The sequence below is a fragment of the Tasmannia lanceolata genome, unplaced genomic scaffold, assembly GCF_043159265.1.
Source record: "Tasmannia lanceolata isolate RefF3 unplaced genomic scaffold, GAP_Taslan_0.1 ptg000035l, whole genome shotgun sequence".
NCBI lineage: Eukaryota > Viridiplantae > Streptophyta > Magnoliopsida > Canellales > Winteraceae > Tasmannia > Tasmannia lanceolata.
In genome coordinates, this window is record NW_027518712.1 from 4,322,281 (window position 1) to 4,466,459 (window position 144,179).

General features: G+C 41.9%; 4 protein-coding genes across 8 annotated transcripts; 2 read left to right on the forward strand and 2 right to left on the reverse strand.

Moving 5' to 3' along the window:
* Positions 1 to 26,778: 26,778 nt before the first annotated feature.
* Positions 26,779 to 27,288, reverse strand: LOC143859660 (uncharacterized). Its single transcript, XM_077370311.1, has one exon. The coding sequence runs from the start codon at positions 27,286 to 27,288 to the stop codon at positions 26,779 to 26,781; it is 510 nt and encodes a 169-aa protein (XP_077226426.1).
* Positions 27,289 to 28,718: 1,430 nt separating this feature from the next.
* Positions 28,719 to 50,499, forward strand: LOC143859628 (calcium and calcium/calmodulin-dependent serine/threonine-protein kinase-like). Of its 2 annotated transcripts, XM_077370285.1 has the most exons (9): positions 28,719 to 28,906; positions 29,022 to 29,077; positions 29,647 to 30,441; positions 30,826 to 30,880; positions 31,584 to 31,694; positions 32,524 to 32,756; positions 33,236 to 33,443; positions 49,846 to 49,905; positions 49,994 to 50,499. In XM_077370285.1, the coding sequence occupies exons 3-9, from the start codon at positions 29,723 to 29,725 to the stop codon at positions 50,168 to 50,170; spliced, it is 1,563 nt and encodes a 520-aa protein (XP_077226400.1). In that variant the 5' UTR covers positions 28,719 to 28,906; positions 29,022 to 29,077; positions 29,647 to 29,722; the 3' UTR covers positions 50,171 to 50,499. The 2 variants fall into 2 exon arrangements, with proteins under 2 accessions (XP_077226400.1, XP_077226401.1); XM_077370286.1 differs by lacking the exon at positions 29,022 to 29,077.
* A 3,362-nt stretch (positions 50,500 to 53,861) lies between these two features.
* On the reverse strand, positions 53,862 to 60,588 carry LOC143859629 (putative arabinosyltransferase ARAD1). The gene is made up of 2 exons (XM_077370287.1): positions 58,910 to 60,588; positions 53,862 to 54,753 (listed from the first exon to the last, which is right to left on the reverse strand). The coding sequence occupies exons 1-2, from the start codon at positions 59,813 to 59,815 to the stop codon at positions 54,112 to 54,114; spliced, it is 1,548 nt and encodes a 515-aa protein (XP_077226402.1). The 5' UTR covers positions 59,816 to 60,588; the 3' UTR covers positions 53,862 to 54,111.
* A 17,216-nt stretch (positions 60,589 to 77,804) lies between these two features.
* Positions 77,805 to 87,826, forward strand: LOC143859675 (E3 ubiquitin ligase BIG BROTHER-related-like). Of its 4 annotated transcripts, none has more exons than XM_077370330.1 (7): positions 77,805 to 77,944; positions 86,143 to 86,283; positions 86,399 to 86,439; positions 86,716 to 86,757; positions 87,172 to 87,293; positions 87,374 to 87,482; positions 87,575 to 87,826. In XM_077370330.1, the coding sequence occupies exons 2-7, from the start codon at positions 86,145 to 86,147 to the stop codon at positions 87,629 to 87,631; spliced, it is 510 nt and encodes a 169-aa protein (XP_077226445.1). In that variant the 5' UTR covers positions 77,805 to 77,944; positions 86,143 to 86,144; the 3' UTR covers positions 87,632 to 87,826. The 4 variants fall into 4 exon arrangements, with proteins under 4 accessions (XP_077226445.1, XP_077226442.1, XP_077226443.1 ...); XM_077370327.1 differs by having other exon boundaries at positions 77,806 to 77,944; positions 86,130 to 86,283; XM_077370328.1 differs by having other exon boundaries at positions 77,807 to 77,944; positions 86,049 to 86,283.
* Positions 87,827 to 144,179: the final 56,353 nt, after the last annotated feature.

Genomic DNA, 144,179 nt, shown 5'->3' on the forward strand with positions numbered 1-144,179 from the left:
CCCCAACAATTGGAGGATGGATCAATACTGTGAGTATCATAGAGGCTCGGATCACCTGACAGAGAATTGTTTAGCTTTGAAACATGCAATCCAGAACCGGATAGAGAAAGACTTTTCTGCTCTTACTGAAATCTATGCTTTTGCGAACCAGACTCTTGAAAGAACCATTCAACCTCGCAGAGATCCCGTCACTTATGTCACTCCAGAGCCAGGGAATAAGTTGAAGGGAAAAGAAAGAATGTCAGAGTTTGAATATCTTGAGAATGTTGAGGCAGAGAAGGTGCTGTCACCAGCAGGTTTTCAAAGACAATTTGGGCCAAGTCAACAGGACTTCAGAGGACCACCCTTTCCAAGGTTTCTGAACCAGGGTCGAACTCCTTAGCCAGCATTATCATGGAAGAAGGCGTGATACTTGTGAACTTCAGTGCCAATTCCTTGCCTCTGTTCAAGTGTTATGTTTCGAGAGTCATATGTCAAGTATCTTGTGATGGGGCACAAATACGGCTACGCTCCCAGATATCGCCACGTGTCATCCATGCACGAGCAGAGCCCAACCATCATGAAGAAGGGTGTTGGAAAACGGCAAAGACCACACATTCATGACACTTGTCGCCCTCTCACCACCCAGGCCTCATCATCACAAATTAGGGAAGGAAATGGCCGCCAAAGCCACGCGCGCCGGCGAGGCAGAGGGACGGCCCAATCCTGCAAAGGAAGTTTTTCCCTCCATAATGATGAAAATGGCCGCACACCTCCCTTTAAAAGGGGAGGGAAAGGAAGAAGAGAGGGACCTTTTTTTCTCTTGGGCCCCTGAAAGCAGGGAATTCACCCATCCTCCACCCCGCAATACCGGAAAAAGAGGCGAGGCAACAACAGAGGAGGCCAGGAATCCCATCCTGCCCTCCCTGCTAGTCCCCTCCGACTCACTCATTTATGCACCCAGAAATGTCCCCGCGCACCGGCCCTGGTAACCCTGGTCAAAACCCCCTCCCTTTCTAGCTGTTCTTTATATTGACTGGTCGAAGGATCTGACTTGGGTGTCGAAGTGGTCGTCCGGGACCCACCCCTGACCCCCTGACCCCCTTTTGTTTGTGATTGCAGACCCCGCGGAGGCCCTCTACCGACCGCGCGATCACAGACCCGGATCCAGACGCCATCATATTGGCGCCATCCGTGGGACTCGTCGAGTAACTGAACGCCTTATGGCGATGAGAAACCACACCCAACAGCCAGAAACAGGGGTAATAACCAGGAGTCAGGCCCAGCGCGCACAAGCCAGCTCCTCAAGCTCCCAAGAGCGAAACTCACCGCCTTCGGACCGACCCCGACCCTCCTCTAGCACGCCGCAGATGGTCCCCACCATGGAGATGTTCAATGAACTTCGCAACGAACTACTCCAGCGTTTGCCTCTTCCGGCTTCGGAAAAGCCCCGGACGACACAGGACCGGACAGAAGCCTACGACGAAGGCAACGAGGAACAGTCAGGGGAACGACATCCCCGGCGAAAGCGAGCGCCGACTCGCAGAATGCCGTCCCCATCAACAAATAGCCCCTTGCCCCACGCAGCCGGGGGACACCAGTGAGGCAGCGGGAGATAGGTTACTAACAGCCGCGCCCCCCCTGTCCAAGATACCCGTCTCCGAGAACCGCCCTTGGCTCGGGCAGAAGAAGTTGCAACCTCGGCACAACCGCCCAGCTTGGATCCAATAGCGGACCTGCAAAGACAAATCCGAGAGGTAAAACTAGAAATGAAAAAACCCTACGCCCACGGCATCCTCGATGAGTGAGAAAGGGAAACGGCATCCCCGTTCACCTCAGAGGTCTTAAAGACCCCCGCAGAAGCAGGCATAGACCTCTCCCGCTTCGGTCTATACGACGGGAGCACGGACCCCCTCGAGTTCCTCCAGACTTTCAAGAGAATAATGACGCTTCGAGGCGCGTCGGATGGATTCATGTGCAGAGCCTTTGCATCCCTACTAAGAAAAACCGCCAACGACTGGTACATGAGATTGGAGCCCGACTCCATCGCATCCTTCCACGAATTCGGGCGAAAGTTCGGCACAAGGTTCGCCAACAACCGCCTCCGCCATGATCCTGCGGACGCCCTCCTAGCCCTCCGCCAAGGCAGAAACGAGACCCTAAGAGACTTCATGTTGAAGTTCAACGCCGAATTGGCCCAACTCTCCAACATGGACGTCCAGATAGCGGTCGCGACACTAAAGCATGCCACCACCGATCCGAATCTTAAGCTGCACCTCACCCTCAAGCCCCCGCGGGACCTACAGGAGCTTGAATCAAAGGCTGATAAGTTCGTCCGAGTAGAAGAAGCCTGCGCTCGAGAACAAAATCGGCCCGGCCCCGACGAGAGAAAAACCGACGGCCGAAGGGCCATAAGGCCACGAACCGATGAAAGACAGACAGGCCGTAACCCTGTCCCCGTCTTCGAAAGGCTGGGAACCGCCCAGCTAAAGTTCCCCCTCTCCCACGTTCTATCAGCTATTAGGGATCAGGGTCTCCTGACCCCCCCCCAAGAAAATGGCCACAGATCCAAAGAAGAGGTCCGCCAGGAAATTCTGCGAATTCCACGGGGACCACGGCCACGAAACTGACCACTGCTTCCACCTCTGCCTCTAGCTGGAAAGGCTGGCCGAAGAAGGACACCTAAACCAATACCTCAGGAGTCCTGACAAAAGCCCATGCGAGGCCCAGCGCCCGCTCGACGAACCCAGAGGTAGGCATCGGTCACCAAACCGCCGCCGGTCCACAAGCCGACACCGATCCCCCGGTAGGCATCACTCACGAAGCCGACGCCGATCCCGCAGCAGACACGACACGAGCCGCCACCAGCGTCCCCGAAAAGGCGAGCCCCCTGAACAGCCACAGGCTCGCGAGCAACTGCCTACCATCATACGAAAAATCAATATCATCGCAGGCGGGCCCGCGGCGGGAGGGCCGACAACAGCCGGTCGGCGGGCATACGCGGAACGGGTATTCTCCATGGATATACCTTCCAAGAAGGCCCGAACAAATCCAACCCAGAAAAAATCCAGGCCATCCTAGACATGGAACCCCCGACGACAGCAGTAGAAGTACAGAGGCTCGCAGGACGGATCACGGCCCTCGGCCGATTCATGCCCAAATCAGCAGAGAAGTGCCAACCCTTCTTCAAACAGTTAAAAAACATACGGGAATTCGAATGGACCCCGGCCTGCCAAGAGGCTTTCGACTCTCTGAAGCAATACCTCCAGACACCGCCCGTACTCGCCAAACCCGAGCCGGGGGAAGAGCTATTTTTATATCTGGCCGTCAGCCCCACGGCAGTAAGCACGGTGTTGGCCAAACAAAGCGACAAAAAGGAACACCCTGTGTACTACGTGAGCAAGACTCTCCACGGTGCAGAAATCCGATACTCGAACATAGAGAAATTCGCCCTCGCAGTCGTCAGTGCCGCTCGAAAGCCCCGCCCCTACTTCCAAGCCCACCCCATAGTCCTGCTAACCGACCAGCCCCTCAGGAAGATTCTCCAAAAACCAGAGACCTCAGGTAGGATGGTAAGTTGGGCCGTTGAGCTGGGCGAGTTCGACATACAAGTCCGCCCAAGGCCGGCTATCAAATCTCAAGCCCTCGCTGACTTTATAGTGGAATTCACGGCCCCGGCCGAAGAACCAACAACAATGGGGAGCGGCGGGGGCCCCACTGCGCACACGGTTTGCGACGATGGGATGCAGGACTCCTCGGAACAGCACAGCGAGACCCCTTGGATCCTGCACGTTGACGGCTCCGCCGGCAATAAAGGACACGGAGCGGGAGTGGTCCTCCACGGCCCAGAAGAGTTCACACTGGAATATGCCCTCAGGTTGGATTTCAAAGCCTCCAATAACGAGGCCGAATACGAAGCCTTACTAGCAGGACTAAGTCTAGCCGCGGAGCTCGGCGCGGGGCAAGTTGAAAGTCTATAGCGACTCACAGCTTGTCGTTAACCAAGTAAACGGAATATACGAAGCCAAGGGCTTCAGAATGAAAAAATACCTCCACAAGGTAAAAGAGAAACTGCAGGGGATGGGAGAGGTAGAGATCCTCCAGGTGCCGCGAGACATGAACAACCGAGCGGATGCATTATCAAGAATGGCCGCCGAAGAGACCCATGACTTCGGCACCGTGCTCACAGAAATCCTGCCCCACCCCAGCAACGACGAGATACAAGTTCTGGAGATTCCACCAGGGCCAAACTGGATGGACCCCATCATACGATACCTGAAAGACGGTATACTACCCGCAGATAAGCTGGAAGCCTGGCGCCTAACCGCAAGAGCCGCCCATTACGTGGTCCACGGGCCCAGGCTCTACAAACGGTCATACACATGGCCGTACCTCCGATGCCTGGTACCCTCCGAATCAGACTACGCGCTACGAGAAGTACATGAAGGAATCTGCGGAGACCATGGAGGCGGCAGGACCCTAGCCCAGAAAATCGTAAGGCACGGCTACTTCTGGCCCACGGTCCTTAGGGACGCCAAGGAATTCGTCAAAAAATGCAGCCCATGCCAAAGGTACGCACGCAACCACCCCCCACCAACCGGCTACACCGTACACCGCGATAGCAGGACCCCTGCCTTTCGCCATGTGGGGCATGGATCTACTCGGACCATTCCCCAAGGCCCCCGGGGGGCATACAATGTTATACGTCGCCATCGACTACTTCACCAAGTGGGTTGAGGTCAAAGCCGTGGTGAAACCCAATTCCAAAGCGACGGAGAAGTTCTTCTATCACGACGTCGTTTGCCGTTTCGGCATTCCAAAGACCCTTGTAACAGACAACGGTCCCCAGTTCGCAAGCGCCGAATTTGGCAGATTCTATGATAGCCTAAGCATCGAACACCGCTTCGCCTCCGTAGCACACCCGTAGGCCAACGGGCGGGTCGAGGTAACCAACAGGATTCTGCTACAAAGTCTCAAGAAGAGATTGGGAGAAGCCGGAAAAAACTGGCTGGACGCACTCCCTAGCGTCCTCTGGGCCTATCGAACAACACCACGGACCGCAACTGGAGAATCCCCTTTTAGCTTAACCTGTGGGACCGAAGCGGTCATTCCGCTAGAAATTGGCCTCTCCAGCTTCCGCACCGCGAATTACGACGAGCAGGGAAATTCCGAACTCCTCCGGAACAACCTCGATCTCGTGCTCGAGAAAAGAGAGCAAGCCCTCTTCCGAACCGCCTCCTACCAGCAAAAGGTGGCACGATACTACAACGCCCGGGTAAAAAAGCGTTCGGTAAAACCCGGAGACCTGGTGCTACGGCATGCGAAGGTATCAGACCCCCGCAACACGGGTAAGCTCGCACCCAAATGGGAAGGACCGTACAAAGTCGTTCGAGCACTTCGGCCCGGGGCCTACCAACTAGAACGCCTCGATGGGACCCCGGTCCCTCGCAGTTGGAGCATGGACAACCTCCGAAAGTTCTATCAGTAAAACGACAGGGTAAGTTCCGTGTCTTTCTTTTAAAAATATGACAAGTGTTTTGGTTCCCTTTTTGTGTTCTAGAAGCAAAGATGTATTGTCGTCAACAAATTAATGGAAAAGCACTTCTACAAAAGCAACGTACATCTCCACTTTCCGGCCCACGATAAATGAGGGACCCGAAAGAAAACAGGGAGTGAGACAGAGGTAACATCGGGGCCGATCCCCCCGAGAATACCCTAAAACGCTCCCCATGAAAAAAAAAAAGACCTCCCCCTTTAAGGGCAGGCGGGACCCATTAACCCCGAACTGATCATTCGAGGGGAAGATAGTCCTCCCATAAACAGACGCCCTACGGAGTGCACTAAGAATACCCTCACCAACGAAATTCGCAAAAGCCTGAGGAACATTCGAAAACCTCGCGGCGCATCGTATATATGCAGAGATGTCAATACGGTTACATACCAAACAAAAAAATAGGTAGTTCAAAAGTTATTACAGACCAAATAACCAGGAACATTAAAAGAAAAGAGCAAGCCCCCCGAGGCATTCACAACATCACTGGGCCCCCTCGGAAGTCTCGGCAACTACGCGATCCACCGGGGCGGCCACCTCCTCTCCTACCGGCTCCACCACTTCCGCCGGTACCGGCAAAGGATCAACCTCAGACTCATGCATCAGTTTATCGAGAGGGAAGGAAGGATCGACCTCTTGAACGCGCCGCCGGCATTCAGCAAACGCATCAATCTCAATATCCACGCTGAACGCAGCCGCAGCCTTAAAAAACTCCGCAGAGTCGCGCCATTCCTCCCGTGCCTTCGCCAATTCCCGGGCATGAGTTCGCCGAGCCAGCGCCAACTTGTCCGACGCACGGCTCCTCCCCTCCACAGTTACCCGGAGATCTTCCCGGAGTTAAGCAACGGTGTCATCAAAGGTCGCTCTCTCCGCCCGGGCTCTGTCCAATTCCTCGCGTAACTGCCGGTTTAGCTCCCCCGCAGCACTTATCTCAGCCTCATCCTCAAGAAGGCACTGCACCATCCGCCTGGCATAACTTTGGTACTGCAAAAGGCAAGTCATCAGAAAAATTCCAACATACAATCTCGAAAACAGCGAGGAGAGAAAAATACCATCAGGAAACCGGCCACCCGTTACTTACGCAGGAAGTTGATTGAAAATACTGAGCCCCCAGGGCCCTACGATCGTAGCCTTTCAGCTCAGCCTCGTCACAACGAAGGGCAGTTGTCACCCCTAGCTCCACCCCAACCCGGGGATTCGCAAGAACGCTGTCCTCAACACCAATCCTCCAGCCAGGCTTAAACAGTTTCCCTCGCACCTGGAAACTCTACGGGGGAAGCTCCGCCCGCTCCAGAAGAAGCTTGGTCATTACCGCCCCCTCCATCCGACTTGGCACGTCCTCCGCAAAGATTGAAGGACACGCCACGCGGCCGGCGACCCTCTTGGCAGGATGCTCAGACCCCGGGGGTGAGGAACTAACCGGCCCCTTCTCTCCAACCGCTCGACCAGAGGGGCTGGAAGGCATAGATGTTGCGAGCCTCGCTTGCGACCGACCTAGCCTGGCCGCGGCCATAAAGTCAGAAGGAATTTTCTTACGGCTCGGCGAGCCCGTTGTCACCGCCGCAACCTCCTTCCCCTTACCAACGTCACCAGAAGAAGACATCTCTCCTGCCAAAAACAAGAAAATAACAATCGCTCAAAGCAAAGAAAAAAAAAAGAGAGAGAGGAAGAGGGGAGGGGCTCACCACGATAGCTGGCTGAACTCTCCCCCGCTCCCTCGCCCGTGCAACGGACCCTCCTCTCCACAGCTCCCACCAAGCCAAACCTCTTCAGGCTCCTCTCCCACCTAAACTCGGAGACGTCAATAGCCTCCCCAGAGGCGAGCTTCCCCAAGTCAAACTTGCTGTAGTCAGACTCGTCGGGAAGGGACTTCCTCCGCCACTCAACGGAGCGCCTCCAAGAACGAGGAAAATCCCAGCCAGCGCCCGATGGAGGGGTAACAAACACATACTCCTCCTTCCACTTCTTGATGGACGAAGGCAAGTTCGCTGCAATCTTCACCTGAGGACGCTGGGTCAGATAAAGCCAGCTGTCCTCCCCCTTCACCAATGGACTGAGGGCAACGCAGGCCCGGAGCAGCGGAAGGGTGGGCTGAACCTTATGAAGACCCGCCTTGGCCACAAAGGCCAGGAGTGTGCGCCAACTATTAGGCGCCAGTTGGAAAGGAGCCACTTGGTAAAACTCGAGGGCCTCTATTATAATGTCCAAGAGCGGAAACCTAACCCCCGCCCGGAAAGCTTCCACGTAGAAAGTTACCTCTTCCTCCGTGGTACCCCCACACTCCCCTTCTACAAAGGAGGGGACTCTAATCCCATAATCATCGGGGATATGGAACTCCCTCCTAATGTTCTCCGCCGCCCCTTTTTCCAAAGTATTCCTGAAACACGCCACCTGGCCGGGACGAATAACGGCGCCAGGCCGAATGTCCCCAATCTCCGCCCCACGACCATAAGAAACTCGAGCCGGAGATTCCGAAGCAGCGGCCCCCACCGACGACCCGGAGGCCCCGGAACTATCCCTCAACTCCGTGGGCTGCCGCACATCTTCAGCGACGCCGCCCCCACCCCCTGCAGACAACCGCCTCCTCTTTCTCACCGGAGCCCTCTCCACCACCTCTACCGACGCGGAAGAGGGGCTCTGAGGCACAGTCGCAACAGACATCGTAAGCTATGAAACAAAGACACAGAACTCACCGAACGAAGCGTGGACGACAAGCAACACGTAGAAGAATCGCCGCGGAGAAAAACCCGTTCTAATCGAGGAAGACGAAGGAATAAAGTAAAAAATGATATCCCCAAAAAGGCTTTAAAAAGGGCTAGGGTTTTGACACCTGTCATTCGATCTCCCGCCCTTTCTAAGTCGATGGGACGCGCACACGTGGCGCCGATTGAGAAACCCAAGGGAACCACCATAAGTCGAAGCGCCATACGGAAAGGACGTCTCTACCCCTACCCACGACATAACTTCCCCAGCAAGCCATCCATACACCTCCACCAGATGAAAAAAAAAAAACTGCGTTCATAAAGAAAGGGCTCGGACCCCGTCACAAGGGCCCGGCATACACCTCCACAAGATGGAAAAAAACCATGTTCGATGGCAAAGAGCTCGGAACCCGTCATAAAGGTACGACTAGATACCCCGTACAAAATACCACCGGGCCGAAAATATCGAACGCAGCGACAAGGGCTCAGAAACGCGCGAGAAAGCGAGCATGCAAAAGAAAAGCAAATACGTAAGGAGAAAACACACATCAGAAACAGGAAAAAGAAAGGCGCCATTCATAAACCACTTCCTCCTGGCCCAAAGGCCTACAAAAAGGGGGGAGTAAGGACAATAGGCACGCAGGCCCGAAGCCCCCAAGACCCCTAAGACAAAAAAAGAAAGCGCAAAGACAAGAGGCTTCCTCCAAAAATTCCGAAATCCCACCGCAATCAGCTCAGACGGACTGGCCGCTGAAAGAGTTTTCCGCATTAGAAAGCTCCCTATCACTCTGTTCCCCGTCCGAAGAGCTTCCCCAATGCCGATTCCCAGCAAAACGGGCCTGGTCATTCAACCAACGCACCCGGTTCCTCAACAGATCGTTCTCCGCGCGCAAAGCAGCAATCTCCCGATCCATGTCCCTCATCCGGCTAAAAACCTCCATTCCCCTACGATGGACGCAGGAAAAGAAGGAACGGTTGCGGTGAATAAACGCTTCATGAGACTCCCTCTCGTGCGGGGGAGGAGGATGATCCATGTCCCCCTCCGGAACCCCTCGCTGAGGCCCCAGCCCGCCAGAGTTTGCCTCCGGGTTATTCGGACGACTCCCGTCGCGATCAGACCTACGATCGCCGCTCACAAAGAGACCCTGGAAAGGCGACGACATCTCGAACAAGCCTGAAGAAAGGCCGGAAGAAATAAAAAAGGCAAAGAAGAAACAAAGGGCGATCTTCCTGACTTCAGGAAAGCTCACCCCTTATAGAACCCTTATAGGAAACCCCGGTGTGGAAAAATGAAGCACTTACTACCCGTGTGTTCGTTTCCTACTGAATAACCAAGCGGCGCCTCTGGCCCGCTCCCCGAAGCCAATCAATGGACTAAAAGTCATATCACGATAGCATACAAAGACGGCGCTATCACCGAAGCACGCCACACGTCGCCCCCAGATCTACATAAAGCCTAACCTTCATAAAGGAAGTAGAGGGTAAAGGGCAAGATCATACGAATTCGACACGCTTCGCTATCACCGAAGCACGCCACGCGTCGCCCCCAGATCTACATAAAGCCTAACCTTCATAAAGGAAGTAGAGGGTAAAGGGCAAGATCATACGAATTCGACACGCTTCGCTATCCCGACCCCACGCAGGTTCGGCCTCAAAAAAAAAAAAAAAAAAAAAAAAAAAAGAAGAAGAAGAGAGCGCACAGAAGGGTCGAAGCACAGCAAATCCTTGCAAACACAGAGATTCTCCATCACAAGCCAAGAACAACATTAAGAGATACGGCCCAAATACACATAAACTACCCATTGACATCCTCCTGGCCCATAGGCCTACAAAAATAAAGGGAAACCAAAAAAAAAAAAAAAAATAGCACAGGGCACGCAGGCCTCAGAAATCCCCGCCAGAGAAGGGGATAGACACGCAGGAAAACATAGACAGCCAAAGCTTAATCGGAGAACGACTCCTCTCCAGAGGAGTTCCCCTCCTCCTCCCAAGAGGTCTCCAGCAGGGGGTCCACCTCATATTCCAACAGCTGCTCGTTGAGAAGATGAACTTTCTTCTGTAGAACCTCGTTCTCCCGCTTCAAGTCCTCGATCTCCTGACCCATCTTCAAAACACGTCCACACAGTTCCATTCCCTGACGATAGGCTCGAGAGAAAAACGACCACTCCCGGGCAACGCGGGACCTGGACAATCTGTCCTTCCTAGGCAGGGAAGAAAGGCGAAGGGGGGGGAAGCCCGACGAAGCGCCCGGGCCCCTCTTAGCCTTCTTCCGACGAGCCACGAGATCCTCCCCCGGATCGGAAGACAAGTCAGGGTCGCTCGACAACTCCTGCCAGAAACAGGCCTTGCCCCTAACTCGTGAAGAAGAGCCAGACATGTTGCTGAAGAATATACGAAAAGAACCCCTACCGCAAAGGAAAGAAGAAGAGCGACGAAGAGCCACAAAAAGGCACCAGGGTAATTCCCCTCTTTTAAACTCGGGAAAGAAATCCTGGTGCCTCGAGACAACGCAGCCTTCCTAACGACGCTGCCGCTTCCCAAGGACAGCCGCCGGATAAAACGGCACGTCTCCTCGCACCCCGGAGCCCTCGTAAATATCCTCATCATGACTTAGCTCGAACAAAACGTTACTCCCTTGGCCCATTCAATGGACCAAAGGAGTAAGGGGGAGTTATGATGGGGCACAAATACGGCTACGCTCCCAGATATCGCCACGTGTCATCCATGCACGAGCAGAGCCCAACCATCATGAAGAAGGGTGTTGGAAAACGGCAAAGACCACACATTCATGACACTTGTCGCCCTCTCACCACCCAGGCCTCATCATCACAAATTAGGGAAGGAAATGGCCGCCAAAGCCACGCGCGCCGGCGAGGCAGAGGGACGGCCCAATCCTGCAAAGGAAGTTTTTCCCTCCATAATGATGAAAAGGGCCGCACACCTCCCTTTAAAAGGGGAGGGAAAGGAAGAAGAGAGGGACCTTTTTTTCTCTTGGGCCCCTGAAAGCAGGGAATTCACCCATCCTCCACCCCGCAATACCGGAAAAAGAGGCGAGGCAACAACAGAGGAGGCCAGGAATCCCATCCTGCCCTCCCTGCTAGTCCCCTCCGACTCACTCATTTATGCACCTAGAAATGTCCCCGCGCACCGGCCCTGGTAACCCTGGTCAAAACCCCCTCCCTTTCTAGCTGTTCTTTATATTGACTGGTCGAAGGATCTGACTTGGGTGTCGAAGTGGTCGTCCGGGACCCACCCCGGACCCCCTGACCCCCTTTTGTTTGTGATTGCAGACCCCGCGGAGGCCCTCTACCGACCGCGCGATCGCAGACCCGGATCCAGACGCCATCATCTTGTTTCAAGATTCGTCTTTTGTCAAGTTTATACCAACTCCGAGATTGAAAGTTGGTGAGTCTTGTAGTGTCAATGTCAAAAAAGAAAAGAAAAAAATGTATGTCGTGTTTGTTAAGTCTTTAGTATTCAAAGTCAGTGTTTTATTTTCTGTCAAATCAAGTGTAAAGCCCATAGAGGCGTGTCTGTGAGTCATCTATGTACTTCAAAGTTTTCAATTCAATTAAGAATTTGGTTTTGTATCTTCAATTTTTTATGATTCACTCTTGGATTTAATGTTTAAAATAACTAAAGACGCCCTTCTCAGATGAGAATGCAGACGAAATTCCCCTCAAGATCTGAAAAAGGTCAAACGAGAGGAAGAGCGTCAAGCATAGCCACTTGAAGAAGAAATCAAAGCTATTGATAGTGGTATCGAAATCTGAAACTCGAGAAAGATGAAGTGGCAAAACTTTATCTCCCGAGGAGCGCAGAGAATTGATAAACCTGTTTGGAGGGGTTTGAGGTAGTCTTACTTGATCCTATAAGGATAAACCAGGGGAATACCCTGTCGTTAAGTGAAGCAAGACTCCATTGGCTTCAAATATCTAGTTGAAGGTGAAGATTTTAAAAAGTGAGCATCATACATCCTGTGGAGCTGATGAGATAATGAAGGAAGGCTTTCATCTAAGGAAGTCATATTATAAATTTGAGCCTTAAAAAGAACAATTGGGCTGCATATTTTCAGTATGATTTCGAGGTGGAACATTTCAAGAGTAAAGACATTCCACATGTTAAAAAAAAGAAAAAAAGAAGACAAGGAGTTGTGGAACCTTGAGCATAAATTTAAGATCTTTGAGATGAGAGTGGAGCACAGTGGTTGAAGGTTTGCCTAACATGCTGTCAGACTCCTCGAAAAAAATTCTAAGTCTTTGAACCTTAAGCAAAAGAGCTTGTACATCAAATACATCAAGAGGCCATCCTTGGACGTCTGAACTTTTAATGCCAAAATCCCAACGTTTAAAAATCCTTCTATAAATCCTTTGGGCCAAAAGCAAAATTAAACAATTTCTTTTCAAACACATTATAAACCCGGGGCATTTATGCACCCGAACTACGTCGGACCTGATCCCTAACTCTTCAGGGGTACGTAGGCAACCTGATTAATTCAGGTTCGGTCAAACCTTTGGATAAATTCCCTTTCAAAATTTTGAAGCTAAATGCTAAACCATTCTTTGAAAAATCCCAAAGCGAACTACGCGGATCTGATCCTCCATTTTTGGGGTACGTAGGTAGTCTGGCTAGACCAGATTCGGTCCAAATCGCTTGAACCAGAACATCCTACCCTTTTAAACCCAAGCTCACCTAGAAAGTCCTTCTAGTGCAAGCGAGACAAGTGGTCTTTTAGACCGAATACTGGAAGGCAATGTTGTGACTTCCTGTGAAAAAAGAAATCAAGGAGATGGAGAAGTAGTCTTCAAACAGGACAGGATCCCGGAATCCGAGTAGTGTCGATAAGACTTACTTTGATATTCTTTTAAACTAGGGGCTTTAAGACCGAACAACCCAAAGGGGTAATAACCATCACATATTTTTGATGGAGGAAATTAGAGCCTCTTGACATTGTTTTCGAGAGTACTCTAAGAGTGGCTAGCCTTACCATAATAAAATAGCACATTTTATCTAAGGGTGGATCAAAAGTGAGTCAAGTCCCTTAAGTAATTTGAGTCTTCTTTGATTGAGTCATTGGAAGTCTTTCCCTTATTTTTATCATTTTTTCTCTCTCAATGTCCGAAGTGTATGGCACTAGAAGAGCGAGAGTATACCTTTTGAAATGTGAAGAAAAATCAGAGTAGATCCTGGTTTAGAAATCAAGGAAAGGGCAAGAGACATTTTGTTCGAACATGCTAGAGACATCAAAGCCTCAAGTAGTGAGCAATGAAAAAAACCCATATACGTTTTTTCTCTCAGACTCATCCATTGTGGATATCCTTTTACCCATATACCAGAGAAAGAACCCATACAAGCTTAAACTTTCTTGCCAATCCTGACTTTACTCTCTTATGAATCCTGTCATGAAAGTAATCATACTAGGGGCATCTTTTATGACTTGCGTCATAAAAGATATCAAATACAAGATAATTGAGATAAATATTTTCAGCAAATAGAAGCAAGAGAAGCTTGAACGCTCTCTTGAATCAAATTCATCAATTGAACTCATTCTTTGAAAGAGTCAATGTTTCAGAAAATCTAGTACCCAACGGAGTCTAGAATTCACTTTTGCAATCTTCAAAATCTTAGCAGAATGCTTTTTCTTTTCTTTAAAAGAGTCAATACCTGAAAATTCTATCAAGTTTTTCGAGTCTGATCTTCAGCAATGATCATGCACTCCCATGTACTCTCGGCAGGAGATAGCTATGCTATTAATGAGCTCGATATAAGATCGATAAACCCATCAATCATGTTTGCAAGTCCTTTGGGCCTAAAAAAATCTTTTTCTTTGTTAAACCCAAACAAGGGGCATTTTTTTTAAGAAGAAAAAAAAAATCTTTTGATTGTTAATCAGTGAGGTGCCAAGTAGTGGCCTGTTTATTTGTTGCTTGGTGAAAAGTAGTTTCGCCTTGGTATTGAATGTTTGGGCGAGAAGTAGTTTCCTCAAATATTTGAATACCCAGATGATTAGCAATGAAATGTCAAGTAGTGACTTGCTTAATCATCGCTTCGCAATGTACCGCTACCTAACGAGTTAAGAGTCAGGTATATCTGCGTGGATTTATATGGAACTGTTTAGCAGGACCATATAAATCTTGGGTGATTCGCTACCTTGAAAGAGAGGAGTCAGAGTTACCCGGATAACTAAACAGATGGATTTTCAGCAATGGTCTGTATAGCTATCGTCTGGTGAAAAGTAGTTTTACAGTGTTTTTAGATTGGGTGAGAAGTAGTTTCCCCTTTTGATTGACAGTTTGGGTGAAAAGTAGTTTCCCCTCTGATTTAAAAAGATTGGGCGAAAAGTAGTTTCCCCTTTGATTGGAAGTTTGGGTGAAAAGTAGTTTCCCCTTTGATTTAAAAAGATTGGGTGAAAAGTAGTTTCCCCTTTGATTGGAAGTTTGGGCGAAAAGTAGTTTTCCCGTTGATTTGAAAGTTTGGGCGAAAAGTAGTTTCCCCGTTGATTGGAAGTTTGGGTGAAAAGTAGTTTCCCCTTTTATTTAAAAGATTGGGCGAAAAGTAGTTTCCCCTTTGATTGGAATTTTGGGTGAAAAGTAGTTTCCCCTCTGATTTAAAAAGATTGGGCGAAAAGTAGTTTCCCCTTTGATTGGAAGTTTGGGCGAAAAGTAGTTTCCCCGTTGATTTGAAAGTTTGGGCGAGAAGTAGTTTCCCCGTTGATTGGAAGATTGGGCGAGAAGTAGTTTCCCCATGATTTGGAAGTTTGGGCGAAAAGTAGTTTCCCCGTTGACTGGAAGATTGGGCGAAAAGTAATTTCCCCGTTGTTTGAAAGCTTGGGTGAAAAGTAGTTTCCCCATTGATTTTAAGATTGGGCGAGAAGTAGTTTCCCGTTTTAATTGGAAGTTTTGGGTGAAAAGTAGTTTCCCCGTTGTTTTGAAGATTGGGCGAAAAGTAGTTTCCCCGTTAATTGTAAAATTGGGCGAGAAGTAGTTTCCCCGTTGATTGAAAAATTGAGCGAAAAGTAGTTTCCCCTTTTAATTGAAAGATCGGGTGAGAAGTAGTTTCCCCGTTGACTGTAAGATTGGGCGAAGAGTAGTTTCCCCGTGATTATGAAGATTGTGAGAGAAAAGTAGTTTCTCAAAGATAGAGTTTTTGAAGAGAAAAGTAGTTTCTCAATGATTTGAAGTTTTTTTGAAGAGAAAAGTAGTTTCTCGAAAATAGAGTTTTGAAGAGAAAAGTAGTTTCTCAATTATTTGAAGATTTTTGGAAGAGAAAAGTAGTTTCTCAATTATTTGAAGTTTTTTGAAGAGAAAAGTAGTTTCTCGAAGATAGAGTTTTGAAGAGAAAAGTAGTTTCTCAATTATTTGAAGATTTTTGGAAGAGAAAAGTAGTTTCTCAATTATTTGAAGTTTTTGGAAGAGAAAAGTAGTTTCTCAAAGGCAGAGTTTTTGGAGAGAAAAGTAGTTTCTCAGGTATAGAGATTTTGGAAAAGAAAAGTAGTTTCTCAGTTATTTGAAGTTTTTGGAAGAGAAAAGTAGTTTCTCATGAATAGAGTTTTTGGAGAAAAGTAGTTTCTCAGATATAGAGATTTTGGAGAAAAGCAGTTTCTCGTGTTTGTGATGTTTGTCGGAAAATTAGTTTCCTTTTGGTTTTGATTGTTTGAGAGAAAAGTAGTTTCTTTTGATTTAGAATATTTGTTTAGAAGTAGTCTCCCCATTGTTTGGAATATGCGTGAGGTGGAAAGTAGTTTCACCAATATGATATGTTTTGTCGAGTTAAGAGTTTCAAGAGAGGCCATCTCATTGAGATATACCAATTGCAGAGTTAAGGGTCAGAGAGAGACTATCTCCATATTGCTTGCAGTTTTAGAGTTTTGTTAAGAGTCTTTTGGCCGGTTTACCTTTGTTTTCAAAGTCAAAACCCAAAAAAAAATAAAATAAAATTTGGCTTTGCTTTGTTTTCGGGTCGATCAAAATGTCTTGTCTGTTCAGCTTTGCCATTCGCGTGTTGTACACGCTCTGCCAAAGAGGGGCATCTGTAGACACCCCATTTTGACCGTGCCCTGCACCTCCATGTTTTGTGCTTAACCTCGTCAAATCAGTGAGTTGGGATCATAAATTAGACCCTGAGGCAGCTTAAGGTCTCACGGACGTCCCCGTAAAATTTCGACAAAATCTGCCGAGAAATGGCAGATAGGACGAGCCGGGAAAGAGGTGTGGTTTGAATGTATAAGGGGGGTGAGTTATCTGCAGAGGGGGGTTGTCCATGAAATAGTGGGGGTGAGAATTTCTCATTTTCCCTTTAAATACCAAACAAACTAGGGTTTGAAAGGGGAGGGGATTTCCAAGAGAGTGGAGAAAGGAGAGCTCTGCCAAGGAACTCTCAAAACGGTTGCCACCCTCACAGCATAGCATGAGTGGCGATATAAAAAGAAAGAGATACATCCTGATCCGGAGCTAGGGCTCGAAACCAAGATATATCTGAAAATAACTCAGAGTCGCCATCCATGGACATGCCATAGAACCAAAAACAAATGCTCTGCGTGCAACAGATAACCAGAGATACAGAAGGTCCGTGCCTGATGACGAATGGAGAAGGTCCGAAGAGCGCCCCCAATTCGCCCGAGTGCGAACACTTGGTCCCTTATGCCATTTATTTATTAACTTCGAAGAATTTTGGGTAAAATCATGTGAAATGGGAACAAAATATCCCCAGGAAGATGTCTACCTAATCATGCATGACCAGGGGATGAAATAATAAACACATACAAAACAAAATAAAAAATGTGTCGCCTAATCACACCTAGGTTATGAGTGACATGCCTAACCTAAGTTCTGGTGAACAAACACATACATGCTACAACTAAAGGTATAGGTCTGCACAAGAAAGAAATAAAACACAACAAAATATACAATATAACAACACAACAAATCCTAAGACTCTAAATGATTTAGCCCGAGTCTTCGGATGGTCTGATGTTCATCCAAAGAAGCCTACGTATCCCCGCCTCCACGAGAATCAAGGCAACGTAGTTCTTCGCACCTATTCTAAGCTATGATGCCTAAGACATCTAGACCTCTATCTTAGACTCGATCTAAAAGACCAGACTAGTTATTAAAGTTTCTTGTACGATTATTTAAATTCCAGTGGATTGTGGATTTTAGGACACCCTATATGCCCTAACTAAATGCAGGTTAGCCCTAAGCTAATGCAGGTGGTTCCTACAACCTATGTGTAACTAGGCTGTGTTTCCTAAGGAAAACAATGGGATCATTAGCGCATCCTAGACCTAGTCATCAGTCGGCGATGTGAATCGCCAACTGACCGGACGGAGGCGTAACAAACCCCTAAAACAAACACAAACCACACACAACAATCAAACAACACATCAAGGAGAAACTCTTAACTCTAAAACAAACGTAAACAAGCACATAACAAATCAAAAACTAAAACCAAAGACAAACCCCTAACTCTAAAACTCTCTTTCTAGGACAAAGTCCTAACTCTAGAGGAAGATTTTTTTGAAAAACAGGTATAAAAGATTTTTGGTATTTTTTTAAAAGAGTTAAATAATTTATTTACAAAGGTTTGGCTGGACCTGAGATAAGAATCTCAAGCTGCACTACGTACCTCGTGGAAGAGGATCAAGCCAACGTAGTTCGAAACGATCTCTCCTAACTAAAACCTAACACTTCAAATGATTTAACGGTTTTAATGTTTTTCAAATATTTTTGATATTTTTTAAAGTTTTCAAATATTTTTGAATTTCAGATTTCTAATGTCTTTGGATTTTAAAGCTTTTCCAATGCTCTGAACCTTTAAATGTTTTCAATCTTAAAGAGAACACGCAAGTAACACCACAAACTAGGGCAAAGCCCTAAATCTAAAGGGAAAACCCAAAATAAGCAACTAGCGTCTCAAAGAGACAAACCACAACAAGAAATATAGCGTCCCAAGAATAGAGAAAACAATCTAAGATCCCAAGCAGGGAAGGCTCTAATAAGACTGAGTTAGTCTTGAATGGAAATACTCCTAACTAATGACACCAGGGAGGGAGTACAAATGAGTCGGAGACTCTCTAATAACACTACTAAGTCAAAGACTCGCTCTAAAAGAGGAGGCCACTCTAACATGAGGCTAGGTAAGCCTCCTAAAGGGGAAACTCTCTATATGAGACAAGGCTTGTCTCTAAGACACAAATGACGTAAACAAGGGTTCTGATGAGACTGGGCAAGTCTCCTATATACAAAGGAGGGGAGCTCTACTCGGACTGAGCAAGTCCCCTAAGGATGGGCTTGCGCTAGCGCCTTCATCGCCCACGGCGATCTGAGATTACATACCATCTTCATCAGTAACAGCAAGCTAAAAGCTCCAAAACTATGGAAATAGACTATCCCTCAGTAGAATAGATGAACTTATAACGAAATCAAGAAGTCGTGGATTGAGTAAAGATGGAAAGTGGCAACTTCTCTTCCCACTCATTTGTGCTTTGACCATCTGCTGATGTTTCACAAAGGGCTGACAATTTATCCTGCCCAATTGCCTTAGTAACATCTAGTCAATCTTGACAGGCGAGAAAAGATAATGAACAAAGTAGAAGGACATGAGAAAGTCGATCATGCCAATGGATAACATGATAACAAGGGCCATGGCTAGTGAGTAGCCAAGGTATAGAAGAGCTGACACAAGACCACTCAAACTGCGGAGGTTAAACATCCAGTAGTTGATAGAATATACGAATACGTAGAGGGCAACGGAACTAGAAGCAAAGAATGCTTTCCGCCACCATCACCAGTCCTCCACACAGAGTTGCATGTACGTCAAGACCACGGACACCTTGGCATAAACGATAACAAGCAAGAGCATGACGACAAGCAAGAAACTGAACACATAGTAAAACTTGCCAAACCAGAGGCTAGAAAGGATGAAGAAGAGTTCAATGAGGAGGCTACCGCCATTCCTACAATCCGAACGCCATCCCCAACCATCACACAAAGAAGCTTCAGGCAATCTGGCTCTCTAAATGAATCACCCACAACATGCTTCCACCCAGAGAGCTCCTCATTCATTTGCTTGTATAACCAAAAGGAAACTCAGTCCACTGAATGTTAATTCCCTTATGATCGCCATACCTCATTGCAGGCAAATTGCCCCAGATCATGCTCATCTGATAAAGATCACGGGTTTCTTTGATGGATCTCTCAAGTGAAGAAGACCCTGAATGAGATGAAATCCCCAACCTGATTGCATGCCTAGCAAAGCCTATTCAATGGATCTGATAGAATCCTTCTATCCTAAATGCATGCCAGATAAAGATATTTCCTAAGATGACCAATAGTGCAACTGGAAACTGACCGAATCATTTAATTTTTGATGTCCTGCTCAATGCACTCTTTTTACAAGAAAACGATTAACATGCGTTTGAAAATTGATGAAGTTGTTAAATGGCAATTGGATGCTTAGTAAAGATGATCCCTGAAACAATCAAGATAGTAATTATCAAGCAACTAAAAAAAAAATATTTATTTAACTGCATTTTTCTCTCTCTTTTTTTTATATGCTCAATATTAACTGTCCTCGATCATGAACATATGAGCTGCTACCCAACTACTGAAACAGATGGACACATTCAATTGTAGTTAGGTGCTCAATACAACTAATCTCTGAAATAAACAAATGGCAATTATTTAGCTAGTAAGTATCATATAATTGGCCACTAGCCAGATGCTCAAAATAAGTAGCTGATAAGAGAAACATGATCTGATTTATAGGAGCGAGCCAAACAACATACTTGCAAGACCCTGGACTTTGAGCTTCACTATCCACTCATCACATATCGCCTCCCACTCAAAAGATGAGGACAGACTTACTTGATGGGAAAACAATCAACAAATATATGGAGATATCGATCTTATGACAATCACAGATGCTTCAAATTAAAAAAAAAAAAAGAAGGAAAAAGAACATAACCCTAGATGATTCATGCACCTATAGCCACGACATGGGGCAAAGTATCAAATCTTAGCTGAAACGAAATGAACATCAAATATTATGCACAAGAACCATTCTGAGCAGCAAATTTAAAACCAATCTAAGTAAGAGTTAAAATATTCAGACCATGAAAATGACAAGGAAATAGCTCAAATGAAATTACCTGAGATGAAAACATGAGGTAGTGGCTGAGGTAGTGGTGGCAATAGAGAATTTTGCAGATGAGGGTTTGGATCAGATTCTAATGGGAATTAGTGGGGATGAAGGGGATTTGCAGTGGAGATGATAGGGGTGGAGAAGATGGTTAGGTCCCTGGGCAAGGATTTCAAGGATTTTCCGAAGGTAGTGTAGGAGATGAAAAGTGTCGGGGGTTTGTTGGTGGTGGAAAATAGTGGGATTACCGGATTCCGGTGGTATGGTGGAAACGGGTTTTAGATAGAACAGGGGATGGGTTGGAGATGGGTTTTAAAGATGATTGGTTCGGGTAGAGATGGGATTAGGGGAAGGTGGCCGATGGTGGAGGTCTCAAATGGTGGAGCTCAGATTTTGGTGGTCGGAGAATCAAAGCTCATTGCCGGATTTAATGGAGGTGATGGGGTTTTGGGGTTTTTTTTGGATTTTTGCAGAGGATAAGGGAAAAATGAAGGAGAAGATGGAAATGATGGTGTTGATCGGTGAGGGTGGAAGAATGAAATGGGTTTGGGCTGAGAAAGAGATGGTGATGGTGGGTTTGGGTTTTGGGAGGTGGAGGTGATGGCGGCTCCGATGACTTCACCGGATTCCGGTGATGGTGGTGGTGGTGCAGATGAAACGAAGAAGAAGAAGAAGGAGAAGAGGGAGATGGATGACCAGAGATGATGGCCGGAGATGGGGATGATGGTCGGCAGCTGCAAATCTCCTTTCTCCACTCTCTTGCGGCTGCCGAAATCCCCTCCCCTTTCAAACCCTAGTTTGTTTGGTATTTAAAGGGAAAATGATAAATTCTCACCCCCACTATTTCATGGACAACCCCCCTCTGCAGATAACTCACCCCCCTTATACATTCAAACCACACCTCTTTCCTAGCTCGTCCTATCTGCCATTTCTCAGCAGATTTTGTCAAAACTTTACGGGGACCTCGATGAGACCTTAAGCTGCCTCAGGGTTTAATTTATGATCTCAACTCACTGATTTGACGAGGTTAAGCACAAAACATGGAGGTGCAGGGCACGGTCAAAATGGGGTGTCTACAGCCAGTAAATGGTAGGATCATAGACCGACGCCCTACAAGGCTCGGTAAAAGATCTACCTTCGCCAGTAAATGGTAGGATCATAAACTGACGCCCTACGAGGCTCGGTAAAAGATCTGCCTTCGCCAGTAAATGGTGGGATCATAAACCGACACCCTACGAGGCTCCGTAAAAGATCTACCGTCGCCAATAGAAGATACGAACTATAAACCGGTGCCCGAAGAGGTCCGGTAGGGAGCCTACCTAAAAAGATGTAACCCATATGACTGATGCCAAGGGAGGCCCGACAGAAAATCTGTCTGTTATTGGAAGACACATAAACCAATGTCCAAAACGGCTCAGTAAAGAATCTATCTACAAAATGTTGCTTCAAAAAACCAATCAATATCTCACCAGAAGTAAGAAGAAATTTACTATCACTAGCAAAAAAGTAAAAATATTTTGAAAAACACCACCACAGATAGGATCGCCCCGAAAGACGGACCCTTCCATCCACAGCAAGTTCATTCCAAAATAAAATTATGGTTTTACAGACCAGTTCGGTTTACGGGTCATATCTTTCAAGTAGATAGACGCTCTACCAAGCTTCTTAGGGCATCAGTTTTCGGGTCATATCTTTCCAGTAGATAGACGCTCTACCGAGCCTCTTGGGTATCGGTTTACGAGTCATATCTTTCAAGTAGATAGACGCTCTATCGAGCCTCTTAGGGCACCGGTGTACGGGTCATATCTATCAAGCAGATAGACGCTCTACCGAGCCTCTTAGGGCATCGGTTTATGGGTCATATCTTTCAAGTAGATAGACGCTCTACCAAGCCTCTTAGGGCATCAGTTTATGGGTCATATCTTTCCTTCTTCGTTCGTAGCTTGTTTCGTTTGGAGATTTGAGATTTGTCGATGTTGAGGAGTAATCGTTCTTGCGAATGGAGAGTCGAAGAGGAGATTTTATTAATTGGGGAGAATGATTACATGTCTGAAATATCACAAAGACAAAGAACAAACACATAGATTTATTGGAAATAAGGAAATGAAAATGAATTACACTCTTGGCTACTGGTAGAATTTCTTCACATTCAAAATGTGCCAAGTGCGGGGAATGGGGTTGCCCTCTAAATCTTCCAGTTGATATGGCCCAGGCTGGAGAGTGCGAGATACGCGGTAGGGTCCCTCCCAGGTGGGAGACAACTTTCCCTGGTTACGAGGGTCGGAGACTTCGGATCGTCGTAACACCAAGTCGCCAATCCTTACTGCTCTCTCCTTCATCCTGGAGTTGTAGTATCGGGCGACTCTGTGTTGATACGCGGCCATCCTGACTCGGGTTTTTTCTCTAGTTTATTCGATAAGGTAGAGACTGCTTCTGAGGTGGTTGGGATTGGCCCTTTCACTGTACGCTTCAAGCCTCGGAGAGTGGGCTCCAATTTCAACGGGTATGACTGCATCTACTCCAAAGGCGAGGCTGAATGGTGATTCTCCTGTTGCGGTTCTAGGAGTAGTTCGGTAGGCCCAGAGGAGACTCGGCAATTCGTCGGCCCATAATCCTCGAGCATTTTCTGTGCGTTTCTTCAACCCCTATAAGAGAGTTCAATTGGTCACTTCCACTTGTTCGTTAGCATGTGGATGACCGACTGAAGTGAATCACTGGTCGATGCCAAGCTTTCCACAAAAATCTTTGAACCTTCGGCTCGCAAATTGGGTCCCATTGTCGGTCACAAGAGTCTGTGGAATACCGAACCTACAAATGATGTCATGATAGAAGAAATTTTTCGTCTCTCCGGAAGTAATCTTCTTCACCGCCTTGGCCTCGACCCATTTGGTGAAGTAGTCAATGGCAACGTACATCATTCGGTGTCCCTTAGCCGAGTTAGGGAAGGGCCCTAACAAATCCATTCCCCACATAGCGAACGGGACAGGATTGGAGATGGGTTTGTATGGAACTGCAGGGAGACAAGGTACGGTAGCGAACTTCTGGCATTGCTCGCATTTTCTGATGAAATCAGATGTGTCTTGCTGGAGAGTGGGCCAAAAAAAACCTCGGCGAAGGATCTTATGAGCCAATACTTTCCCACCAGAGTAGTCGCCACAGATTCCTTCATGGACTTCCCTCATGGTGAGTTCCGCGGCGGAGGGTCGGAGACATTTCAACAAAGGCCATGAAAAGGATCGCTTGTACAACCCCTGTCCGTCGAGGATGTAATGGGCGGCCTTGGCGACCAGGCGGCGAGCTTCTTTTCTATCCGAGGGTGTGACACCGTCTTTCAAGTATTGTACTATAGGATCCATCCAACTAGGTTCCTCGTTGATTTGCAAGATTTCTTCTTTTTCAATGCTGGGCTGGGGGAGGATCTCGGTGTAGATGTTTCCTGGCTCAAACCTTCCAGATGAGGCCATTTTGGAGAGGACGTCGGCACGGGTATTTAAGGTTCGGGGGATTTGTACTATTTGGAATTCTTCGAAGGTGGAGATTTCCTTCCTCACCTTCTCCAGATATTTGATCATTTGCTCTTCTTTAGCCTCGCTGAAGCCATTTACTTGGCTGACTACCAATTCGGAATCACTGTGGACTCTGATCCGAACAACTCATAATTCGGTGGCGAGAGCAATTCCCGTGATCAAGGCTTCGTATTCTGCCTCGTTGTTAGAAGCTTTTGAAATCAAGGCGCAAGGCGTACTCAGCAATAAAATTATCTGGTCCTGTTATGACTAGGCCGGCACCTCTACCCTCAGCGTCGGAGGAACCATCCACGTACAACATCCATATTTGAGTTTGACTCTGCTGGCCAAGAGTTGGTTCTTCGGCTGGGATGCTCGGATCTTCGGGTTCCTCTATCGGTACCGTGCGTTCCACAATAAAATTCGTAAGCACCTGGGATTTGATCGCTGGACAGGCTTTATTTGGATGTCGAATTTGCCCAATTCAACCGCCCAATTAATTCGACATCCTGAAGTTTCGGGCTTCTGCAATATCTTCCGGAGAGGTTGGTCGGTGAGTATGGTGATAGGACGAGCTTGCGAATTTTTCAATCTCCTGGTATCGAGTCTCAGCATCATGGAGTACTCTACTAATGTAGTAGATAGGTTGCTCCGCTTTCCCTTCCTGCCGAACGAGCATGGAGCTTACTGCGGCGGGCCCCACTGCTAGGTAAAGGTACAAGTCTTCCCCGAGTACCGGCTTTGAGAGCAATGGAAGCTCTTGGATATATAACTTCAGCTGGTCGAAGGCCGTCTGACATTCTTCTGTCCATCGAAAGTCTTTCATGCTTCGGAGAGTTCTAAAGAAGGGCAGGCACCTTTCGGCAGATTTAGACATGAACCTGCTGAGGGCTGCGATCCTACCGGTGAGTCTTTGTACATCTTTGGCTACCTTTGGTGCCGTCATCTCTAATAGTGCTTTTATCTTTTTAGGATTGGCTTCGATTCCTCGCTGGCTCACCATGAAGCCTAGGAATTTCCCGGAGGTAACACCAAAAGCACACTTGGCTGGGTTCAGTTTCATTCGGTTTCACCGGAGTACAGCGAAGGCTTCTTCAAGGTCGACGATGTGGTTCGATGCTTCGAGGCTTTTGACGATCATGTCGTCAACATATACTTCCATGTTCTTCCCAATTTGTTCGGCGAAAATCTTATTGACGAGACGTTGGTACGTGGCGCCAGCGTTTTTAAGGCCAAATGGCATAACTTCATAACAAAACAATCCTTGATCGGAGACGAAAGAAGTTTTTGGAATGTCGGGGCCGTACATCTAAATTTTGTTGTATCCGGAGAAGGCATCCATGAAGCTTAACATCTTATGCCCGACGGTGGCGTCAATGAGGTGATCGATCCTCGGTAGCGGATAACAATCCTTGGGACATGTTTTGTTGAGGTCCGTGAAATCAATGCAGATTCGCCATTTGCCGTTGGGTTTCTTAACCATCACAACGTTGGCAAGCCACTCCGGGTAGCGAATCTCTCTGATGAATTTGGCATCGAGGAGTTTATCTACTTCTTCTTTGATGTGTTTTTGTCTTTCGGCGGCGAAGTTACACTTCTTTTGCTTGACCGGTTTGAAGTTGGGGTCCACATTCATTTTGTGGACCGCAACATCGGAGGGAATTCCCTGCATATCGGAGGCGGACTAGGCAAAGATATCCGAGTTAGTCTTTAAGAAATTGACAAGGTCGGTTTTAAGCTTACCTAACAGGAGAGAACCTATTTGGACGGTTTGTTCTTCGATATCGGAGAACAGAGGAATTTTCGTGAGTTCTTCAACCAGTTCGCCATGCTTTACCTCAATTCTAGGGTCGGTACCGCCTATGGAGAAGGTTTCCTTGGCGGCCTTTTTCTTTTTCAATAGGGCAGCGTAACATTTGCGGGCCTTCTGTTGGTCACCGATAACCTCTCCTACGCCAAGTTTCGTATGAAACTTTAGTTTCAGGTGGGCGCTGGAAACCACTGGCCCCAATTCATTTAGCGTTGGCCTTCCGATGATCCCATTGTAAGTAGAAGGTACACGGACTATTACAAAAGTCTACATGAAGGTGCGTTAGTTCGGGTGAGTGCCAAATGTTACGGGGAGCTTGATTTTCCCTCGCACTTTGACTTCTCCTCCGGAGAATCCGAAGATGGACCAGTCAACGGGCTCCAGCCTATCACTGCTGATATCCATTTCGGCGAAGGCATTTTGATGGAGAACATTGACCGAGCTCCCAGTGTCTATCAAGATTCGCCCCATATTACAGTTGTCGATGTTGAACCGGACTACCACAGCGTCATCGTGTTGTCGATCTATCTTTCCATAGTCTGCTTCGGTGAAGGTGATAGGTACACTGGTGCTTGGGTCGGATCTTATCTTCTTAGGGGGGTTTTCTATGGAGTTGACTTGTCCCACGTAAAGAGCGCGCCCTTTGTCTGTTGGCCCTCCGGACGCCAGGCCTCCATAGATGGTGTCAATATTTCTAATGATCTTTGGCGCCTCCTCCTGGTCAGAGGCTCTTTGCCGACTACTTTCAGCTTGGTGGTTTGGTGAGCGATGATGTTCATCCGGTCGGTGAGCTTCGGATCGGGGGCGCTGCTGGTTCCTTGGGGGATTTTGAAGGTAACGATTAATCCTTCCTAGTCCCGCAAGCCCTTCAATTTCGTTCTTCAGATGATAGCAATTGTCGGTGGTGTGCCCATGATCTTGGTGGAAACGACAATATTTGTTAGAGCTTTTACCTTTCCCCGCATTTCTCATCTTTTTGGGCCATCGTACGGGTTCTCTATCACGGATTTTGTACAGGATGTTTGAGATGATGTTGTTCAGTGGAGTGTAGTTGACCCTGTGAAATTGGGGGTTTGGGGCACGACGACTCTGTCAATCGTTATGCCTCGCATGCTTTTGATTTGGTAGCACCCTAGAGTCGTCTCTTCGCTTCTCAGTTCCTCGGGTGTTCTCCAACTCCCTTTCCATGGCGAATGATTCCTCATTGTTGATGTATATGTTCGTAGTAGCCATGAGTTCTCGGAGGTCACGAGGGGGATTCACATTCAAGGCGACCTTCATGTCTCTATCTCTGATGGCATGACGGAGTGCGGCGCGAACCATATCAAAGTTTGGTTCGTTAATTTGGTGGAGTTCCACTCGGAACCGACTGATGAATTTTCGCAATGTTTCTTCCTTGCCTTGCTGTAAAGCCAGAAGAGCATCAGCAGGTTTCCTTCGGGGCCGACTATTAATGAAGTAAGCAACAAACTCTTTTCCCAGTTCATGGAATGACTCGATGGAGTTGGGCCTCAGCCGGCTGAACCAATTGCTAGCGTCTTTCTTGAGGTAAGCGGAAAAGGCTTTGCACATCGTGGCATCTGAAGCATTCCTGATTACCATCGCACAACTGTAGGTTCAGAGAAACTCAAGAGGGTCGGATGATCCGTCATAGAGATCCAACCGAGGCATATCCGAATTTGTGGCGACGATGGCATTGGCGATTCTTGGGGTGAACGGGGAAGGGATCTCGCTATCCCATTCTGCCAAGAGGTCCGGATCACATGGTGCCTTCATTTGCTGTTGAAGTTCTCTTATCTGTCGCTCGAGATCAGCCATAATGGCGGGATTTTCTTCTGCTTGGATGTTTTTGGTTGGGCTTCTTATTTGGGGAGGTATCTGATTCTCATTTCGATGGGCTGGATTCGCCGGCTCCATTGTTGAGTTGTCACCTCTCTGATGCCGAACATTACGACGATGTTCGGGTGGAGGGTCGGTGATTGAGGCAGACCCTTGCTGACGTTGGCGGGGTCTTTGACTCCGAGGGTTTCGCCCTTCCGAGGATCCTTGCTCCTCTGAAATCTCGACAGGATGAATTCCTTTGTTCGACGGGTTTACAGGCGGAGGTGGCGCCGCCGGTTGGGGAGGGAATCTTTGGAGTACTTGCTGGAGGGCGGAGGCGACGTCTCCCAGCTGTTGTGTGAGCTGGTTGAAGGCGGTCATTGTGACTGGAGCGTCACCGGAAGTAACCATCTCCCCTATCTCCTACGGAGGATTACGGTCTCGTTGACTTGCTTGGCTTCTTGTAACCATTCCACCATTAAGTTATGAGGTAGCTCTTGACTTTGGCATAGTCGGGTCCCACGGTGGGCGCCAATCTGATGATGCCCAAAATTTGACTGCACGTACTAGCTCCGCAGAACCTATGATCCTGCGTTCACAGGAAAAAGCGTCAGCGGGCCTGGAGTTGTGGCTCCGGAAAGCCACTTCGACACTCAAGTCACGGATGGGCAATCACAAACAATGGATGGGGAATCAGAGAGAGCTAAGTCAATTTACCAGACCGTCAGAAGAAGAAAGGGGGAGTTGGATCCCTTGCTTGAGTGTGTAGCCCCCTTTTTATAGGGGAGGAGATCCACGATCTTGGAGATACCATTCGTATCTTTGATTTAGTCTACGTGGAGCGTGATGACTGGAGAACAAGATCGTGGAGATATGATTTTTGATAATTCTGGGCGGAGATCGTGGATGGAGATTTGGGAAAGATATTCTGAATTCAAAAGTCGTGCCTTTTTTGTAACGGCCATCCGGATTAGTCGTTTGGGGACGAAATCCACACGATCGTATTTGATTCTCTTGGTAGCTTGGTACCGAGTAAGGGAGAGGTATCAAATGAGACTCGATCAATGTTCGTTACCGAGTATTGCTGTGGGGATGGTGTCGATCCCGTTGGGTAATGGAGAAGGGGTTAGAGGTTCGGTACCGGGTATACCGATTTTACCCCTAACCAAACGGATCAACTCCAAAATCAGAATTTGGGGAGGACTATCAATTCATGGGTGGCCGAGGATTACCTTCATTTTTCACATTTTCAAACCAAACGTCCTTTGGATTTGACACGACCAAAGCCTAGAAATTTTGAGAAAGCAATAGGGACGGAGAACTGATGGGTAATTTACATAGATAGAGAGAAACAAGCATTGAAATTTTCAGAAGGGAAAAATCCATGGAAATGTTCAAGGTTAGTTGACTCCCTCTCTTGTCTCTATTATTTCATCGCTTAGCCTCACTAATTTTATTCCCACCAAAAATTTTATACTAACTTATACCCATTTTTTCTTATTATAATCTGTAAGTTAATGGAAACAATTCATGGATCACTGTCCATCCTTGTCTGCTTCCACCGTTTCCGGTAAGAAATTGGCGGTTTGGAACTTCTCTACCTCATTACCCCCTCCTCTAGAAAAATCTGTCTTATTTTCTTTTCTTTTGCAGGTTTGGTATTCAAAGAAAGTTTGATTTTCTTGGGATCTTGATTGATTTTCGTTTTTTCTTCTCTGGGTTTTTTTTTAATCTTATGTGAATACCCAACCCACCTTGAATTTTTTTGGATTCCTGGGTGTTCTGGGAATATTTTGATCATTTGATTGTTCTTTTAGCCATCTTGGCCTAGGGATTTGAAGGTGGAATTTGGGATGATGGTTTTTCTTTCTGTCTTTGTTTGGTTCTAATGAGGATGGTGCTTCTTCTTCTTTCATTAATTGGTTTGATTTGATATTCAGCTGGAATTTTGAGTTGTTTAAAGTGTAGGAGCATTAAGAAGTAATTTTCTTTCTTTTATCTTGAACTAATAAGGCTTATAGTTCTTTGGTTAGCAAAGTGGGTCTTGTAGTCTGAACTTTGAAACTGGGTTTTGGGTACACAATATCTGTTGCGTTATTCATCTTTTGAATAAACTTATCAGATTGTGTTATTAAGCAGATTGATCTCTCTAGTCTGGGGTGGGTGAGTATAAGGTTGATGCTTTTCGCTTTCCTTGGAATAGAAGGTTGTATTGATGTTGCAGCAAGTAAGTAGAAGATTATCTGATGATTATGAAGTTGTCGAAGTCCTTGGGAGAGGGGGATTCTCAGTTGTAAGAAAAGGAGTTAGTAAATCAGATGGAAGCAAGACCGAAGTTGCCATCAAAACTCTCAAGAGGTTTGGTTACACACCACCAGGAATGCCACGAAATCGGTCCGCAGAGAAGGGTTTTGCCTCAATGGGATTGCCGACATGGAAACAGGTTTCAATATCTGATGCATTACTGACAAATGAGATTTTGGTTATGAGGAAGATAGTTGAAGATGTTTCCCCTCATCCCAATGTGATACATCTGAATGATGTTTATGAAGACCCAAATGGAGTGCATCTTGTTTTAGAGCTTTGTTCTGGTGGTGAGCTTTTCGATAGGATAGTAGCTCAAGAGCGGTATACAGAGGCTGGAGCAGCAGCAGTGGTTCGGCAAATTGCAAGTGGGTTAGGGGCTCTTCATCGAGCAAACATTATCCACCGTGATTTGAAACCAGAGAATTGTCTTTTCTTGAACAGCAGTGTGAATTCTCCTTTGAAGATTATGGACTTCGGGTTGAGTTCAGTGGAGGATTTCACCGATCCTGTAGTTGGATTGTTTGGTTCTATCGATTATGTCTCACCAGAAGCACTGTCTCAGGGTAGAGTATCTTCTACAAGTGATATGTGGTCTTTGGGGGTAATCTTGTATATCCTCCTCTCTGGGTATGTCAGCTATTTTAAGTCTCAATTTTAATTATAGTTTATGAATTTTCTTATTTAATCCAGCAAAGTATATTTCGTTAAGGCCATGTCTGGCAGCCATCAAAGTTTTTTTTCCATGGAATATTAGTTTATCTAGTTGTGGGAGACAGGCAAGGAAGGTGGCAGGGAGATAATTGAGAAGGAAAGATTGAGGAGAGGGTGAGAAGTGGCTGAAAAACTGTTTTTGTTTGCCATAATTTTCAGCCACTTCGCACTATATCCTCACTCAAACCCTCTCAATCCTCTCCCTTTCCCTCTCTCTCTACTCTCTCAACACTTGTAAGGTAATATTCATGGCCTAACTCTTGATTTTTTTTTAATTCCTTCTATTGTTCAATGTTTCAGGTACCCACCTTTTCATGCAACATCAAACCGGGAAAAGCAAAAACTGATATTGGCTGTAAGTTCATTTACACAATATCTTGCAAAGTCAAAGTTGTAGTAGCATACCTTAACTGGTATTTCCTTCTCTTTTTCGTGTTCATACTTCAAAATTTTTTGTCATCTGACAACTAATTATGAGAATTGCACATTTCAACATGTTATGTGCTAATCCCTTCTACTAATGAAATCTCAGTTTGGGAGAGTTGGATTTTTTTTTTTTTTTGCATCAAAAAGGTATTTAGTATCCGTGATAAGAAAAAGCTTACTATGAACAGTTAAGAAAATAGAGCAGAAATGGTAACCCACAGTTCTTGCAAATTATCATTTTGCAATTGGAGAAGTAAGAAGATTGATAAGAACCAGAATAATGCATATGATCTTTCTCGTTTAGTTCCCATTTATCCCATGATGCATGGAATATTTCATGTCGAACACTTTCATTAACATTTCATCCTAACGGAAGGTTAGGCTTTCGAAGTTCTAGAATGTGTAACGAATTTTATTGTTTGTTCTGCTTTGAAGGATTTTAAAGCAGTTATGAAGTTCATGGAAGTCCATTCTTTATTTGTATCCTAATTGTTACAATCTCCCCTTAATAAAGGCATGTCAGCCTTGAAATTTTCTTATTTTGTTTAATGTCATCTGATACATCCAACAGTACAATGTTTTCAGTCTCTTTTGTAAGCACCATTTCTTAAAATGAAATTATTTCTACACAGGGTGACTTCAGCTTTGATGAACACACTTGGAAGAGCATCTCTTGTTCAGCAAAGCATTTGATCTCCAATCTTCTGACCGTCGATCCCCATAGGAGACCAACTGCTCAAGAGGTATAGTATGATCTTGCTTAATTCATCTCATAAGTTTTTTATATTGAACTCGTAGTTGTTCCAATTCTTAAGGAACTTCCCCATATAAATAGACTAAATTAGGACATGGGTCGAGTTTTTATAATTCCCAAGAAAGCCCAATTGAGTGCTTGAAAAAAAAGAAGAACAAGACAGCACAATATTGCAAGCTCTCTCTCTCTCTCTCTCTCTCTCTCTCTCTCTCTTCTTGAGAGGGAAAGTGTATGTACATTTACTATTTATATACATTTAAAATTCAAAATCTAAATGTAGTAATCTAAGGACATAATGGAGATCATGATAGCAGTAAACTAGGAAAGTGATAATACAAGAAGATTCTAGGAGGATCTACGTTCAAAATTCAAAAGGAATGATGGCGCCTTGCTAAATATGAGAGAACATGTTCTCTGTAATTCTGCATCATGAGAGCCGTTGGATCATGGAGTGGATCAGATGGATCCTAGGGTGGATTCTTCAATGGATCCTCTCTATCTCTCAGCTCCGTAATTATGGTAGAACCATGCTTTGTTTGATCTGATCCGTCCTTTTTTATGTTTGGAGTAGGGTCTTCAATAGAAAACCCCCTAACTTGATACAGTATTTAAAATAGATAAGTCAGATTGTTAATAGTAAGAAATAATCATTTTAAATTTGAAAACATGATCTGGTAGACTAATGTTTCAAGACAAGTCAGCCTCAGGCTCCCATGCAGCCCAAGTTGAGTTTCTAGATTTTAAAGCTTGCCTTCAGCTTTTACATGACAATTCACAGAGCTAACTGTTTCATTTGTATAAATTTAATGTGCAAATAGCTTCTGGTGCATCCATGGGTGATTGGTGATTCGGCAAAACAGGACCTCATGGACTCGGAGGTTGTTTCTCGACTGCAAAGTTTTAATGCTCGCCGCAAATTCCGTGCTGCCGCTATCGCAAGCGTATGGAGTAGCACAGTTTTCTTGAGAACTAAGAAATTACGAACTCTGTTGGGATCTCATGACCTCGCTCCTGAGGAACTCGAGAAGCTACGGGTACATTTTAAGAATATGTGAGTTGTGTTATCCATAAATTCTTGTCCATGAATATTTTATGTTTAATGATGGGTAATGAATAATGATTGAACCATTGCGGTTAGAACTTAGAATTTTACGATTTAGATTGAATTCCTGATTCAACCTGAACCCTTTCTGACAAAAAACTGTACACAGATTGAACTATTCAGGAAATGACGTATGGAATTCAATGGTTATTAATTGTTTTATAGCTAGTCTTATCTAATTTATGGAAGAGATATGAAGTAGATTGCATATAAATATCATGACTTACTGATTTATGGTTTCTGAATGTGTTGTAAAGAGACTGAAATTGATGTGCAATGCTAGAAAATGGACGCTTCGATAATTTCTAGTTTAATTAGAGTTTTAAGCATTGTATATTTTTATTAATTTCCTGAAAGAAACCAAACCGTCTTACAATTTGCTATGATTGTGTTATCTGATTACTAAAAGCAAATCCTCCTCAGCGCAGATGTGCAAACGGAGATAATGCCACTCTTTCTGAGTTTGAACAAGTGCTGAAAGCAATGAACATGTTCTCACTGCTACCCCTTGCTCCTCGTGTCTTTGATATGTTCGACAACAATCGGGACGGGACTGTGGACATGAGAGAGATCCTATGCGGGTTCTCAAGCCTAAAAAATTCCCGCGGAGATGATGCTCTCCAGCTCTGTTTTCAGGTAAGTTCTAATCACCTTTCATTTACATGAGGAGCAACCTAAAGATGGAGGAAACACGGATCCTCTGCCAGTCCTCGGAGCCTTTTATAAAATTAAGAATTTCACACTAATTTCAGAATATAGCTTTTTTTTGTTTTTTGAAAGTTGACATTTTATTGAATAGTGGTTGGGACTTGGGACAAGATGTCCCCGCCATTATACAAAAGTGGGACAAAGTCCAATTACATTTCTAAAAAGAAATCACAGAGATGTAGAGACCGTGACTTCCTCTTTTAGCACTCCTGCTTTGACTAAAACGTCCGCCTCTTCATTCGCCGATCTTCTCCGGTGTTCAATTTAGGCTGCAGCACCCTTATGAGGTCAAGGATTTCTGCTATGACATTCTGTAGGCGCCATGGCCCTGTTGAAGTACCCGAAGCCCAGCCCACTGCATTCGTAGAGTCCCCTTCCACTATTAAAGATCGCAAGTTGTTTTGATAAGCCCATTGTAGTCCAAAGAGTAATGCCTTGATTTTGGCCTCGTTAGCATCACAAATTCCTACTGGACCCAAGAAAGACATGATGATTGATTGTTGGGCATCCCTGATTAGACCTCCAATCCTTGACCGTCCCGGGTTTCCTACCGAGCTCCCATCAAAACTGAATTTAAGCCACCCATTTGGGTTTGGGTTTGGTTCGGATTGCTTTATCCCAGATGATTGCCCACCAATTCCTGATCAGATCCCCCACTCCATACGGTAATTTCTTTTTATCCTTAGCCCATGTAATCAATTCCACTAATATCATTCGCCACACAGCCCAAGGTTCTACTCTGATCTTGAAAGATACGCCTATTCCGCTCCTTCCAAATATTCCATACGATGGCGTAGGGAAAAAAGGTGGCCCAAAGAAGTTTTCCTACCTCTCCAAAAGGACCTCCCCTCCAATAAATGAGAAGCAAGGTAATGGATTCAGGACAAACCCAATACATACCAAACGCTCCAATTGCTCTTATTCAAAGTTGGTATGAGAAAGGATAATGTAACATCAGGTGATCTAGCATTTCCTCATTTTGGTAACATAGCACACAGATGCTTGCAAGGCAAAAATGTCTTTTTTCAGTCGGTCACAAGCGTTTATCTTTCTATGAACCAGAGTCCATCCAAAGGCAACCACTCTTGGTGGGGCCAAAGACCGCCAGATACGCCTCTCGTCCGATTTTTGACCCGAACTCAGTTCTGTAAAGAATGATCTCACCGTAAATACACCATTTGATTCCGGGGCCCACAAGATATCGTCATCTGAAGATTTGGAGCAATACACCGAGTGTAACTGTAGTAGAAGCCGCTCAAAATCCTGTATCTCCTCATCTTTAAGGTCCCTTCTTAAACGTATGTCCCAAAAACTCCTCCCAAAGTCTCCCTCTCGCTTGAGATAATCCGCCACCAAAGTTTCTTAGTTAACTGGAATCCGATATAACCTTGGGTAATCAACAGAGAGTAGCGTTTTATCACACCAGAGATCCTTCCAAAATCTGACCTCTTTCCCTTGACGCACTTTGTATCTAATTCTCTGAATGAAATCTTCGCTGACCGAGCAAATCGACTTCCAAGAGCTCGATCCCTTTGCAGCAGCCAAACCTTTAACGGTCCAGTCTTCATTTTTCATGCCATATTTAGCATCAACCACAGTACGCCAAAGAGCCTTCTTTTCTTTACCATATCGCCATAGCCACTTCCCTAACAGTGATTTGTTTCGCAGAAGTAACTTTCCTATGCCCAATCCACCATCTCTTTTTTATTTGATTACTGTGTCCCAATTTATCAGGTGACTTAATTTTTTAGACTCTCCCCTGCCATCCCAAAGGAAGTCTCTTTGTAATTTTTCTATGCGCAACGGCACCTTCACCGAGATTTTAAAGAGCGACATGAAATATACTGGCATGTTGGCTAGAGCAGCTTTTATCAAGGTTATTTTGCCCCGTAGAGAGATGTATCTTTTCTTCCAGGTTGCAAGTTTTTGTTCCACCCTTTCAATTACCAGATCCCACTGCGACGCCGATGGAATACTAAAACCCAGTGGTAAACCTAAGTATGATACCGGAAAGACCCCCGCAATACAACCCACAGATGCCGCCAGGTTCTGTACTTGCTGCTGCTCCATATTGATGCCCAGTAACATACTTTTTGCAAAGTTGATTTTGAGCCCCGAGATAGCCTCGAACCATTTAAAAATTCTGATGACGTTAGGAATGGCCTGAGAGGTGGGCTGCAAGAATACCAGGGTATCATCTGCAAATTGTAAATGTGTAATCTTATCAGCTCTTGGCCTAGCCGATAATCCATGGAACAGACCAGTTTCCCCTGCCTTGGTCAACATAAGACTGAGGGTTTCCACCACCATGATGAATAGAAAAGTAGCTAGAGGGTCAAGCTGACGTAACCCCCTGGAACTCTTAAAGAATCCTTTTGCCGAGCCGTTGATGAGAATTGAGAAGCTGTTGTTTGGAATTAGCGATCTCGTCCACATTCGTCATTTGTCCCCGAATCCCATACGATCTTGGATGAAATCGACAACCTCCCAGTCAATATGATCATAGGCCTTCTCTATATCGATCTTGAAGATGAGACGAGAACCTCCACTTCGCTTGACCAAGCCTATGATTTCATTAGCTATAAGGACCCCGTCCAGAATTTGCCTAGAGTCCACAAACCCCTCTTGAAATTGAGAGATTATATTCCCCATATATCTCTTTGCCCTTCGAGCCAGCAATTTGGAGACAATCTTCGGAATGCTGTGGATCAGGCTAATTGGCCTAAAATCTTTTACCCCTATTACCCCTTCCTTTTTCGGAATTAGCGCTATAAATGTTGCTCTAGCCGCTTCGCTAAGTATGCCTCGTTCCTGGAATTCAAGAGAAAATGCCATAATATCTCCCTTCATGATGCCCCAATACTTCTGGAAGAAAGCCATTGGAAAACCATCCGGTCCCGGAGCTTTGTCTCTTGCCATGGAGAAGATAGCTCTTTCCACTTCTTCCTCTGTGAAGTCTCGGTCCAGAGAAATCCGTTGTCCCAAACTAATAGATTTAAATTGAATCCCTTCTATTTTCGGCCGCCATTCCACTGCTTTTGAATATAAAGATTGAGAGAAATCAATAATTTGCTGTTTAATTAGACCAATATCTTCAATTAGTGAACTCCCCTCCTTAAGGCTCGAGATAGTATTAATTCGCCGTCTCGAATTTGCAATTTTGTGGAAGAATTTTGTATTTCGGTCTCCTTCTTTAAGCCATGTAGCCCTTGATTTTTGACGCCACCTGATCTCATTACACATAATCTCCTCGTACTTTTCCAGGAGCTCTAGTCTTTCCATTTTCTCAGCGGAGAGAGAGAGACGTCCCCATCTTTTTCTTCCAGAGATTCCAAAGCCGTCACTGTCTCTGCCTTATTGCTTCTGGTTTCATCGTCCACAATTTTCTGCCATTCTTTTATCTTCTGCTTAATAGTCTTGAGCTTTTTACAGAGAATATATATCCCTTCCAACCTTGAATAGAAATCTCGTCCCACCATTGCTTTATCTTTTCATCTATTCCCAGAATTTCAAGAAGATCTAGATTAAATCTGAAGGGTCTTAGACCACCAGAGAAGTCTGAGACTTCTAGTACTGTAGAATTATGGTCTGAAAGAAACTTAGGAAAGGCCTTCTGGGATATCAAATGCAATCGATCTTCCCCGTTTGAGGTTAGAAGAACCCGATCCAGCCGACACATCACAAGTCGCACCTGATTATTTGACCAAGTATAGCGCGCCCCTTCTAATGGCAGATCAATTAACACCATTTCTTGTATAAAATTCGAAAATCTCCTCATACTTGTGGTTATCCTGGATTGGGAATTCTTTTCCGAGGGGAATCGAATAGTATTGAAATCTCCTCCTATGATCCATTCGTCGTTACGAATCAGGCGTAATTCCTTCCACAATTCCTTCCTCTCTCTCGCTCTTACTGGACCATATACCGCCGTAAATATCCACTTCTCATCCCACTCTGCTGAATTGAATAGAACTATGACTGAAATCCCAATAGGCAACACAAGAGGGGGGGTGAATTGTATATATAAAAATTTTGCCCTAGTTAAGTGCACTTTTAAATTTATTAAATAATTTTCACAAATATCAATTGTAAATCTAACCATTGTTATATTAGCAACAATAATAGAAAAGTAGGGTTTAGATTATACCATTCACCACAAGAAGAAGGAAGAAGAAGATAGGAGATGACGCAATCATTTATAGTGGTTCGGTCACAAACGGACTTACTCCACTACCCAAGTACTTGATCTTTCCCTGGGATTTACCTTCACTAAAGTGAGATTCCACACACCGAATCTCCGGGCTTTTACAACGAACTCCTTCAAGGGATAAACCCCCTTTGTACAAACCGCCTCCAAGGAATCAAACCTCTTCGCACACCGCCTCAAATGGTACAACTCCTCTTAGCAAAACCGCCTCCAAGAAGAAGAACCTTTTTTGTAAACCGCCTCAAAGGGAACCGCTTCTCTTTGCGAATACAATGAATGATAAAGGAAAGTTTAAGCTCACTCAAGCCTCTAAGTAGGCAAATAACACAATAAAGCTCACTACAAACTCTCTCTCAAAGATAAGCAAGAAATTCCTAAGTCTAACACTTTGGATGAAATCAATATCAAGGCACAAGTGTTTTTAGAGAGAGGTCTGAAACCCAAAAATGGTAGCAAAGTAGATTTGTGGGTATTAGGCTATTTCAAAATGTTTTCATGAAGTTAAAATGGAGCTTGGAACTCGTTTTTATAGCCTTTGAATGGATATAGCCGTTGGAGGGCAAAACCGTAAAAACTGGGTGCATATTAACATGGTTTTAAATTTCGGCCGAAACGTTTCGTTTCGGCCGAAATATTTCGGTTTCGGTGGAAAACGAAACGAAATTCACAGTGAGTCGGAAAAGTACCAAATTTCGCCGAAACATTTCGGAAATTTCGGCCGAAACGTTTCGTTTCGGTAAAATTTCGGTGAAATTTCGGAAATCTCGGTGAAATTTCGGAAATTTCGGTGAAACGTTTCTGAAATTTCGGTGAAACGTTTCGGTGAAGTACAAAATTTCACCCGAAATTTCGGAAATTTCGGTGAAACGTTTCGGATTTCGGAAATTTCGGTGAAACGTTTCGGAAATTTCCAAAATTTCACCGAAATTTCGGTGAAATTTTTACAAGATTTCGTCCGAAATTTCGTACCGAAACCGAAACCGAAACCGAGATTTAAAACCTTGCATATTAAAGCTGTGCAGAAAACCCAACTGCTAGTTTTCTGGAGCAGGGCGGTCGACCGGGGTGTCGCTGTCGCCCACGCCATTTCAGGCGCTATTTGAAAAATTCAAATTCTTATCGCCGCGGTCGCCCGCCGGCCATGTTCTGGTCAGAGGATAAAAATCGATTTTTCCTTATCCCGGTCAACCGGTTCTGTCGCGGTTGTCCGCCGCATGCCTTTTGACCAGTTTTATATTTCACCATTTTAAAGGGCCAGTCGACCGGGGTGCTAGGGTCGGTCGACCACCGATTGCAAAACTGTGTTTTTCAAATATTTTTCTGGGTTTCTTTTGCAATCCTTTTGGGTTCTTTCTTGGACATAAATAATACAATTTTGGGGGTCCAAGAGAGTGTGCCTTGATAGAGAAAACATCAAGAATGTTAGAGATACAACCTATGATTGGATTTTCCAACTCTTGAGTACCCTTGAACATGATCTTCAATGTGCTCCGTTCGTTGCTTGACTTGATTTAGATCTTCTAATCTTTACTCCATCTTGTAGGATCATCCATCAAATGCCATTTTGAGCTTGCTCTGATCAAGATTGAGTTGCTTCATGAAGTGCCCATATGGATCTCCAAGTCATGCATTGTGTTGTGTAATGTAATGTACTGTCCTTTTCCCGTTTCAACACAACACTCAAGGCAACTTATTAGTCCTAATAACCTAATCAATTTGTGTTTGTTAATCATCAAAATATGGGTGAAAGTATGAGGAGCCCTTGGGCTTACATTCTCTCCCTTTTTTATGATGACAAACTTAAATTGATTAGAAGGCAGGAGGATCAATAAATTAGGCAAATAACGACTAACATCCTCCCCCTAAGCATATGCACAAATATAATCCAACCATATAATGTAGATATGCATATGACACAAGGACTACTAATCAATTCACAAATTTTCTCCACCTTTTGGGGAAATATGCAAGACATGTAACAAAGGCCCTAATACATCTATGGACATGTTACATATAACGTTTTTGACTTGTCTGTTGGCCTTGTCATGAGAAGGAGTGAAAGAATTATAGAGGCAATGCATGAAAGGCAGGTTTTTTTCTTTTTTTTTTGTGTTTGGTTTGTCTCTTGAAAGTGAGTTATCATTCAAAATCCTTGAAGGACACATGAAGCATGTTTCAATGTGAAGTAAATGAACTATATAGAGATCATCATGCTTATGTAAATTGCCTGCCATTTAGGTGAAGTAAGTGGATTTAGGTGAAGTAAGTGGGTCATATGGCTCGACAGTTGCCTCATACTATAATATGATTTTATGAGGATTAAAATATCTAGGTTTTGAAGATTTCCAAGTGAGTAGTCATCCTATATGACATGTGATTGAGTCATGTAAATAAAGTGAAGCTCAAGAATCACACTTGGGGCTAGAGATTCCTTAGAATTTACCAGTGAAAGTATGCTTTAGGGAATAGAAATTCTCAGAATACTTAAAATTCCAAGGGTGGTCCCGAATTGGCAACAAATGAGGAGGTAAAAAATTAGGTTGCTAACAAGTTTTAACCTTATTTAAAAACTCATACCAATTTTGAAGATTAAGAGATCAAGATGAAATTCAAGCACACAAGTTAAATCTAAAGGTGCAAATGCAAATATAAAGCAATAAGATAAGAGAGAGTGCACCCGAGATTTAAAGTGGTTCGGTCCTCCAAACGTGAGGCCTACTCCACTCCACCAACCAAACCCGTTGATGGCTTCACTATTTGATCTTCTTAACTTTGGCGAAGATCGGTGCCGATTACAATTCTGAATGCTTTAACCTTGGTGGCAATCTACACCACGGAGAGTGGGCTCCGCTTCTCCGAACACTCGCCCAATACAATGTTCTTGAATAAGAAGGAAAGAAAACAAAAATCCCTCACAAGGGTTTACAACAAACTTTGTACAAGATGTACAATTTGAGCCTAATGATCCAAATCTTAATCTTAGAGGATGAGAGGCATAAACAAGCTTTGATTCACTCTTGGGATATTCAAGTAGAGTTTAAGAGTGTTAGGATTGATGTTTGGAAAGGTTGGAATGCCCATATTTATAGAAAAACCCAAATATGACCGTTCAAGGGCATAGTGGTAATTCATGCGAAAATTCCCAACGGCTATAATTCTGACCGTTATAGTGTTCTCGGAGTTCCGAGAAATTCTCGGAGTTCCGGGAATACAAACAGAAGTTGGAAAAAATCTACTGGACCATTTCTCGGAGCTCCGAGGAATCTCTCGGAGTTCCGAGCTCGGAGCTCCGAGAGAATTCTCGGAGTTTCTCTCGGAGTTCCGAGAAGCCTATGTTCAGCAGATTTTCAATTCTGTTTCTTGGGCTTCCAACTTTACACCAAGTTGGGATTGTTATGAGGGTTCCAAAGTGTTGGAACACCACAATGACAATCACTTAAGCATTTAAGGTGTGTGAGATTAACTTAATTTATGCCTCTTAAAATCTAATACTAAGATTGGATCTTATACATTCTAATAGACTTCGATCTTCAATAGATTCTTCAAGTCTTCATGCGTCTTGGATCTCCGATGACTTTGGCCTTCCGAATGTGGTCAAATGAGTGCTTCTTGGCCTCAATCCAAGCAATCTTGACTTTAAGCAATTATGATCTACAACTTAGACAATCAAACACATTAGTGATCTTAAATCACTTGTGTATTGGAATCATCAAAATAAGATGGGAATTGCTAAGGTGAGAACCATTGGGCTTACAATCTCCCCCTTTTTTATGATGACAAGCACAAGAGATTTTCCAATAAAAGCACACATTAATTTCCTTACACTAGATTTCTCTCCCCCTTTGGCATCTATAAAAAAGATGGGGTGATAGGAAATTAAAGGGATAAAATTTTCAATTTTTAAGCTCCCCCTTTTTCAAGGAGAAAGACAAACAATGAACTCCCCCTATTTGGAAAACAAATTCAATACAACAGGGGATTTTAAAATTAAAGATAAAGATATACAAATAATTAAGCAACAACCCCCTAATCTAAGAACATATGATTGAAGAGAATCATATGGGGGCTTTGGGAACCCAAGATTTCTTGGTTCCACCACAATCCCTAATTTTAGATGCACATTCGAATTGGTAATGACCATTGATTCCACAATAATGGCATCTAACATGAGGCTTAGATAGACTAGTCCTATCATAAATTGCATGATTAGGTCTAAGACTAGCTTTCTTTAAGATTATGTCAATAATTTTGTCACCATTTAGGAATCCATAGAGACATAATCTTAACCTTTCATTTTCATTATGAAGATGTGATAATTGAATTAAAGATTTATTAAATTCATCTTCATAAGATTTGGAGGAGCTTGCCACATTTTGAAATTGGCAAGATTTCTCATCCAAAATACCCTTAAGGGTTTCAATCTCAAGTTTAAAATTTTAAATTTTTACTTTAGCTTGAGATATGGAAGAGGAAGATTCATTTCTCAAAACATCAAGTTCATTTTCTAATTTGGAAATAGATTTCTTTTGAACTTTATTTTTTGAAATTTGAGAATGTAAGGTTAAGCATAATTCATCATAAGATATTTTTTCACTATCACTACTTGATGAACTACAAGAGGGGTTAGAATTTACCTCTTCTTCATGGGTGAATGCCATGAGGCAAAGATCATCTTTTTTATCTTCCCCTTCGCTTGAACTTTTGCCCGAGCTGCTAGTAGCATCCCAACCGGCGGCAAGAGCCTTGTTCTTCTTCCAATCCTTCTTTCCCTTGTACTTTGAGGAAGATGACTTGAGAAGAGGACAATCCGGTCTTTTGTGTCCAATCTTCTTGCAATTGAAGCATCTTAAAGCTCCCTCAACTTCACTTTCTTCTTTCTTCTTCTTTTTATCCTTTTTATGCTTCTTTGTCCATAAGTTTTTAAATTTTCTTAATGCTTCTTCCTTATCGCTATCCGCATCACTTGATGATGAGTCCGTCTTGGAGGCCTTTAGAGCTAGAGAACGACTTTCTCTTTCTTTCTCTTTAGGCTTCTTCTCCTCTTGTCGGCTAGTGAGGAGCATCTCATGGGTGATGACAGATCCTACAAGCTCCTCCATAGTTAGAGTCTTGAGATCTTTTGATTCCTGGATGGCGGTGACTTTTGGGTCCCAATAAGGAGGAAGTGACCTAAGCAATTTACTCACAAGCAAGGTTTAAAATTTCGATTTCGGTAACCGTTTCAGACCTCACAAAAAACCGAAATTTGGTAATTTGGTTCCAAATTCCGGACTTAAATTTTGAAATTTCGGACCGAAATCCAAAATTTGGTAAATGGAGAAAAAATGAATTTTGGAAATTTTCGGTTTCGGTCCACACCGGTATCCGAAATTTCAGATTTCGGTCGAAATTTTAAACCATGCTCACAAGCTCATCAGTAGGATAAGATTTACCAAGATTTGCTAATTCATTAGATATTTTAGAAAATCGGGTATACATTTCGGAAATACTTTCATTTTGACCCATTCTAAACATTTCATATTTGCTCTTTAACAAGTTTATTTTGGAATCCTTAACTTGTGATGTTCCCTCATGGGTAACGGCAAGTGTATCCCAAATAAGCTTGGCGGAATAAAAAAGAGCAACTCTATTGAACTCCTCCGTTGATAAGGCGCAAAACAAAGAGTTTATAGCTTTTTAATTTAAATTTGCATGCCTTTTATCTTCAACATCTTCAACATTCCATTCTTCAAATGGCTTGGAAGGCAAAATATATCCATTTTCAACAATATGCCAAAGTTCCACATCTATCGAAAGAAGATGGATGCGCATCCTTGTCTTCCAATGTCCATAGTTGGACCCATTAAAGAAAGGAGGTCTAGTTGCGGAATAGCCTTCCGGAAGTCCGGTTCCATTTATATTTGCCATTTCACAAATATAAAGTTGCCAAAGATCTTATGCTCTTTCCCTTCTTTGAAATTTTAAAGAAAAATTTACCAAAGATTTTAAAAAAAGAAAATCTTTTAAGAGCCTAGGCTCTGATACCAAGTGAAATTCCAAGGGTGGTCCCGAATTGGCAACAAATGAGGAGGTAAAAAATTAGGTTGCTAATAAGTTTTAACCTTATTTAAAAACTCAACCCAATTTTGAAGATTAAGAGATCAAGATGAAATTCAAGCACACAAGTTAAATCTAAAGGTGCAAATGCAAATATAAAGCAATAAGATAAGAGAGAGTGCACCCGAGATTTAAAGTAGTTCGGTCCTCCAAATGTGAGGCCTACTCCACTCCACCAACTAAACCCTTTGATGGCTTCACTATTTGATCTTCTTAACTTCGGCAAAGATCGGTGCCGATTACAATTTCGAATGCTTTAACCTTGGTGGCAATCTATACCACGGAGAGTGGGCTCCGCTTCTCCGAACACTCGCCCAATACAATGTTCTTGAATAAGAAGGATAGAAAACAAAAATCCCTCACAAGGGTTTACAACAAACTTTGTAGAAGATGTACAATTTGAGCCTAATGATCCAAATCCTAATCTTAGAGGATGAAAGGCATAAACAAGCTATGATTCACTCTTGGGATATTCAAGTAGAGTTTAAGAGTGTTAGGATTGATGTTTGGAAAGGTTGGAATGCCCATATTTATAGAAAAACCCAAATATGACCGTTCAAGGGCATAGTGGTAATTCCTGCGAAAATTCCCAACGGCTATAATTCTGACCGTTATAGTGTTCCCGGAGTTCCGAGAAAAATTCTCGGAGTTCTGGGAATACAAACAGAAGTTGGAAAAAAGCTACTGGACCATTTCTCGGAGCTCCGAGGAATCTCTCGGAGCTCCGAGAATTCTCTCGGAGTTCCAAGAAGCCTATGTTCAGCAGATTTTCAATTTTTGTTTCTTGGGCTTCCAACTTTACATCAAGTTGGGATTGTTATGAGGGTTCCAAAGTGTTGGAACACCACAATGACAATCACTTAAGCATTTAAGGTGTATGAGATTAACTTAATTTATGCCTCTTAAAATCTAATACTAAGATTGGATCTTATACATTCTAATAGACTTCGATCTTCAATAGATTCTTCAAGTCTTCATGCGTCTTGGATCTCCGATGACTTTGGCCTTCCGAATGTGGTCAAATGAGTGCTTCTTGGCCTCAATCCAAGCAATCTTGACTTTAAGCAATTATGATCTGCAACTTAGACAATCAAACACATTAGTGATCTTAAATCACTTGTGTATTGGAATCATCAAAATAAGATGGGAATTGCCAAGGTGAGAACCATTGGGCTTACAATACTTGAGTAGAACTCTTGGGCTCCAAGGTTAGTTACTTGTTTGCTAGAAATTTCCCTAATGAAATGCAGATAAGTCTCTTCCTGAGCATGGGTATGCTCAGATCTATTATATGACCTTTTGAGTTCACAACTAGTTTACCCGTTAGAGTTTGACACTTGATATGCTTGAAATGGAAATCCTGAGTTTTTAGTGAAGGAGTCGTTATAGAATGTGATTCAATATGGGTGTGAAAACTCTCCCTGACTGTGATACTCTCCCCCCTGTCTCTATACACTAGATATAAGAGAGATATCACTGGTTTGATGGTTTCGGATGCTAGCCTTAAGGCCAAAGTTGTTAAATGCATTAATTGAAGTGATTGTGTTGTTCCTTCATAAGAAGGCTTGAGCACACATTGAGTGACTTTTGGTTTTAGTTTAACATCCTCAACCAATCATTTTTTATTCATCAGAAAAGCATTGCCATTTGATACAGATGAATGAATCAGACATAGGATATGAAATGTGGGCATTGTCTGATATAGATACATGGATATGTAGATAGTGAAACACAATGAGAGTGCACATCCATGACAACGAAGATGACATGCATATATAGAGATAAATACAATATGGTGCTCCAGTACATGTCATAAGATGGAAGAGACAGTCCCTCTTCTCATCATGCCTAAGTCCTACAGAGTTCCATAGATGGGTGTGAGAGTCTAGTGCTTCTTACCACCACTACATTAACTAGAAATATATGAACCCTGAATCTAACCCTAAAAATAACCGAAGAAACATAAAGCCCCTATGGGCAACATCCCAAAATATCCACATATGTGCCAAACATGGCATCATCATCCACAACAAAATGAAAATAAAGCTCCTCCTGGGCATATACATCCAACCATAAAGCCAATACTGGCCAAGAGCAACATCCATGAAAGGAAATATAAAAACTACAATCAAAAGCCCATCCTGGGCAGGAGAAGACTGACAAGAACTGGATGACCTAGCAACAACATATCATGCCATCTCTGGCATAGCTATCTATAGTGTATCTGCTACCAAAAAGGTACTAGTACATCCATCACTGAGGAGGAGGCTTGTCACGAGGTGGAGTCCTGGTGTAGTATCTGACGTCTCGACTCCCTAAGATAGCCTGTAATAGCTTGGCATGCTCCTCAACTCTGGTTCTCCTTTCAGCAGCTAGTATCTCCATCAACTGAGAGTGGTCAGTGGGTCTCTGACTCTCGGCAGTCACGAAGCTAGTGGTGAGGTTTCTAGTCCGGTCCTCAATTCTCCCATATCCCTGACAAGCTGCTCATATGGTCCCGATGTTCAGTAGTAGGAATCTCGTGCTGCTCAGCCTGAGCCTGCTCCTTTGCCTCTCTCATGGCCTCTTCTATCTCATCCTCAGGTACAACACTAGGACCACCTCCACTGCTACCTGCCCCTGGGGTACCCTTGATTCCCATCTGAATTATGGTGGTAGCGTTAAGAACTGGGCCCGGATTCCTATAAAAGGCGTTTGTCAAGTTCACTTTATGGTACCTGAGTAACTTTGTGATGAGCATTCCGTAGGGCAATCCTCCCTGGCCTTTTTATTGCCTCATCAATATATCCTAGAATGACGTATCCTAAGTTCACCTTGATTTTCTTGATGATGCAGTTGATCATGAGGGCTTCAAAGGGTTTCACAACCTCAAAATTTCCGGCTCTTTGGGTGAAGTTGTAGGCCACAACTTTATGGATCACTCTAGCCTGATGATTCATTTTACTGGCTTGGATATTCAGTTTTTCTCTTGTAGGTGGGACGGTTCCTAATGTCTCATAAACTTCTTTTCTTGTATAATATTTCTCAATGTCGTCCCTTCCCTGAAAGAAAATCCTTCTCCCTTCATTAGGAACATCAATATAGTTGCAAAATTGTGATAAATTTTGCTCAAACTCAGTCTCAACGTAAGTTTTCATCACAACTCCCCCATGAGCTACAACAAGATTTGCATAAAAGTATTTCACAAGTTCAGGGAAGATCACAGAATTGTATTCAAGGAATATTATCCAACCTTGTGATGCGAGATCATAGGCTTGGAAGTCTCTGAGAATGACTTTCCTCCCAGAGATAACGGTTCGATCCACAAGAGCTTTGTATTTATCCTTTGCTTGCTTGTTGAAGAAGTATTCGGTGGGAAATGCCTCTTCTTCTTGCTCAGTCCTAGCTCTTTTCCCTTTTTGAGGGAGAGTCTTCCTTGAAGATGCCATTTGATCTAGGGTTAGGATTTCTAAGGAAAATGAAGGAAAGATGGAAGATTTAGGATTTGGGTGAGGAGGGAGTGAGAAGAGAAGAAGAAACAGTAAAATCTAAGGATTAAAGATAGGAAATGTGAAGGGGTTGAGGATGAGTGAAGAGAATGGGGGGGTGAATTGTAAATCCCAATAGGTAACACAAGAGGGGGGGTGAATTGTATATTTAAAAATTTTGCCCTAGTTAAGCGCAGTTTTAAATTTATTAAATAATTTTCACAAATATCAATTGTAAATGTAACCCTTGTTCAATTAGCAACAATAATAGAAAAGTAGGGTTTAGATTCTACCATTCACCACGAGAAGAAAGAAGAAGAAGATAGGAGACGACGCAATCATTTATAATGGTTTGGTCACAAACAGACCTACTCCACTACCCAAGTACTTGGTCTTTCCTTGGGATTTACCCTCACTAAAATGAAATTCCGCACGCAGAATCTCCGGGCTTTTACAACGAACTCCTTCAAGGGACAAACCCCCTATGTACAAACCGCTTCCAAGGAATTAACCCTCTTCGCACACCGCCGAAAGGGTACAACTCCTCTTAGCAAAACCGCCTCCAAGAAGAAGAACCCTTTTTGCAAACCGCCTCAAAGGGAACTGCTTCTCTTTGCGAATACAATGAATGATAAAGGAAAGTTTAAGCTCACGCAAGCCTCTAAGTAGGCAAATAACACAATAAGGCTCACTACAAACTCTGTCTCAAAGATAAGCAAGAAATTTCTAAGTCTAACACTTTGGATGAAATCAATATCAAGGCACAAGTGTTTTTAGAGAGAGGTTTGAAACCCAAAAATGGTGGCAAAGTAGATTTGTGGGTATTAGGCTATTTCAAAATATTTTCATCAAGTTAAAATGGAGCTTGGAACTCCTTTTTATAGCTTTTGAATGGATATAGCCATTGGAGGGCAAAACCGTAAAAACTGGGTGTAAATAAAAGCTCTGCAGAAAACCCAACGGCTAGTTTTCCAGAGCGGGGCGGTCGACCGGGGTGTCGCGGTCGCCCGCACCATATTGGACGCTATTTGAAAAATTCAAATTCTTATCGCCACGGTCGACTGCGGGCCATGTTCTGGTCAGAGGATAAAAATCGATTTTTCCTTATCGCGGTTGACCGGTCCTATCGCGGTTGCCCGCCGCATGCCTTCTGACCAGTTTTATATATCACCATTTTAAAGGGCCGGTTGACTTAGGTGTTAGGGTCGGTCGACCGCCGATTGCGAAAACTGTGTTTTTCAAATATTTTTTTGGGTTTCATTTGCAATCCTTTTGGGTTCTCTCTTGGACATAAAGAATACAATTTTGGGAGGTCCAAGAGAGTGTGCCTTGATAGAGAAAACATCAAGAGTGTTAGAGATACAACGTATGATTGGATTTTCCAACTCTTGAGTCTTCTCTTGAACATGATCTTCAATGTACTCCGTTCGATGCTTGACTTGATTACGATCTTCAAATCTTTACTCCATCTTCTAGGATCATCCATCAAATGCTTTTTTGTGCTTGCTCCCATCAAGATTGAGCTGCTTCATAAAGTGTCCACATGGATCTCCAAGTCATGCATTGTGTTGTGTGATGTAATGTACTGTCCTTTTCCTGTTTCAATACAACACTCAAGGTAACTTATTAGTCCTAGTAACCTAATCAATTTGTGTTTGTTAATCATCAAAACATGGGTGAAAGTATGAGGAGCCCTTGAGAGAACCCTTGGGCTTACAGTGACCAATACCTCCCAACCCTAATTCCTTTATTAGCAAATCTCCCTTCCTTCCATATTACAATAATTCCCCCAGCCGTTCCAACTGACGACAAAGCGACCCATTCCCTATGATTCCTCTCCCACAGCTTGTTAATAAGTTGATCTGTGACTCCCGTTACTTTTGATTCAGTGTTGACCACCCATTCTAACTTCCGTTGGAAAACAAAGTCTTTAATTAATCGTATCTTATTATCTTCCCCGATCCTCTTATGTTCCAAAATCCCATACTCATTGGGAGCAAGGATTAAACTCCCAACGAGTGGGAGTTTTTGTTTAGGAGAAAACCACTACCCTTGAAGGAGGGCTCTGAAAGCCAACCTCTTCCAAGGACCAGGGCGAGAAAAATTGAAACCACTATTTAAATTACTGAACAAATGTCAACTGTATAGTATCTGTGACAAATAAACTTTCAATGTTTTCTGAAAGCTGTATTAGCTACTGTCTTGTATGTTCTTGCATCCAAAAGTGTTCATTGTTTAAAAACTTCCAAGTTAATCATCGACTTGCCTGAGTCAACACGGTTGTCCGGATTCTTGTCTGAATCTGAGTTTTTCCTTACAAAGTCAATAAATAAATAAAAACTCCTTTTAATCATCCGAGTTAATGAAAAACTAACCGTACTAACCATTACCTCATCTATGCCAGTTTCAGCTCGTTTTTACCCTGGACGAGTCCAAGTCCTTGTCCGAGTTTGAGTTTTTAAATAAATCAAACAACGTTGTTTGTTTTCTATCTCTCTAATTGTGTGTAGTTTAGGCATATTACTTCATAACGTTAAATTAGTCTTTATGCGGCTTTCAGATGTATGATACAGACAGGTCCGGATGCATCACTAAGGAAGAAGTGGCATCGATGCTGAGAGTAAATCACTCTTCTTTTTTTCCTATTTGAAGGCATAGATTATTTTCTGTTGTCCATTCTGTATCAGTCTGTTAATTGAATTGCGCAGGCATTGCCAGAGGATTGCCTTCCAGCGGACATTACAGAACCAGGCAAGCTTGATGAGATTTTTGATCGTATGGATGCCAACAGTGATGGAAAGGTCACCTTTGACGAATTCAAAGCTGCCATGCAGAGAGACAGCTCTCTCCAAGATGTAGTCCTCTCCTCTCTGCGTTCACTCTGATTTTTTCCCCTTTCAACAGCTTCTCAGTTTTTCCTTTCGCCTTCCAAAATCTGTGATTCTACACTTGATGTAGACAGAGATCACAGAACCACTGGCTTGCATCTTTGCACATGTAATTTGGCATCCTATCCGGAACTTTCACACTATTGTAGGAGAGTACTCAATATTCAATCTTTCTATCAGATAAATGTGACGCAGAACCTCTGGCTAGCATCTTTGCACACATATAGTTGTCTTCCTATTCGAAACTTTTGCTATATATTGTAAGATATAATTCAATATTTAATCTTTGATCAGGTTAATGCAAGTACCCAACAGCTTCTCATTGATGTTCTTCGTGATGCACAGTCCTGATTGACCGATAAGCAAATGAGTCGTGTTTTTTTTTTCCCGCTCAGTAATGTTGCGGCTGGGATCCGACCTCCTCAGATGGGTCCCTCTTGGTCTAGTTGTGGTAGAAGGGTGGTCGGCTTGTCTGGAGAAACGGTTAGGAATGCCCGGAGTTGGAACTCTGGGAAACCTTCCGATACTTAAGTCAGATGAGACAATAGATAAGAGCTGAGCTAGCGTGGAAGAGCTCGGCGTCTGAGAATGGGAAAGCTCAGAATCCAAGATGTGTTGGTCGGCTAGGTCTACCTGGGTGGTTTCCCTTTTATAGGTAGAGGTTCCGGGGATCACGCGCCTGCGACGTGTTGGTTGGAATGGTGTTGGTATGGTCGTCGGTATGGAGGATGGTATGGGGGTCGTACGGCCTTTTGGGAATTGTGGGTCAGCGCGTGATAGTGGACGTGACATCATATGGGCTTAAGGGATATGCGGTCCGCTGATCTGGGAATCCCAGGCCGTACTACCGTACACTGGGATTTCTGTTGAGGACCGCAATTTTGGGGGGCAGCTGGCTGATCGCCAGGATTTTTGGGCACTAGCTGGCCGAGCTTTCCTACTTGGCCACGCTTCATGGTGGGCTACTGGGCTTTCACTGGCGGTCAGTGTGGGACCTGTTCCACATGTCAGCACCCGATTGGTGCTCGGCTTTTACCCCAACGTGTTGCCCTCAACTTCATCGGGTCGACATGGGTCGAGTTCGAGCACCTTAAGTTGAGTTAACTTTGCTTCGAGCTCCTGGGTTCGCCCTCGGGGTTTTACCTCAATGATGTATGATTGAGCGGCTTTGGGCCGATCTGTTGTGGTAGGTCGGCTTGGCCATTCGGTGCTTCAATGGATCCAGTTATGGCCTTCGAGCATCCAACAGAGGTAGCTCGGGTCGGATCTTTGTCGCTGCCACTCTGCCAGGGATTTGGTGGGGATTTTAAAATTTTCTGTTTTGATATGCACATTAAATGTGCATGCGTATGCCTCGAGCCCCATCAAAGCCCAGGCGGTGTACTCTTAGGGGCTGTTAGGTCTAATGGGCTAAGGTCATGAGCCTTGTGGGACTCCATCAAAGCCCAATACAATACAATCAAAACGTAAATAAGGTCCAATTAAGGGTCTCAAGAGGGTTCTACTCAAGCATTCTCACTCCTATTCATTCCTTACATCTTATTTATATATTTTTTAAACACCCTAGGTGTTACCGCTTAGATGTGCTTGCATAGGGTTTTTTTTGCTTGGTGATGCAAAAAAGTGGAAAAAATCCTTCCAACGGCTATAAAACTGTCAAAATGGATATAAAATTATGGTAAAATCAATGTTTCAATACACGGAAGCCAGTCAAAATGAAGCCAAAGCAAATCCTAGTTGACTTAGCCTAATGCGGACAAGTACTCGATTGATGTGGTCATAACTTTGGTGAGTCGAAGGAGTTTTGATTGACTTTCTAGGGCGAAATATGGACTTGGACAAGAACGCAACCAAGGGAGTTGACTCCAGGGAGTCCATGAATCCTGGCGGAAGCAAGAATGGCTTCGGGGTAGTTTGAAACCCATCACTCTAACCAACTGGTTTTGAGATAGTTGGTAGCTAGTGCCACAATCCTACGCATACCAAAGTTACCAGGGTGGGAAACGGAAACGGGAAACAAAACGTGAAACGCATGAAAAAAAATACAGGGGAAACGAAAAATGAGAAACAATAGAAAATTGTACGAGAAATGTCTTATGAAATGATGTGTTTTTTCCACAATGATTTTTTAAAGTTCCACACATGTTTCCTACATGTTTTATATCCGTTTTCTACCAGTGTTGCATATGTTTATCACGCATTTACACATTATTTACATAAGTTTTTCATATGTTTCCCATGTGTTTCAGAAATATTTCTCCAATTTTGTATAATATTTTTGAAACATTTTCGAAACGTGTTTCCCTCATTTTAGGGGAAACGAGTTTTCCAACCGCGAGAAACGCGTTTTAGGGGAAACTGGTTTCCCACCTCCCCAAGGAGTTTCCGGCAACTATGACGCGTACCCTTCTGATGAATCTATCCATCAGAAAGTTCGCAAAGCTTGAATCTGTTGATGGAACTTGAGCATCTCACTGCGCTAGCATCGTTTCTATCAGAACCTTTAAGGAGCTGCTGTCCTTGCCGATATAAGACTTCATCTCTCTAAGAAATTTCAAAATTGAGCAATGTTCAAGCCCATCATCCTTCTCTTGGAAGACTGCAAGACCTAATGCTATAGAGGAACTGTTTATCAGTGCCTACGCAAAGATGATCTCTTTGTTGGAGGGAGTGCAGCACCGAACCTCCCTTCAAGGCCTAAATGCTTCGAACTGTGATATGCTGGAATGTTTGTCGGAGGGACTACAATATGTCACAACACTACAAGTTTTAGAAATGCATAGCTATTTGAATCTGATGGCTTTGCCATGGCTTGGGAACAATAGGTCACTTCAATTTTTAGACATTTTCATTTGCACTAGTTTGGCATAAGGGGTTGAAAGCCTAACGGCAACGTTCTGAGGATTTCATGGTGTCGCCATTTAGAGCAATGGAAGAAGGAGAAAGGAAGGAAGATAGCTCATGTCCCAGATATCTTGATTCAATTACAGTGGGAGAAATAAAGGAAAGGTTATGGGAGTCTCATGGAGCTGAATATGACTCATGTCCCAGATGTGTTGATTAGGGGAGTTTTAAACAATGCTTTGGATGCATCACTTACCATGGGCTCTAACTGTGGGATCATCTGGGCATGAACTATTCACAGTGGATAAAAAAAAAAGTCCAAGGAAAATTCCTTAATTTTGTAAAGTTCAAAAGTATTTAGTTTTTTTTTTTTTTTTTTAATGAGAGGGAGAGAGAGAGAGGTGTAGCTACATATACGTGTAGCTAACTTAGATACACCGACGGCTTAAAATACAATGGGCCTCACATTGTTTGGGTGATGCAAACCATTCATTTGATGGGCCCTCACATAGATAGGGTGTGCCCAAAAAATCAGCTCCATAGGGATCATTCCAACCCTACGATTTATGGAGGCAAAAATGGATGTGTAAAAACCTTCACGAATCTGTCCATTTTTGCCTCCACAGTTTGAAGGGTTGGGATCATCCAATGGAGCTGATTTTTTGGGCACACCCTATCAATGTGAGGGCCTATCAAATGAATGGCTTGGATCACCCAAACAATGTGGGCCCACTGTATTTTAAGCAGTCGGTGTAGCTAAGTACACGTATGTGTAGCTACACTTTTCTCACATATATATATATATATTCTCTACCATTGTAAGCTGGAAAGAAATACAAAAAGATGACGCCAGAAAGATACCCTTTATTTACAGTGAATGAATACAGTGTATGTTTCAACCTCTCCATCTGCAAATTTACATGGTTAATTTCGTAGCATTCTAGAAACTGCAAAATTAATGGCGTGTGGATCCCTTTTTCTTATTCTTGCGGCGTGTGGATCCCTTTTTCTTATTCTAGGTGAGGGAATGCAAGGCCATATCCATCTATCCATCAATCCTCTTGAGTGAAAAAAATCCTCAGTTACCCACTAATCTATTCACTCTTTGGAGTTGGTTCCAACTGTTTTTTATTCCTGTTACCGGACCAATCAAATTGCCTCGATGTGGGTATATTCAATCGAGCTGCAGTCTTTTCCCAACCTGAAATTGGTGTCAATTGCCTTACATTCCCTATATCAGACCGAGCAAACCGCCTGAACTTATTCACCATTAATCGAACTGCAGGTACCTTACGAGCCATCGCCTGCCAAATCATCTGAACCGCATCGTCTTTTTGGGACGGGTATTGATATTCGAAGTAATGCTCAACTTCCTTTAGCCTTTCCCACATTCGAGTCCATTCCTCCCTTCCAATACTTCTGATCACTTGTATGAGGAACCCTTCTTTGAGAGCGTCAGACGTGCGCACAAAGATGCAGAATTTGGAGTAGTCAAGGACATCTTCGTAGGGGAGTTCAATTTCGTCACTGACTATAACTGGGACACAATGACTGGCGATAGCATCGAATAGTCGATTGGAGGAGGGAGTGTCACCCGCAATATTGAGGCAGAATTTTGATGAATGCATCCCTTGGCTTGCTTCATTGATACCATTCCTAAGGACAGTTCCGAAAGAAAAATGCACGCCCTTTTCGTCTTTGAGAAGATAAAACAGCTCTTGCCGAACAAACCCACCCTGAGAACAAGACCCAGTTGAATAAACTATTCACTTACAGCAAAACAAGCAAACAAAGAATAGAAAACGAAAGAGATGATAGAGAAACATGGGTTCAGAATCCAAAATTTGGCTATACAGAATTTATACACCACAAAAATATTTGTTTGGAGCTGCAAAATAGGGAAATTAACAGTAGACTGTTTTAAAATTTGGCACTGCTATTACAAATGTTAACTACAGTTATAATTGATCACTACCCTACAAGGCAACTATGAGCATTGAGCAACCAAACTGACCCTCTTAGTGTTGCTGAACTTCAACATGTCAGAAATGGTATGGGTGGCTTAGACCTAGTGGTCTCTCCAAATGATTGTTATGCCATTCCGCTTTTTTGAGCACTCTGGTGGAACTCAAACCTCTTTGTCCGAAATTTACATACTTCATGGTATAGTTGAACAAATCTTCTGAAATCTTGATATTTGTAGACCATTTAGATAATAGCAGCTTATTTTCTACTCAGGCACCCCGCTTCATGCTGCTTTGGGTAACCAAGTCCTGACCAGAAAAGTAGATACATCTTCTCGTGGGGAACTATATCGAAGAATATGAGGGTCAACATCATGTTCTTGATATGGTAACCCTTTTCTGTCGTCCTTGTGCAGTCAGTTTAGATCTTTCCTAGAGTTGAACTGTGGCGTCTAACAAAGACAAGAAGATATGAGACTTTCTTGCAGTTTAACATAGATACACACTAGCTTAAAATACAGTGGAGGGCATATTATTTGGGTGATCCAAACCATTCATTTGATTGGCCCTCCCATAGATGGGGTGTCCACAAAAATTCAGCTTCATAGGATCATCCCAACCCTATGATTTGTGGAGGTAAAATGGAAGTGTATAAACCTTCACAAATCTGTCCATTTTTTGCCTCCACGGTTAGAAGGGTTAAGATGATCCTATGAAGCTGATTTTTTGGGCACACCCTATCTATGTGAGGGCCCATCAAATGAATGCTTTGGATCACCCAAACAATGTGGGCCCCCACTGTATTTTAAGCTAGTGTGTAGATAACTTATCTACACTTGTGTGTAGAAACCGTTTTCTCATATATATATATATATATATATATATATATATATAGAGAGAGAGAGAGAGAGAGAGAGAGAGAGAGAGTAAAGAGTTTCTGTGCTCGAGTGCAAAAATAGGGGTGGGCCCACATTGTTGAGGGGATCCAAAGCATTCATTTAGAAGGCCCTTTCATGGATAGGGTGTCCATTTGTGGGGTGAAAAATGGGCAGATTAGTGGACAGACAGTATTTGTCCATTTTCACCCCCACAAATGGACACCCTATGATGATTCAATGAAGCTGATTTTTTTGTACACACCCCATCCACGATGGGGCCTCGCAAATGAATGCTTAGGATCACGCTAACAATGTGGCCCCACCCTTGTTTCCTACACTCGAGCGCAGATAAGCTATCTGCGCTCGAGCGTAGGAACCTTTTCCTCATATATATATATGTGTGTGTGTGGGGGGGGGGGGGGGGGGGGTGGGGAGGTTTCTGAGCTATAGCCAAGCCACTATAAACACACCATCTCCATGTTGTTTGACTCGTCCAGCCCATTCATTCCATAGAACCTCACATAGATAGGTTGTTCCTAACACAAACCATCTCTATACAATCATCCTAACCACTCGATCTCTAGAAGCCCACTTTCTAGCTGTCCATTCTTAAACTCCACAAATCAACAGATACCATGATCATATAGACATGATTTCTTATGGACACCCTACCTATGTTAGGTCCTATAGAATGAACAGGTTGGATGAGTCAAACAACATAGGAGATGGCGTATATAGAGGGCTGCTCAGGCTGCGCGATACCTCAGAAAGCTTTTCCTACACACACACACACACACACACACACACACACACACACACACACACACACGAGGAAATGGTTTCTGCGCTCGAGTGCAGATAAGCTTATCTGCGCTCGAGCACAGAAACAAGGTGGGGCCACATTTTTTATGGGATCCAAAGAATTCATTTGATGGGCCCTTTCATGGATAGGGTCTCCACTAAAAATCAGCTCCAATGGATCACCTTAGGGTGTCCATTTGTGGAGCCAAAAATGGACAGATTTGTGGACAAATAGTATCTGTCCATTTTTGGCCCCACAAATGGACACCCTATGGTGATCCAATGGAGCTGATTTTTGGTAGACCCCCCATCCATGATGGGGCCTTCCAAATGAATGGTTTGGATCACCCCCACATTGCCCCCCTGTTTCTATGCTTGAGCGCAGAAACCCTTCTCTCTCTCTCTCTCTCTCTCTATATATATATATATATATATATATATATATATATATATATAGAGAGAGAGAGAGAGAGAGAACATTTCCTACACACTTGTGTAGGTAAGTTACCTACACACTAGCTTAAAATACAGTGGGGGCCCACATTGTTTGGGTGATCCAAACCATTCATTTGAATAGTCCTCACAGAGATAGGGTGTCCACAAAAACTCAGATCCATAGGATCATCCCAACCCTACGATTTGTGGAGGTAAAATGGATGTGTATAAACCTTCACAAATTAGTCCATTTTTTGCCTCCATAGTTTGAATGGTTGGGATGATCCTATGGATCTGATTTTTTGTGGACACCCTATCTCTGTGAGGACCATTCAAATGAATGGTTTGGATCAGCCAAACAATGTGGGCCCCCACTGTATTTTAAGCTAGTGTGTAGGTAACTTACCTACACAAGTGTGTAGGAAATGTTTTCTCATATATATATATATATATATATATATATATATATATATATATATATATATGTGTGTGTGTATGTGTGTGTGTGTATATATATATATATATATATATATATATATTTATATATATATGTATATATATGTATGTATCCTGGAAATTTTGATCTCCCTCGTCCATTTGAATGGACTGATCTTTCAGTTTATAGACATTTTATGTATCAAAGTAAAAAGCATCTGTAGGATCGTGACTCTTACCAACTATCCCAAAAGCAATTGCTGAGAGTGAAGGATTTCAAACTACCCGGAGGCATTGCTGACACAAGGCCTAGGCCAACAACATCCCATCCCATACTCTTCTAATTGTTACTTTTATTTTTTAAACCATTATGACTCTTGTATAACTCTTTCATACACAAGCAAATGGCTTATTTTACATGCTACAGAAAATTTTCAGTCTTGCTCGCAGATGGTCATTCAAGAAGTGTCAAGCATAGCACAAAACTCTTCTGCATGAGTCTAAGCTTCAGACAACTGGCTGCAAATTGATGCACATATCAAACATCTTGCTTGAAATCAATATAGGCCGCAAAAGGGTAATCTCAGGACTACATGATAACCCTGTCCTTACTTTCCTAGCTTTACTAGGAACACGGGAACTGCCACAGGGTGCAGCACTTGCTAGTTTGTCAAGGCCGAACCACTGTATGGCCCAGGTCTGTGGTATGCTGGTATTATATGTTGCTCATTGCCAAATAAACCCAGCACGACAAAAGAAAAGACTGGGTCAAATGGATAAAGGGTCTCTTATTTTATTACTTATTACAAAAATTAGTGTATGCTAATCACAGTTTCAAGAAACAGCTGCTATGAATCAAAATTTGAAAAAAACAGAAGCAGGAATAGTAGAGGAAAAATAGTAGACAATTAAGGTAGTTATGATGGTAATACGAAGAAACAGGGATTTCTCGACATGAAAAAAATGTTCGAAATCAGGCAAATGAAGAAGTAAAACCAGTTTCAAGTATGAAGATTAGAAAGCCAAACTCAATCGTTACTGCTCCAGTAAAGTTAAAAGAGAAATAGCATTTTCACTTTAGCTATTTAATATTGGACATGAATTGAATTTTTCTGGCAGAAATTGTGCAGATCAACTGTATATTCTCTTGCGCAGATCAACTGTATATTCTCTTGCATTCAGACCAATTTGTAAATGAACAATGCCATTTTATAATTTCTGTTTCTTAGATGCTTTCAGTAGACAGATTTCCTTAGTAGAAGTTAAAAGATCATGTGCACTAAAAATTGATAAACTTCAATTCATTAGCATAAGTTTAAACAAAGAGAGGTCAATATTGAAGTTCAAAACAAGGGAATGTGCAAAATCCAAGTACTTACATCTTTCCGATAGATGGCACCTTGAAAATACAGCAAAGTTGGGCGGTTATCGTAACCGGATGAGTCATTGACAAAGGTTTTGATTATGTGCTTGTAAGGTGCAATGACATCTTTCCCAACATTAGCAATAATTGGAGGATACCTTCCGAGATCTGCGAGAATTAAAATGGCGGGCCATAATGTCGTCCTTGCATCCAACATGCTGTTTGGATGATGAGCTATGATGACATGATCTCGTCCCCCAGATCTTTTCCATTCCTTTTGATCCATCAAAAATGCCACCAACTTCTCTTGTAGCAACTTGTTCATGTTCTTGCTAGCCTTTTCAGGTGGATTTACCTTAGAAAACCTATTGTAACTCAATGATGAAAAGAAAGGCACAAATATAACATCAGCTTCACTAGAGTTGTCGACTTTAATGGCACTACAGGAACCTCTCCGGTCGGAAAATCTTGAAGATAGAAGATCCAATGTAAGCCAGTACTCTATGCTATGTTGGAGATTTAACCCACCAGGATAATCAGGGAATTGAGAGTGAAGATCTGGCCAGACTTTTCCTCCCTCACCTCTCCAATCCAACATACCAAAATGGAATTCAGGAGGCAAATCATACATGAAAACTTTGAGGATTGCTTTATTTGGATTGCATTTTTTGAATTCTTGGTCTCCAGACTCTTCATCGTCGTCCATAAAAGATGAGGGTTTGATGGTTGATAGATGAACATTGTTTTGAGCATGGGACGGAAATATCCTAGGATTGGGTAATCGATCGATGAAATGTGGCCGACCTGTGGACCTCAAGAAGAAGAACCAAGAGAAGATGAACAGCAATGTTGTGATTGTGAAGAAACAAAACAGAGACTTTTGGGACAGGAGTCCGCGGGAATGCATGCTCCTATCACCCATAACAAACACAAATAACTTCGGAAATTGGCTACAAAAGGTCTGTTCCTACTCTGAGAACAAGAAGAGATGTAGAAAACAGACATAAGGGTAGGGACCTAAAATCATACAACACACTATTGATAATTGATTTCAAAAGAAAAAACAGCAAGAAGAAAGAACAATGTTGAATCCACAAAAATCAAACAGAAGAACATCAAACTCTATTAAATTTCATGAATTTTCCAAAGGAAAACCATATGGGTCAATCGAAACCCACCTGAAACCAATGCAATTCATTTAAACCAGGCAAGAATCCTCATTTTCTCCAACCAAACAAAATAAAACTCAATCAAAAAACAAGCAAATGATCCCCGCGAAGCCACACAAATACATTGTGAGGATTGATTTTCCATAAAATCAATCAATGCCCAATAGCTTTCTATTCATCAAAACAAGATTCAAAAGGTTTCTCAAACCCATGAATCTTTTATTAGCTAGCATGAAGAACAATGTCATAGCATCTACAATTAACAAAATGTAAAAAGAAACAGAGACCAAAAAGATAAAGAACAAGAAACACCCAGTGTGAAAATAAAACATACCCAGAAAAATCCAAATCTTAGTTTACCAACCCATAAAAACAAACCCAACTAATATCTAATAACAACTACAAAGAAGTGGATTTGATGATGAAGCAATGATAGAAGAAAAGTGGGTATGTTTGAACTTTTGTTTTCTATTCTTTTTTCTCTTTGGCATATGGTGGAGGCATCTGAAGAAGGGTGCATGATCGATCGAATCAACTATTGGTGAAAGATTTTCAAAGTGCGTGGTGTTCGGGTCTACCCTTGAGAAGCGGGGTGGTTGCTCTCTTCTTGGGTTTTTGCTATTTTTATATGTTGTTTTGAAAAGAGGGAGGCTGCTTGCCATATGATGAGATGGGCTTATGTGAGAGCTCGGATGAGATGCATCCCACTCACATATTTTTAACACAAGAAATTATATGATGGGTGGCCTTACAAACCCGTAATTTCAGAAAGGTACTATACGGCCCACTCCTTAGGATGATCCAAACCGTCCATTTGTTGGGCCACAATGTAAATAGTTGGTGCCCCAAAAAACATTTCCATAGGATGATCCGAACGGTCTTGGCAATGATTTATGGGGCACAACCTATTTACGTTGTCGTGAAACATTCCTAACCTTCATATAATTTATCTCATTTACACTATCCCTATCATTAACAATATCCCAAACATTCCTAACCATTCGATCGGAAGACATTTCGACCATTGATATTGGACAATAGGTCTAATTGTCTTCAACCTTCCATTTGCATATCTGTTGAATGGTTACAAATGTTTTGAATAACTGATGAATTCTCGAACGGAAGTGATATATTCACCCCTTTTTGTCCCTTGGCCAGCCTCCCTCAGTATAATTAGATAGTTAGCAAAACTTGGTTACCTTTTACAAAATGTTCTGATGAACCGATAAATTATGGAAAAGGAAGTAGGGGTGCAACTTGGGTTGGGCTCAACCCTAACCCGATGGGTTCAACCCCATTTTTAATTTTGGGTTGGGCTAGGGTTGATGCCTTCGCAACCCGACTTGACCTGAACCCGACCTCCGTCCTCTAATTTTATCTTGATTTTCTTTGGGTTAAGTGTTTTTTTTAATTTGGCCTTAGGTGAACCCCAAGCCAACCAGTTAGCCCAAAGGTTCTCATGGGTTCAACTAATCACCTTTACCTTGTTGTTTTGATGCTAGCAAAATCAAATTGATTAGTCTTTATGGACTAATGTGTTGTCTTGGAGTGTTGTGCCTTAGATAAGAACTTCACATGTCATATCGCCATTAGCACAATATAACACAACACATGACTTGAGGATCAACAAGAACAAATGAACCAAGAGAGCTTGCACACAATGAAGACATCATTCATGGAAGGTGTTCAAGTCAAGAGCTCAACTTAAAGATCCCACAAGCATGCCTTGCACAATGCCAAGAGGAGCTCGAAGATGAACAAGCATTGGTGACCTATTCATGCATTCAAAGTGAAGATCCATTCAAGAGAGAGAGAGAGAGAGAGAGAGTTACATAGACCAAAGCAATTCAAGTGTTCACTTTCAAGCCCAAGAGCCCAAGGAATACCTTTAAAGCCAATACGATCAATGTGCTAAGTAGTTTAACTTTCTAGATTGTAATGCAGATCTTTTTCATGTGGTTTTCCATTTCAAAGAGTTTTTCATACCTTTTCAAAACCACCCTTGAGGCCCAATTGTAACTCATGAAAAATAATTTTCAAATGTCCTAAACATTCTTAAAACAAAAGGCCATAGCCCAAGGACCCAAATCTCAAGTGCTAAGTTAAGTTGAAAAGTGAATGACATCAAAATTGGCACTTGCATAGTGGACAATACCTTATTTCCACTTTAATTTGTCAAAAATATTTTCAAATATTTTTGAAAATATTTTTAACAGATAGATCTCATCGTTTCCAAAGCGTCAAAATTCGATACGAAACGAGTGAGATATGAATTTTATAACATCGCGGCCAAAAACTGTTTTTTGCAGCCGCGTTTGACCAGCCCGGTCGACCACGACACTAAAAAATTTGTTTTTTTAAATTCCAGAAGCCATGCAGCGGTCGACCGAATCCACGCGGGCTACCTCTACTGCGCGAGAAACTAGTTGTTGGGGCATAATCGCTATTTGCTTTTTTGACCCTGTTTTATCTTTTCTTGCTCAAACTACCCCCAAACATTGATGAGTCATTGTGGGCTATAAATATGATGTTTTATCATGGATTCACAGTCTTTTGGACCTATTGAAAATCTCACTTTAGCTTAAACCTTCAAATCCATTAGTTTTCTTCAAATGCTTTGAACTTGCATATCCTTTTGAAGAAAATCTCCATAGGCTTCATTGTATTTCTTCATTTGAGAGTTGTGTGAGCTTTTATCATTGTTATATCAAGCCTATCAAGAGGCCAAGAGAGTTCTTCATTCTTAGTTCTTCATTGTAATAGTGGGTCTACGATTCGGCCCGTAAAGAGAGCCGAATCCTGTATTGTGGTACAAAGAGGGTTTGTTCCTTCGGAGGCGGTTTGCTAAGAGGGTTTGTCCCTTGGAGGCGGAGAAGGTTCTTGTACGGCCCGGGGATTTTCCTATGTGTGCTTCTTGTGTCGTATTTTCTCTAGCCTCTCTATCTCTTCTCTATAAATGCCTCTTTATCTCTAGTTATTTCATAATCATCTTTGTTATATTATATTAACTAACTAGGAAATCATCTTGTGTAATCTTGTAACTAAAAGCTTGAACGTGCTTCAAGATCTCAAATCAACACAACTCAGCTAAAACTTGATTAGCACAAGATTTGATCAGGGGTGAATCTTAAAAGGGCTTCCTCTTGGTTGCCCACTTGGGATTTCACAACCCGACTCAACCAAACCCGATTTCAGGTTAGATGGATTGGGTTAGCGTTGAGAAATTTAGAGGCAGGTTGGGTTAGGGTTGACTATCCTCAACCTGAAGCACGGGTTGGATAGGGTTAGGGTAGCTATCTCGGGTTGAGTTAGGGTTGACCTCAACTTGGCCCAACCCTGCCCGAGTTGCACCCCTAAAGGGAATTGATTGGAAGGATATATTCTCCCCCCTTACTTCCATGGGCCAGCCCCTTCTATTATATATATATATATATATATATATATATATACTAGTAAAAAACCCCGTGTGATGCACGGGCCGACAAAGAACTGTATGGACCACATCATAGGTTGATCCAAACCGTCCATGTGATGGAACACAACATCAATAGGTTGTGCTCGTAAAATCATTTCCATAGGCTGATCCTAGCCCTCCAATCTATAGAGGTTTCCATAATTAAAAAAGCATAATGGATGGGGGTAGGATTGAAATTATGTGGCTTTAATGGGTGCCTTTGTAAAAAAACATGAAGGAGGGAGGTAGGATTGAAATTATGTGGCTTTAATGGGTGCCTTTGTTAAAAAGCATAAAGGAGGGGGTAGGATTGAAAATATGTGGGTTGAATGGGTGCCTTTGTTAAAAAAAAAGTCAAAAAAAGTGATGTGTAATTCTATTAGAATTTTGGGAGAAATTCAAATAAATCTCTCTTTTTCTCTTCTGCTATATAGTATACTAGTAAAAAAACCCGTGCGATGCACGGGCCGACAAAGAACTGTACGGACCACGTCATAGGTTGATCCAAACCGTCCATGTGATGGAACACAACATAAATAGGTTGTGCCCCAAAAATCATTTCCATAGGCCGATCCTAGCGCTCCAATCTATAGATGTTTCCATAATTCCTCTTATCTTAAATCGGATGGTCAAGATCACCCTATAGTTTTTTAATTAAAAAACCATAAAGGAGGGGGGTAAGATCGAAATTATATGGCTTTAATAGGTGCCTTTGTTAAAAGCATAAAGGAGGGGGTAGGATTGAAATTATATGATTTAATGGGTGCCTTTATTAAAAGCATAAAGGGGGGGGGGGGGGTAGGATTGAAATTATATGAGTTGAATGGGTGCATTTGTTCAAAAAAGTCAAAAAATGTGACGTGTAATTCTCATATGATTTTCAAAAAAATGGAAAAAACTCTCTTCTTTTCATCCTAGCTTATTGTATTATATATATATATATATATATATATATATATATATACACACACACACTAGTAAAAAACCCCGTGCGATGCACGGGCCGACAAAGAACTGTACGGACCACATCATAGGTTGATCCAAACCATCCATGTGATGGAAGAACACATCAATAGGTTGTGCCCATCAAATCATTTCCATATGCTGATCCTAGCCGTCCAATCTATAGAGGTTTCCATAATTAAAAAAGCATAAAGGACGGGATTAGGATTGAAATTATGTCGCTTTAATGGGTGCCTTTGTTAAAAAGCATAAAGGAGGGGGTATGATTGCAAATATGTGGGTTGAATGAGTGCCTTTGTTAAAGAAAGTAAAAAAAAGTGATGTGTAATTCTCATAGATTTTTGGGAGAAATTCAAAAAATTCCCTCATTTTCTCTTATGCTATATAGATATACTAGTAAAAAACCTCGTGCGATGCACGGGACGACAAAGAACTGTACGGACGACATCATAGGTTGATCCAAACCGTCCATGTGATGGAACACAACAGAAATAGGCTGTGCCCGTAAAATCATTTCCATAGGCTGATCCTAGCCCTCCAATCTATAGAGGTTTCCATAATATGTTGTTCCTCTTAAAGTGCCCGAAATTCGTCAATATTTTGAAAGCCGTCTTGAATCTGTAGTATTATGTAATATGTTTAAAAAAATCTGTATTCTTAAACATTTTATTGAACTGCTTATTTGTTTCTTGGTTTCTTTTAACTTATAATCTATTATTTGTGGAATTTCTTTCATATAAAATTTTCTATTAGCATCGGTGAATGTAAATATCATTTTATGGGCTTTTTAGTTATGTTACATTTGGAAGTGTAGGACATGTGGATCCATTATCTCCTTCAATTTGAACTATAGAACATTCTCAAATCATCAAATTTACATCAAAACATGAGCAAATTCATTTTTTCCTTCAATTGCTCTTGATGAGAACTAACATTTTTTAAAATTGATCCAAACTGTCCATGTGATGGAGCACAATATCAATATCTTGCGCCCCAAAAATCATTTCCATAGGCTGATCCTAGTCCTCCAATCTATAGAGGTTTCCATAATATGTTGTTTCTCTTAAATCTGATGGTAAAGATCACCCTATAGATTTATTTATTAAAAAAGCATAAAGGAGGGGGGTAGGATCGAAATTATGTGTCTTTAATGAGTGCCTTTGTTAAAAAGCATAAAGGAGGGGGTAGGATTGAAAATATGTGGGTTGGATGGGTGCCTTTGTTTGAAAAAGTAAAAAAAAGTGAAGTGTAATTCTGAAAGAATTTTCAAATAATTAAAAAAATCGTTGCCTTTTCTCTCCTCCTAAATCTGATGGCTAAGATCAGCCTATAGATTTTTTTGCATGACCCGATTTCCAACGATTTCCAATTTGGGGTGATTTTTCCTAACCCAACCCAATCCGATTTGTGAAAAAGCTTAACCCGACCCAACCCAAATTCGGGTTGAACCCGTCGGGTTGGGGTTGCACCCGACCCGCGTGGGAACATCCAAGTAACAACGATGGTTTCAAATTATATAGCTGATGGTTAAAAGACCCTATAGATTTTTTCACCCGACCTAATTTCCAATTCGGGTTGATTTTTCCCACCCCAACCCAGCCCGATTTGCGAAAAAGCTTAACCTGTCTCAACCCAAATTCGGGTTGAACCCGACCCGCGAGTGCTAATGTCCTCACTACCATATTTTATAATGGCACTGTTCACCGTATTTTGATGATCGCACTCCTCAGTTTATTAAAATGTACGGTATGGCCCGTACCATAGGATGATCCAAACCGTCCATTAGATGGGCCACTGCCTACAGAGGTTGTGCCCCAAAAATAATTTTCATAGGTTGATACGAACCCTCCGATCTATAGAGGGTTATAGGTTGATCCAAACCGTCCATGGGATGGAACACAACATTAGTCGGTTGTGCCCGTTAAATGATTTCCATAGGTTGATCAACCCGTCAGGTGCCCAGAATCAGTCAATACTTTGCAAGTGTCTTGCACGCGTAATACAAAGTACCTTTGTCATCATTGTCATATGTCTTGACCTCTTCTTGGTAGTTTTTTCCATAATTGTCATAGACAGATACCATGTGTCGGTACTTTTTGTATGTAGATTACGATTTTACCCTTCTCATAGAGATAGATGTTAGATATCAGCAAAGGGGTTAATGGTAAAAGAGTAATGCTGACGTGTAAATCCCAGATAAAAAGGAAAGAAATTTCTTTTTCCTCCCGCTGCCACCTAAGTAGCGAACAGTAAACACCCCTCCCTCTTTATTATATTTTTCCGTAATAGTCATAGACAGGTACCATGTATCGGTACTTTTTGTATGTAGATTACGATTTTACCCTTCTCATAGAGATAGATGTTAGATATCAGCAAAGGGGTTAATGGTAAAAGAGTAATGCTGACGTGTAAATCCCAGATAAAAATGAAAGAAATTTCTATTTCCTTCCGCTACCACATCAGCAGCAAACAGTAAACACCCCTCCCTCTTTATTATATTAGATATATATATATATATATATATATATATAGAGAGAGAGAGAGAGAGAGAGGATTGTACGCTCGAGTGTACCAAGCTTATGGTACGCTCGAGTGCCCAATCACATGTGGACCCACTTTGTTAGGATGATCAAAAGCATTCATTTGAAAGGCCATTACATAGATGGGATGTGTACCAAAAATCAGCTTCATAGGATCATCCTAACCCATCCATTTGTGGAGGTCAAAATGGACAGACACTGTTTGTCCACAAATCTGCCCATTTTTGCCCTCCACTTTTGGAGGGGTTAGGATGATTCAATGGAGCTGATTTTTGGTACATGCTCTATCTATGATAGGGCCTTGCAAATGAATGCTTTCGATCACCACAAAAAATGTGGGACCCATGTGATTGGGCACTCGAGTGTACCATAAGCTGGGTACGCTTGAGCGTACAATCCTTTTCCTGATATATATATATATATATATATATATATATATAGAGAGAGAGAGAGAGAGAGAGAGAGAGAGAGAGAGAGAGAGAGAGAATAGAGTTCCTAAGGTGTCACCTCATATAGCTTATATGAGGTGGTGCTTAAAAACATAAGGGGCCCACTTTGTTTGGATGATCCAAAACATTCATTTGATAGGCCCTCACATAGATAGGGTGTGCCCAAAAAATCAACTTCATAGGATCATCCTAACCCTTCCATTTGTGGAGGTTGAAATGGATGGGTATAAACCTCCATAAATCTGCCCATTTTTAACCTCCATAAATGGAAGGGTTAGGATGATCCTATGGACCTGATTTTTTGTAGGCACGATATCCATCTAAGAGCCTTTCAAATGAGTGGTTTCGATCACCCCAAAAATGTGGGCCCCTTATGTTTTGTGAGCGCCACCTCATATAAGCTATATGAGGTGACACCTTAGGAACTCTATTCTCATATATATATATATATATATATATATATATATGAGGAAAGTGTTTCTAGTCTCTCCCCTAGATAAGCTTATCTACTCCTCCCTTTAAAAAAACACAGTGGGCCCACGCTGTTTGGATGATCCAAAGCATTCATTTGATAGGTCCTAACATAGATAGGGTGTGCCCAAAAAATCAGCACCAAAGGGTCATCCTAGAACTTCATTTTGTTGGGCACACCGTGTCCAAAATGGACGCATATAAACGTGGACGTTTATATGTGTCCAAAATGGGTACCACAAGGCACCACAAAACGAAGTTCTAGGATGACCCTTTGGTGCTGATTTTTTGGGCACACCCTATCTATGTTAGGACCTATCAAATGAATGCTTTGGATCATCCAAACAGCATGGGCCCACTGTGTTTTTTTAAAGGGAGGAGTAAATAAGCTTATCTAGGGGAGAGACTAGAGACACTTTCCTCTATATATATATATATATATATATATATTTCCATAGATAGCAAAATTTCGTTTTAATTGGCGTTTTATGAAATGTTCTGAATAACTGATAAATTCTGGAATGGGAAGTGATATATTCACCCTCTTTTCTTCCTTGGGCCAGCCCGCTCTCTATGTATTTTTGACCATAGTCAACGAAACTTCATTTTAAATTGTGTGTTTTTTTTTTTCGGATAAAACAAAACTCGTTTTGTAGGTTCACCGTTTAATACTTCATTTAATTTTTTTTTGGTAGGTAGGCTAAACACCAAGCCTTCATCATTTAGTTAGAGGTTCAATCCCTAATTCGTTTAAAACTTTTTACATAAAAAACAGGAGATGATTTTTTAGAACCCCCCCTCCCCCTTGTAGGATTATGCGCCCCCCCTATAACGGAATTGTGGGCAGACTTTATTTTTATGCCCCATTTTAAACTTTGAAAAATAGCCAATAATTCAAATATTATTGCATTTTTTGAAACTAAATGGCGAATTAATATATACACTCAAATTTACTGAATAATTCATTTTTCATACATTATTTATATATCTTACCTGAAATTCAAAATTATTGAAAATGACATTGTAATAAAAAGTAGGGATAATTACATTTACACCCCCTCTAGTTTCTGACACATCCACTTCCACCCCTATAGTTTAAAACGTGACAAATACACCCCTGTAATTTCAATTTGTTTAAGGTAGGCCCCTTCAGCTGAAGGTTCGTCCATAGATTGAAGGGTTAGGATGATCCGATGGAGCTGATTTTTTGGGCACACCCTATCTATGTCAAGAGCCATCAAATGAACGCTTTGGATCATCCAAATAATGTGGGCCCATACCCGAATCCAAACACTACCAAAAAATCATCCAAATAATGTGGGCCTACATTGTTTGGATGATCCAAAGCGTTCATTTGATGGCTCTTGACATAGATAGGGTGTGCCCAAAAAATCAGCTCCATCGGATCATCCTAACCCTTCAATCTATGGACGAACCTTCAGCTGAAGGGGCCTACCTTAAACAAATTGAAATTACAGGGGTGTATTTGTCACGTTTTAAACTATAGGGGTGGAAGTGGATGTGTCAGAAACTAGAGGGGGTGTAAATGTAATTATCCCTAAAAAGTAACTCACATGAACTTAACCGTCATTCAACGTTTGTTGTTGTCTTGCATAGAAGAATAGGCATACATATGGTAAATATGTGTTGGAAACTTGGACTGAAAGAAAAACCGCATGTTTTCCTTATTTTTTTCCAACATTTATTACCAAATTGTGTAATAGGAAGTCTATGATAAGAGCATCTCATAGTATGCTTTCCCTATAACATTATGTATCCATAAGCTCTAACGATCTTAGAGGGGGAAGCTAGCCAAGGGCAAGGACCCTTGGAAAAATGAGATGCCAATCAAACTGGATCCCATCATTTATTCTTTTGATATTGGATCATATGTTTAGAAGCAACCTGAATCACTTTGCCAACAAACATAACAAAAGAAGTCAATTGATAAATCACAAAATCCCTTTTGAAAGTCATTTGATGAATTATGAATCATATATCGATACAATGTAACTTACAAAGACTCACTTTCCCAAACAGATTCCAAAAATCATTTAACAACATAAATCTTTTCAACTTAAGGTCGCACAAAATCATAGCTCTAATTATGTATCGTAACTGATTTTATGACCATAAAACATGATAAAGCATGATTAGGCTGACATCATTTCATTTTTTTATACAAACAATTCGGATCATAACAAATTTTTGAACATGACCATGCCTAATCTAATCTTTCCAAAATAATGAACATCAACCTATATGAAGCACTGTCCAGATTCTCAGTTTAGAAATGTCAAACTCCAAGTGAGAAGGACAAATAAACATGAATTAAACATCAAACAAACATCTAAGCAGTTTTATCAAGATAGAACCTTTAATATGTATAAACTTACTTTGGACACTCTATCTACATAGATCCAAGACAACTTAGGACTTCAATTATTATAAAAATAAAATGAAATGACGGCTTAACTTCTCATTTCACTGAAAAATCGCTAAAATTACACAAAGATTGTGAGATCCAACCATTATATCATCCAAATGAAAATCAATTCAATCCAAAAAAAAAATCCTATTGAAATCGTGTAATACCAGGAAAGATAAATCATTAAAATCAAAATACACTTTATTGATAAAGCGTCAATTCCAATCATATTTTAGCAAGATCAGCAAGGATAATAGACAATAGACAGGTCAAAACAGAAACAAAATATACTCAATTTTCGATCCATCTTTTAGACAAGAGATTCATAAATGAAGCAAATATAATCGACATTTTCTACCTTTTAAGCAGGAAATTGAAAAAAATAAAGATTACCTGAATTGAAACTTTCTGATTTTCAGAAAGACTCACTGATCTGCAATCAGATTGCTATAGATGAAGCTGAACATACAATATCGTCCAAATTTCTATAAATCTGAAGTATCAACAAAGATTTGCCTTGAATTTCTTTCAAAACATATCGAGCTAGCTTTAATCCAAGAGAAAGCTAAAAGTAGTCTCGATCTAATGAAAAAAGATAGAAACAAAGAAACTAGGGTTTCAACTGAGATTCTCTCTTTCTCTCCCTTTCTCTCTAGATTTTCGATGGAAAAAAAAGAGAAAACCCCTAGCTTCTTAGATAAGATTCTCAAATGAGGGCCTTCAGTTGGTATTTATAGCACTTTCTAATAATTTTTACCCCTTTTAAGTTACTTGGATGCCCACCATAGGTCATGTTTTTCTTTTGTTTTTTACTAAATTAGGGTGATACAGGATAAAAATTTTAATGAAAATTTTTAAGATGAATTTGTATCCCTTTAGTTGCCGAGGGACAATGGAAGCCCAATAGTTTCCACCTTGGCATTCCCATCTTATTTTGATGATTCCAATACACAAGTGATTTATGATCACTAATGTGTTTGATTGTCTAAGTTGTAGATCACATTGGTGCTAAGACAACATTGCTTGGATTGAGACCAAGAAGATCTCATTGGACCACATCATGAAGGCCAAAGACATCGTAGTCCAAGACAAATGAAGACTTGAAGAATCCATTGAAGATCAAAGTCATATTTGAATGTATAAGATCCAATCTCAGTTTTAGATTTTAAGAGGCATAATTAAGTTAATCTCACACACCCTAAATGTATAAGAGATTGTCCTTGTGGTGTTCCAACAATGTGGAACCCTCATAACAATCCTAACTTGGTGTAAAGTTGGAAGCCCAAAAACAAGAAGTGAAAATCTGCTTGACATAGGCTTCTCGGAACTCCGAGAGAATTCTCGGAGCTCCGAGCTCGGAACTCCAAGAGATTCCTCGGAGCTCCGAGAAATGGTCCAGTAACATTTTTCTCACTTCTGTTTGTATTCCCGGAACTCCGAGATTTTTTCTCGGAACTCCGAGAACACTATAACGGTCGAATTTTTAGCAGTTGGGAATTTTCTAGGAATTACCACAATGCCACTAAACGGTCATATTTTGGTTTTCCTATACATATGGGCATTCTAAACTTCAAGACCATCAATCCTAACACTCTAAAACTTCATTTGAACATCCAAAGAGTGAATCAAACTTGATTATGCTTCTCATCCTCTAAAGATTAGGATTTGGATCATAGGCTCAATTTGTACATCTTCTACAATTCTTGTGAACCTTTGTGAGGGATTTTTTGTTCTTTCTTTCTTACTCAAAGAACTTGTATTGGGCGAGTGTTCGGAGAAGCGTAGCCCACTCTCCGTGGTGAAGATTGCCACCAAGGTTAAAGGTAATCGGAATTGTAATCGGCACCGACCTTCGCCGAAGTTAAGAGATCACATAGTGAAGCCATCAACGGGTTTGGTTGGTGGAGTGGAGTAGGCCTCGCGTTTTGAGGACCGAACCACTTTAAATCCCGGGTGCACTTTCCCTTGAACTCTAGCTCTTTATTTTGCATTGCACCTCTAGATTTAACTTGTGTGCTTGAATTTCATTGTTGATCTCTTAATTTACATTTTGGGTTTGAGTTTTTAAAAGGATTAAAACTTGCTAGAAACCTAATTAATTTTCACTCCTCATAGTTGCCGTAATTGGGACCACCTTTGGAATTTGACTTGGTATCAAAGCCTTAGCTCTTAAAAGATTTTCATTTCTTAAAATCTTTGGTAAATTTTCTTTAAAATTTCAACAAGGGAAAGATCATAAGATCTTTGGCAACTTTCTATTTTGTGAAATGGCGGATAGAAATGGAACCGGACTTCCGGAGGGCCATTCCACAACTAGACCTCCCTTCTTTAATGGGTCCAACTATGGACATTGGAAGACAAGGATGCACATCTATCTTCTTTCAATAGATGTGAAACTTTGGCATATTGTTGAAAATGGATACATTTTGCCTTCCACACCATTTGAAGAATGGAATACGGTAGAAAAAAGGCATGCAAATTTAAATTACAAAGCTATAAATTTCTTGTTTTGCGCCTTATCTACGGAGGAGTTTAATCGAGTTGCTCTTTTTTATTCCGCCAAGTATTTGGGATACACTTGCCGTTACCCATGAGGGAACATCACAAGTCAAGGATTCCAAAATAAACTTGTTAAAGAGCAAATATGAAATGTTTAGAATGGATCAACATGAAAGTATTTCCGAAATGTATACTCGATTTTCTAAAATTTCTAATGAATTAGCCAATCTTGGTAAATCTTATCCTACTGATGAGCTTGTGAGTAAGTTGCTTAGGTCTCTTCCTCCATATTGGGATCCAAAGGTAACCGCCATACAAGAATCAAAGAATCTCAAGAGGCTAACCATGGAGGAGCTTGTAGGATCTCTCATCACCCATGAGATGCTCCTCACTAGCCGACAAGAGGAGAAGAAGCCGAAAGAGAAAGAAAAAGAGAGTCGATCTCTAGCTCTAAAAGCCTCCAAAGCGAACTCATCATCCTCTAGCGAGGCGGATAGCGATGAAAAAGAAGCTTTAAGAAACTTTAAAAGCTTATGGAGAAAGAAACATAAAAAGTATAAAAAGAAGAAGAAAGAAGCAAGTGAAGTTGAGGGAGCTTTACGATGCAACAATTGCAAGAAGATTGAACACAAAAGACCGGATTGTCCACTTCTCAAGTCGTTTTCCTCAAAGTACAAGGGAAAGAAGAATTGGAAGAAGCATAAGGCTCTTGCCACCGGTTGGGATGCTTTGAGCACCTCGGGACAAAGCTCAAGTGAAGGGGAAGAAAAGAAGGATGATCTTTGCCTCATGGCACTCTCCCATGAAGTTGACGTAAATTCTAACCCTTCTTGTTATTCATCTAGTAGTGATAGTGAAAAAATATCATATGATGAATTGTGCTCAACCTTGCACTCTCAAATTTCTAAAAATAAAGTTCAAAAGAAATCCATTTCAAGATTAGAAAATGAACTTAATTTTTTGAAAAATGAATCTTCTTCCAAATCTCAAGCACAACTTGAAAATTTTAAACTTGAGATTGAAACCCTTAAGGGTTGTTTGGATGAGAAAACTTGCCAAATTGCAAAACTCTAAGATATGGCAAGCTCTTCCAAATCTTATGAAGATGAATTTAATAATTTTCTAAATCAAATAACCCATCTTCATAATGAAAATGAAAGGTTAAGATTATGTCTCCATGGATTCTTAAATGGTGTCAAAATTATTGACATAACCTTAAAGAAGACTAGTCAAAGACCTAAACATGCATGTTATGATAGGACTAGCGTATTTAACCCTCATGTTAGATGCCATTATTGTAGAATAAATGGTCATTACCAATTCCAATGTGCATCTAAGATTAGGGATAGCGGTGAATCCAAGAAAGCTTGGGTTCCCAAAACCCCCATATGATTTTCATCATATGTGCTTAGATTAGGGGCTTGATCTAAAATTGAATATCTTTCTATGGATAATTAAAATATCCCCTCTTATGTTGAATAAAAATTCTAAATAGGGGGATTTCTAGGTTTGTCTTTTCGTTAAAAAAGGGGGAGCCTTAAATTGAATATTTCATCCCTTTGTTTCTCTTTTACCCCAATCTTTTTTATTGATGCCAAAGGGGGAGAGAATTCTAGTGTAAGAAAAATATGTATGCTTTTATTGGAAAATCTCTTGTGCTTGTCATCATCAAAAAGTGGGAGATTGTAAGCCCAATGGTTTCCACCTTGGCATTCCCATCTTATTTTGATGATTCCAATACACAAGTGATTTATGATCACTAATGTGTTTGATTGTCTAAGTTGTAGATCACATTGGTGCTAAGACAACATTGCTTGGATTGAGACCAAGAAGATCTCATTGGACCACATCATGAAGGCCAAAGACATCGTAGTCCAAGACAAATGAAGACTTGAAGAATCCATTGAAGATCAAAGTCATATTTGGATGTATAAGATCCAATCTCAGTTTTAGATTTTAAGAGGCATAATTAAGTTAATCTCACACACCCTAAATGTATAAGAGATTGTCCTTGTGGTGTTCCAACAATGTGGAACCCTCATAACAATCATAACTTGGTGTAAAGTTGGAAGCCCAAAAACAAGAAGTGAAAATCGGCTTGACATAGGCTTCTCGGAACTCCGAGAGAATTCTCGGAGCTCCGAGCTCGGAACTCTGAGAAATATGGTCCGGTAACATTTTTCTCACTTCTGTTTGTATTCTCGGATCTCCGAGATTTTTTCTCGGAACTCCGAGAAATATTCTCGGAACTCCGAGAACATTATACGGTCGGATTTTTAGCCGTTGGGAATTTTCCAAGAATTACCACAATGCCACTGAACGGTCATATTTTGGTTTTCCTATATATATGGGCATTCTAAACTTCAAGACCATCAATCCTAACACTCTAAAACTTCATTTGAACATCCAAAGAGTGAATCAAACTTGATTATGCTTCTCATCCTCTAAAGATTAGGATTTGGATCATAGGCTCAATTTGTACATCTTCTACAATTCTTGTAAACCCTTGTAAGGGATTTTTTGTTCTTTCTTTCTTACTCAAAGAACTTGTATTGGGCGAGTGTTCGGAGAAGCGTAGCCCACTCTCCATGGTGAAGATTGCCACCAAGGTTAATGGTAATCGGAATTGTAATCGGCACCGATCTTCGCCGAAGTTAAGAAGATCACATAGTGAAGCCATCAACGGGTTTGGTTGGTGGAGTGGAGTAGGCTTCGCGTTTTGAGGACCGAACCACTTTAAATCTCGGGTGCACTCTCTCTTGAACTCTAGCTCTTTATTTTAAATTGCACCTCTAGATTTAACTTGTGTGCTTGAATTTCATTGTTAATCTCTTAATTTTCATTTTGGGTTTGAGTTTTTAAAAGGATTAAAACTTGATAGAAACCTAATTAATTTTCACTCTTCATAGTTGCCGTACTCGGGACCACCTTTGGAATTTCAGACAACTTCCTTCGGTCAAATATTTGTTTCTTACTCCCCAAAGCCACCCTTAACTAGGATAATGCACACTCCCTTCTACACTATGACTCTAACTATGCTCGTCTTATTAAGCATTTTTACACGGATTTAGACGAAATTTTACAAGGACCTAGTTGGGATTCTAACCTACTCGAGGCTAAAATTTGAGACACTAATTCATTTATTTGAAAGGTTTTTTATTCACACAAGCTTATTTAGGGTTTGGTCAAAATGGGGTGTCTACAGGTGCTAACCATTGGTTGTAGTGAGAAGGGTTTCATCCCTTATTAGTGTGCTTGTAATATGCTCTCCGATCCGGTCTGAATGTGGCTTTGAATTTAGCAGAGAAATCCCAAGGATACAAACTTGGGGAGTGTATGTAGGACTAGGCAAGGTGCTAAGTGCCGAACGCTTGCGTTCTTCTTGTGTGCTGCTTATCTTTCTCTCTCTCTCTCTCATCTATTTTGTATATGCCCTTTTATGTAATAGCTTAACTAATTAGTACTTGGATTAACAGTGGATATCTATACTTGCTAATCAAAATAATCACATTACAAATCAAGTTGTAAATCAAATAAGGTATTGTCTATACTTCTAATCATGACTTATACCTAACTCATCCAACTTGATTAAGGAAAGACAAAAGTAGGGTGAACTTCGAAAGAGTTTTAATTGCCAAAATTTCTTAAAGTAAAGACAACTAATTCACCACCCTTCCTCTTGGTTGCCAAACAGGGATTTCAGATGTGTTTCTGGTCTATTTATATATAGACCTTCTAGTGTCTTTTCATGTAGAAATGCACCCTTTCATGACACCTTATCAATGTGGGCGGGCTTATTTCACCGTTAGATCGCACCTTATCGTGATTCTATGGTCCAGATCACTTCTGGAGTGACTCTTGGTTTATGTAAAACGTATGTCCTTCCTCATAACTGTTAGCTCGTGTCCAATCGCTAATCTACGGCTCAAAGCGCACCCGATCGGCATCTAACCTTTTGTACTCGACGGGTCGTGATCCAACGATCCTTTGGTACACTTTCATTTTGAAAATCACTAACATGTATTTGGCTTAATATCCAATGGTTTGATTCCCAACAATAAAAAAAATGGTCTAAATGGTTTAATTCTCAAATATGAGATTTTATATGGTTTAAGCCCTTATAGTTCCGTATTTTTCAAAAAAAAAAAAAAAATTGTACAGACAACACTATAGGATGATCCAAACCGTACAAGTGATGGAAAAGAACATAAATAGGTTGTGCCCCAAAAATCATTTCCATAGGATAATCCTAGCCCTCGAATCAATGAAGTTTCAATATTATGCAGTTCCTCTATAGATCGGAGGGTTGGGATCATCCTACAGAAATTATTATTTGGGCACAACCTATTTACCTTTTGGCCTGTTACATGGACGGTTTGGATCATTCTATAGTGTGGACCGTACAGTACTTTTTGAAAATATAAGGACTAGTAAGGGCTTACACCATATAAAATCTCAAATATAAATACACAGTCCACTTTCTTAACCAAAGAATCTTATATCACAAAAAGCATAGGAACCCGTACCACATTACAGATCTATCAACTGCACACCCATACATAGTCCACTTCCTTACCCAAAGAATATTACATCACAGAAAGAAAAGGAACCCGTTTCACATTACCAAACTATCAACTGCACACTCTCAATTCGATATTTGCACCTTCTCCTTATATTCAAGTTTAAGCTTTTATAACTTGGTTTTACAATTCTCAATAAGCTGTCAAAAGCGTTTTGGGTGCTTTTCTTTTCTCAAACGCTAGCACTGGCTTGTGCTCTCTACTCACGAAAGCTCTGGCTTCTTCTCTCTTCTACCTCGCATATGCGTATTTAAAGATGCTTTCCCTTCTCTTGGCTGCCTTGCTTGGCCTATATTCTCATTTCCAACCTAGTTATTTATTGCCGGAAGCTCTTTCATCGTTTCTTCCTTGGAGGACAACAAAACATCTTTCATAGATAATACCATGGATGAAGAAGCAGCTACAGATTTAGACCCAAGACAAGCTCCTAGGATCCCATTCACCAAACTTGGCCAAGTCGACTCGGATTTCGCTCTTGCTGAGGCTTTGCAAGATCAGGTTCTCTCTCTCTCTTTCTCAATATATATTTCTATCTACTATATAGCAGAAGAGAAAAGAAGAGAATTTTTTGAATTTTTTGAAAATTCTATGAGAACTACTGATCACTTTTTTTTACTTTCTTAACAAATGCACCCATTCAACTCACATATTTTCAATCCTACCCCCTCCTTTATGCTTTTTAACAAAGACACCAATTAAAGCCACATAATTTCAATCTTACCCCCTCCTTTATGGTTTTTTAATAAAAAATCTATATGGTGATCTTAACTGTCCAATTTAAGAGGAATTATGGAAACCTCTATAGATTGGAGGGCTAGTATCAGCCTATGGAAATGATTTTTGGGGCACAACCTATTTATGTAGTGTTCCATCACATGGACGGTTTGGATAAACCTATGACGTGGTCTGTACAGTTTTTTGTCGGCCCGTGTATCGCACGGGGTTTTTTACTAGTATATATATATATATATATATATATATATATATATATATATATATATATGAGGAAAGTGAAGCTAACTTAGCTACACCGCCGGCTTAAAATACAATGGGCCCACATTGTTTTGGTGATCCAAAACATTCATTTGATAGGCCCTCACATTTATAGGGTGTGCCCCAAAAATCAGCTAGGTAGGATCATCCCAACCCTACGATTTGTGGAGGCAAAAATGAACGTATAAAACCCTTTACAAATTTGTCCATTTTTGCCTCTACAGTTTGAAGGGTTGGGATGATCCTACCTAGCTGATTTTTTGGGCACACCCTATCAATGCAAGGGCGTATCAAATGAATGGTTTGGATCACCAAAACAATGTGGGCCCATTGTATTTTAAGCCGGCGGTGTAGCTAAGTTAGCTACACCGGCGGTGTAGCTTCACTTTCCTCTATATATATATATGAGGAAACTGTTGGTGCGCTTAAGTGTAGATACGTTATCTACACACTAGCTTAAAATACAATGGAGACCCACATTGTTTGAGTGATCCAAACCATTCAATTGATTGACCCTCACATAGATAGCGTGTCCACAAAAAATCAGCTCCATAGGATCATCCTAACCCTTCGAACCGTGGAGGCAAAAAATGTACAGATTTGTGAAGGTTTATACATGTCCATTTTTCCACCACTAATTATAGGGTTGGGATGATCCTATGAAGCTGATTTTTTGTGGACACCCTATCTATGTGAGGGCCATTCAAATGAATGGTTTGGATCACCCAAACAATATGCCCTCCACTGTATTTTAAGCTAGTGTGTAAATAACTTATCTACACTTGTGTGTAGAAACTGTTTTCTCTATTTATATATACTTGTAAAAAACCCTGTGCGATGCACAGACCGACAAAGAACTGTACATACCACATCATAGGTTGATCCAAACCGTCCATGTGATGTTACACAACATCAATAGGTTGTGCCCGTAAAATCATTTCCATAGGTTGATCCTAGCCCCCCAATCTAAAGAGGTTTCCATAATTAAAACAGCATAAAGGAGGGGGTAGGATTGAAATTATGTGGCTTTAATGGCTGCCTTCGTTAAAAAGCATAAAAGGAGGGGGTAGGATTGAAAATATGTGGGTTGAATGGGTGCCTTTGTTAAAAAAAGTCAAAAAAAGTGATGTGTAATTCTCATAGAATTTTGGGAGAAATTCAAATAATTCTCTCCTTTTCTCTTTTGCTATATATATATACTAGCAAAAAAGATGCACGGGCCGAGAAAGAATTGTACATACCACATCATAGGTTGATCTAAACCATCCATGTGATGGAACACAACATAAATAGGTTGTGCCCGCAAAATAATTTCCATAGGCTGATCCTAGCCGTCCAATCTATAGAGGTTTCGATAATTGTTGTTCCTCTTAAGGTGCCTAGAATTCGTCAATATTTTTATAGGTGTCCTCATTTGTAATATCAAACTTTCCGTAATTTGACCCACACATAGTGAAGAAGGAAAAGTAGTTCCCGATTTCCCCAACACGACTGGGTTCAACCCGACCCAACCCGATTTGCAATTTCCTCATCCCGACCCAACCTGATTTCCAATTCGGGTTGGGTTGGGTCGGGTTGACCCGATTTGATATAGTACCCATTGTTTGCCACCTCAACTCAAGCCGGGTTGTTTTGGATTTTGGGAACCAATAGTGAGTCACCAATAATCAATTTTTAACTCGCAATCGGTTCTCAAAATCCAAACCAAACAGGGACTAACAATTAACAAAGGGAAATGTTATCCGCACTACTATATTTTGATGATCACACTCCTCATTTTATTAAAGTAGGCTATGGCCCCCACCATAGGATTATCCAAACCGTCCATTGTGGACTGTGGAGACTATTTCAATGTTGAAAAAGAAAAACACATATACAGAACTTCTTCAGATGGAACCCAAATTCGGATTTCGGGTAGGGTCGGGTTGCCCGACAGCCCAACTCGACCTGACCCGATTTCCAATTCTGGTTGATTTTTCCCAACCCAACCCAACCCGATTTGCGAAAAAGATTAACCCGACCCAACCCAAATTCGGGTTGAACCCGACCCGCGTGGGAGCATCCAAGTAACAACAATGGTTTCAAATTATATATAGTGCTAATGTCCTTACTACCATATTTTATAATGGCACTACTCACCGTATTTTGATGATCACACTCATCACTTTATTAAATGTACGGTATGGCCCATACCATAGGATGATCCAAACCGTCCATTAGATGGGCCACTGCCTACATAGGTTGTGTCCCAAAAATAATTTTCATAGGTTGATCCGAACCCTCCGATCTATAGCGGGTTATAGGTTGATCCGAACCGTCCATGTGATTGAACACAACATCAATAGGTTGTGCCCGTAAAATTATTTCCATAGGTTGATCCTAGCCCTCCAATCAATAGAGGTTTCCATAATTGTTGCTCCTCTTCATGTGCCCGGAATCCGTCAATATTTTGCAAGTGTCTTGCATGACTAATATAAAGTAGTTCTTTTGTCATTGTCATATGTCTTCATCTCTTCTTGGTAGTTTTTTTTCGTAATTGTCATAGACAGGTACCCCGGGTCGGTACTTTTTGTATGTAGATTACGATTTTACCCTCAAATAATTTCTCATAGAGATAGATATTAGATATCAGCAAAGGGGTTAATGTAAAAGAGTAATGCTGATGTGTAAATCTCACCGAAAAAGAAAAGAAATTCCTTTTATCTCTAGCTGTGTAGTAGTATATATATATATATATATATATATATATACTAGTAAAAAACCCCGTACGATGCACGGGCCGACAAAGAACTGTACGGACCACATCATAGGTTAATCCAAACCGTCCATGTGATGGAACATAACATAAATAGGTTGTGTCGCAAAAATCATTCCCATAGGCTATTCCTAGCCCTCCAATCTATAGAGGTTTCCATAATTCATCTTAAATCGGATGGTTAAGATCACTCTATAGATTTTTTATTAAAAAAGCACAAACGAGGGGGGTAAGATTGAAATCATGTGGCTTTAATGGGTGCCTTTGTTAAAAGGCATAAGGAGGGGGTAGGGTTCAAAATATGTGGGTTGAATGGGTGCCTTTGTTAAAAAAAAAAGTCAAAAAAGTGATGTGTAATTCTCATAGAATTTTCAAAAAATTCAAAAAATTCTCTTCTTTTCTCTTCTGCTATATATATATATAATATATATATATATATATATATATATATATATATATAGGGGGGGGGCGCAGTATCTGAGCTCAAGCTCATATAGGAAATCTGAGGTAGAGTTTTTGTATAGGGCCTTCCCCATGTTGTTTGAGTCATCAAACCTATCCATTCCATAGAACTTCACATAGATAGCTTGTTCCTAACAAACCATCTTCAAAGCATCATCCTAACCGTTCGATCTGTAGAGGCAGAAAATGGACCATTTTGTAGACGTCCATTTTAAATCTCCACAAATTAACGCTTACGATGATCCTATGGAGATGATTTTTTAGGGACACCCTATCTATGTTAGGTCCTATAGAATCAATATCTAACATAACCCAAACAACATAGGCAGCCACATTATTTAAAAACTCTAGCCCAAAAATTCTATATGAGCTTGCGCTAAGAAGCCATTTCGTAATATATATATATATATATATATATATATATATATATATATATATATATATATATCTGAGGGAGACCTCAGATAAGCTATCTGAGCTAGCCAGGGGACGATGTATCTGATGGAGACCTCATATAAGCTATCTGAGCTAGCCACCACAAATAGACATCAAGCCATGTTGTTTGAGTCATCCTACCCATTCATTCAATAAAACCAAACATAGATATGGTGTTCCTAAGAAATCATCTCCATGGGATCATCCTAACCATTCGATCTATCAGGCACAAAATGGACCCATTTTATAGACGTCCATTTTAAACCCACACAAATCAAGGGTTAGCATGATCCTATGGAGATGATTACTTAGGATCACCCTATCTATGTTAGGTCACGTAGAATAATTATCTAACATAACCCAAACAACATAGCCACCTACCCAATGTATACTCGCTAGCGCAGATAAGCTATTAGGTCATGTAGAATAATTATCTAACATAACCCAAACAACATAGCCACCTACCCAATGTATTCTCGCTAGCGCAGATAAGCTATTCGAGGTCTCCGCTCAATCATCATATAATTGTCTCAGAAATATATATATATATATATATATATATATATATATATATATATACATATATACATATATATATATATATATACATATATATATATATATATATAGAGAGAGAGAGAGGAAAAGGAGTGTGCGGTCGAGGGCCTAAACACATGGGTCCCGCACTTTTTGTGTTGATCAAAACCATTCATTTGCAAGGCCCCATCATAGATAGGGTGTGTACAAAAAATCAGCTCCATTGGATCATCCTAACCCCTCCAAAAGTGGAGGGCAAAAATGGGCAGATTTGTGGCAAACGGTGTCTGTCCATTTTACCCTAAACTTTTGGATGGGTTAGGATGATCTTATGGAGCTGATTTTTTGTACACACCCTATCTATGATGGGATCTTGCAAATGAATGCTTTGGGCCATCCTAACAATGTGGGCCCACATGAGTTTTGGGCCCTCGACCGCACCTAAGCTTGGTGTGGTCGAGCGCACAATCTTATTCCTCATATATATATATATATATATATATATATCTATATCTATATAGTAGAAGAGAAAATAAGAGAATTTTTTGTAGAATTACACATCACTCTTTTTGACTTTTTTTAACAAAGGCACCCATTTAACACACATATTTTCAATCATATCCCCTCCTTTATGCTTTTTAACAAAGGCACCCATTAGAGCCAAATAATTTCAATCCTACCCCCCTCCTTTATGCTTTTTTAATAAAAAATCTATAGGGTGATCTTAACCATCCAATTTAAGAGGAATTATGGAAACCTATATAGATTGGAGGGCTAGGATCAGCCTATGGAAATGATTTTTGGGGCACAACCTATTTATGTTGTGTTCCATCACATGGACGGTTTAGATCAACCTATGATGTGGTCTATACAATTCTTTGTCGGCCCGTGTATCGCACGGGGTTTTTTGCTAGTATATATATATATAGAGAGAGAGAGAGAGACAGAGAGAGAGAGAGAGAGAGTAAAGGGTTTATGCGCTCGAGCGCAGATAAGCTTATATGTGCACAAACATGGGTGGCCCACATTGTTAGGGGGATCCAAAGCATTCATTTGGAGGGCCCTTTCATGGATAGGGTGTCCACCAAAAATCAGCTCCATTTGATCATCTTAGGGTGTTCATTTGTGGGGTGAAAAAATGGGTAGATTAGTGGACAAACAATATCTGTCCATTTTCACCCCCACAAATGGACACCCTATGATGATCCAATGAAGCTGATTTTTTGTACACACCCCATCCATGGTGGGACCTCTCAAATTAATTCTTAGGATCACCCCAACAATGTGGCCCCACCCTTGTTTCCTACACTCGAGCGCAAATAAGCTATCTGTGCTCGAGCGCAGGAACCCTTTTCTCATATATATATATATATATATATATATATATATATATAGAGAGAGAGAGAGAGAGAGAGAGAGAGAAATGATTGTGCGGTCGACCGCACCAAGCTTAAGTGTGGTCAAGGGCCCTAAACTCATGCGGGCCCAATTTGTTAGGATGACCCAAAGCATTCATTTGAAAGGCCCTTACATAGATGGGGTATGTACAAAAAAGCAGCTCTTTAGGATCATCCTAACCCATCCATTTGTCGACGTCAAAATGGACAGACACCGTTTGCCACAAATCTGCCCATTTTTGGAGGGGTTAGGATGATCCAATGGACCTGATTTTTTGTACACACCCTATCTATGATGGGGCCTTGCAAATGAATGGTTTTGATCAACACAAAAAATTTGGGACCCATGTGTTTGGGCCCTTGACCGCACCTAAGCTTAGGTGCAGTCGACTGCACAATCTTATTCCTCATATATATATATATATATATATATATATATATATATATAGAGAGAGAGAGAGAGAGAGAGAGAGAGAGAGAGAGAGTAGGGTTCCTCCTCAGCTGCTCAGATAGCTTATCTGAGTAGCTGCTTCAAAAACTCATGGGCCCACATTTTTTCGGTGATCCAAAGCATTCATTTCAAAGGCCCTTCCATGGATAGGGTGTGTACCAAAAATCAGCCATATAGGATCATCCTAACCCAATCAAAGGTGGAGGGCAAAATGGACACACACAGTTTCTTGCCATTTTTTCCCTCCACAAATGGCAGGGTTACGATGATTCTAAAGGCCTCATTTTTGGTACACACCCTATCCATGGAAGGGCCTTCCAAATGAATGCTTTGGATCACCCCAAAAATGTTGGGCCACATGAGTTTTTGAAGCAGCTGCTCAGATAAGCTATTTGAGCAGCTGCGCAAGAACACTTTTCTCATATATATAATACGAGAAAAGAGTAGGTACTCCCTGGGGTAGATAACTTACCTACTTCCTAGGTTAAAATAACAGTTGGGGCCACATCGTTTGGGTGATCAAAAGCACTCATTTGAGGAGCCCTCACATAGATAAGGTGTGCCCCAAAAATCAGCTCGATAGGATCATCCTAACCCTATGGACTGTGGAGGCAAAAAATCAACAAATTTGTGCAGGTTTATAGGTTTATACACGTCCATTTTTGCCTCCACGGTTCATAGGGTTAGGATAGTTCTATCGAGCTGATTTTTTGGGCACACCTGGTCTATGTGAGAGCCCATCAAATGAATGCTTTGGATCACCCAAACAATGTGGCCCCAATTGTTATTTTAAGCTAGGGAGTAGATAAGTTATCTACTCCAGGGAGTACCTACTCTTTTCTCATATTATATATTGGGATATGATTTCAGTGCTCCAATGTTATGATAAACATGCAACTCACTTGTTTGTCCTGTAGTATTTAAAGGGTTTTAAGAGCTTTTTGAGAACCGTAATATCCTTTGACATCCCCTTTAAATACTACACGAGAAACAACAGGAGCGCAAGTTTATCACAACACTGGAGGGAAGAAATCATTTCCCTATATATATATATATATATATATATATATATATATATATATATATATATATGCTCACTTTTCAGCAAATTTTGTCTTCATTGAGTTGGCTACTCTCACATGCAATAGACCATCCATAAATGCCTTCAGCGATGGATGCTATCGAATCCCTATATGTGTGTGTGGGTGTGTTCGTAAAAGCAATTTTACAGTTTCTGTTTTTCAAAAGAAGTGCCACCACATATGAATAAAATGAATAAGACAAAGTCAGTTATGAGGAGTCTGTTATCTCTTGGAAAAGAGAGGCCCCGACATTGATTTGTGACAAATTACCTAAACACTCCCATATACTTAGCAATTGAAATCCATACTATGTTTTATCTATAACGACATTCTAATCTTTACTTTAAACTATTCTAATATATTTTAAAGGTTGTTCCAAGTCCTAAGATACTCTCAATAATAAATCAGAGTAGTCAATAAAGTGTGGAGTGTCATTATCAAATATTTATAATGGCTGACTTGTCATTGGCTATGAATTAACAATCGATAGAGAATTTGAGTCATCAGGAAAGAGCTTTCATGTTGCCTGGGGTGTATAGAAATAGTACTAATAACGACAACGACACTGAAGTCGACGATTATAGTGATGGTGATGAGGAGCATGTTGATGACGACGATGATGAGGAGGATGTGGATGACGACGAGGAGGACTTTGTATTTGGATGATGATGTCGAAGATGATGAAAATATATTTGATGATCATATCGAAGATGATGAACAAGATTGTGAGTTTCTTTTCTATAAATGACTTGGATTCAGTAGTACAAGTAGTGTTTTAATTGGTTTCCTTAAAATAGTTGAATGAATATTTCTCAACAAAATGCATGCTTGAATTGGCAGTGGAAGCAGAGGCTCTTGATGAAGAAGAGAGCTACTCTCAGGTATGTTTCATGGATTGGCTTGAATTGTCATCTTTTCAGTAATGTTTTAGGTATTTTTTCTAACATGTTGCTTATTCCGGTTATCATATGCTCTATGGTATCACATTTGATAATTTTACCACTGCCACAACTCAAAATCATGAAAAAAAATCAAACTATTAAATAATAAGCATTGTAAAATCATATAAAGATATACAAAGTTATGTTTATTAACATCACCTTTATTCTTAAATATTTTATGAAATAGTGTTATAACATATAGCTACAATTTTGTAGGACTCAGAGCAAGGTGTTGAACTTGACGAATTATTGTACGAGGTGAGCTGAGTAACTGTCTTGTTATATTATTCGATTGTTTTTTCCTTCCAATAAGTGTGAGTTGTCACCAAAGAGGGATCCTACATTAGCTATTTAATCTCATTCCAAAAGGGGTGTTTTACTCAAGATAAACAAGCAGTACTATGGATGGAGGGATCTTCCCAGAGTAGCGAGAGGAGCATGCAGATGTGAACAAAAGTTTTTCCTTAACCAGATTTTGGTTTTTTGTTTAGTGTGGAACTCTTTTATATTAGTCTTAATCCCATCTTCGTGGGTTTCACAAGACCATTGTGTCGTTGTTTTCAAGTGTCAATAAAATTTCCCAGTCCACCCCGGGGCCTTAGTGCATAATTATAGGCCTAAAAAAATGTTATTCTATTGTTTTTAGACTAATTTTTTGGTCTTTGCTTGTAGGAATTGATTGCACTTGGTGAGGCAGTCGGAACCGAATGCAGAGGTCTAACAATGGATGTTCTCACTTCATTGCCTTACTCAACATATAAATGTCAACCTACAGAAAATGACAGCTTTGATCAGTAAGCCAAGCTATATTAGATATATTTTATATACAAATTCAGCCTTAAGATTATAGCTTGTGGATCTAACGACACAGCAGGTGTGTGATCTGTCGAGTCGATTATGAAGATGGAGAAGAATTGGTGGTTCTCCCATGCAAACACCCTTACCATTCTGAGTGTATAAACAAATGGCTTCAGATAAATAAGGTAATTAACTAGTAAGTTTTCATGAATGATCTATTTCATTTCCTACTGTTTGTGTCATATTAATGATAGTTAATCTACTTTATTTTTTGCAGGTTTGTCCTATTTGTGGTAATGAAGTTTCCCTACCGACACTTGGGAGGAATATTTAATTATTCTCCCATACCTTATGTGGTGTGATTAAGAGAACCAAGAAGATCCTGATTGTGGTGTATAATCTAAAGGGAGCTCCTTAAGTCTAAGGTTAATGAAAGGAAGCGAGTTACTTTGGGCTTGTAAAATGGACTGCTGAGCATATTTTATGTGATATTAATTGGAAAGAAGCTATGAAATATGACATTTAGTTATGGTGTACTTGCTAAGGAAAAATATGACTGCTTTTTTATGTATTACAATTTTAGGAATAAAATGAAAAAGCAGTGAAAAGAAAGAGCCAATTAAGAAGTTACCATAATTCTTCATTACTTTAGTATGGTTTGCACATACAAAAGAGGAGTTATTTGGTGATATGCAATCATCAATCGAATGACTAATACTGTCCAGTGGGTGGAAAAATTTGGTATGGTCTATCCATATTAATTACGGTCATCAAATGAAAGGAATATCACTATAAACAAAATGATCAAAACTAAAGCAAGCAAACATATCCTTCTGCTTTCATCTTTCTCTAATCACCACGTTTGCGTCGCTTCTTTCATTTTCTTTCTCAATTTGCCCATGCATCTATTCAAAATGCAAGATGCCGTGAAAGGTATTTTTATCTCATTAAAGAAAATTTGAGATCTTCGTGCACAATTTTTCTCTAATTTAATGACATGAGTTGCAAAGAGAGAATGAGATTCTAAATGCAACTGAAATACAGATGTGACAACCCAAGAGGGGGGTGAATTGGTCAATTAGAAATTTTAGGCTTAATTAAGGGAAGATTAAAAATTAATTCATTCAATTAAGCACTAATTAGTCTAACTCTTGTTCAAATAAGTATATTAATGAAAGCTAGGGTTTAGACTTTCTAATCATGCACATTTAGCTAACCTTTGTTTAAATACATATTATAATGCTTAGGGTTAAACCATTTCAATCAAGTGCATTTACTAACCCTTGTTCAATCAAAATCACAAATATAAGTTAGGTTAGAGATTACCAATCACCACACGTGCAAGAGAAGGAAATGAAGAGAGAGAGAGACAATGAACACAAGATTTATAGTGATTCGGTCTATCACAAGACCTACTTCACTGTTCACGTCCGCGCGTGAGTTCCACTACCTCGATCCTCCTTCAAGGCCGGATCAATGAGCCATTAGATGACCAAGCCTTTCCATTCTCAAGGGCCAAAGCGAAGCCCGCTTTTCCATTCTCATAGGCCAAAGCGAAGCCCGCTTTTCCATTCTCAAGGGCCAAAGCGAAGCCTGCTTTTCCATTCTCAAGGGGCAAAGTGAAGCCCGCTTTCCCATTCTCAAGGGCCAAAGCGAATCCCATCTGCACGAAGCCTTCAGCAAGGGGACACACCCTCATATGCCGGATTCACAATTCTTAACGGGGTGAATTGGAGACCCTCAATGAAGAACAAAGAAAAATAAAAACTCTTAATGCCTCTTAATAGGATGATTACAAAGTTCAAGTTCACAATCACTCCCAAGAAATAAGCAAAAGAAAAGCCCTATGGAGTGCCTCTTGAAAGAATGTGGAAATACATGTTCAAAGAGGTTTTAGCTTTTGAATGGAAAGTTGAAGCTCAAAGAGAAATGATATTTTTTGTTTATCAAATGTTCAAAAGCTTATAGAGATAAGTTTTAATCATGTATATATAGTATATTTGAAAATACGATCGTTTGGGGTAAAACTAACTGGCTTGAAAAAGTCAACTAGAAAATGCCCCAACGACTAATTTGCCCGATCGTCGCGGACGACTGAGCCACCCCGGTCACCCGCCCCTATCGAGCGTCCTTTTATATTTTCAAATATTTTACCGTCGCGGTCGACCTGCCCCATGGCTGTCGTCCGGCAAGGCTAACCTGTTAGCTCAAAAATTCAACTAAAAAACCTATCCGGGTCGACCGACCCACGGCGGTCGCCCGCCGAAACTCATGATAGATTGTTCCTAGATGTCGAGGGACACCTCCGCGGTCGCCCGGCTTGATCCGGTCGACCGGCCCGCCAATATCCGGCAAGTGCTGGATTTCAAACTACATTGTCGCGGTCGCCCGGGAGACCCTCGGTCGACCGGTGCTAGTTAAAATTTCATTTTTACTTTAAAGCTTAGGGGCTTTTGGACCATGGTCTTTGGGCTAAAGTCCTAGGTTTTCAAACACATTTTAGGGTGTGTTAATGGTTTTCAAAGATGTAAAAAGTTAAGTGTAAAAACTATTTGAAAACCTTTTGAAAGTGCATTTTTACATAAAATCAAGAGGACTTTAAATACATTCTAAAAATAAGAACCTTGAGTCTTCTTGGAATGTCTTGGCTCTTTTGCACTTTCTTGGACTTCTTCGGCTTTAGAGTGAATTTCTTGACCTTGTTTGGCTCTTGTGCCTTGTCCTTCAATCTTCAATGCATGTTGACGTACATGAGGTGTCACCATGGCATGTTCAACTCCAAGCTCCTTCTTGACAGTTATTTAGAAAACTTCTGGGATCTTCATGATGAGCTTCTTGATTTGAACATCTTCAGATGAGGATGTCTTCATTGTAGGTGAAAGCTCTTGGTTCCCTTTCTCCTTGATTCATAAGCCATATGTTGTAAAGAATTGTGTAATGGCGATTATGGCATGAAATTCCTGTACTGAACACAACACCTCAAAGTAACACATCAGTCCATAAATGCTAATCAATTTAGTTTGCTAGAATCAAAACAAGAAGGTAAGGTGAATGATTAACCCATGGGAACCCTTGGGCTTACATTCTCCCCCTTTTTGATGATGACAAACAAATTGATTAGGGAGGCAGGAGATATTTAACAAATATGTGAATAGGCTTTTAAATATTATAAACAATGAAGCAGTGCTCCCCCTCACTATATGCACAAGAGTAATAAATGAATGTAAGGTATGAGGTGCATAGAAAATATGGACTACCTAATCAATTTCCAAAATTCTTTCCCTTTTGGCAACTGCAAAAAGGTAGGGATCTACAAGTAAAAGTGCTAGTGAGGTGTCAAGATTTATAATATCTTATCTAAGCTTTATATAGTATATGATATTGCATTAAAGCTCATAGGATGCTTATCAAAATATAAAAGAAGGTAAAGTGCATGATAAGCAGGATTTTGTTCTTAATTTCAAAAGATATGCAAGTTAAGCACAATTATGGGGGCAATAGATCATGTGAGCATATCATAATGATCTATATAAACATGAATATGAAACCATTTGACTCTCCCCTTATGTATTTGTCAGAGGCCCTAGGTGAAACCTATGTTATAGGGCATGCAAGAGAAAATGGTTAGACAGATGAGTGATTTGAATACTTGGGCTTCATTTGCAACTTTTGAAGCAGATAAGTATCAACTCGAGCAAGGATATGCTCAGATCTATGACCTAACATTTCAAGTTCACAAGTTGCCTCATGGAGGGGATCTCTAGACAGTGAGCAGACAAGTCTCTTCCAGAGCATGGATATACTTTGAACTGTGATATAACTTTTGGAGATCACTTGTTGCTTGCCCTTAGAGATTTACATATGTAAAAATGTAAGCTCCCCCCAGACTATGTGCCTCCAAATATAAATTTGAATATCAAGCACATAGGCCCTTGATTTGAAATCACCTTAACCATTCAAAATTTTGCTCCATTCAAATGATAATCACATATTGAAATGGAATGGATGATTATTAGACAAATGATATGATCTTGAAGAAAATAGTCTAATAAACACATGGATACAAGATAAAAACAAGAGAGTATATATCCATGGCAAACAGAGATCATGTATATATGATAGAACAAGATGAAGCTCCATATACATGAGCCCAAGATGGAAGATTGATACCACATTTCAATTAATATCTCTTGAAATGATAAAAGTGGTATTTTGAAATCTCTCAAAAGAATTAAAATTGAGAGAACTTTGCATTTTTCTATCCGAAACTCTATTACTGATGAATGTTTAGAAGAGCTTTGATCAATGCTTGACCCTTTCTTCCATGTAAGGGAGAATCTTTTGACAAATCTTTCCGGATTGAGAGATTGGGTACTTGCTTTGAATCTTCTCCTTCATCAAAGGATCATTCTTGAGAGAATGAGCATGAAGTACATATGCCAGCCTTTAGGCATGAATCTTCAATTTCCTTAATCTCTGTTCATCCTTCACTGTGGAAGAATGTAGACATGGACAGAGGAAAATTGAGTACATCTACCATCTTATTACATCTTGCACTATGGAAGGAGACAAGTACCATAGACAAGCTGTGAAGAACCAATTATCTGAATTGGTATTTTCTTTCGCAGACAAGCAAGCTGATGAGCAATGGGGCATGACAAATTCAAAGATATTAAAGAAGATACTTTGCCAGCCCAAAGAATCATCTCTTCCTCAAACAATTGTCATTAGCCTTTGATAAACCTATTAGGCAAGGCATGACAATAAAAAATGGCTACTGATATGAATGTAGTATAGCCATTGGATCTTTATCATGATGAAAAATGAATTTACTTTCAAGTGCACATGATAAGAGACTACTTCATAGGCAATGGGATGTTCAACTCAAGCATTATCCTATGAAGGAGAGTTCTAAAGATTTTTCAAACTCTAGAACAAGATACTTATCATTGGAAATGATGATATAATATGAGTCCATCCAAGATAAGTATAAAGCGTAAGATGATAAGGCATTAAGGCACAGGGTAAGGGATTTTGTCACAAATGAGAGATGATCTCAAAATGTAAGCATAAAACAAATCCCAAACTCAGATGAAGCAATCAGGCTTCAAATGAGTGCACTTACCATATGTAATGTGATACCCATATCAACTTCTGTAAGCCCAATGGTTCCCACCTTGGCATTCCCATCTTATTTTGATGATTCCAATACACAAGTGATTTATATCACTAATGTGTTTGAATATCTAAGTTGTAGATCAAAATTGTGCTAAGACAAGATTGCTTGGATTGAGGCCAAGAAGCTCTAATTAGACCACATTCGGAAAGCCAAAGACATAGGAGATCCAAGACGAATGAAGACTTGAAGAATCACAATTGAAGATCGAAGTCATATTAGAATGTATAAGATTCAATCCTAGTATTAGATTTTAAGAGGCATAAATTAAGTAAATAAACACACACCCTAAATGTTTAAGTGATTGTCCTTGTGGTGTTCCAACACTTTCGAACCCTCATAACAATCCCAACTTGGTGTAAAGTTGGAAAACCAAAAACAAGAATTGAAAATCTGCTTGACATAGGCTTCTCGGAACTCTGAGATAATTCTCGGAGCTCCGAGCTCAGAACTCCGAGAAATCCTCGGAGCTCCGAGATTTGGTCCAGTAGCATTTTTCTAATTTCTGTTTCAATTCCCGGAACTCCGAGAAAATCTCTCGGAACTCCGAGACCACTATAACGGGAAGAATTATAGCCGTTTGGGATTTCGCCAGAATTACCACTATGCCACCAAACGGTCATATTTTGATTCTTCTATATATATGGACATTCTAAACTTCCCAATTATCAATCCTAACACTCAAAAACTCTATTCGAACATCCTAAGAGTGATTCAAGCTTGTTTATGCCTCTCATCCTCTAAGATTAGGATTTGGATCATTAGGCTCAAATTGTACATCTTTTACAAATCTTGTAAACCCTTGTGAGGGATTGTTTTAGTTCTTTCTTTCTTTATCAAGATTCTATTCGGGCGAGTGTTCGGAGAAGCGGAGCCCACTCTCCGTGGTGAGGTTTGCCACTAAGGTTAAAGGCGATCGAAATTGTAATCGGCATTGATCTTCGCCGAAGTTAAGAAGATTAAATAGTGAAGCCATCAACGGATTTGGTTGGTGGAGTGGAGCAGGCCTCGCGTTGGAGGACTGAACCACTTTAAATCTCGGGTGCACTCTCTCTTGTCTCTTGCTTTACATTTGCATTGCACTTAGGATTTAACTTGTTTGCTTAATTTTTCATCTTTGATCTCTTAATCTTCAAAATTGGGTTAGAAGTTTTCAAAGTATTAAAACTTGTTAGTAACCTAATTTTCCCTCCTCATTAGTTGCCATACTCGGGACCACCCTTGGAATTTCACTTGGTATCAGAGCCTTGGCTCTTAAATGATTTCATTTCTTAAAATCTTTGGTAAATTTTTTTAAATTTTAACAAGGGAAAGATCGTAAGATCTTTGACAACTTTCTAATTGTGAAATGGCAAACATAAATGGAACCGGACTTCCGGAAGGCCATTCCACAACTAAACCTCCTTTCTTTGGTGGGTCCAACTATGGACATTGGAAGACAAGGATGCGCATCTATCTTCTTTCGATAGATGTGGAGCTTTGGCATATTGTTGAAAATGGTTACACTTTGCCTTCCAAGCCATTTGAAGATTGGAATATTGTGGAGAAAAGGCATGCAAATTTAAATTACAAAGCTATAAACTCTTTGTTTTGCGCCTTATCTACGGAGGAGTTTAATAGAGTTTATCTCTTTTTTATTCCTCCAAGGTTATTCGGGATACTCTTGTCGTTACCCATGAGGGAACATCACAAGTCAAAGATTCCAAAATAAACTTGTTAAAGAGGAAATATGAAATGTTTAGAATGGGTCAAAATGAAAGTATTTTCGAAATGTATACCCGATTTTCTAAAGTATCAAATGAATTAGCTAATCTTGGTAAATCTTATCCTACTGATGAGCTTGTGGGTAAGTTGCTTAGGTCACTTCCTCCACATTGGGATCCAAAGGTCACCGCCATACAAGAATCAAAGGATCTCAATACGCTAACTACAGAGGAGCTTGTAGGATCTCTTATCACTCTTGAGATGCTCCTCACTAGCCGACAAGAGGAGAAGAAGCCAAAAGAGAAAGAAAAAGAGAGTAGATCCTTAGCACTCAAGGTAAAAGCGGACTCATCTTCCTCAAATGAGGCGGATAGTGATGAAGAAGAAGTTTTGAGAAAATTTAAAAGCTTATGGAGAAAGAAACACAAAAATGATAAAAAGAAGAAGAAAGAAGAAAATGTAGTAGAAGAGGATTAAGGTGTTATAATTGCAAGAAGATGGGACACAAGAGACCGGAGTGTCTACTTCTCAAGTCATCTTCCTCGAAGACAAGGGAAAGAAAGATTGGAAGAAGCATAAGGGTCTCGTCGCCGCTTGGGATGCTTCAAGCACGTCGGGCAAAAGTTCAAGCGAAGGGGAAGATAAAAATGATGATCTTTGCTTCATGGCATTCACCCATGAAGATGAGGTAAATTCTAACCCCTCATGTAGTTCATCAAGTAGTGATAGTAAAAAATATCTTATGATGAATTATGCATAACCTTGCATTCTCAAATTTCAAAAAATAAAGTTCAAAAGAAATCTATTTCAAAATTAGAAAATGAACTTAATATTTTGATAAATGAATCTTCTCCCAAATCTCAAGCACAACTTGAAAATTTTAAACTTGAGATTGAAACCCTTAAGGGTATTTTGGATGAGAAAACTTGCCAATTAGCACAATTTCAAAATGTGGCAAGCTCTTCCAAATCTTATGAAGATGAATTTAATGATTCTTTAAATCAAATAACACATATTCATAATGAAAATGAAAGGTTAAGATTATGTCTCCATGGATTCCTAAATGGTGAAAAAATCATTGACATAATCTTGAAGAAGACTACTCATAGACCTAATCATGTATTTTATGATAGGACTAGTCTATCTAACCCTCATGCTAGATGTCATTATTGTGGAATCAATGGTCATTACCAATTCCAATGTGCATATAAAATTAGGGATTGTGGTGGAACCAAAAAGGCTTGGGTTCCCAAAGCCCACATATGATTCTATTCATATGTGCTTAGATTAGGGGCTAGCACTTAAAATTGAATATCTTTTTATGGTTATTTAAAAATCCCCTCTTGAGTTGAATAAAAACTCTAAATAGGGGGAGTTTTATGTTTGTCTTTTTCCTTGAAAAAGGGGGAGCTTAAATTTGTAAATTTCATCCCTTTGATTTTCTTTTACCCCAATCTTTTTTATTGATGCCAAAGGGGGAGAGAAATCTAGTGTAAGGAAATATATGCATGCTTTAATTGGAAAATCTCTTGTGCTTGTCATCATCAAAAATGGGGAGATTGTAAGCCTAATGGTTCCCACCTTGGCATTCCCATCTTATTTTGATGATTCCAATACACAAGTGATTTATATAACTAATGTGTTTGAATGTCTAAGTTGTAGATCAAAATTGTGCTAAGACAAGATTGCTTGGATTGAGGCCAAGAAGCTCTAATTAGACCACATTCGGAAGGCCAAAGTAATTGGAGATCCAAGACGAATGAAGACTTGAAGAATCACAATTGAAGATCGAAGTCATATTAGAATGTATAAGATCCAATCCTAGTATTAGATTTTAAGAGGCATAAATTAAGTAAATAAACACACAACCTAAATGTTTAAGTGATTGTCCTTGTGGTGTTCCAACACTTTGGAACCCTCATAACAATCCCCACTTGGTGTAAAGTTGGAAGACCAAAAACAAGAATTTAAAATCTGCTTGACATAGGCTTCTCGGAACTCCAAGATAATTCTCGGAGCTCCGAGATTTGGTCCAGTAGCATTTTTCCAATTTCTGTTTCAATTCTCGGAACTCCGAGATAATTTCTCAGAACTCTGAGAATTTCTCGGAACATCGAGAAAATCTCTCGGAACTCCGAGACCACTATAACGAGAAGAATTATAGCCGTTTGGGATTTCGCCAGAATTACCACTATGCCACCAAACGGTCATATTTTGGTTCTTCTATATATATGGACATTCTAAACTTCCCAATTATCAATCCTAACACTCAAAAACTCTATTTGAACATCCTAAGAGTGATTCAAGCTTATTTATGCCTCTCATCTCTAAGATTAGGATTTGGATCATTAGGCTCTAATTGTATATCTTTTACAAATCTTGTAAACCCTTGTGAGAGATTGTTTTAGTTCTTTCCTTCTTTATCAAGATTGTATTCGGGTGAGTGTTCGGAGAAGCGGAGCCCACTCTCCGTGGTGAGGATTGCCACCAAGGTTAAAGGCGATCGGAATTGTAATCGGCATTGATCTTTGCCAAAGTTAAGAAGATCAAATAGTGAAGCCATCAACGGATTTGGTTGGTGGAGTGGAGTAGGCCTCGCGTTGGAGGACCGAACCACTTTAAATCTCGGGTGCACTCTCTCTTGTCTCTTGCTTTACATTTGCATTGCACTTAGGATTTAACTTGTGTGCTTAATTTTTCATCTTTGATCTCTTAATCTTCAAAATTGGGTTAGCAGTTTTCAAAGTATTAAAACTTGTTAGTAACCTAATTTTCCCTCCTCATTAGTTGCCATACTCGGGACCACCCTTGGAATTTCAACTTCACATATGATAAGAAGGAAATGACAGACAATAAATATAAAGCTCCTCCTTTGTTAGATACTCATACATGGTATGACTCCATAGGGTTTATATTTTATCTTCCTAAGAGTGTTTGTGAGCTTCGAAAGTTGTAATCCGCCTATCAAGAGGCAAGAGAGTTCTTTTATTTTTCACTTTCTTCATTTGTATTTGAGGGTTTTCTATTCGGCCCGTTAAGAAAGGAGAAGACATTGTAAGAGGATGTGATCCCTCATCAAGGCTTCGTGCGAAAAAGGGTTTGTTCCCTTTGGAGTTGGAGGAGTCGGGTGTACAGCTTCGAGATTCGCCCTTTGAAGAATCTCATTGCTTTAGTGGAGCGCCCCAAGGAGGTAAACTTGGAAGAGTGGAGTAGGTCTTGTGATAGACCGAACCACTATAAATCGTGTGCCTTGTGGATGCTTTCTCTCCTCCTCTTCTTTGCACTTTGTGGTGATTGGTAAACTCTACCCCTTCTTGTATTTATGTCTTATTAAAACAAGGGTTATGGCAAATAGGCTTAAAATAATATCTAAACCCTAAATTTCATTATCTTGAATATTTGAACAAGAGTTAGATTATAGTAAATTAATTTTAATAATCCATTTAATTAAGCCTAAAATTTTTAATTGACCAATTCACCCCCCCTCTTGGGTTGTCACCCTCGTATTTCATCATATGACATTATGGTGCACCCCAACACATGGTTGAACCACCCACTTTAGAAAAAATAACTTTTTGGACGAAAATACTCCTATTTGACCAATACGCACCTAAAAGCGACCGAAATACCCTCAAATTGGATCACCCTTGAGGGGAAAGTTAAAAATAGAAAGTTTTCATGGGAAAACTTCAAAAATAGAAAGTTTTTAAGCTCGCTTCATTTGATGGGTGATATCAAATATGATCACTTGGAATCCCCTGAAAATGCCCTCGACACACAAAATTTCCAAAACAAGTAAAACCCTTGAGAAATTCTATATTTAGCAGGTTTTTCAAAATATATGAAATTACTCAAGATTTAACAGACACAACCCGGGGGTCAAATGAGACACACTAGAAATGACCAAATTTCCCCTGTGGTGCAAAAATCGGTGAAATTATGGAAAACCCTAAGAAATTCCCAAAATAGCAACTTTCTTAAAACACTCAAAATCGGTCATAATTTCTTAGACATACTTTCGGAATAATCTCAGACACATGGGAAATGACCAAAATACCCCTGAGGTGCAAAAATAGAGGAAACCTTGAGAAACTCCAAAAATGGCAGGTTTTCTCACTTGATTGGAAACTTGAATTCTTATCTTCTAGAGATTAATGGAACCCCCTAGTGACCTTTAAGATCGCGAATCAACTTCAAAATACCTAAAATGAGGTGAAATTCACCCTAAATGCAAGGATACTTAATCTAATGCAGAAGACCGGCTTGGGGACTTAACTGACCAACAAAACCTTTCGGTTTTTAAAGCATAGCAAAATGGGGGTGCCTAAAGATGCCCTTCTTTGGAAGAGATGACATAGTCATTGAATACAAAAGTAAAAGTGATAGAGCCATTTTGCGTAGCTTTAACTATCAAAAGATTCACTACACATAATGCAACCTAAATGAAAACATATACTACCTAATGTAAGACCTTAGACAAAGTCCTAGAATTGGAATGTATATTTTTAATACCATGAGCTAGTAGTTCAGAATAATGGAGAATTGAATTCAAACTAAGAGAGAAAATCACGTAACTTAGAATGAAAGATAATCATGATGCAGCGCCGTTCTTAAACGGGCAATGAGGGAATGAGACATCACCTTGAAGTGGATTCTGAAGAGTAAGGAACAAACATCGTTCTCAAACGGAGATTAAAAGAGATGAGGCACCGTAATCAAACAAGATAGGATACCATTCTTAAATAGATTTGGAAAGAATGAGATATCATTTTCAAACGGAAGATTATAAATAGATTCTTAGAGAAAATGAGACATCACTTTTCGCTTGGAAGAGGATAAGAGACCATTCCCAAATGAACATGAAAAACGAGACACCATTCCCAAACGGGTTCAAAAGGCGATAAGAGACCATCCCCAAATGGACACAAAAAATGAGATATCGTTCCCAAACGGGCTCAAAAGAGGATACAAGACGATTCCCCAATTGGACTCGAAAAATGAGACACTGTTCCCAAACGGGCTTAAAGAAGGTAAAAGGTCATTCCCAAATGGACTCTGAAAATGAGACACCGTTCCCAAACGGGCTCAAAAGAGGATAAGAGACCATTGCTAAATTGACTCAGAACATGAGACACCGTTCCCAAACGGGCTAAAAAGAGGATAATAGACCATTCCCAAATGGACTCGGAAAATGAGACACCGTTCCCAAACGGGCTCAAAAGAGGATAAGAGACCATTTCCAAATGAACTCCGAAAATGAGACACCGTTCCCAAACGGGCTCAAAAGAGGATAAGAGACCATTCCCACATGGACTCGGAAAATGAGACACCGTTCCCAAACGGGCTCAAAAGAGGATAAGAGACCATTCCCAAATGGACTCGAAAAATGAGACACCGTTCCCAAACGGGATCAAAAGAAGATAAGAGACCATTGCCAAATGGACTCAAAAAATGAGACACTGGGCTCAAAGAAGACAAGAGACCATTCCCAAATGGACACAAAAAATGAGACACCGTTCTCAAACGAGCTCAAAGAAGGTAGGAGACCATTCCCAAATGGACTCAGAAAATGAGACACCGTTCCCAAACGGGCTCAAAAGTGGAAAAGAGACCATTCCCAAATGGACTCAGAAAACGAGACACCGTTCCCAAACAGGTTTAAAAGAGGATAAGAGATTATTACCAAATGGACTCAGAAAATGAGACACCATTCCCAAACGGGCTCAAAGGAGGATAAGAGACCATTCCCAAATGGACTTGAAAAATGAGACACCGTTCCCAAACGGGCTCAAAAGAGGATAAGAGACCATTCCCAAATAGACTCAGAAAATGAGACACCGGGCTCAAAGAAGACAAGAGACCATTCCCAAATGGACTTAGAAAATGAGACACCGTTCCCAAACGGGCTCAAAGAAGGTAAGAGACAATTCCCAAATGGACTCAGAAAATGAGACACCATTCCCAAACGGGCTCAAAAAAGGTAAGAGACCATTCCCAAATGGACTAAGAAAATGAGACACCGTTCCCAAACGGGCTCAAAGAAGGATAAGAGACCATTCCCAAATGGACTCAGAAAATTAGATACCGTTCCCAAACGGGCTCAAAGAAGTGAGACAACTTCGATTGAAATGGACTTAGAAAATGAGACACCATTCCCAAACGGGCTCAAAGAAGTAAGACAACTTCGATTGAAATGAATTGATGAATTCGACAACGAATAATTTGGAGATTTTTCATAAAATTGAATTTGATCTGAAGTTGAATTTGATGAACTTTAGTTTCTTGTAATCAATGAAGGATGAAATCAGGGTCATCATTGACACTGGGATTTTGCCAAATGACAAGACTGCAAACATTATGAATGAAAATGGTTTAGGAATGCTTTCAGGAAGCTTTAACAAGAGTTTTTTTCGTAAAGAGACTATTGGTCTGGCTGGAGATTTTGATAACTGAAACTTTGATCTAAATACCTGGAACTGGTAATCTAGAACAACGGCTCTTTTGGATATTGAAAATTGGGAAGCGAGATTTTTTCTTTGACAGGTGTTTAGACAAGCATTTTATGAGCAGGATAGTATTCAACTAACTGGAAGGAAATTATGAATTTCAATAGTCCATCTTTCTGAGAAACTAGCCCAACCATCATCACATATGGGACTCTCCCAAGCCTTATGTGCCTTTCTGGGGCACGGTCTTCTTATGAAAAATGCACTTTTAGATGTTTCTACTTCTGAATGCTTATGAGCTGATGTTCTTTGGAATGAAGCTCTTTGACTAGATTCTCGAGATCTTTCCTTCAGGATTAACTTGGCTCTGGTACAAATGCAGAGAGCTGACAACGCCAGGCCTCTTTCACCGAGACAGTTGCATCATTTGGACACAAGGACAGCGATTGACTCTTCTTAAAGCAGAAATTTGAGTGAAAGACACTATTCAAAGAACTGAGGAGCCCTGAAAAGGTGAACTGAAATCCCAATAGGCAACACAAGAGGGGGGTGAATTGGGTTATTAAAATTTTTGCCCTAATTAAGTGTAATGTTAACCAATTTTAACAATTAGCAATTATTAGTTTGATTAGGGTTTTGAAAAGCATTCCAAGTTTAAATCTAACCCTTGTTCAAATAATTATAAACATAAAGAAATGTTAGATATTACCAATCACCACAAGAAGGAGAAAAAAGATAGGAGACGGCGCGATCATGTAAAGTGGTTCGGTCACAAACGGACCTACTCCACTACCCAAGTACTTGGCGTTTCCTTGAGATTTTCTTTTACTATTTGAGATTCCGCACGCCGAATCTCCGGGCTTTTACAATCAACTCCTTCAAGGGAACAAACCCCCTTTTTACAAACTACCTCCAAGAAGAATCCCCTTTTCGCAATACCGCCTCTAAGGAAGTCACACCTTTTTGCAAACCGCCTCCAAGGAAATTATACCTCTTCGCAAATCGCCTCCAAGGTAGTGATTCCTCTTCACAAAACGCTTCCAAGGTAGTGATCCCTCTTCGCAAACCGCCTCAAAGGGAAAAGCTCTTCTTCGCGAACACAAGAATAATGGAAGAAGTTTAAGCTTTCTCATGCCTCTAAATAGGCAAATAATACAATGAATAGCTCACAAATCACTCCAAATGATAACAAATAAAAGTCCAAAGAGTGCCTCTTGTTGAATGTAAAAACACAAATCTAAGAATAGAAGAGGATTTTGGAAAACAACCTTAAATTTCAAGTTTCAGCTCACAAGGATATGAAATGATCTTGCAAAAGGTTGCTTACTTGGTCTAGGATAGGGTATAAATAGCCCAACAAGAAATATGACCGTTTGGGGGAAAAACAGTAATAAACTTGGCTGAAAAATTTAACCTGCGCAAGCCCCAACGGCTCTTTTGCCAGATCGGCGCCGTCGACTGGGCTACGGCGATCGTCCGCCCCTATTGAGCAAACCTTTTTAAATTTCAAATTTCAAATTTCTATCGTCGCAGTCGACCGGCCCATGGTGGTCGCCCGGCGAGGGCTTCCTAGACCTTTTTATTTTTGGCCAGGTTCCTATCTGCGGTCGCCCGGCCCTATGGCAGTCGACCGGCCCGACCATGTTGGAGTGTTTCTGAATTTCCAGGAACAACTTCGCGGTCTCCCGGGAAGACTTAGTCGATCGGCCCGCTATGTTTCGGCAAGTGCTGGATTTCCAGCCACTATGCCGCGGTCGCCCGGGGATCCCCTGTCGACCGGCCCTGTTTGAAAATCCTTTTTAACTTATAAAAATCCAAGGTCTTGGGCCATGGTCTTTGGGCTTTTGTCCAAGATTTTCAAACACCTTTCGGGGAGTGTGGATGGTTTCTAAAGATATCAAATTTGTTTTACGAAACCATTTTGAAAACCTTTTGAAAGTGCAAATACAGTTTGCAAAAGGGCTCCAAATACAATCTAAAAAGATAAAACCTTAAGTCTTCTTTGATTGCTTGGCTCCTCTGCACTTTCTTAGACATCTCTGACCTGAGAGTGAACTCTTCAACTTTCTTCGGATCATGTGGCTTCCCCCATCTCTTGGGCATCTTCAATTTTGCATGAGAAGGCCACCAATGCTAGATCATCTCCAAGCTTCTCTTTGGCACTTGCTAGGCAACTTGTGGGTTCTTTGACTTAAGCTCTTGACTTGAGTATCTTCCGAGGATGATCTCTCTCATGTGTGTACAAGCTCTTTGGTCCATTGTGTATGTTGATCCGCAAGCGATGTGTTGAGTTGAGTGAGTTGGGTAATGGCGATTGACATGAGAAATTCCTGTCTAAGGCACAACACTATAGGCCAACACATTAGTCCATAAAGACTAATCAATTTGGGTTTGCTAGCAGCAACACAAGAAGGTAAAGGTGAATGATTGAACCCATGGGAACCCTTGGGCTTACATTCTCCCCCTTTTTTATGTTGGCAAACAAAAATTGATTAGGAGGTACGAGATATCAAAATGATAGATAAATAAGCATCAATTGATATAACAATAGAGCACAGCTCCCCCTCACTATATGCACAAGTATAATATGACACAAGAAAGCAAATAATGCATATAGAGTATGGATTGCCTAATCAATTCACAAAATTCTCCCCCTTTTGGCAGCAACAAAAAGGAAAGATTTTAACTGTTATAGTTCAAAAACATAGTGCCATTATGAGTCCCCCTATCTACTTATCATGGATATGAGATGATTCAAGTGAAATATGAAAGATAAGAGCAATCAAACATAGAGATATAAGAACTCAGTGTAAAATATTCCTATGTTTGGTCTTAGGTATGGCTATGTGGATGGGGATAGTTAAAGGGTGTCAAAATACTATAGGTTACTTCTACGACCCGTGTAACTAATGATGATATGCAAATTAAGCTCTCCTAATGCTCATCACAAGGTTTTAGCAAAAAACAGTGCATGACTGTAGACACGCCCATTTTGCTACGCTTTAAAAAGCAAAAGATTCTGGTAGTATCATCGAGTTTTGAATCCGTATTCAGCATTAGATTAGGCATCCATGCATTTTAGGGTAGATTTCATTTCATTATGCGAGTTTTGAAGTTGATTCACGATCCTGAAGGTCTCTAAGGGTTCCTTTAGCATCTGGAAGATGAAAGTTCAAGTTTCCAAGCAAATGAAAAAAACCCTGCTATTTTTAGAATTTTCAGGGTTTCCCTCATTTTTGCCTATTTTGTACTGCAGGGGTATTTTGGTCATTCCCGATGTGTCTCGTTTGACCCCCGAGTTATATTTGAGAAATCTTGAGTGATTTTATAAATTTTGAAAAAGCTGCTATTTTTAGAAACTCATGGGGCTTCCACATATTCATCATCTTATGTATATTTCAATCATTTCTCATATGTCAAAAACCATCTCGAGGGTACGGCTGATGGATTAGGAGTAATTTCGTAAAATTTGGAAAACCTGCTAAATTTAGATGTCTCAAGATTTTCTCTTAGTCTTCCACTTCGGGGGTATTTTAGACATTTCCAAACATATCATATTTGGTCCCTAAGTTGTGTCTAAGAAATCTTGAGTCCGTTCATAAATTTTAAAAATTTTGCTATTTTTAGAATTTCCCAGGGTTTTCCCTAGTCTCGCCAAATTCTAGCACCTTGGGGTAATTTGGTCTTTTTCCTGTGTAGTTCTTTTGATCCCCGAAATATGTCTGAGAGATTATGAATGATTTCCTGAATTTTGAAAAACCTGGTAAATTTAGAATTTCTCAGGAGTTTCGCTTAATTTGGAAATTCTAAGTGTTGAGGGCATTTTGGGTATTTTCAGGGGATACCAAATGATCCTGTTTAATATTGCTCACCGAAAGGACCCAATTTTAAATGTTTCTATTTTTAAAGTTTGACCACAAAGATTTTCCATTTTTAATTTTTCCCTTTAGGGGTGAATCAATCTGAGGGTATTTTGGTCGCATTTGGATGTCTAACAGTCAAATAGGGGCATTTTGGTCCGAAAACTTATTTTTCGAAAAAGATGGTCCGATCATGTGTGAGGGATGCACCATAAATGTCAAATGGGTTGGGTCCATATATAGAATGTTGAATTTAGAAAGATTTTATTGATTTTTTACGGAAAAACCCGAAACCCGTGTGAAATGGCCCATTAGGCTAAAGCCCGCAAAGATGGAGCTCATGTGGGTTCACCCATATGGGTCAACCACCATGGTGGGCGGCCCACATGGTTGACCCACATGAGTTGAGCACCCACCCTTGATGATGTCACAATGGTGACATCAAATTTGTTAAAAGAAAAATAAAAAGAATAAAAAATGAAAAGAAGGAAAAGATGAATGATTGCTTCAAAAAGTTTTCTTCCAAAGAAGCAATGTGGAATGAGAATAGCATGTCTTGATTGACAAAAAATTAAGATTGGAATCAAATCTAATTTGGAAACAAGAAAGAAAGAAAGCAAGAGGGGAAAATTGGAAACAAGCCTAAAAGGGAGCTCTCACATTGGAAATTACTATTTCTCTCTTAACCCTAGCTTTTTTTATATAAAAATCAAAGCAAACAATCGTAGAAAAAATTGAAAAAAATCCAAATTCGTCATTTTTCTCTCTCCTCCCAAAAAAAAAAAAAACCCTCTTTTCGCTTGAAGTGTGTTCATATCTCTTAAGGGTTCTTCACAAAAGGGATTCTGAAAATCCCTTTTCTTCTTAAACAAATCATACATCAAAGATCTTTGGAGTGTTCTTTGGGTCTTCTTCATCATATAAAAGGGTGTGACAAAGCGTATACCTCGGATCTACGCACCCTAGAGACAAGGAGCGCGATCAACGGTAGGATTTTTATCTTTGTAATATCAAAAGTAGAAAAACATGCTAGGGTTTTACTTTTGATAGATCAAATCAATGAATTTTTCCTTAAAATTCCAGTATGTTATAATATAGATTATAAGTTTTCAAAATTCAAAATTTCACCAAAAAATTAAATTTCCTCCATTTAATAATGATTTTCTTTCGTTTTTTATTCAATATAGATTTAAATCGGATTATCAAAGCAAGTGGTAGAAAAGGTGGGTTTCTTTAAAAACTAATTTTTTGGGGATTTATATAAAATAAAATACTACTGGAAACTTAATTTCCAATCGCGGTTTGGCCGTTTTAATTTTCATTCTATTTTTCAAACAATAACCCCGGAAGGGGTTATTTCTTGATGAACGAATCCAAAAGTATATCAAACCATCCAAAATTTGTGAAATCTTGTTTCCAAACCAATGTTTTGATTTCCAGAACACCCAAAATGTTCGGATTTGTTTGAATTTGTTTAATCCGGTTTTAAATTATTTTAAATTTTAAATTTTTTTAATAAATATCAGAATGTTTTACAAATTGATGAAACTCTCCATAATTAATGTTCAATAATAAATTGAATTTCTCATGGAATTCTTTTTTCGAAAAAAGGTTTTTTTATTTGTTGTTTAATCGCTTCTTCGTTTTATGTGCCGTAATTCATTTTCGTATTAAATTAGTAAATTTTTGAAAATTTTCTTTACAAACCAGTAACTTTAGTTACTGGAATGTTAGATAAAAATTTTCAATTGGTTTTGCAAAGTTTTAATATGGTTTTGTAATTTATTTTAATAAATGGGTTTCAATTCATAGGAAACAAATTCCCCTTTTCTATTTAAAAATCGATTTTATGGAGGAGATTTAATTTTTAAGTTTTGAAATTTTGATAGAAAATTTAATAATCTATTATATATTTACTGCAATTTTTTATTTGATTTTAGGATACTATTATGTTTGCTTTTTAAGTAATTCTTTTGTTTCATCCGAGTTTTGTGTGAATTTCAGTTAACATCAAATCATTATAAAAGTCTATGAAATTCATACCGTAATTTAATCTCATGATTATCTTTATTCTGTGAAAGTTTGGATTAATTTGAAATTGATATGCTATAAGTTACTGTGTTAATCTATGAACTGATTTGAATTTTGAGAAATTAGAAATTGATATCAAAACTTTATGAAAATTAATATAAGTTTTCCAATATGCTATAATAATCTAGATCTCTATTCTGTGAAAGTTTGGATTAATTTGAAATTGAGATGCTATATGTTGCTGTGTTAATCTATAATCTGATTTAAATTTTAGAAAATCGGAAATTGATATCAAATCTTAATGATAATTCATGAAAATTTTCCAGTAAGCCACAATCATCCATATCTTATTACTGGAAACGTTTCAGCTGATTTGGGGTTTGATTGCTTAGGGTTTCTGTGTAATCCTAGCAATCTGGTCTTAATGTTAATAAATCATAATTTAATAGCAAATCAACACAAAAGTCAGTAAAAACCTCAAACAAATCTTAACTTTACATCATGAATTTAATCCCTAACTTTTTTGAAACAGAAACCTTAGGGTTCATAGATCTCCATTGTAAATTCGATATACCGCGATAGTCTAACTGCCGAGATCGCAACCGTAATCGTATACTAATTGTGATTAATCCTGCATAATTGGAGTGCGTAAATTATAGTATGATATTGGCTCCGAGGTCCACTGTCCACGAAAATCCTGAGAAATATGCGAGGCAATAAGATACTGTAATGTACGTGCTAAATTATACAAGTGTTGAGAGCACGATTTCCTTCCATGGTTGCGATTCGAGGCCAAAACTTGCGAACCATAGAGCCTTTGATATTCCTTAGATGTTTAGGAATCGAAAATTCTCAAAAATTGAAAATCATTAAGTTTAACAAATCGAATTAACTCGATCCGCGTCTTAGGAGCCGTTGGATTACAGTCTCCTATCGTTGGAACCTTTAGGGCCCCTTAGGAACACTTACGTCTCGTTGTGTCCTAGGTTTTAGGGAGTCCTAGAGTTAGGAGTCCAGCCTCATCATGGCCGTTTGCTATGGATACCAACCGTGCCAATAGATCTAGTTACACTAGTCACCCCTTTTTCTCATAGGACAAGCCTAGTTACCTAGGATGTAGGTTCACCTGCAATAGTCAAAGGGATGTCTTGCACTTAGATAAGACCATATAGCATCTTAGATGAAGTCCTAGGATAATAAAATCTTCAACTTGAACTAAATAATTTCTCTTAAACTGTTAAAACAGTAAATCCAGTCTAGATCGGTGTCCTAGATGAGTTAGGCATAAGTAGCTTAGTTCAGGTGCACCGAACTACAATCGACTCTGATTCCAGTGAGGTTGGGATACGTAGGCAACTTGGATACTTGAGTGGCATACCAAGCCTGAGTCAGCTCTACACATAAGTGGTGGGATTTTGTACATTAATCCTTAAATTAAAAGTAATTAAATCACTTAGGACTTTCCATGAAATTAGAAGTTTAGGAGAACTTTCACTTAGATTGAATTCAAACAAATTAAGAAAATCAAGATACACATTTAGGAATTACACTGAAATTAGATCTTAGGATGCATGTCATGTAGTTCACACATTAATATAGAGTTAAATGAGCCATTTAAAAGAAATTCAAAAGAGTTAACTTTTTGAATTGAAGACCGATTATCGGGTAGGAATGATGCATGTGGTGGTAACTCCCCATACCTTCCATTCTCATAACCAGGTAACGAGTCTAGATTTCTGGTCAATTATGGGTCCTAGATCCCTTATCTAGGTGGCGACTCTGTCACTCTATTTTGCGTGGAATTCGGATTGCCTTAGTGATCCCAAGTTCACGGAAAAGATGAATTAAATCACACCTTGCTAAGCTCGGCGGCTTACCCTTGCCCTTATGGGTACTGGGTTGCACGTTTGTTTTGCACCTTATGGCTTGGTTGCTGCCTGCTTGGTTGGGTAATTAAAATCAATAATAAAAAGCACACGTCATTCGCGTGGGTATGAGAGACCAAGAGAGAGTGTAGCGCCTCGCGCTCTCGCGACCTTCTCGCGAAATCGGGTCCCACAATGACAAGCAATTTTTTTATTGAATCTATTAGATTTACATTTAAAGCACAACAAATGGGGAATTGGATATTGTAAGCACATCATAATAGTTCATATAAGTATACAGATGAAATAATTAGGCTCTCCCCCTAAGTGTTTGTCATTGGTGTTTGGTAAAACCTATAAGGCAAGGCATGGGAATACAAAATGGCTATATGTATGACTTTAAGTGCATAGCCAATGGATCTTATCATGGTAAGTGAGTGCAAATGACTTATAAAGCACATGATAAGAGAGTAAATTCATAGGCAATGGGATTAACAACTCAAGCACAATCCTATGAATGGGAGTTCTAGAGAGTTTTCAAATTTGAACTCTAGAACTAGATACTTATCATTGGAAATAATGAAACCATATGAGTTCATCAAAGAGAAGTCTAAAGCCTAATATGATATGACACTGAGGCTCAGGCTAAGGATACTTATCATAAATGAGAGATGATCCCAAAATGAAGGCATGAGACAAGTCCTAAATACACACAAATGAAGCAATGGGGCTCGAAATGAGTGTGCGTATCATATGTAATGTAATAACCATATCAACCTACATATGATAAGATGGAAGAAGGACAGATATAACATATATAGCTCCCCCTTTGTAAGTGACTTATAAAGAGTAGGAATCCAAAGGGTTGTCCAAACACACTGGCACTAAGGGATTTATAAGTGAATGATTGACAAACAACCCTTCGTGAGATATCCTAGCAACACATGCTCCCCCTAACTATGTGAATATAATATATAAGCATATATATATATAACAATCCAAAGCACATATGACTTACCATGGTTGAGATGTTGGCTCAAGGCTAAAGTAATTAGATGTTTTAATTAATGTGAAGGTACAGTCTCCCTCATAACTAGTAAGAAGGCTAAAACCACAAATTGAGTAGCTTTTAACTTTAAGGTTTAACATCTTACCATGTAGCTAATACCATCCAAGGGGAATATACATAGAGTGCTATACAAATAGACAATTATACTTATACGAAGGATAGCTAATGATGACAAGTATTTAAGTATTTATCCTAGGATAAGCAACTCTATACTAGTATGAAGGCAACTACATCTTTCAAGTTTTCTTATGGAAGCAAGCTAGTTGTAGAAGATTTCCTACAAAGACCCACTAGATTTCAACTATTTAGGGAAAGTTCATTTTTCTTTTCCCTAGCATTTTCTTCAGTTTATTGCCTATGTACAGTCATTTGAGTTTTCTCTGCTTTACGGCTTCACTAAAATCAAGGGAACGACTTGCTGCTCCTTCTAACAGGATTGAAGCTCGTTGCCAGCGAGCAGGCTCGATAGATAGCGATGCTCAAAGCTAAGGCTGCCGTAGCTCGCAGATAGGAGGATCTCCAATGCCGTCAGATGATGCGGTTGATGGAGGATTGTAAGCCCATGGGTCTACTCTCCTATCTTGTTTTGATAACTCTAAACATAATTGATTATGTTCTTGAATACTAATCAATTTGCCTTGAAGTGTTGTGATAAGGTAAGGTGATCATAGAAGGAACCATCACATCACTTAGTCATGCTTGAAGATGTACCACACAAGAGTCAAAGGAGCTACAGACCACATGAGACAACTCACCTTGGAAGAACAATCAATGTGGAGCTCACCTCAACACACTCAAGCAATGCAAGCACACCATAGAAGATCTATGAAGACCAAGACCAAAGAGGAGCGTAACATTATTTAGACTTGTTGTACATCCTCTCTCTTTGATTTCTAAGTCAAGGCAAAATCTTTCAAATGTATTTTTCAAAACTAACCACACTCCCCGTATTAAAATTAATTGGTTAAGTGAATGGTTATGTGGTGGACCAACATGTTGGGACCCTCATAACATTCCAAATTATCATAAGATTTGAGTTCCAAAAGCCCAAAGTCAAATAGCAACAAAAACAGAAAAGTCTGCTGATTTTAGGCTTCTCGGAACTCCGAGATTTTTCTCGGAGCTCCGAGAGTTCCCTCGGAACTTCGAGAAATGGTCCAGTAGTATTTTCCAACTTCTGGCCATTCTCTCGGAACTCCGAGAAATGGTCAAGTAGTATTTTACCACTTCTGGCCATTCTCTCGGAACTCCAAGAATTTGTCTCGGAACTCCGAGAATGGTTCTCGAAACTCCGAGAACGTCGCGACAGCACAAAAAAGAGCCGTTGGGTTTCAAATTAAAAATTGATTTTTTGGTGTCTTTTGATACTCACACCCCCAAACGGTCATATCTTCTCAAAGAGCTATAAATACTCATTCAAGAGTATTATCTTCCTCTCTTGACCATTTTTGAAAAACATCCTTAAGCATTCAAAGAACTTGCAAATCCCTTTAGCTTGAGACTTTGTTTTTCTTCTCCACCAAACTTGTCTTGCACTTGCAAATCATTTGTGTTTGGATTTAGGGCTTTAATTTGCAACCTATTGTGGAGAGCACTCAAAGGGACTTCATTGTGCATCAAGCTTTCAAGAGAAGCCAAGCAATCTTCATCTTCTATTCATTGTAAAGGTGGCAAGGGCATCCTATTTTTAATACCCTAAGGAGCAACGCTTAGAACTCGGCGTAGAAGGAGAGTCGGTGTAAAGGTATCAAGGGGTCATTTAATACCCCTTGGGAGTGTAATCGCTTCGGAGCCGGGCATCGTGGAGGTCTCACATAGTGGAAATCCTTGAGGACGATCTCAAGAGGAGTGGAGTAGGGCTTTGCCCAAACCACTATACATCGGTGTGTTCCTTCCTTATCTTGCACTTTCATTTTTGTTTGGTTTGGCATTTCATTTTGATTTGATATTATTCAAACTAACCAAAATCTAATCAAGAGAAGAAAAAATTAAATTAGGTTTAATACTTGAATTTACAAATGCTAAAAATTAAACCCCCGTCTTGGTTCTATACACCTTTATTTCAATTGGTATCAAAGCCTCGTCTCTACTTTGTTTAAAACCCTAACCGGTCTAGAGAAAAGATTCTAAGAATGGCAAACTACCCTCAACACCATGAAGGATACTCAAACACTAGGCCACCTTATTTTGATGGAACAAATTATGGATTTTGGAAAACCAAAATGAAAATCTTTTTAACCCAAGATTATCAAATGTGGAGAGCCATTCATAATGGATATACCTTGCCCACTAGAAATCTAAATGAATGGACCGAAGCCGAACAACAAGCCTCAAACTACAATGCCAAAGCCATGTATTCTTTAATTTGTGCTTTGTCACCCGGAGAATTCAATAGAGTTTCAAACTTGAATTCGGCTAAGGAAATTTGGGACACCTTAGAAGTTACCCATGAGGGAACTAACCAAGTTAAGGAATCTAAAATGAATCATCTATTTAGGCAATATGAACTTTTTCAAATGATAGCCGATGAAACCATTGCCGACATGTACACTAGATTCACTAACCTAGTAAATGGACTAAGGGGACTTGGAAAACAATTTTCAAATATAGATTTAGTGACCAAAATCCTTAGATCCCTACCTTTATCATGGGAATCCAAAACCTCTGCAATCACCGAAGCCAAGGACATGAACACATTAAACCTAGATGAACTAATAGGGTCCTTGATAACCAATTAGATGATTTTCAAAACAAAAGCACCCGAAATTGAAAATAAAATTGAAAAAGGAAATGGTGTTGCTTTTGCTTTCAATATAGGTGATGATGAAGAGGAAAAGGGAGACATGGAAGATGACGTAGCCCTCCTAACAAGAAGGATCAAGTTCTTGCAAAGGAATATGGGAGGCATGAGAAATAAAAGGACCAATCCTCCATTCAAGAAGAAAGAAGAGCTCGGTGACGGATCATCTCAACCCCGATGCTACGGATGCAAGAAACTTGGACACATTCGCCTGGATTGTCCACTCAACAATGAGCCTACTCCAAACAATCGTTTCAAGAGAAGAGAAGGCAAGAAAGGAATGACCGCCACATGGGATGAGGACAATGAAAGTGAAGGTGAACCGAATGATGGAGAAGATTGCTTGATAGCAAAAAATGTATGCTTCATGGCTTCAACAAATGACAATCAAGAGGTAAGTACTTTAAATGATGTCATTATTTTAAAAGAAGTTCTTGATTCCTTGCAAAGTGCACATGATGAACTTGAAATTGAACTTGATAAAAATGCATCTCTTGAAAATTCTCTTTCTAGCATAACAAAAGAATTTGGTTGGTTAAAGAAAGATCATGAGTTTTTAGATGATGAAAATGAAAAATGTAAAGTTAAAATTCATGATTTAAATGCTACCATCAAGATTTTAAATGAAAATCGACAAGAACTATCTATTGAAAATAACAAATTAAAGCATGAAAATAGTAAACTATCTCATGAATATGATGAGTTAAAGAAACTTTTAAAAAATTTGAAAATAGTTCACTAAAATTGGATAGGCTTGTTAATAAATTTGTGAAGGCTTCTTCTAGTGGTACTAAAACTTGTTTTTATTGTGGTCTAGAAGGACATTATAAAGTTGCTTGCGTGTATGCTAAACAAGATAAAATCAAATTGAATGTTAAAGTAAAAATAAATGAACTTAGCAAGATTAGGAAGATTTGGGTACCCAAGGGATCTCACTTGCCTATTCATATGTAGGTATGCCTTAAAAGCCATAACAAGAAGAACACATGGTACCTTGATAGTGGATGCTTTAGACACATGACCGGAGACCTCACCTAATTTGCATCCCTATCACTCAAGGATAGTGGAGATGTTACCTTTGGAGATGATAAGAAATGAAAAGTTAAAGGAGAAGGCACAATAGGTAACTCTACCACTCCCATACATGATGTACTTTATGTTGATGGCTTATCTCATAATCTTATTAGCATTAGTCAATTGTGTGACAATGGTTTTGAAGTAGTCTTCAACCCCAACAAATGCATTGTTAAGAATAAGATAGATAGAAAAGTGCAATTCATAGGTTCTAGAGACAATAACATTTACACTATTGGGCTAGATGATCTTAGACTCCAAAATGTAACTTGTCTTAATGCCATTAGTATTCTTGGTTATGGCATAGGAGGTTGGGTCATGCCGGAATGGATCTCATTTCAACCCTCTCCTCAAAAGACATTGTTAGAGGGTTGCCTAAGTTTAAGTACACCAAAGATCACATTTGTAGAACTTGTCAATTAGGCAAACAATTGAAGAGCTCATTGGCCCCTAAAAATATGATCTCAACCACTTACCCCTTGCAACTACTTCATATGGATCTTTTTGGACCAATGAAGACAAGTAGCCTAGGTGGAAAGAGGTACGTGTTTGTTGTTGTGGATGACTACTCACGATTTACATGGGTCATATTTTTAGCACATAAAGATGAAACCTATGAAAACTTTCTTAAGTTGTGTAATCAAGTCCAAAATGAGAAAGGTATTGCCATATCTTACATTAGGAGTGACCATGGAACGGAATTTGAAAATATACACTTTAACACTTATTGTAATGAACATGGCATCAAACACAACTTTTCGGCACCTAGGACACCTCAACAAAATGGGGTTGTAGAAAGAAAGAACCGAACCCTCCAAGAAATGGCTAGAACCATGTTAAATGAGAATGATCTCCTAGATACTTTTGGGCGGAGGCGGTTAGCACCGCTTGCTATATCATAAATAGGGTGTATATGAGGCCAATTTCTAAGAAAACACCTTATAAGCTTTGGAAAAACTTGAAACCGAATATAAGTTACTTTAGAGTGTTTGGTTGTAGATGCTACATTTTGAATATCAAAGATAACTTACATAAATTTGAAAAGAAATCGGATGATGGCATATTCTTAGGTATTCTACACATAGCAAGGCATATAGAGTATTTAATAGAAGAACCCTAGTTGTAGAAGAATCCATGCATGTTACATTTGATGAGAGAGAGCCAACACCTCAAGAAATGCCACATGATGAGGATGAACCTATTGAACACCTCTTACCTAAGACAAATGCTCCTCCCCATGCATCTACAAATAATACATTACCTAGTGAGGAAGTTGAGAGTGTAGATGATGACTCATTACCTAGGGATAGGAGAATATTGGTAGATCATCCTGAATCCCAAATCTTAGGTGATGCCACATCGTCGGTAAGAACTAGATCATACTATCGAAGTGTGAGTAACAACTTGGCGTTCCTATCCAAATTAGAACCTAAGTCCATCAAGGAAGCCGAAAAGGATGAATATTGGTTGATGGCTATGCAAGAAGAGTTGAGTCAATTCGAAAGGAGCAAGGTGTGGAGGCTAGTGCCTAAGCCTAGTGATCATCCAGTCCTTGGCACAAGATGGGTGTATAGAAACAAAATGGATGAAAATAGAATTATCACTAGAAATAAAGCTAGGCTTGTAGCCCAAGAGTACAATCAGGAGGAAGGAATAGACTATGATGAGACATTGCTCCTGTTGCTCGTATGGAAGCTATTAGGATACTCTTGGCATATGCTTCTCATAAAGGATTGAAATTATATCAAATGGATGTCAAAAGTGCCTTCCTAAATGGCTATATCCAAGAGGAAGTGTAAGTTGAGCAACCTCTACGTTTTGAAGACTACAAACATCCAAATCATGTCTTCAAGCTTGATAAGGCTTTATATGGGTTGAAGCAAGCTCCTAGAGCTTGGTATGAGAGGCTTTGCACCTTCCTAGTAGAAAAAGGTTTTGAGATGGGAAAGGTGGATAAAACATTATTCATCAAAAAAGAAAATCGAGATATCCTCCTTGTCCAGATTTATGTGGATGACACCATCTGTGGCTCGACTAATTAAAAAATGTGTGATGAATTTGCAACTGTAATGAAAAATGAATTTGAAATGAGCATGAGGGGTGAGTTAACCTACTTCTTAGGACTCCAAATCAAACAATACCAAAATGGGATATTTATAAATCAAGAAAAATATACAAAGGAGTTATTAAAGAAGTATGGTATGGATAGCAGCAAGACATCATGAATTCCCATGAGTACAACTGCTAAGTTAGAAAATGATGAATTTGGCAAATCTGTGGACCAAAAGATGTATAGGGGTATGATAGGTAGCCTACTCTATTTGACAGCAAGCAAACCAGACATTATGTTTACTGTCTATCTCTGTGCTCGATTTCAATCGGATCCAAATGAGTCTCACCTATCTGCAGTAAAGAAGATCTTCAAGTACTTAAGAGGAACCCAAAGTCTGGGACTATGGTATGAAAGATCTACTGCCTTCACTCTCATTGGATATTCAGATGCAGACTTTGCTGGATATAGAGTGGATAGGAAAAGCACTAGTGTGACTTGTCAATTCTTGGGCAAATCACTTGTTTGATGGTTTAGCAAGAAATAAAATTCAGTAGCTCTATCCACAACAGAAGCAGAATATGTGGCAGCTGGAGCTTGCTGTGCCCAAGTCCTATGGATGAAAAGCACATTGATGGACTATTGAATTAAATTGGAAAATATTCCCATCCAATGTGACAATACTAGTGCTATAAAATTGACAAAGAACCCCATACAACACTCTAGAACCAAACATATTGAGATTAGGCACCACTTCATTAGAGATCACTCACAAAAAGGGGGACATTTGCTTAAAATATATCAAAACTGAGGAACAATTGGCTGATATCTTTACAAAACCCCTTAGTGATGATAGAATATGATATATCCGAAGTGCCTTGAACATTTGGAGTGCGGATCAAGTCAAAGAAATTGCCAGATAAATACTTTGTGCCTTTCACTAGCTTATCTATATAGTATATATATATCATCCCTGTTTGGTAGTATCTGCATGAATGAGATGTCAAACATTAATCTTAAAAATCACTCAATTGGTACTCTTAGCCTTCTTAGTTCTCTAAGATGGAGAGGTACCTTCACCTTAATTAAAATACCTAACAATTTGACAGTATGTCAACATATCGATCATGAACAGGTACATGTGCATTACTTGGCTACATATTTTATACCATAAGCATTGATTTAGGGGGAGTACCTAACTCAATCATCTTAGTTTTACATCTTAGTTTGCCTCATTTGAAAGTTTAAGGGGGAGTTTTATAACTAATCAACATGAACTACTTCTCGAATATCACTTTGTTCATGTATGCACTTAAACCTTGATTAAGTTCGCCCTTTTTGTCGATGACAAAAGGGGGGAGAAGCTTGGAAATTGATTATCTATTCACTTGCCTATATGCACTATATGTTTTTACTTGTTATCGTTTATCATTGTGCATATATTGAGGGGGAGTTCCTGCATTCACTTGCCTATTATGTCACTCCACACATACCTCATAATCAATTTTGTTTGTCATCATCAACAAGGGGGAGATTGTAAGCCCAAGGGTCTACTCTCCTATCTTGTTTTGATGATTCTAAACATAATTGATTATGTTCTTGAATACTAATCAATTTGCCTTGAAGTGTTGTGAAAAGGTAAGGTGATCATAGAAGGAACCATCACATCACTTAGTCATGCTTGAAGATGTACCACACAAGAGTCAAAGGAGCTACAGACCACATGAGACAACTCACCTTGGAAGAACAATCAATGTGGAGCTCACCTCAACACACTCAAGCAATGCAAGCACACCATAGAAGATCTATGAAGACCAAGACCAAAGAGGAGCGTAACATTATTTAGACTTGTTGTACATCCTCTCTCTTTGATTTCTAAGTCAAGGTAAAATCTTTCAAATGTATTTTTCAAAACTAACCACACTCCCCGTATTAAAATTAATTGGTTAAGTGAATGGTTATGTGGTGGACCAACATGTTGGGACCCTCATAACATTCCAAATTATCATAAGATTTGAGTTCCAAAAGCCCAAAGTCAAATAGCAACAAAAACAGAAAAGTCTGTTGATTTTTGGCTTCTCGGAACTCCAAGAAATGGTCCAGTAGTATTTTCCATCTTCTGGCCATTCTCTCAGAACTCCGAGAATTTGTCTCGGAACTCCGAGAAATGGTCCAGTAGTATTTTCCCACTTCTGGCCATTCTCTCGGAACTCCGAGAATTTCTCGGAGCTCCGAGAATGGTTCTCCAAACTTCGAGAACGTCGCGATAGCACAAAAAAGAGCCGTTGGGTTTCAAATTAAAAATTGATTTTTTGGTGTCTTTTGATACTCACACCCCCAAACGGTCATATCTTCTCAAAGAGCTATAAATACTCATTCAAGAGGAATATCTTCATCTCTTGAACCATTTTTGAAAAACATCCTTAAGCATTCAAAGAACTTGCAAATCCCTTTAGCTTGAGACTTTGTTTTTCTTCTCCACCAAACTTGCCTTGCACTTGCAAATTATTTGAGTTTGGATTTAGTGCTTTCATTTGCAACCTATTGTGGAGAGCACTCAAGGGGACTGCATTATGCATCAAGCTTTCAAGAGAAGCCAAGCAATCTTCATCTTCTATTCATTGTAAAGGTGGCTAGGGCATCCTATTTTTAATACCCTAAGGAGCAACGCTTAGAACTCGGCGTAGAAGGAGAGTCGGTGTGAAGGTGTCAAGGGCATCCTCATTTAATACCCCTTGGGAGTGTAATTGCCTCGGAGCCGGCCATCGTGGAGTCTCACATAGTGGAAATCCTTGAGGACGGTCTCAAGAAGAGTGGAGTAGGGCTTTGCCCGAACCACTATACATCGGTGTGTTCCTTCCTTGTCTTGCACTTTCATTTTTGTTTGGTTTGGCATTTCTTTTTTATTTGATATTATTCGAACTAACCAAAATCTAATCAAGAGAAGAAAAAATCAAATTAGGTTTAATACTTGAATTTACAAAAGGTATAAATTTTTGATAAAACCAATTCACCCCCCTCTTGGTTCTATAGACCTTTATTTCAAGGATACGGTGACATGGTATCAACAGGAGATAGCCGGCCTACAAAGGCATTTGTACGAGGGTGCCACCTCGACACAGGTATGGGGTTATGCTTTCATTAAATTTCATTGATTTCGCATATCTGGCCTTTTCCTGTTTTTAACATGATCTGTGTATGCAGGTGGGGGATTAGGCTTACTACTCACAGGAGCCTATATATTTCCCTGAGATGCCAGAGGGCGGCTTCGGAACTACGCCGGAGACTGAGTTCAGGGCAGAGGCGTGGGGGGATTCCGAGGACCTCGCCGCTAGATTCCTAGAGAACACACCAGCCACTGACACTGAGGAGACTGACTTGTTTGCCTGTAGGACAGGAAGAGGCTGATGGTGGAAGAGGCAGATCCTCTCCCGCAGAAGAGGACGAGACTTGAGGGAGACTCTTCTGGTCAGCCCGCTTCTTTTGAGCATGTAGAGAAGGCGGCAGAGGCAACGATCGTTGTCGACTTTAAAGTGCCGACAGGGCCGACTACAGAGCTGGACGTCGTTAGCAGCGGCGCAGTTCTGGTTCCAGATCTTTCTGCTCTCGTATTCTCTAATGCCACCATGATGAGGCTGCTTGGGAATCCAGGGGAGGCGTCTGTTGGAGGGTCGGGAGAGTCACTGGTCTCTAAGCTCCAGACTGACCTAGCGACGACCCCTCAGACAGGCCAGGGTTCTGAAGCAAAGAATCAGTCAGACCGTTAAGCACCAAGCTCAACAGAGCCTTGGTTGTTTTTTTATTTTTTTATTTGATCAGACATGTATTCTTCAGATATATGAGAGATATAGATCATTGCTTTTTATTTGCACTTGTTTGGGTTGTTCTTGGTATGAAATAAAGTGCATTTTGTGTAAATGGTGGCCATTATAGGCGCATATTTACACAAAATGCCCCTAGTTTATTTTTTGGACAACTCGATTGAGCATTTTGCATTGTTAGTGACAACTAACAATGCAATGCCGCTAGCGTGGTTTCTTTAACGATTTGATTGAGCATTTTCCATTGTTAGTCTTATCTCAGAATGACTAACAATGCAAAATGCCCCTTGTGTACATAAGTCCATAGACAAGAGCAACTTAGTACAAGGTAAGAAACAAAAGATCAATTTCATTGCAATGAAAAGATGGTACATCCCGAGCATTTTCTAATCATGAGGTTACATCAATCTTCATACCTTTTTTAGTCCTTTAATGTTCTTGACTCGAATATGAGTAGGACTGCTGAGGAGAATCTTTAGAAGTCGAAATGTGACAAAACTTGGGTTCACCGGGCTGCCTACTTACTCGAAGGAAGTTGGGATCAGGTCTGCGTAGTTTGAGGTTTTTCTGTTAGGAAATTTGAGAAAAACTTTGTTGTTTTGGCAGAAGGTGACCAAACCTGATCTTGTCAGGCTGCCTACGTACCCTAAAGATGTTGCGATCAGGTCCGCGTAGTTTGAGGCTTTTTCTCTGAAGAAATGAGTGTGGTGAAGGGCTTTGCTTATTCTACAAAGTGTGACCGAACGTGAATTTGTCATTGCCTACGTAGCCCAAAGAGGTTGGGATCAAGTTTGTATATTTCAAGGCTTGGAAGGCATCTTCAAAGGAGGGTTTTAAATTCTGGGTGAGTCATTTTAGTCTCTGATTGGCACATGCAGGCCTCCGATGTTCATGCGTAATATCTTTTGAGTTGATCGAGGTTAGTAGGTTGTAACATTTTATCTCCATTTTGGTCAAGAAGTCTGACGGTGTTTTCGGACAGGATTTCGTCATGATGTAGGGGCTAGACCAGTTAGATCTAAATATTCCCATACGATCAAAGAAAGGAGATCGGCATTCTCTAAGCACCATATCCCCTCTATGAGGTCACTGACTCGAACCTTCTTTCTGAAAGCTCTCTCGATTCTGCGATGATAGCCTTGTACGTAGTACGTTGCACTCAGTCGTTTTCAAATCCCAGGGAGGGCTGGCAACCCAAGAGGGAGGTGAATTGGGTTTCTAAAACTTTTTCTAAAATAGTTCGAAATAAAAAATAAATAAGAAAACTAACCCAAAACAAAGTAAAAATCAAATGCACATACAAAAGAGATAGAGAGAGATATAGAAAGCATGCACATGATTTATGGTGGTTCGGTCCAATCCAAGGACCTACTCCACTCCACCAAGAAGTTTTCTTGATGCCTTGACTAACAAGCCCCATAACAGTGAGGGTTAAACCAATTACAATCTGGTAAAAAGGCTCTGTGTCTCATTCACTTGCATCTGTGGAGATGGTTCCGCGACCCCATGCATACTCGCCAAGTTACAATGATCTTTGAAGGAAGAAAAATAAAATCCCTTCAAGAGGGTTACAAGAGATGAATAAAAGAATTACAAAGATAAGTATAATTCCAGTTCTTTGCTTAGAGATGAAAGAGGCACTTGGCAGAGAGGTTGAGGGACACTAGCCACACCTTCCACTTTCCCATTGGGGAGGTGGGTATGATGCCGCTTGCCTTCTCTTTTGTTTCTGGGCTCCCGATGGGGGGGGGCATGAGTTGACATTACTCCAATTTCAGAGGCGGAGCTCAAGCAGATACTTGGTGTGCCTCACTTTGATGACGGCAAGGCACCAGTCCTTGTCATGTACTCTTCCGGGGCAATGGTGTGGGCCAGCTGGTTAACTCAGTGGCTAGCTAGACCGGCCGCAGATGATGACCAAGGTTTTAAATTTCGGTTTCAGAATACGTTTCGGTCCTCAACGAAACCGAAATTTTTGCTGAAATTTTGAAATTTCGTTCGAAATCCGACGGAATAAAAAAAGCTTGATTTTATCTTCCCCGAAATTTCGGGCGAAATCCCCAAAATTTATGTAATTTCGCCCGAAATTTCAGGGAAATATTAAATAGTGAATAAAAAGTAGTTTCTAATGTCATCTTCGCTAAAATTTTAGATTGAAATTTCAGGGAAACGGAATTTCGCCCGATAATTCAAAATTTCGGTCGAAATAAAGTAACGTTTCGAGTTCAAGCAATTTCGATTTCGCTATCGACCGAAACCCAAAATTTTGGATTTCAGTCGAAATTTAAAACCTTGATGACGACCTTTACTTTCGCCGTTTGCCGATCAGATTCACGATGTCCCTTCTGGGACAGACCATCTTCACCTCGACTAGCATCGGGGTCAGCCGGGATCTTCTTACCATAGTCTGCCGCATCGATCGTGTGGGGGACTATGACTGGGGAGGCATCGCCTACGCTTTCCTTCTGCAAGAGATGCACTTGTTGTCTCAGAACATCATGAGGTCGTTCGGCGGCCTTTGGTGTTACTGGGTGGTATGATTTTTATTTTTATTTGTTGTTTTCAGTTATGTGCATTGCTTTGTATTGTTTGATCTGATTGATATGCATTGTTTTTAACTATTCTCTTGACCTTTGTGCAGGTTTGGGCCTTTCGGTGCTTTCGCCTCATGGCCCCTAATCTCCGAGATCAGGAGATGGTTTTTTGGCCTGGTGAGGCCAGGTGGGGAGCGGGGCACAGATAGAAGCGTCCCATCCCGAAGCTTGCCGAGGTTTGGCGAAATTGACCGGATTAAGCTTGATACTGTGAGTGCAAATGTAATTTCATTTTATGCATGTTTTTGCCTGTTCCAGACTTGTTCAAGTTCCTTGATACGATCTTATGATATCATAGGTCCGGTGGAGACCTCTGGATGATCATCCTCAGGTGCAGGGAGAGCGGTTCGTATTTTCTCAGGAGCTATCCAGATGGATGGTGATCTTCCACTGTCCTACTGGGTCGGTGCTCTACCAGCCTTAGAGGATTGTTCCTCAATCTTTGGGGCTTACGATGCATTGCATCCCCCGGCAGCCGAGGGGCAGTTTGAGTGACCTAGGTTAGATCGAAGAGCCCGAGCTCCAGCTTCTCGAGACCATTGGGCTACCGATTACTGCCACGTGCTTCTCCATCGGAGACTACGCAGCTTGGGCGGCATGGGAGCTGATGCCCACCTTGACTTCAGGAGAGGTACTTTTCTGACCCAACCTTTGTACATTTGATTCTTAGATTTTATCATTGCATATGCGCTTGCTTACAGTTGCATTACTCTCTACAGGAGGATCTTGAGGCAGAGGCAGCGGCTGGGGTAGAGGCTTGTGACGGGACGGCAACAGGTGTCGTCCCAGAGGGAGAGACAGGAGCCAGTGACAGGAAGGCAGCAGTCCCCTTTCCTGAGGCTCAGAAAGGGGCTCGCGATAGGGCCGTAGCAAGCCCTGTCCATATGTCCCAGACCTTTGTGGGAGAGTCATCCCGAGCTGCATTACGGCAGCATCCTGCAACCAGGTTCGACGTAGAGGTGGGGATTCACCAGTCGTTGGCGGAGATACCTCGACAGAGAGGCAGCCTAGTGATCAGAGACTCCCTGCTTGAAACAGCTGCCAGAGGAGGGAGAGGAAGGTTTACTTCTCGCGTGCAGGGGAGGGTGGTGACGAGTGACACCACCTCTAGCTCTGCCTTTCCAGCAAGGCGAGTGGCTCGTCCACCGAGCTGGAGCCCGCTAGCTTACCGAAGTCGCTTTGGACGTCGCACAAGAGCCTCTTCGGCCAGAGACAGGCTGTGTCACTTCGTAGCCGTCAAAGGCTGGTCCTACCACCATTCCGGAGCACTGTGGGATGCCGGGGTGGAGCTACTCAGCTTGGAACGAGGGCGAGACAGAGGATGTGCCCATCGAGGTGCCGGACCGGGCAGTAGGGTTCCCAATCCCTGCCACTTCTCCACGGGTATGTATTTTAGCATTTTCAGCATTTTCTTCAGTTTATTGCCTATGTACAGTCATTTGAGTTTTTATCTTCTTTGCGGCTTCCCCGAAATCAGGGGAACGAATTGCTGGTCCTTCTAAGAGTATTGAAGCTCGTTGCCAGCGAGCAGGCCTGACAGATAGCGATGCTCAAGGCTGAGGCTGCTGTAGCCCTCAGATAGGAGGATCTCCAATGCCGTCAGCTGATGAGGTTGATGGAGGATACGGTGACAACGTATCAGTAGGAGATAGCCAACCTACAAAGGCGCTACATTCGTATGAGGGTGGCCCCTTGACACAGGTATGGGGTTATGCTTTCGTTCAATTTCATTGATTTTGCATATGTAGACTTTTTCCGTTTTTAACATGATTTGTGTATGCAGGTGGGGGATTAGGCATACTACTCACAGGAGCTTGTATATCGGCCTAAGATGCCAGAGGGCGGCTTCGGTACTACACCCGAGACTGTGTTGAGGGCAGTGGCACGGGTGGACTCAGTGGACCTCGTCGCTAGATTCATGGCGAACCCGCCAGCCACTGACACTGAGGAGACTAACTTGTCTGTCCATAGGGCAGGAAGAGGCCAATGGTGGCAGAGGCAGATCCACTTCCACAGAAGAGGACAAGACTTGAGGGAGACTCATCTGGTCAGCCCGCTTCTTTTGTGCTTGTAGAGGAGGCGGTAGAGGCGACGATCTACGCCGACCTTGAAGTGCTGGTAGGGTCGACTACAGAGGTGGCCGTCGTCAGCAGCGGAGCACTTCCGGTTCCAAATCTTTCTGCTCTCGTATTCTCTGATGCCATCATGATGAGGTTGCTTGGGAATCCAGGGGAGGCGTCCATTGGAGGGTCAGGAGAGTCACTGGTCTCAAAGCTCCAGGCAGACCTAGCGACGACCCCTCAGACAGGCCAGGGTTCTGAGGCATAGAATCCGTCAGACTCAGCACCAAGCTCGACTGAGCCTTGGTTGTATTTTTATGTTTTATCTGATCAGACATGTTCATCAGATATATGAGATATATATATATATATATATATATATATATATATATATATCACTGCTTTTTATTTGCACTTGTTTGTGTTGATCTTGGTTTGAAATAAAGTGCATTTTGTGTAAATGGTCGCCATTATAGCCACGTATTTACACAAATTGCCCCTAGTTTATCTTTTTGACAACTTGATTGAGCATTTGGCATTGTTAGTGACAACTAGCAACGCAATGCCCCTAGCATGGTTTCTTTAACGATTTGATTGAGCATTTTCCATTGTTAGTCTTATCTCACTATGACTAACAATCCAAAATGCCCCTAGTGTACATATATATTTCCATAAACAAGAGAAACTTAGTACAAGGTAAGAAACAAAAGAGCAATTTCATTGCAATGAAAAGAGGGTACATTCTGAGCATTTTCTAATCATGAGGTTATATCAGATCTTCTTCCCTTTTTTTTCCTTTAATGTCTTGAATATGAGTAGGACTGCTGAGGAGAATCTTTAGAAGTCAAAATGTTACCAAACTTGGGCTGATCGGGCTGCCTACTTACCCCAAGGAAGTTAGGATCAGGTCCACGTAGTTTGAGGCTTTTCTGTTAGGAAATTGGAGAAAAGCTTTGTTGTTTTGGCAGTTGATGGCGTCTGGATCCGGGTCTGCGATCGCGCGGTCGGTAGAGGGCCTCCGCGGGGTCTGCAATCACAAACAAAAGGGGGTCAGGGGGTCCGGGGTGGGTCTCGGACGACCACTTCGACACCCAAGTCAGATCCTTCGACCAGTCAATATAAAGAACAGCTAGAAAGGGAGGGGGTTTTGACCAGGGTTACCAGGGCCGGTGCGCGGGGACATTTCTGGGTGCATAAATGAGTGAGTCGGAGGGGACTAGCAGGGAGGGCAGGATGGGATTCCTGGCCTCCTCTGTTGTTGCCTCGCCTCTTTTTCCGGTATTGCGGGGTGGAGGATGGGTGAATTCCCTGCTTTCAGGGGCCCAAAAGAAAAAAAAGGTCCCTCTCTTCTTCCTTTCCCTCCCCTTTTAAAGGGAGGTGTGCGGCCCTTTTCATCATTATGGAGGGAAAAACTTCCTTTGCAGGATTGGGCCGTCCCTCTGCCTCGCCGGCGCGCGTGGCTTTGGCGGCCATTTCCTTCCCTAATTTGTGATGATGAGGCCTGGGTAGTGAGAGGGCGACAAGTGTCAAGAATGTGTGGTCTTTGCCGTTTTCCAACACCCTTCTTCATGATGGTTGGGCTCTGCTCGTGCATGGATGACACGTGGCGATATCTGGGAGCGTAGCCGTATTTGTGCCCCATCATAACTCCCCCTTACTCCTTTGGTCCATTGAATGGGCCAAGGGAGTAACGTTTTGTTCGAGCTAAGTCATGATGAGGATATTTACGAGGGCTCCGGGGTGCGAGGAGACGTGCCGTTTTATCCGGCGGCTGTCCTTGGGAAGCGGCAGCGTCGTTAGGAAGGCTGCGTTGTCTCGAGGCACCAGGATTTCTTTCCCGAGTTTAAAAGAGGGGAATTACCCTGGTGCCTTTTTGTGGCTCTTCGTCGCTCTTCTTCTTTCCTTTGCGGTAGGGGTTCTTCTCGTATATTCTTCAGCAACATGTCTGGCTCTTCTTCACGAGTTAGGGGCAAGGCCTGTTTCTGGCAGGAGTCGTCGAGCGACCCTGACTTGTCTTCCGATCCGGGGGAGGATCTCGTGGCTCGTCGGAAGAAGGCTAAGAGGGGCCCGGGCGCTTCGTCGGGCATCCCCCCCTTCGCCTTTCTTCCCTGCCTAGGAAGGACAGATTGTCCAGGTCCCGCGTTGCCCGGGAGTGGTCGTTTTTCTCTCGAGCCTATCGTCAGGGAATGGAACTATGTGGACGTGTTTTGAAGATGGGTCAGGAGATCGAGGACTTGAAGCGGGAGAACGAGGTTCTTTAGAAGAAAGTTCATCTTCTCAACGAGCAGCTGTTGGAATATGAGGTGGACCCCCTGCTGGAGACATCTTGGGAGGAGGAGGGGAACTCCTCTGGAGAGGAGTCATTCTCCGATTAAGCCTTGGCTTTCTATGTTTTCCTGCGTGTCTATCCCCTTCTCTGGCGGGGATTTCTGAGGCCTGTGTGCTCTGTGCTGTTTTTTTTTTGTGGTTTCCCTTTATTTTTGTAGGCCTATGGGCCAGGAGGATGTCTATGGGTGGTTTATGTGTATTTGGGCCGTATCTCTTAATGTTGTTCTTGGCTTGTGATGGAGAATCTCTGTGTTTGCAAGGATTTGCGATGCTCCGACCCTTCCGGGCGCTCTCCTTTTTTTTTCTCTTTTTTTTTTTTTTGGGCCCGAACCTGCGTGGGGTCGGGATAGCGAAGCGTGTCGAATTCGTATGATCTTGCCCTTTACCCTCTACTTCCTTTATGAAGGTTAGGCTTTATGTAGATCTGGGGGCGACACGTGGCGTGCTTCGGTGATAGCACCGTCTTTGTATGTTATCGTGATATGACCTTCAGTCCATTGATTGGCCTCGGGGAGCGGGCCCGTTGGCATGGTTAAAGGATAATGTGGTGAAGGCGTTTATGGGAGCATTGGGGTGCGAGGGATATTCTGCTCCGTCCGGCGGCTCCTTCCCGAGGCGCCGCTTGGTTATTCAGTAGGAAACGAACACGCGGGTGGTAAGTGCTTCATTTTTCCACACCGGGGTTTCCTATAAAGGTTCTATAAGGGGTGAGCTTTCCTGAAGTCAGGAAGATCGCCCTTTGTCTCTTCTTTGCCTTTTTGATTTCTTCCGGCCTTTCTTCAGGCTTGTCCGAGATGTCGTCGCCTTTCCAGGGTCTCTTTGTGAGCGGCGATCGTAGGTCTGATCGCGACGGGAGTCCTCCGAATAACCCCGAGGCAAACTCTGGCGGGCTGGGGCCTCTGCGAGGGGTTCCGAAGGGGGACATGGATCATCCTCCTGCCCCGCATGAGAGGGAGTCTCATGAAGCGTTTATTCACCGCAACCGTTCCTTCTTTTCCTGCGTCCATCGTAGGGGAATGGAGGTTTTTAGCCGGATGAGGGACATGGATCGGGAGATTGCTGCTTTGCGCGCGGAGAACGATCTGCTGAGGAACCGGGTGCGTTCGCTAAATGACCAGGCCCGTTTTACTGGGAATCGGCGTTGGGGAAGCTCTTCGGACGGGGAATGGAGTGATAGGGAGCTTTCTGATGCGGAAAACTCTTTCAGCGGCCAGTCCCTCTGAGCTGATTGCGGTGGGATTTCGGAATTTTTGGAGGAAACCTCTTGTCTTTGCGCTTTCTTTTTTTGTCTTAGGGATCTTGGGGGCTTCGGGCCTGCGTGCCTATTGTCCTTACTCCCCTTTTTGTAGGCCTTTGGGCCAGGAGGAAGTGGTTTATGAATGGCGCCTTTCTTTTTCCTGTTTCTGATGTGTGTTTTCTCCTTACGTGTTTGCTTTTCTTTTGCATGCTTGCTTTCTCGCGCATTTCTGAGCCCTTGTCGCTGCGTTCGATATTTTCGGCCCGGTGGTATTTTGTATGGGGTATCTAGTCGTGCCTTTATGACGGGTTCCGAGCTCTTTGGCATCGAACGTGGTTTTTTTTTTTTTTTTTTTTTCATCTTGTGGAGGTGTATGCCGGGCCCCTGTGACGGGGTCCGAGCCCTTTCTTTATGAACGCAGTTTTTTTTTTATCTGGTGGAGGTGTATGGATGGCTTGCTGGGGAAGTTATGTCGTGGGTAGGGGTAGAGACGTCCTTTCCGTATGGCGCTTCGACTTATGGCGGTTCCCTCGGGTTTCTCAATCGGCGCCACGTGTGCGCGTCCCATCGACTTAGAAAGGGCGGGAGATCGAACGACAGGTGTCAAAACCCTAGCCCTTTTTAAAGCCTTTTCGGGGATTTCATTTTTACCTTATTCCTTCGTCTTCCTCGATTAGAACGGGTTTTTCTCCGCGGCGATTCTTCTACGTGTTGCTTGTCGTCCACGCTTCGTTCGGTGAGTTCTGTGTCTTTGTTTCATAGCTTACGATGTCTGTTGCGACTGTGCCTCAGAGCCCCTCTTCCGCGTCGGTAGAGGTGGTGGAGAGGGCTCCGGTGAGAAAGAGGAGGCGGTTGTCTGTAGAGGGTGGGAGCGGCGTCGCTGAAGATGTGCGGCAGCCCACGGAGTTGAGGGATAGTTCCGGGGCCTCCGGGTCGTCGGTGGGGGCCGCTGCTTCGGAATCTCCGGCTCGAGTTTCTTATGCTCGTGGGGCGGAGATTGGGGACGTTCGGCCTGGCGCCGTTATTCGTCCCGGCCGGGTGGCGTGTTTCAGGAATACTTTGGAAAAAGGGGCGGCGGAGAAAATTAGGAGGGAGTTCCATATCCCCGACGATTATGGGATTAGAGTCCCCTCCTTTGTAGAAGGGGTGTGTGGGGGTACCACGGAGGAAGAGGTGGCTTTCTACGTGGAAGCTTTCCGGGCGGGGGTTAGGTTTCCACTCTTGGACATTATAATAGAGGCCCTCGATTTTTACCAAGTGGCTCCTTCCCAACTGGCGCCTAATAGTTGGCGCACACTCCTGGCCTTTGTGGCCAAGGCGGGTCTTCATAAGGTTCAGCCCACCCTTCCGCTGCTCCGGGCCTGCGTTGCCCTCAGTCCGTTGGTGAAGGGGGAGGACAGCTGGCTTTATCTGACCCAGCGTCCTCAGGTGAAGATTGCAGCGAACTTGCCTTCGTCCATCAAGAAATGGAAGGAGGAGTATGTGTTTGTTACCCCTCCATCGGGCGCTGGCTGGGATTTTCCTCGTTCTTGGAGGCGCTCCGTTGAGTGGCGGAGGAAGTCCCTTCCCGACGAGTCTGACTACAGCAAGTTTGACTTGGGGAAGCTCGCCTCTGGGGAGGCTATTGACGTCTCCGAGTTTAGGTGGGAGAGGAGCCTGAAGAGGTTTGGCTTGGTGGGAGTTGTGGAGAGGAGGGTCCGTTGCACGGGCGAGGGAACGGGGGAGAGTTCAGCCAGCTATCGTGGTGAGCCCCTCCCCTCTTCCTCTCTCTTTTTTTTTTCTTTGCTTTGAGCGATTGTTATTTTCTTGTTTTTGGCAGGAGAGATGTCTTCTTCTGGTGACGTTGGTAAGGGGAAGGAGGTTGCGGCGGTGACAACGGGCTTGTCGAGCTGTAAGAAAATTCCTTCTGACTTTATGGCCGCGGCCAGGCTAGGTCGGTCGCAAGCGAGGCTCGCAACATCTATGCCTTCCAGCCCCTCTGGTCGAGCGGTTGGAGAGAAGGGGCCGGTTAGTTCCTCACCCCCGGGGTCTGAGCATCCTGCCAAGAGGGTCGCCGGCCGCGTGGCGTGTCCTTCAATCTTTGCGGAGGACGTGCCAAGTCGGATGGAGGGGGTGGTAATGACCAAGCTTCTTCTGGAGCGGGCAGAGCTTCCCCCGCAGAGTTTCCAGGTGCGAGGGGAACTGTTTAAGCCTGGCTGGAGGATTGGTGTTGAGGACAGCGTTCTTGCGAATCCCCGGGTTGGGGTGGAGCTAGGGGTGACAACTGCCCTTCCTTGTGACGAGGCTGAGCTGAAAGGCTACGATCGTAGGGCCCTGGGGGCTCAGTATTTTCAATCAACTTCCTGCGTAAGTAACGGGTGGCCGATTTTCTGATGGTATTTTTCTCTCCTCGCTGTTTTCGAGATTGTATGTTGGAATTTTTCTGATGACTTGCCTTTTGCAGTGCCTTCTTGAGGATGAGGCTGAGATAAGTGCTGCGGGGGAGCTAAACCGGCAGTTACGCGAGGAATTGGACAGAGCCCGGGCGGAGAGAGCGACCTTTGATGACACCGTTGCTCAACTCCGGGAAGATCTCCGGGTAACTGTGGAGGGGAGGAGTCGTGCGTTGGACAAATTGGCGCTGGCTCGGCGAACTCATACCCGGGAATTGGCGAAGGCACGGGAGGAATGGCGCGACTCTGCGGAGTTTTTTAAGGCTGCGGCTGCGTTCAACGTGGATATTGAGATTGATGCGTTTGCTGAATGCCGGCGGCGCGTTCAAGAGGTCGATCCCTCCTTCCCTCTCGATAAACTGATGCATGAGTCTGAGGTTGATCATTTGCCGGCACCGGCGGAAGTGGTGGAGCCGGTAGGAGAGGAGGTGGCCGCCCCGGTGGATCGCGTAGTTGCCGAGACTTCCGAGGGGGCCCAGTGATGTTGTGAATGCCTCGGGGGGCTTGCTCTTTTCTTTTAATGTTCCTGGTTATTTGGTCTGTAATAACTTTTGAACTACCTATTTTTTTGTTTGGTATGTAACCGTATTGACATCTCTGCATATATACGATGCGCCGCGAGGTTTTCGAATGTTCCTCAGGCTTTTGTGAATTTTGTTGGTGAGGGTATTCTTAGTGCACCCCGTAGGGCGTCTGTTTATGGGAGGACTATCTTCCCCTCGAATGATCAGTTCGGGGTTAATGGGTCCCGCCTGCCCTTAAAGGGGGCGGTCTTTTTTTTTTCATGGGGAGCGTTTTAGGGTATTCTCGGGGGGATCGGCCCCGATGTTACCTCTGTCTCACTCCCTGTTTTCTTTCGGGTCCCTCATTTATCGTGGGCCGGAAAGTGGAGATGTACGCTGCTTTTGTAGAAGTGCTTTTCCATTAATTTGTTGACGACAATACATCTTTGCTTCTAGAACACAAAAAGGGAACCAAAACACTTGTCATATTTTTAAAAGAAAGACACGGAACTTACCCTGTCGTTTTACTGATAGAACTTTCGGAGGTTGTCCATGCTCCAACTGCGAGGGACCGGGGTCCCATCGAGGCGTTCTAGTTGGTAGGCCCCGGGTGGAAGTGCTCGAACGACTTTGTACGGTCCTTCCCATTTGGGTGCGAGCTTACCCGTGTTGCGGGGGTCTGATACCTCCGCACGCCGTAGCACCAGGTCTCCGGGTTTTACCGAACGCTTTTTTACCCGGGCGTTGTAGTATCGTGCCACCTTTTGCTGGTAGGAGGCGGTTCGGAAGAGGGCTTGCTCTCTTTTCTCGAGCACGAGATCGAGGTTGTTCTGGAGGAGTTCGGAATTTCCCTGCTCGTCGTAATTCGCGGTGCGGAAGCTGGGGAGGCCAATTTCTAGCGGAATGACCGCTTCGGTCCCAAAGGTTAAGCTAAAAGGGGATTCTCCAGTTGCGGTCCGTGGTGTTGTTCGATAGGCCCAGAGGACGCTAGGGAGTGCGTCTAGCCAGTTTTTTTCGGCTTCTCCCAATCTCTTCTTGAGACTTTGTAGCAGAATCCTATTGGTTACCTCGACCTGCCCGTTGGCCTGCGGGTGTGCTACGGAGGCGAAACGGTGTTCGATGCTTAGGCTATCACAGAATCTGCCAAATTCGGCGCTTGCGAACTGGAGACCGTTGTCTGTTACAAGGGTCTTTGGAATGCCGAAACGGCAAACGACGTCGTGATAGAAGAACTTCTCCGTCGCTTTGGAATTGGGTTTCACCACGGCTTTGACCTCAACCCACTTGGTGAAGTAGTCGATGGCGACGTATAACATTGTATGCCCCCCGGGGGCCTTGGGGAATGGTCCGAGTAGATCCATGCCCCACATGGCGAAAGGCAGGGGTCCTGCTATCGCGGTGTACGGTGTAGCCGGTTGGTGGGGGGTGGTTGCATACCTTTGGCATGGGCTGCATTTTTTGACGAATTCCTTGGCGTCCCTAAGGACCGTGGGCCAGAAGTAGCCGTGCCTTACGATTTTCTGGGCTAGGGTCCTGCCGCCTCCATGGTCTCCGCAGATCCCTTCATGTACTTCTCGTAGCGCGTAGTCTGATTCGGAGGGTACCAGGCATCGGAGGTACGGCCATGTGTATGACCGTTTGTAGAGCCTGGGCCCGTGGACCACGTAATGGGCTGCTCTTGCGGTTAGGCGCCGGGCTTCCAGCTTATCTGCGGGTAGTATACCGTCTTTCAGGTATCGTATGATGGGGTCCATCCAGTTTGGCCCTGGTGGAATCTCCAGAACTTGTATCTCGTCGATGCTGGGGTGGGGCAGGATTTCTGTGAGCACGGTGCCGAAGTCATGGGTCTCTTCGGCGGCCATTCTTGATAATGCATCCGCTCGGTTGTTCATGTCTCGCGGCACCTGGAGGATCTCTACCTCTCCCATCCCCTGCAGTTTCTCTTTTACCTTGTGGAGGTATTTTTTCATTCTGAAGCCCTTGGCTTCGTATATTCCGTTTACTTGGTTAACGACAAGCTGTGAGTCGCTATAGACTTTCAACTTGCCCGCGCCGAGCTCCGCGGCTAGACTTAGTCCTGCTAGTAAGGCTTCGTATTCGGCCTCGTTATTGGAGGCTTTAAAATCCAACCTGAGGGCATATTCCAGTGTGAACTCTTCTGGGCCGTGGAGGACCACTCCCGCTCCGTGTCCTTTATTGCCGGCGGAGCCGTCAACGTGCAGGATCCAAGGGGTCTCGCTTTGCTGTTCCGAGGAGTCCTGCATCCCGTCGTCGCAAACCGTGTGCGCAGTGGGGCCCCCGCCGCTCCCCATTGTTGTTGGTTCTTCGGCCGGGGCCGTGAATTCCACTATAAAGTCAGCGAGGGCTTGAGATTTGATAGTCGGCCTTGGGCGGACTTGTATGTCGAACTCGCCCAGCTCGACGGCCCAACTTACCATCCTACCCGAGGTCTCTGGTTTTTGGAGAATCTTCCTGAGGGGCTGGTCGGTTAGCAGGACTATGGGGTGGGCCTGGAAGTAGGGGCGGAGCTTTCGAGCGGCACTGACGACTGCGAGGGCGAATTTCTCTATGTTCGAGTATCGGATTTCTGCACGGTGGAGAGTCTTGCTCACGTAGTACACAGGGTGTTCCTTTTTGTCGCTTTGTTTGGCTAACACTGCGCTTACTGCCGTGGGGCTGACGGCCAGATATAAAAATAGCTCTTCCCCCGGCTCGGGTTTGGCGAGTACGGGCGGTGTCTGGAGGTATTGCTTCAGAGAGTCGAAGGCCTCTTGGCAGGCCGGGGTCCATTCGAATTCCCGTATGTTTTTTAACTGTTTGAAGAAGGGTTGGCACTTCTCTGCTGATTTGGGCATGAATCGGCCGAGGGCCGTGATCCGTCCTGCGAGCCTCTGTACTTCTACTGCTGTCGTCGGGGGTTCCATGTCTAGGATGGCCTGGATTTTTTCTGGGTTGGCCTCGATCGCTCTTTGGCTGACCATGAACCCCAAGAACTTTCCGGAAGCTACCCCAAAGGGGCATTTCGCGGGGTTCAGCTTCATTCGGGCTCGTCGTAAGGTGTCGAAAGTTTCCTGAAGGTCGGAGATGTGTCTGGCGGCTTCCAGGCTTTTTACCAGCATATCGTCGACATACACCTCTACGTTCCTTCCAATTTGCGTTTGGAATAGCTTATTCACGAGCCGCTGGTAGGTGGCGCCTGCGTTTTTTAACCCGAAGGGCATGACAGTGTAGCAGTAGACGCCCTGATCGGTGATAAACGCTGTTTTCGGGATGTCTGGCTCGTGCATTTTGATCTGATTGTAGCCTGAGAACGCGTCTAAGAAGGTGAGAAGTTCGTGTCCGGAGGTGGCGTCGATGAGTTGGTCAATGCGCGGGAGGGGATAGGGGTCTTTTGGGCAGGCCCGGTTGAGGTCGGTGAAGTCTATACAGGCCCGCCATCCTCCGCTAGCTTTCTTGACCATCACGACGTTTGACAGCCACTCGGGATACCGGATTTCCCTGACGAATCCGGCTTGTAGCAGTTTTTCCACTTTGGCCTTTATGTGAGTTTGGCGCTCTACTGCGAAGTTCCTCTTTTTCTGCCGGACGGGTTTAAGGGCGGGGTTCACATTCAACTTGTGGACGGCCATTTCCTTGGGTATCCCGGGCATGTCCTTGGCGGACCATGCGAACATGTCTTTGTTTATTCTGAGGAAGTTGATCATCTGGTCTCGCAGGGGGCCTGTTAACATGGAACTTATCCGGACTTGTCTCTCCGGCTGATCTTAGGTCAGGGGGATGGAGTCTAGCTCCTCGGCGGGCTCTCCTCTGATTGCGCGAGCCCGCTGCCGAGGGTCTTCACTGTCGATTGTGAAGTTTTCGGCTGGGGCGTTGGTTCCTCTCAGGCTTGCCGCGTAGCACTGGCGTGCTATCATTTGCTGTCCCCTGACCTCTCCTACTCCGTCCGGAGTGGGGGATTTCATCTTGAGATGGGGGGTGGAGACTACGGCTCCCAAGTCTCTGAGAGCAGGGCGCCCAATGATGGCGCTGTAGGTGAACGGTATGTCTACGACCAGGAAGGTGGTCAGGATGGTTTTCTGCAAGGGGTACGCTCCGAAAGTCACGGGCAAGTCGATCTTGCCGTCTACCTGTACGGATGCCCCGGAGAAACCGTAGATGGAGTATTCTGCGGGTCCCAGCCTTTCCCTGCCCAGCTTCATTTCTTCGAAAGTTTCGAGGTGTAGCACATTGACGGAGCTTCCTGTGTCCACCAAGGTTTTTCCTATATCGAAGTTGGCGACGACTAGCCTGATGACCAGTGCATCGTCATGCGGGACTTGCAGCTCGTCGAGGTCTTTGTTGGAAAAAGTGATGATCTGGTTTTCATGGGGTGGATTTGTTCGGGCCTTCTTGGAAGGTATATCCATGGAGAATACCCGTTCCGCGTATGCCCGCCGACCGGCTGTTGTCGGCCCTCCCGCCGCGGGCCCGCCTGCGATGATATTGATTTTTCCTATGATGGTAGGCAGTTGCTCGCGAGCCTGTGGCTGTTCGGGGGGCTCGCCTTTTCGGGGGCGCTGGTGGCGGCTCGTGTCGTGTCTGCTGCGGGATCGGCGTCGGCTTCGTGAGTGACGCCTACCGGGGGATCGGTGTCGGCTTGTGGACTGGCGGCGGTTTGGTGACCGATGCCTACCTCTGGGTTCGTCGAGCGGGCGCTGGGCCTCGCATGGGCTTTTGTCAGGACTCCTGAGGTATTGGTTTAGGTGTCCTTCTTTGGCCAGCCTTTCCAGCTGGAGGCGGAGGTGGAAGCAGTGGTCAGTTTCGTGGCCGTGGTCCCCGTGGAATTCGCAGAATTTCCTGGCGGACCTCTTCTTTGGATCTGTGGCCATTTTCTTGGGGGGGGGGGTCAGGAGACCCTGATCCCTAATAGCTGATAGAACGTGGGAGAGGGGGAACTTTAGCGGGGCAGTTCCCAGCCTTTCGAAGACGGGGACAGGGTTACGGCCTGTCTGTCTTTCATCGGTACGTGGCCTTATGGCCCTTCGGCCGTCGCTTTTTCTCTCGTCGGGGCCGGGCCGATTCTGTTCTCGAGCGCAGGCTTCTTCTGCTCGAACGAACTTATCAGCCTTTGATTCAAGCTCCTGTAGGTCCCGCGGGGTCTTGAGGGTGAGGTGCAGCTTAAGATTCGGATCGGTGGTGGCATGCTTTAGTGTGGCGACCGCTATCTGGACGTCCATGTTGGAGAGTTGGGCCAATTCGGCGTTGAACTTCAACATGAAGTCTCTTAGGGTCTCGTTTCTGCCTTGGCGGAGGGCTAGGAGGGCGTCCGTAGGATCATGGCGGAGGCGGTTGTTGGCGAACCTTGTGCTGAACTTTCGCCCGAATTCGTGGAAGGATGCGATGGAGTCGGGCTCCAATCTCATGTACCAGTTGTTGGCGGTTTTTCTTAGTAAGGATGCAAAGGCTCTGCACATGAATCCATCCGACGCGCCTCGAAGCGTCATTACTCTCTTGAAAGTCTGGAGGAACTCGAGGGGGTCCGTGCTCCCGTCGTATAGACCGAAGCAGGAGAGGTCTATGCCTGCTTCGGCGGGGGTCTTTAAGACCTCTGAGGTGAACGGGGATGCCGTTTCCCTTTCCCACTCATCGAGGATGCCGTGGGCGTAGGGTTTTTTCATTTCTAGTTTTACCTCTCGGATTTGCCTTTGCAGGTCCACTATTGGATCCAAGCTGGGCGGTTGTGCCGAGGTTGCAACTTCTTCTGCCCGAGCCAAGGGCGGTTCCCGGAGATGGGTATCTTGGACAGGGGGGGCGCGGCTGTTAGTAACCTGTCTCCCGCTGCCTCGCTGGTGTCCCCCGGCTGCGTGGGGCAAGGGGCTATTTGTTGATGGGGACGGCGTTCTGCGAGTCGGCGCTCGCTTTCTCCGGGGATGTCGTTCCCCTGACTGTTCCTCGTTGCCTTCGTCATAGGCTTCTGTCCGGTCCTGTGTCGTCCGAGGCTTTTCCGAAGCCGGAAGAGGCAAACGCTGGAGTAGTTCGTTGCGAAGTTCGTTGAACATCTCCATGATGGGGACCATCTGCGGCGTGCTAGAGGAGGGTCGGGGTCGGTCCGAAGGCGGTGAGTTTCGCTCTTGGGAGCTTGAGGAGCTGGCTTGTGCGCACTGGGCCTGACTCCTGGTTATTACCCCTGTTTCTGGCTGTTGGGTGTGGTTTCTCATCGCCATAAGGCGTTCAGTTACTCGACGAGTCCCACGGATGGCGCCAATATGATGGCGTCTGGATCCGGGTCTGCGATCGCGCGGTCGGTAGAGGGCCTCCGCGGGGTCTGCAATCACAAACAAAAGGGGGTCAGGGGGTCCGGGGTGGGTCCCGGACGACCACTTCGACACCCAAGTCAGATCCTTCGACCAGTCAATATAAAGAACAGCTAGAAAGGGAGGGGGTTTTGACTAGGGTTACCAGGGCCGGTGCGCGGGGACATTTCTGGGTGCATAAATGAGTGAGTCGGAGGGGACTAGCAGGGAGGGCAGGATGGGATTCCTGGCCTCCTCTGTTGTTGCCTCGCCTCTTTTTCCGGTATTGCGGGGTGGAGGATGGGTGAATTCCCTGCTTTCAGGGGCCCAAAAGAAAAAAAAGGTCCCTCTCTTCTTCCTTTCCCTCCCCTTTTAAAGGGAGGTGTGCGGCCCTTTTCATCATTATGTAGGGAAAAACTTCCTTTGCAGGATTGGGCCGTCCCTCTGCCTCGCCGGCGCGCGTGGCTTTGGCGGCCATTTCCTTCCCTAATTTGTGATGATGAGGCCTGGGTGGAGGGAAAAACTTCCTTTGCAGGATTGGGCCGTCCCTCTGCCTCGCCGGCGCGCGTGGCTTTGGCGGCCATTTCCTTCCCTAATTTGTGATGATGAGGCCTGGGTGGTGAGAGGGCGACAAGTGTCAAGAATGTGTGGTCTTTGCCGTTTTCCAACACCCTTCTTCATGATGGTTGGGCTCTGCTCGTGCATGGATGACACGTGGCGATATCTGGGAGCGTAGCCGTATTTGTGCCCCATCAGCAGTAGGTGACCAAACCTGAGCTTGTCAGGCTGCCTACGTCTCCTAAAGATGTTGGGATCAGGTCCGTGTAGTTCGAGGCTTTTTCTCTGAAGAAATGAGTTTGGTGAAGGGCTTTGCTTATTCTGCAAAGTGTGACCGAACATGAATTTGTTAGGTTGCCTACGTACCCTAAAGAGGTTGGGATCAAGTTTGCGTAGTTCAAGGCTTCGAAGGCATCTTCAAATGAGGGTTTTAAATTCTTGGGTTAATCATTCACCTTTCCTTCTTGTTTTGATGCTAACAAACCAAATTGATTAGCATTTATGGACTGATGTGTTGCTTTGAGGTGTTGTGTTGTATACATGAATTTCATGTCATAATCGCCATTACACAACTCTTCACAACACATGGCTTGTGGATCAAGGAGCAAAGGAACTAAGAGCTTGCACCTACAGTGAAGACATTCTCATTTGAAGATGTTCAAATTAAGAAGATCATCATGAATATTCCACAAGTTCCCAACTAGTGTCAAGAAGGAGCTTGGAGTTGAACATGCCATGGTGACACCTCATGTACCTCAACATGCATTGAGATTGGAGGACAAGTCACAAGAGCCAAACAAGGTCAAGAAGTTCACTCACAAGCCGAAGAAGTCCAAAAAAGTGCAAAGGAGTCAAGACATTCCAAGAAGACTCACGGTTCTTATTTTTATAATGTATTTGGAGTCCTCTTGATTTTATGTTTAAATGTACTTTCAAAAGGTTTTCAAATAGTTTTCATACTTAGCTTTTTACATCTTTGAAAATCATACACACACCCTAAAAAGTGTTTGAAAACCTAGGACTTAAGCCCAAGACCATGGCCCAAAAGCCCTTGATTTTTAAAGTTAAAAACGGAATTTCACACAGGGCCGGTCGACCGCGAGATGGAACCTGAAAGTCCAGAATTGATTTTCTTGAAATCCAGAAAACATCCTGGTTGGGCTTGGAGGACGACCGCAACGGGTCGGTCGACCGCGGTTAGGTTTTTAGGCCGAATTTTTGAGCTAACAGGTTAGCCTCTCCAGACGACCGCCATAGGGTCGGTCGACCGCGACGGTAAGAAATTTGAAAATATAAAAGGGCGCCCGATAGGGACAAGCGACAGCTGTGGCTCGGTCGACCGCGACGGTCGGGCAAACAAGCCGTTGGGGCGTTTTCTGCTTGACTTTTTCAAGCCAGTTTTTTTACAGTTTTACCCCAAACGGTCATATTTTCAAATACACTATATATACTTGTGGGACCCGATCCCGCGAGAGGGGTGGGGCACGAGCCGCCACGCTCTCTCTTGGTCTCTCGTACCCACGCGAATGGCGTGTGCTTTTTATTATTGATTTTAATTACCCAACCAAGCAGGCAGCAACCAAGCCATAGGGTGCAAACAAACGTGCAACCCAGTACCCATAAGGGCAGGGGTAAGCCGCCGAGCCTAGCAAGGTATGATTTAATTCATCTTTTCCGTGAACTTAGGATCACTAAGGCAATCTGAATTCCACGCTAAAGAAAGTGACAGAGTCGCCACCTAGATGAGGGATCTAGAAATCATAATTGACCAGAAATCTAGACTCGTTACCTGGTTACGAGAATGGAAGGTATGGGGAGTTACCACCACATGCACCATTCCTGCCCGATAATCGGTCTTCAATTACAAAAGTTAACTCTTTTGAATTTCTTTTAAATGGCTCATTTAACTCTATATAAATGTGCGAACTATGTGACATGCATCCTAAGATCTAATTTCAATGTAATTCCTAAATGTGTATCTTAATTTTCTTAATTTGTTTGAATTCAATCTAAATGAAAGTTCTCCTAAAATTATAATTTCATGAAAAGTCCTAAGTGATTAATTACTTTTAATTTAAGGATTAATGTACAAAACCCCACTTATGTGTGGAGCCGACTCGTGATTGGTATGCCATCAAGCATCCAAGCTGCCTACGTACCCAAGCCTCACTGGGATCAGAGTCGACGTAGTTCGGTGCACCTAAGCTAAGCTACTTATGCCTAACTCATCTAGGACACCGATCTAGACTGGATTGACTGTTTCAACAGTTTTAAGAGAAGTTATTTAATTCAAGTTGAAGATTTTATTATCCTAAGACTTCATCTAAGATGCTATATGATCCTATCTAAGTACAAGTTGTCCCTTAGACTAATGCAGGTTAACCTACGTCCTAGGTAACTAGGCTTGTCCTAGGGAAAAATTGGGTCACTAGTGTAACTAGATCTATGGCACGGTTGCTATTCATAGCAAACGTCCTTGATGAGGCTGGACTCCTAACTCTAGAACTCCCTAAAACCTAGGACACGACATGACGTAAGTGTTCCTAAATATGACTCTAATAGTTCTTACGATGGAAACCGCAATCCAACGGTTCCGAAAGACATGAGGTAAATTGACTCAATTTGTTGAAATTAATGATTTTCAATTTTTGAGGATTTTTTAATCCTAAACATCTAAGGAGTACCAAACGCTCTATGGTTCGCAAGTTTCAGCCTCGGATCGCAACCATGGAAGGGAATCGTGCTCTCAATACTTATATAATTTAGCCCGTAAATTATAGTATCTTATTGCCTGGCATATTTCTCAGGATTTCCGTGGACAGTGGACCTCGGAGCCAATATCATACTATAATTTACGCACTCCAATTATGCAGGATTAATCGCAATTAGTATACGATTACGGTTGCGATCTCGGCAGTTAAATTGTCACAGAATAGCCAATTTACAAAGGCAATCTATGAACCCTAAGGTTTCTGTTTCAAAAAAGTTAGGGATTGCATTTATGATGAAAACTTAAGGTTTTTGGAGATTTTTACTGACTTTTGTATTGATTTGCTATTACATTGTGATTTAATATCATTAAGACCAGATTGCTAGGAATACACAGTAACCCTAAGCAATCGAACTCCAAATCAGTTGAAACTTTTCCAATAACAAGATATGGATGATTGTGGCTTACTGGAAAATTTCATGAATTATCATTAAGATTTGATATCAATGTCCGATTTTTCAAAATTCAAATCAGATTATAGATTAACACAGTAACCTATAGCATATCAATTTCAAATCAACTTAAACTCTTACAGTATAAAGATAATCATGAGATTAGACTACTGTCTGACTTTCATGGATTTTTATGATGATTTGATGCCCATTTAAATTCACACAAAAATCAAATGAAACCAAAGAATTACTTAAAAAGCAAACCTAATGGTATCCTAAAATCAAATGAAAAATTCCAGTAGATATATAATAGATTATGGAATTTATTACCAAAATTTCAAAACTTAAAACTTAAATCTCCTCCATAAAATTGGTTTTTAAATATAAGAGATAAATTTGTTTCCTAGGCGTTAGCACCCGTTTATTAAAATAAATTGTAAAACCTTATCAAATCTTTGCAAAATTAATTGACAATATTTCTCTAACATTCCAGTAACTAAAGTTACTGGTTTGTGAAATTTTTTTTTGAAAATATATTAATTTAATAAGAAAAAGAATTATGGCACGTAAAACGGGGAAGCGATTAGAAAACAGTAAAAACCATATTTGTTTTAAAATATTTTCAATGGAAACTTCAACTTATTATTAGGCTTTAATTCCGAAAAGTTTCATCAATTTTTAAAATGATTTGGTGTTTATTAAAAATAGCCGAAATTTAAAATAATTAATAATCCGATTAAATAAACTCCAAAAAATATGAAAAGTTTTGGGTGATCTAAAAACCTTGTAAAACTACTGGAAACAAACTTTTACTAAATTTGGACATGATTTGATATACGTTTGGCTCCATTCATCAAGACATAACCCTTTTTCGGGGTTATTCTTTGAAAAATAGAATGAAAAATAAAATGGCTGAACCGCAGTTGGAAAGTAAGTTTCCAGTAGTTTTGTATTTTATATAAAACCCAGAAAATATCATCTTTTAAAAAGAACCATGTTTTCAAACACTTGCTTTGATAATCTAATTTAAATCCATATTAAATAAAAACAAAAGAAAACCATTTTTAAATGTAGGACAATTAATTTTTGGATTAAATTTTGGATTTTGAAAACTCATAATCAATATTATAACATACTGGAATTTCATACAAAAACTCGTTGATTTGATACATCAAAATTAAAACCCTAGCATGTTTTTTCTACTTCACAAAGATGAGGAATCCTTACCGTTGATCGCGATCCTTGTCTCTAGGGTTGGTGATCCAAGATATACGCTTTGTCCAACCCTTTTATACGCTAAAAAAAGGTAGAAAGAATACTCCAATAATTCTTGATTGTGTGATGCCTTGGAGAAGAAGAAGGAATTCAAGAATTCCTTTTTTGAAGAGAACACTTGAGAGATATGAACACACTTCAAGGGAGAAAAAAAAATTCTTGGGAGGAGAGAGAAAATGGACGAATTTGGATTTTTTTCCTCCTCTTTTTTGGATTGTTTGCTTTGATTTTTATACAAAAAAAGTTAGGGTTAAGAGAGATAGAAATTTCCAAAGTGAGAGCTCTTTTTTTGGCTTGTTCCCAATTTTCCCTTCTTGCTTTCTTTCTTTCTTGTTTTCAAATTGGATTTGATTCCAATCTTAATTTCTTGTCAATCAAGACATGTTATTCTCATTCCACATTGCTTCTTTGGAAGAAAACCTTTTTAAGCAATCATTCCTCTTTTCCTTTTTTCATTCTTTTCATTTTTTATTCTTTTTATTTTTCTTTTAACAAATATGATGTCACCATTGTGACATCATCAATGTTGGGTGCTCAACTCATGTGGGTCAACCATGTGGGCCGCCCACCATGGTGGTTGACCCATATGGGTGAACCCACATGAGCTCCATCTTTGCGGGCTTTAGCCCAATGGGCCATTTCACAAGGGTTTCGGGTTTTTCCGTAAAAAATCAATAAAATCTTTCTAAACTCAACATTCTATATATGGACCCAACCCATTTGACATTTATGGTGCATCCCTCATACATGATCGGACCATCTTTTTTGGGAAATAACTTTTCGGACCAAAATGCCCTTACTTGACTGTTAGACATCCAAATGCGATCAAAATACCCTCAGATTGGTCCACCCCTAAAGGGAAAAATTAAAAATGGAAAGTCTTTGTGGTCAAACTTCAAAAATAGAAACTTTTAAAATTGGGTCATTTCGGCGAGCAATACCCAAAATGCACTCAACACTTAGAATTTCCAAATTAAGCGAAACTCCTGAGAAATTCTAAATTTAGCAGGTTTTCCAAAATTCAGGAAATCATTCATAATCTCTCAGACATATTTCGGGGATCAAAAGAAATACACAGGAAAAGACCAAATTACCCCGAGGTGCTAGAATTTGGCGAGACTAGGGAAAACCCTGAGAAATTCTAAAAATAGCAGATTTTCGAAAATTTATGAACGGACTCAAGATTTCTTAGACACAACTTAGGGACCAAATATGATATGTTTGGAAATGTCTAAAATACCCCTGAAGTGCAAGACTAAGAGAAAATCTTGAGAGATCTAAATTTAACATATTTCCCAAAACTTACGAAATTACTCATAATTCATCAGCCGTACCCTCGAGATGGTTTTGGACATATGAGAAATGATTGAAATATCCATAAGATGATGAAAATGTGGAAGCCCCATGAGTTTTTAAAAATAGCAGCTTTTTCAAAATTTGTAAAATCACTCAAGATTTCTCAAATATAACTCGGGGGACAAACGAGACACATCGGGAATGACCAAAATTCCCCTGCAGTGCAAAATAGGCAAAAATGAGGGAAACCCTGAAAATTCTAAAAATAGCAGGTTTTTTCATTTGCTTGGAAACTTGAACTTTCATCTTTCAGAGGCCAAATGAACCCCCTAGAGACCTTCAGGATCGCGAATCAACTTCAAAATTCTCATATGAAATGAAATCTACCTTAAAATGCACAGATGCCTAATCCTAGATGGAATACGGACTCGAAACTTGAGAAACTACCAAATCTTTTATTTTAAAGTCTAGCAAAATGGGGGTGTCTACAGATGCCCCTCTTTGGTAGAGATGACGTAGTCATCGAATACCAAAGCAAAAGTGACAGAACCGTTTTGCGTAGCTTTAATCAACAATGGATTCACTAGACAATGCAACCTAACCTAATGCAAGACCCTAGATGAAGTCCTAGAACATAATCAAGATCAATTACTTTAAACACCATGACTTGGTGGTTCAGAATAATGGAGAAATGGATCCAATCTGATTTGCAAAAATTACGCAACTCAGAATGAAAGATAATTATGATGCAGCGTCGTTTTCGAACGGGCAACAACGGAAGGAGGCACCGTTCCCTGAACGGGCTCAGGAAAATCAGAAGATTAGCCTATTCGTGAGTGAGACGGGGGCTAATGGATTTAAGATCGGATTTGACAATTGAGAATGAGACTGGAAATGACAATTTTAAAACTGGATGACTCGATTACTGGAGAATTAGAGGCTTAAGGACTTGAGAACCGGAGAACTGAGAAATCGAATAATCAAACAATGGGTGGACTGGAGAATTGGAAGACTGGATAACTTGAAACTGGAGAATTGAAGATTTGATGAACTGAAGAATTGAAAAACTGGAGAAATAGAAAATTTAGGGACTGGATATTTGCAGAGCTGAAAATTGGAGAACTGGATGATTAAGGGACTCAATAGTCGGATAACTGGAGAATTAAAGAACTGAGAAGTTAAAGAGCTAGTTCACTGGGAATTGTAGAACTTGGTTACTAGAAAACTGGACAGTCAAAAATTGATAATTGGTGAACTGGGGATTAGATT

Bases quoted from the DNA above. Each gene is read 5' to 3' on its own strand.
- LOC143859660 (XM_077370311.1), bottom strand. From the start codon at position 27,288: ATGGTAATCAGGAATGCTTCAGATGCCACGATGTGCAAAGCCTTTTCC.
- LOC143859628 (XM_077370285.1), top strand. From the start codon at position 29,723: ATGTTGCAGCAAGTAAGTAGAAGATTATCTGATGATTATGAAGTTGTC. The intron at 30,442-30,825 runs GTATGTCAGCTA...TCAATGTTTCAG, and splicing joins TTGTATATCCTCCTCTCTGG to GTACCCACCTTTTCATGCAA. The intron at 30,881-31,583 runs GTAAGTTCATTT...ATTTCTACACAG, and splicing joins AGCAAAAACTGATATTGGCT to GGTGACTTCAGCTTTGATGA.
- LOC143859629 (XM_077370287.1), bottom strand. From the start codon at position 59,815: ATGGGTGATAGGAGCATGCATTCCCGCGGACTCCTGTCCCAAAAGTCT. The intron at 54,754-58,909 runs GTAAGTACTTGG...TCTTGTTCTCAG, and splicing joins GTGCCATCTATCGGAAAGAT to GGTGGGTTTGTTCGGCAAGA.
- LOC143859675 (XM_077370327.1), top strand. From the start codon at position 77,831: ATGGATGAAGAAGCAGCTACAGATTTAGACCCAAGACAAGCTCCTAGG. The intron at 86,440-86,715 runs GTATGTTTCATG...ACAATTTTGTAG, and splicing joins AAGAAGAGAGCTACTCTCAG to GACTCAGAGCAAGGTGTTGA. The intron at 87,294-87,373 runs GTAAGCCAAGCT...ACGACACAGCAG, and splicing joins GAAAATGACAGCTTTGATCA to GTGTGTGATCTGTCGAGTCG.